The 123295-nt window shown below is 45.8% G+C and overlaps 32 protein-coding genes and 1 non-coding gene across 33 annotated transcripts; 19 read left to right on the top strand and 14 right to left on the bottom strand.

Moving 5' to 3' along the window:
• The first annotated feature begins 16586 nt into the window (after window positions 1-16586).
• On the top strand, window positions 16587-18864 carry B0T23DRAFT_133778 (uncharacterized protein). Its single transcript, XM_062832233.1, has 6 exons — window positions 16587-17039; window positions 17206-17356; window positions 17410-17693; window positions 17764-18149; window positions 18211-18278; window positions 18349-18864. Exons 1-6 carry the CDS (start codon window positions 16899-16901, stop codon window positions 18723-18725), a joined length of 1407 nt encoding a protein of 468 aa, XP_062692533.1. The 5' UTR covers window positions 16587-16898; the 3' UTR covers window positions 18726-18864.
• A 1413-nt stretch (window positions 18865-20277) lies between these two features.
• B0T23DRAFT_395502 (uncharacterized protein) lies at window positions 20278-21501 on the top strand (the record flags this gene model as incomplete). The annotated part of the gene is made up of 4 exons (XM_062838191.1): window positions 20278-20492; window positions 20607-20608; window positions 20830-20854; window positions 21237-21501. 4 exons carry the CDS (start codon window positions 20278-20280, stop codon window positions 21499-21501), a joined length of 507 nt encoding a protein of 168 aa, XP_062692534.1.
• A 1511-nt stretch (window positions 21502-23012) lies between these two features.
• Window positions 23013-24714, bottom strand: B0T23DRAFT_133791 (Deuterolysin metalloprotease family-domain-containing protein). Its single transcript, XM_062832234.1, has 3 exons — window positions 24131-24714; window positions 23197-24009; window positions 23013-23120 (listed from the first exon to the last, which is right to left on the bottom strand). Exons 1-3 carry the CDS (start codon window positions 24351-24353, stop codon window positions 23101-23103), a joined length of 1056 nt encoding a protein of 351 aa, XP_062692535.1. The 5' UTR covers window positions 24354-24714; the 3' UTR covers window positions 23013-23100.
• A 1946-nt stretch (window positions 24715-26660) lies between these two features.
• Window positions 26661-27511, top strand: B0T23DRAFT_133801 (uncharacterized protein). Its single transcript, XM_062832235.1, has one exon. It carries the CDS (start codon window positions 26914-26916, stop codon window positions 27457-27459), a length of 546 nt encoding a protein of 181 aa, XP_062692536.1. The 5' UTR covers window positions 26661-26913; the 3' UTR covers window positions 27460-27511.
• A 535-nt stretch (window positions 27512-28046) lies between these two features.
• B0T23DRAFT_378964 (FAD dependent oxidoreductase-domain-containing protein) lies at window positions 28047-30523 on the top strand. Its single transcript, XM_062837119.1, has 4 exons — window positions 28047-28597; window positions 28673-29219; window positions 29292-30179; window positions 30253-30523. Exons 1-4 carry the CDS (start codon window positions 28341-28343, stop codon window positions 30493-30495), a joined length of 1935 nt encoding a protein of 644 aa, XP_062692537.1. The 5' UTR covers window positions 28047-28340; the 3' UTR covers window positions 30496-30523.
• On the bottom strand, window positions 30524-32391 carry B0T23DRAFT_357382 (RTA1-domain-containing protein). The gene is made up of 2 exons (XM_062836192.1): window positions 31649-32391; window positions 30524-31534 (listed from the first exon to the last, which is right to left on the bottom strand). The coding sequence occupies exons 1-2, from the start codon at window positions 31902-31904 to the stop codon at window positions 30789-30791; spliced, it is 1002 nt and encodes a 333-aa protein (XP_062692538.1). The 5' UTR covers window positions 31905-32391; the 3' UTR covers window positions 30524-30788.
• Window positions 32392-33334: 943 nt separating this feature from the next.
• Window positions 33335-35338, top strand: B0T23DRAFT_453272 (uncharacterized protein). The gene is made up of 2 exons (XM_062841170.1): window positions 33335-33522; window positions 33585-35338. The coding sequence occupies exons 1-2, from the start codon at window positions 33430-33432 to the stop codon at window positions 35253-35255; spliced, it is 1764 nt and encodes a 587-aa protein (XP_062692539.1). The 5' UTR covers window positions 33335-33429; the 3' UTR covers window positions 35256-35338.
• A 597-nt stretch (window positions 35339-35935) lies between these two features.
• B0T23DRAFT_441486 (uncharacterized protein) lies at window positions 35936-38498 on the bottom strand (the record flags this gene model as incomplete). Its single annotated transcript, XM_062840777.1, has 4 exons — window positions 37269-38498; window positions 37054-37180; window positions 36887-36968; window positions 35936-36828 (listed from the first exon to the last, which is right to left on the bottom strand). The coding sequence occupies exons 1-4, from the start codon at window positions 38450-38452 to the stop codon at window positions 35936-35938; spliced, it is 2286 nt and encodes a 761-aa protein (XP_062692540.1). The 5' UTR covers window positions 38453-38498.
• Window positions 38499-39304: 806 nt separating this feature from the next.
• On the bottom strand, window positions 39305-41098 carry B0T23DRAFT_133931 (Golgi transport complex subunit 5-domain-containing protein). The gene has a single exon (XM_062832236.1). The coding sequence runs from the start codon at window positions 40847-40849 to the stop codon at window positions 39449-39451; it is 1401 nt and encodes a 466-aa protein (XP_062692541.1). The 5' UTR covers window positions 40850-41098; the 3' UTR covers window positions 39305-39448.
• Window positions 41099-41341: 243 nt separating this feature from the next.
• B0T23DRAFT_378974 (uncharacterized protein) lies at window positions 41342-43996 on the top strand. The gene is made up of 2 exons (XM_062837120.1): window positions 41342-42495; window positions 42555-43996. The coding sequence occupies exons 1-2, from the start codon at window positions 41824-41826 to the stop codon at window positions 43539-43541; spliced, it is 1659 nt and encodes a 552-aa protein (XP_062692542.1). The 5' UTR covers window positions 41342-41823; the 3' UTR covers window positions 43542-43996.
• On the bottom strand, window positions 43840-44273 carry B0T23DRAFT_315871 (uncharacterized protein; the record flags this gene model as incomplete). Its single annotated transcript, XM_062834887.1, has 2 exons — window positions 43840-43907; window positions 44087-44273. 2 exons carry the CDS (start codon window positions 44271-44273, stop codon window positions 43840-43842), a joined length of 255 nt encoding a protein of 84 aa, XP_062692543.1.
• A 2401-nt stretch (window positions 44274-46674) lies between these two features.
• B0T23DRAFT_316853 (uncharacterized protein) lies at window positions 46675-47120 on the top strand (the record flags this gene model as incomplete). Its single annotated transcript, XM_062834962.1, has 3 exons — window positions 46675-46747; window positions 46894-46909; window positions 46949-47120. Coding segments are annotated over 3 exons (261 nt in total), but the record flags the coding sequence as incomplete, so codon positions are not given.
• A 4156-nt stretch (window positions 47121-51276) lies between these two features.
• On the top strand, window positions 51277-51561 carry B0T23DRAFT_378981 (uncharacterized protein). The gene has a single exon (XM_062837121.1). The coding sequence runs from the start codon at window positions 51297-51299 to the stop codon at window positions 51507-51509; it is 213 nt and encodes a 70-aa protein (XP_062692545.1). The 5' UTR covers window positions 51277-51296; the 3' UTR covers window positions 51510-51561.
• Window positions 51562-53942: 2381 nt separating this feature from the next.
• Window positions 53943-56887, top strand: B0T23DRAFT_133998 (uncharacterized protein). Its single transcript, XM_062832237.1, has 2 exons — window positions 53943-54875; window positions 54941-56887. The coding sequence occupies exons 1-2, from the start codon at window positions 54343-54345 to the stop codon at window positions 56760-56762; spliced, it is 2355 nt and encodes a 784-aa protein (XP_062692546.1). The 5' UTR covers window positions 53943-54342; the 3' UTR covers window positions 56763-56887.
• Window positions 56888-63473: 6586 nt separating this feature from the next.
• On the bottom strand, window positions 63474-65644 carry B0T23DRAFT_441500 (uncharacterized protein; the record flags this gene model as incomplete). The annotated part of the gene is made up of 3 exons (XM_062840778.1): window positions 63474-64280; window positions 64339-65571; window positions 65641-65644. The coding sequence occupies 3 exons, from the start codon at window positions 65642-65644 to the stop codon at window positions 63628-63630; spliced, it is 1890 nt and encodes a 629-aa protein (XP_062692547.1). The 3' UTR covers window positions 63474-63627.
• A 5126-nt stretch (window positions 65645-70770) lies between these two features.
• B0T23DRAFT_317331 (protein-beta-aspartate methyltransferase) lies at window positions 70771-71918 on the bottom strand (the record flags this gene model as incomplete). Its single annotated transcript, XM_062834996.1, has 3 exons — window positions 70771-71017; window positions 71135-71508; window positions 71817-71918. 3 exons carry the CDS (start codon window positions 71916-71918, stop codon window positions 70771-70773), a joined length of 723 nt encoding a protein of 240 aa, XP_062692548.1.
• A 745-nt stretch (window positions 71919-72663) lies between these two features.
• Window positions 72664-74686, bottom strand: B0T23DRAFT_134116 (uncharacterized protein). The gene is made up of 3 exons (XM_062832238.1): window positions 74298-74686; window positions 73740-74234; window positions 72664-73685 (listed from the first exon to the last, which is right to left on the bottom strand). The coding sequence occupies exons 1-3, from the start codon at window positions 74316-74318 to the stop codon at window positions 73122-73124; spliced, it is 1080 nt and encodes a 359-aa protein (XP_062692549.1). The 5' UTR covers window positions 74319-74686; the 3' UTR covers window positions 72664-73121.
• A 720-nt stretch (window positions 74687-75406) lies between these two features.
• On the top strand, window positions 75407-76285 carry B0T23DRAFT_412274 (uncharacterized protein). Its single transcript, XM_062839478.1, has 3 exons — window positions 75407-75537; window positions 75603-75830; window positions 75939-76285. The coding sequence occupies exons 1-3, from the start codon at window positions 75517-75519 to the stop codon at window positions 76083-76085; spliced, it is 396 nt and encodes a 131-aa protein (XP_062692550.1). The 5' UTR covers window positions 75407-75516; the 3' UTR covers window positions 76086-76285.
• A 6-nt stretch (window positions 76286-76291) lies between these two features.
• B0T23DRAFT_378995 (tricarboxylate transport protein) lies at window positions 76292-77751 on the bottom strand. Its single transcript, XM_062837122.1, has 5 exons — window positions 77589-77751; window positions 77498-77518; window positions 77296-77427; window positions 77087-77234; window positions 76292-77016 (listed from the first exon to the last, which is right to left on the bottom strand). The coding sequence occupies exons 1-5, from the start codon at window positions 77698-77700 to the stop codon at window positions 76515-76517; spliced, it is 915 nt and encodes a 304-aa protein (XP_062692551.1). The 5' UTR covers window positions 77701-77751; the 3' UTR covers window positions 76292-76514.
• Window positions 77752-77950: 199 nt separating this feature from the next.
• On the top strand, window positions 77951-78928 carry B0T23DRAFT_134245 (uncharacterized protein). Its single transcript, XM_062832243.1, has 3 exons — window positions 77951-78061; window positions 78124-78766; window positions 78836-78928. Exons 1-2 carry the CDS (start codon window positions 78051-78053, stop codon window positions 78743-78745), a joined length of 633 nt encoding a protein of 210 aa, XP_062692552.1. The 5' UTR covers window positions 77951-78050; the 3' UTR covers window positions 78746-78766; window positions 78836-78928.
• B0T23DRAFT_134167 (uncharacterized protein) lies at window positions 78867-80548 on the top strand. The gene is made up of 2 exons (XM_062832241.1): window positions 78867-79543; window positions 79620-80548. Exons 1-2 carry the CDS (start codon window positions 79042-79044, stop codon window positions 80288-80290), a joined length of 1173 nt encoding a protein of 390 aa, XP_062692553.1. The 5' UTR covers window positions 78867-79041; the 3' UTR covers window positions 80291-80548.
• Window positions 80549-80806: 258 nt separating this feature from the next.
• On the top strand, window positions 80807-82169 carry B0T23DRAFT_428405 (uncharacterized protein; the record flags this gene model as incomplete). The annotated part of the gene is made up of 3 exons (XM_062840132.1): window positions 80807-81323; window positions 81437-81826; window positions 81949-82169. The coding sequence occupies 3 exons, from the start codon at window positions 80807-80809 to the stop codon at window positions 82167-82169; spliced, it is 1128 nt and encodes a 375-aa protein (XP_062692554.1).
• Window positions 82170-82574: 405 nt separating this feature from the next.
• B0T23DRAFT_134157 (uncharacterized protein) lies at window positions 82575-83470 on the top strand. Its single transcript, XM_062832239.1, has one exon. The coding sequence runs from the start codon at window positions 82738-82740 to the stop codon at window positions 83269-83271; it is 534 nt and encodes a 177-aa protein (XP_062692555.1). The 5' UTR covers window positions 82575-82737; the 3' UTR covers window positions 83272-83470.
• Window positions 83471-84480: 1010 nt separating this feature from the next.
• Window positions 84481-85336, top strand: B0T23DRAFT_134160 (uncharacterized protein). The gene is made up of 2 exons (XM_062832240.1): window positions 84481-85137; window positions 85205-85336. Exons 1-2 carry the CDS (start codon window positions 84699-84701, stop codon window positions 85240-85242), a joined length of 477 nt encoding a protein of 158 aa, XP_062692556.1. The 5' UTR covers window positions 84481-84698; the 3' UTR covers window positions 85243-85336.
• An 806-nt stretch (window positions 85337-86142) lies between these two features.
• Window positions 86143-86758, top strand: B0T23DRAFT_357412 (uncharacterized protein; the record flags this gene model as incomplete). Its single annotated transcript, XM_062836193.1, has 1 exon — window positions 86143-86758. The coding sequence occupies exon 1, from the start codon at window positions 86315-86317 to the stop codon at window positions 86756-86758; it is 444 nt and encodes a 147-aa protein (XP_062692557.1). The 5' UTR covers window positions 86143-86314.
• A 1041-nt stretch (window positions 86759-87799) lies between these two features.
• Window positions 87800-89536, top strand: B0T23DRAFT_317641 (uncharacterized protein; the record flags this gene model as incomplete). Its single annotated transcript, XM_062835012.1, has 2 exons — window positions 87800-89212; window positions 89339-89536. The coding sequence occupies 2 exons, from the start codon at window positions 87800-87802 to the stop codon at window positions 89534-89536; spliced, it is 1611 nt and encodes a 536-aa protein (XP_062692558.1).
• Window positions 89537-90190: 654 nt separating this feature from the next.
• On the bottom strand, window positions 90191-93760 carry B0T23DRAFT_316163 (uncharacterized protein; the record flags this gene model as incomplete). The annotated part of the gene is made up of 1 exon (XM_062834908.1): window positions 90191-93760. The coding sequence occupies one exon, from the start codon at window positions 93758-93760 to the stop codon at window positions 90191-90193; it is 3570 nt and encodes a 1189-aa protein (XP_062692559.1).
• Window positions 93761-94297: 537 nt separating this feature from the next.
• Window positions 94298-94370, bottom strand: B0T23DRAFT_t220. Its single transcript has one exon. It is a non-coding gene; the product is annotated as a tRNA-Val (tRNA).
• A 1100-nt stretch (window positions 94371-95470) lies between these two features.
• On the bottom strand, window positions 95471-95698 carry B0T23DRAFT_404236 (uncharacterized protein; the record flags this gene model as incomplete). Its single annotated transcript, XM_062838878.1, has 1 exon — window positions 95471-95698. One exon carries the CDS (start codon window positions 95696-95698, stop codon window positions 95471-95473), a length of 228 nt encoding a protein of 75 aa, XP_062692560.1.
• Window positions 95699-95894: 196 nt separating this feature from the next.
• Window positions 95895-97495, top strand: B0T23DRAFT_412278 (uncharacterized protein; the record flags this gene model as incomplete). The annotated part of the gene is made up of 3 exons (XM_062839479.1): window positions 95895-96495; window positions 96808-96981; window positions 97411-97495. Exons 1-3 carry the CDS (start codon window positions 96269-96271, stop codon window positions 97493-97495), a joined length of 486 nt encoding a protein of 161 aa, XP_062692561.1. The 5' UTR covers window positions 95895-96268.
• Window positions 97496-97820: 325 nt separating this feature from the next.
• B0T23DRAFT_395525 (uncharacterized protein) lies at window positions 97821-98556 on the bottom strand (the record flags this gene model as incomplete). The annotated part of the gene is made up of 3 exons (XM_062838192.1): window positions 97821-98088; window positions 98321-98375; window positions 98493-98556. The coding sequence occupies 3 exons, from the start codon at window positions 98554-98556 to the stop codon at window positions 97821-97823; spliced, it is 387 nt and encodes a 128-aa protein (XP_062692562.1).
• On the top strand, window positions 98460-100682 carry B0T23DRAFT_357413 (major facilitator superfamily domain-containing protein). The gene is made up of 2 exons (XM_062836194.1): window positions 98460-99969; window positions 100043-100682. Exons 1-2 carry the CDS (start codon window positions 98818-98820, stop codon window positions 100358-100360), a joined length of 1470 nt encoding a protein of 489 aa, XP_062692563.1. The 5' UTR covers window positions 98460-98817; the 3' UTR covers window positions 100361-100682.
• A 469-nt stretch (window positions 100683-101151) lies between these two features.
• B0T23DRAFT_315515 (uncharacterized protein) lies at window positions 101152-102649 on the bottom strand (the record flags this gene model as incomplete). Its single annotated transcript, XM_062834860.1, has 3 exons — window positions 101152-101514; window positions 101740-102386; window positions 102577-102649. Coding segments are annotated over 3 exons (1083 nt in total), but the record flags the coding sequence as incomplete, so codon positions are not given.
• Between the last annotated feature and the right edge of the window lie 20646 nt (window positions 102650-123295).

A 123295-nucleotide genomic window follows, 5' to 3' on the forward strand; every position in this document is an offset into this window, starting at 1 on the left:
TACGCTTATAACTAACCTCTAATCGGCTACTCCTTTCCTATCCTCTAATAATATCTACCCCCTCGCCTACTTAAAATATAATACTACTTTAACTTAAACGTTTACTAACGCCCCAACCCTAAATTTATATGAAATACTCCGTCTAATTAATACGTACACCTACTAGATTAAAGGTATACTATCTTCCCCTTATCACCTCTCCTATTTTTTTTTTTTTTTTTTTTTTTTTTTTTTTTTTTTTTTTTTTTTTTTTTTTTTTTTTTTTTTTTTTTTTTTTTTACTAACGTCTTCTCCTTCCAGAATTCAACGAGAGATCGCAGTATTCGCTATCACTACGCCGCTACATACTCGAAATCCCCCGCAATATTCGTAACCTCTAGAATAATATATAGGATATAACAGCCGAGATTGTACACCTTACTAATACTAGTAGCCCCCTACTTACCCTCCTCTTATAATAATTATAATAATCCGTAGTAATATTTTAAATTATAATATAAATATATTTTATTAATAATAATCTCCCTATAATATTATTTAGTATATTCCGAGCTAGGAATTTCAATTATAAAGGCTATTCGAAATTTAATTATTATAATATTAATAATACTAATACTAATATTAATCCAGTAACCCTTATTAATAATTTTATTACTAATAATAATAGCTCTCCTATAAATATCTCCGTACCGAATTCTCTTATTTATATTACCCCCTCCCTTAATTATAGTTGGGGTCCCTAATATTAGACAGTTAATAGGAAGCTAACGTTTATAAATAGGAAATTAAATAAATTATTAAAATTTATAAGGGAAGATTATAAGTAGATAGTATAAGGTAGTATCTATAAATATTATTAATAGGTATAGTAGTATATAGGAATATTCTTCCTAAAATTGTAAATTCTAATCTTATATTAATAATAGCGGACGCCGCTAAAGATTTTTTCGTTTAGAACAATAATAGAAAATACGAACTATATTCTACCTAACGCCTTATTAATATCCTATATTAAATTAAATTACCTTCCCTTCCTATCTCTTATTCTATTTAACGTTTCTACTTTACGTCTCATATCTACGTCTTACATTTATATCTTACATCTTCACATCTACGTCTTACATCTATATCTCATATCTATATCTTATATCTACATCTTATATCTACATCTTACATCTCACGTCTACATCTTACATCTATATCTCACATCTACGTCTTATATTTATATTTTACATCTATATCTTACATTTTATATTTACATCTTACGTCTATATCTTACATCTCACATCTATATCTTATATTTTATATTTTATATTTATATTTTATATTTATATCTTATATCTTACATTTATATTTTATATCTCTACTTTAAATTTTCTAATAATTACTATTCTCCTCCTACTACCTAATTAACTCTTATTAACTTAATAGTTAGCCCGCTACTAATACGCCGCTACTATATTTCTCTAACCTCGTATTCTTTAAAAAGGTCTAGGCAATTTATATCCTCTCGCAAAACCTACGAATTTTTATTATCTAAATACCCTTTCTATTTAACTTAAAACTAATATTAATAACCGGATTTATAATACTTTATAATTACTTCGACTTCGTACTAAATATTATCCTCCTTAATATTTATAACTTCCCTTCGTAGTACCGCTATAGCAGGATCCCTATAGTACAATTCTAATAAAGTAATAGGAAATATTAAGTAAATTTAATAATACGCGGGGAATATAAATTAGTATGCTATTTTCTTTTCCCCGACGACTTTAATAATTTAAAAGGGTTTTAAAAACTTATTTACTAATTTAATATTTAAATAATATTATTTAATATACTTCATATTAAATAAAACCTAACTTTTAACATTAAATTCTTTTAATTTCCGAATTTTATTATATTATTTTATATACCCCTAATTAATAACTTCTAAGGCCATTACAACTTCTAATTATTTATAAAGTAATTTATTAATCCAATTAATAATTATTATTGGAAGGACCATCCTCCGCCTTCGCTCCGGGTCCGTTAATCCCTAAAGATAATACCCGAAGAGTAATTCCGAAAAGGACTTTCTAATAGCGGTATAGAAATAATTATTATATATCTATTATACTAATATAATTTTTTCGGCCCAATCGACCTACTCTATATTATAAAAGATTTGGAAGTACAATTCCAAATTCTAATTTTACTTCTCTATTTATCCGTCTATTTAGGGGTATTAAATTATATTAAAGTATTTACGGATATTTAAGAATTTATAATAAGTCTTCCAAAATTAATTTATAAAAAGGCTACCTCGGTCTAATATAATAGAATCCGGAAGGTTAAATTATTAGAAAATATTTCGTTAGAAGAGGAATATAAATTATTAAATATTAATCGTCTTTTATATAGGAATATATAAAACATATTTAATAAAATAATTAATAATAATAAAAATTATATTATAAATCTAATTAAATATAGAATCGAATAATTTTAATATTCTAATAATAAAATTATACAAAATATTTTACTAAGGGATAGTAGGGATAAATAATAACTTTAATAACCTATATAATCGGTAATTATAAAGTTTAACCTTCTAATACACTAGATATTTACGGATATATAATTCGATATTAGCTATAATAGTAGGCTAGTAGTAAAATTAATTAATACACTTTAATATCTTCCTCTAACCCGGATATCCAATTATTACTATATTATAGTAAATATAAAATAATTCGGCCCGCATCCGTTCTAAAATATAAACTTAATATTAATATTATAAAATTCCATCTTCCCCTATCTTTTAATTCTTTATTCATCTCCTCCCTTCGCTATTCTTCTATACTTCTTCAATAATAAATAAATCCTCTTTCTATATTTTTAATAATTATTATTCTAATAATAATAATTATTCTTTATCCTTCTATACCTTCGCTACTACTATATACTTATTTATATTTCCTATAATAATACCTTCGTCCTCCTTCCCTAATTTAATAACGGCCTTGTCTATAAATTTTACCTTCTTCTTTACTACCCTATCCTCTCTACTATTACTTTCAACTTCCTTTCGCTTTTTCCCTTCCCTATTTAATTTACCTTCCCCCTACGAATTCTATTTTTCCTCTTACAATTTAACCCCTTCGTCCTCTAATGCCCAATCTTCTTCTATTTCGCTTATATTCTATTACTATTCCCTCTCTTCTATTACTATCCTCTAAATCTTCCTTTTAATTAAAATTACCTATTATATTAATACCCTTACTATTTAACTCTTTTTTATCGCCCAACCCTTCTCTTTACCCCCTTTAATAACTTTTATTAATAAATAATCGCCCCTTACCTCCTATTCTTCTCTTTATAATTATAATTTCTTTAATAGCCTATTTACCGGATTTAATTTTCCTAAATAATATTCAATCCTAAAATTATATACTACTAATTCTAATACTTACCGATTTTACTTCGTACTAGCCTGTTCCTTTTCTCGAAAATACTATAAATTTAAATAATTTATAATTACTAAAAATAATTTATCTATATACAATAAATATTACTTCTACGCCTTTAACGCTCCTACAATTACTAATAACTCTCTATCCCTAACCCTATACTTAATTTCCTCTAGTAATTTCTTTTTCGAAAAGAAAATTATTAGGTACTATCTATTACCGTATAATTATATAAGAACCGCTCCAATTATAAAGTCCGATATATTTATTTCTATTCGGATTTATAACGCCGGGTCGAAGTAATATAATATAAGAGCCTCTTAGAATAATTTTTTAAATTCTACGAACACTCCTTCCACTTCCTTTATAAATTTAAATAACCTCTATTTATCCTTCTTTAATAATTCTATTAAAAGCGTAATTACTTTAGAATATAATATTATAAAGTATTAATAAAATTCTATAAATTTTAGGAAGACTTAAATATTATAAACGCTCGTTGGAGCCTCTTATTCTACGATTATTACTATTTTTTTTAAATCTATTACTATGCTTTCTAGGGAAATAATATATCCTAAAAACGATACTCGCTTTATATAAAACTTGTATTTGCCCAGGTTTATATAAAAGTTACAATTTTATAGCTATTAAAGGACTTCCTTAATATAATTAATATAGTCTTCTTTATTTTTATTATAAATTAGAATATTATTAAAATAAATAATATATATAATATTTATTAATCTTACTAATATATCGTTAATATATACTTAAAATATCGCTAGTACATTCGCTAATCCTATTAATATAATTAAAAATTTATAGTACCCGTACTTCGTACAAAACGCCGTCTTCTCTTTATCTCCCTCTCGAATCCGAATCCTATAATATACGTTCTTCAAATCCAACTTTATAAAGACCTTAACTAATAATAACCGATCTAGAATTTCCTAAATAAAAGGTAATACTATCCGATTCTTCTTCGTAACCTTATTTAATACTCTAAAATTAATACAAAACTTTAATTTTCTACTCTTCTTTAGTATAAAGATAATAGGAATACTTATTAGGTTAATAGAAGGACGAATTTACCCTTTTTAAAATATTTCTATTAGTTATTTATATAATACTTCTAATTCTTTAATATTTAATATATAAATTAATCCTCAAAACGCCGACTCCCCTTCAATTAAATTAATATAATACTTTAATTAATTATATTAGGGTAAAGGTATAATTGAGGTTTTGAATACTAATCGGAATTCTTTATACTCCGGTGGAATAATCGGTTTAAAAATAGTAAATTCGCTTTCTATTTCCTTTAATAACTCTAAAGGTTATAGTAGCGCTAATTTTATAGGGGGTATTAAAATAGAGTAAATATTATTAAATACTATTCGAAAAACTTTAACCGGGGGGGTAGGGGTTGGAGGCGATTCGGCCAATTCCGTTATAATGGGTAGGGTTATAAATTCTAATATTAAGGAAGGGGGGATTTCGAATAGGATATTCGTATATATAGCAGGGCGGAAACCCTCTTCTACCTTTACTATTTCTTAAGAGTTTAATAATAGAATTAAATTTTACTATAGCCCTATTAGAACGGTTATAGCATTATATATTTCCTTCGCCGGTACTATACTCAATACGAAATTACTAGCCTTAATACGAAATTAAAACGACTATCGCTATTAATTAATATCGGGGTTCTATTTATAAAATTAGGAGTAATTAAAGATAATTTCTATAATTAAAAATTTAACTATAATAAAAGTAATTCGCTTTATCCGTTTAATACTATAGGAATTACGTATTCTAATAAAATAGGTAATTATATTATATATAGGAATAGGCCGAAGGGAGAAATTAATAAAATAATAGGGTATTAAATTAATTTTTATATTCGATAGAAGTAAATACTTGTTAATTAAGTTTAATTCCGCGTCCGAATTTATTAACCCTTACGTATTCTACTAATCTCTATAAGTCTTTACTAATAACCTTATTTCTAAATATATTTATAATTTACTTGTATTATCCTAAATAATTATAATTACCGCTCTAACTACGATTAATTCGGCGTTCGCTCTATATAAGGGGGTACCTATAAGGATAAGGTAATTCCGTACTAAATAGCCAACCTAATTACAATTATAATAGGCTTAATTCAGGCACACCACTACGAAATAGCCCGTTATATTATATTCGTAGTAAATATTTAATAGCTTTAATTAAGTATACTAGTTATATATATAGCCTTTTTAATAATAAAGGGAATAAATAAAATTAAAATTTATTTAAAAAATAATAAGGGGGCGACGGAGAAAATCGGAAGGGTTATTACTATAGAATAATTAAGAAGGAATGTTCGAAAAGGAAGTAGGAGGGTGCGAAAATAAAGAAAACAATGGATTATACCCTAAAGATATTTAGTATTAGTAATATAATATAAACGGTTTAATACTCTCCAAGCCTTTTAACCATTCTATATACGCTATTACTTTATTTATTATATTAATACTAATTATTAAAAGGATGCTTTATTTAAAGAGGGAGCGTAATTGGTTAGTTTAAGTAATAATCTAAATATATTTTAATTAATTATATAATAAATTAAATTCTTTAGTATAATAGTAATTATAAAAGGTACGAATAGTCTCCGAAGTATTTTACTATATACGTTCGAATTTATTAAAAACGGATTATTTAATAGCTTAAGTATTACTATTATATTTAATTTTTAAGAAAGTACAGAGGTTGCTCCACATAAATATATTACGAATAATATTATACCTAGATTTACTATAGAGAATTAATATATATTTAATCTATATATTCTTAGGATTACTTTTAATATAATTAATAGCGAATAAAAGGGAAGTACGGGGGTATTCCTAAAAATATATATCGATATTATAGAGGTAATTCTATAATTATAAGAAATTTTTACTAGTAAATTTAATAATATTATATTTAAAATAATATTTAATATAGATCGGTATAACTGTAATTAATAAAAGGGTAATTATAATAATAACTACCGACGAAGGGGTAATAAGGGGAAATATAATAGAAATATAAATTTAATTATAAAAGAGGTAGTTTTAGTAACGGAATTTAATAGGGATAAGAGGGTAATTTCCTACTAAATTTTATTCGGCGAAATTTATAAATATAAACTATTCTTATTAGGATATATACGAGGGGAGGTAATTAAAGAGGAGTTTAATTGTAACGAACTGAAATTCGAATAATTATTATTTACGCGCGAATTTATCGGCTTCCGAGGCTTAGGGATATAAATAGGGAGCTTAGGGCGGCGTAGGGGGGTAATCTTTATTACTATCTTCTTTAATAAATTCTATAATAGATTAGTATTATTATAATAAAGGTAGAAGAGGTTAAGTTATTTTAATTATAATAATTATAAGGGTAGTAATATAAGAGGGATAAAGAGTAGCTTTAATAGTGCGAGAGATAGATTGGCCGCTACGTATATATATTTTAATAGTATTAGTTTAATTCCCGGAAGAAGAACTATTAATTTATTAGGAATGTAGGCGAAAGGTAGGCTGAGGTAACTACGGTCGTGGCTATACGTAGGGGATAATAAATTAAGGGTTAATTTAAAGATATATTAATAGTTACTAATTATAATAAATTATATTCCGTTAAGCCTCTTTTATACTTATATAAACTCTATTTATCCGTTAACGAGTATTATGGAGCCCTATACTAGTCTAACGCTTCGGTATAGTGCCGGATTATCCTTCCTACGAGCCCGACCCGATATAGGCGTTATTGTTAGTAATCCTACGCGTCGGTTGACGAAGGGGAGTAGTAGCCGCTGAGGTGCTTCTGTGCACGAGCTCTGAGCCTCTTAATAAAATATAAATTAAAATAGACGAATATAATTTAGAACAGGCGAATATAAAATAATATAAAGTAAATAAAATATTAAATAATTATATAGATAATAAGAAGGGGTAAATAGAAAAATAAGACGAAGGCGATAATTAGAAAGGGAAGGATAGAATAAGTAAGTAGTAGCGGCGATTATAAAAAGGTAGGAGGGAAAGGCGGAAAATAGGAAAGTACGTATTTTGGACTATAATAGGGAAAGCGGAGGAAGTAGTTAGGAATTATACTATTAGAAAAGAGGGAGTAATACGAAGAATAAAGCGAGGGTAATAGGAAGGCGATAAGGAAAGAATAATATAAATAAAGGAAATTTATAGAGGAAGTAATATATAGAATTATAGGAGGCGGAGGATAGAAATAAAAGTCCTAAGGATAGAATTTATAGGGAAGGGGATTATATTTAAATATTATAGTAAGTTGTAATAAGTATAAATAATAGAGAATAATTTACAAGAAAAACTTCGGGTTTTAATTATATAAATATTCTAAAATAGGCGTAAATAACGGAGGGTACTTTACGAAAATATTAAATTACATTACGAATATAAATAATAGAGAATGTTTAGGGAGAGGAATTACGGGGTATAATTATATTAGTATCCTAAGGTATTTATTAATACTCTTAAATTCGGAGTGGTACTCCTCGTTAAATAAAACGAGGTTTATTACTTTGTACGCTTGCGGAATAACGGTTTTAGTAATAATCGGGAACCCCGCTAGCGTTTTGAATTTAATGCCGGTTTTATATCTACATTGGAATTTATAAGAATAGATATTATAATACCGATATTTTAGTAGGTAATACGCTAATGCTTTAAATTTAATACCGGTTTTGTATCTGCGTTGGAATTTATAAGAATAGATATTATAATACCGATATTCTAGCGGGTAGAACGCCAGTTCTTTAAACTTAATGCCGGCTTTAGGGCTGTATTAGAATTTATAAGAATAGATATTATAATGCTAATATTCTAGTAGGCGGTTTACTAGTAGCGGAGCGGCTATAATCCGGAATACGGCGTTGGCGGCTATAGTAAATAATGTCCGATAATACTACGGTACCTAGTATTTATTATAGAGGTTCCAAGGATGGAACTTATAAGGGGGGGGGTCGTATTAGGAAATTAAGAGCCTATATATAAAAGTACTTTAATAGTTACTATTCTCCTTCGTTAATTAAAGCGTAGGATCCTTTACAATAATATTTATATTGGGTTAAACTTGCGGGAAGGATAATCCGGCACCGCGCTGAAGCATTAGATTAGTATAGGGCTCTATAATACTCGTTAGTAGATAAATAGAGTTTGTATAAGTATAAAAGAGGTTTAACGGAGCGTATCTTATTATAGTCGGTAATTATTAATATATCTTTAGATTAACCCCTAACTTACCGTCCCCTACGTATAGCCACGACCGTAGTCACCTCAGCCTACCTTTCGCCTACGTTCCTAACAGTATAATAAGTGCTATTCGAAGATATACTAGTATTATAAAAAAAAGTAAGAAAATTTATATTAGGAGAGAAGGAGAAATAATTGAAAGAGGTAATAAGGAGGGAGTAGGTAGTAAAATAGTATATAAAAGTAATAGAAATTATAAAGAAGAGAAAACGCCTTAGTACTATAGAGGCGCGAATATAATTTGATGGAACTATATTACGGTACTATATATAGCTTAGTATAAATAAAAATCCTGCGCTATACTACTTATTAAAGGTAATAAATTCTTTACTAATATAAATGAAAACTGGGAAGATAGGCCTACGAGTATTTTTCTTCGAAAGAAAAGTACTGGAAATAATAATATTATATTATTAATATAGTATAGGGAAGGAGACGTTCGAATATTTAGTATTAAAATATTAAAAGATAGAATAAACTTAACTTTAGGGTAAAAGTATATTTATATAGTTAATAAATAAGGAGGAATTCTATAATAAATTTAAAATAAATGTAGAATAGATTTTAAAATAGGCCTTACGGTTAGGGAGGTTATAAAAATATAAATTAGTAATTAAGATTAAAAAGGTGAAGGAAATAAAAAAGACGTTTAGGGATATAGATTAGTATATTTGATTATATATATAAAAAACCTAATTAAAACCGGTAATTACCAAATTGGAACGGAACTATATTAAAACCGATAAGAAGTTAATTAAATATATATTAAATATATTAAAAATAGTCCTAGAAGAAAATTAAACTGTAATTGAATTAGGGGAATTAGGGAATTAATTATTCTGTATTGTTATTATCTAATATTGTATTAGTATTATTATAAGCCTTAACTTCCTTAAAATTATAATTATCTTCTAAATCGGAATTTCTATTATTATCCTTATTGAAATCCTTAGTAATAATGCTAGTAAATACTATCTTTATACTATAGCGGGGCCGGATAGAAATTAAATTATTGATTGGACCTATAATTAAAATATAATTATAAATATTATAAATAATTTATTTAATACTAATAAACTATATAAAGGAGGTTAGTAGAGGTACCGATATAGGAGCGATATAGGGTATTTATAATAGAGAGGTAGGTATTGAAATTATTCTACTTAATACGGACCATTATTATTCCCTTATTAATATATACGATATTAATAGTAATTATATTAATTTTATTAGAAAGAAAGCGGATAAATTCTTTAACTTTCATAATATAGAAACGAATTATAATAATATTATTATAAAATATAGTAAAGTCTATAGAAGTATTAATAATAGTATAGGTAAATTTTCTCTTTTTAATAGGAGATTTAATTGTAATTATTGAATTAGAAATTAGGAAGTTACTAATAAAGGAGGGTTCGGCGCTAATATAGTCCGCTATAACTTATATAGTAACTATAGCCTCTACTTTACTAATAAAAACCTTAAAATTATCTTTAATAGTATTATAATTATATAGAACTATAATAGTTTCGATAAAGGTATATATTAAAAGAATAAATTTAGCGTCCGGGTACTCCTCGGTCCTCTTCTATAACTAATATTTATAATAAAGAATAAAGGGACGGACTATTTTGCGGATTAAAAATAAAAATACTGTAATAATAATATAAATATTTATAAAGATCCTAGGAATATTAAACTTAATTAAAAATAATTCTAAAGGTAGTTATATTTTAGTAAATTAAAAGGAAGGTACGTTAGAGCTTATAGGTATAAGCTTTATATTATTTATAGTTCGTAGGAGTTTGGAAGTACCCTATAGTAATACTTTTCTTCTCTAATATCTCCTTTAATAAATATTTCCGAATTTTCTTAAAGGTAATAGGCTTAATGGGGGTATTATTATACGGCGAATTAATAGGGCCGATATTAGGAAGTACTATATCCGAAATAATATTACCTTCCGAATTATTAGGGGAAGCTATAGCCTTCGTAGCCTTAGCCGCTTTTAAAGTAAATATTTTCTTAATAGTACTATTAGGTTTTTTACGTAGTATTATAAAATAGTAATAATATTAGTTCGGATTAAGTACGGGCGAATAACGGCGGTAGACTCAGTTAAAATACGGATATAATACGGCGAAAATAATAATATAATATAAAAAAGAAAGAAGGGAAGGAAGGAAAGAGCCGGGTTGAGGTTTCTTTTATAGAAATATTTAGGTAGCCCGGAATAATATAATTAAAGAAAAATAGGATAAAAGACCGTTAACTATAGAGAGGCTACAATAGGAAGATAAAGGAAGGATAGTTATAGGCTAGAGCTAGGTCAGCTACATATACAATACAAATTTATAGCCTCGGTTATAACGGTAAGGTTATACCGAGAGGAAGGAAATCGGGAAGGTACGGAGCCAATATAGCGCCATTGCGACAGCGAAGCGGAGGGTTTTCACCCGGCCATTACGGTACGGTTTTTCCCACCGACTACGAGCGAAGTAGTACCGCGTGCCCACTGGGCGGACTATGTATATAGTTAGCGTATATAAGATTAATAATAATAATATATTAGAGAAAACGATAACGGGGGTTAACCGCTTACCCTTAGCAATTCTAAATTTAATAATAGTTATTTAAATTATTATATTAATTGTTATTAAATATACCTTTTTTATTAGGGCGGTCTTAAAAACCTTCCTATCCTTTAATTCTAATTTTTAAAGTCTATATTCATCTATATTAGCAATATTAACTAGAATAATACCCTTATCGCAAATTTAAACTTCTAAAAAGTTAAAAAACTTTGTAAAAGCTTCCTAAATAAAACCTTTAATTCTTACTAATTTAAAGGGATTCAAAAGTTTAATTTTAATAGAAGGATTCCTTATTAAGAATTAATCTATCTATTGGACGCCCAATTTATTATTATTACCTCCTCTTTTCAATATCGACATTATAAACCTAGTTACCTAATAATAGTTAGGAGTACGGCCAACTATCTCCTTATTTAATATCTACTTATAAATAAACCCCTTTTATATTAGTAATAGCTATTGCGTTAAAATTTTAGCGTTATACTTAGATGTAGTACCTCGCATGCGCTTGCTTAAGGTGGACTGAACAATACTATATTGCTTCGATACAGTTTGTTAGGATAGACCGTTATTGATGGCTTTAATAGTATCGTTAATAAGCTACTCCCTTACTAAATCTATTGCGACCGGTTTGAGTACAATCGGTATTAATTTGACGAAGTTATAATTATTAATAAATTAAGGGTATTGTTGTTATTATTGGGAAAACACGATGCGGGACGCGATCCGTTGTGGGGTGTGATTAATTGTGGGGTCACGATGTCTACCGCGTCATGTACCATTTTCTCGGACTTTCAGCGTATCAGAAGCCGCGGCTACTGTAAAGAAGCTCAATGACCGCCGCCAACGAGGAGTCCAACCGAACGGAAACTCGGAAATTTATTGCTCGGCTCCAAGCTTTCGCTTCCGCGCCTCCAATCGAAATTCTGTCCTCGTCCGTGCCATTACCGTTGTCGTTACCAGAAAGCAAAGCCAAGTGTGCCAAGGAACCACACCACCACCGGCTTTTGGTCTCCCCAAAACATAGTAGCGAGTATCTCGTCACCGTAGGTAATACGTGATGCAAATACCGAACCGAAGCTTCGGTACCATGTAAAAAAGAAAAGGAGTTGCAATTATCCATCAACCAACCTTTATGATCTTCCACACGACTCACCTTGCCGGAGTTCCGGAGTTTTTGAACAACTACTCTCACTACACGTGGCCCCCCAAAAAAAAAAAAAAGGGAATTTGTTCAATTCAGTGAGCCAGGAAAGCCATGATCCTCGCCAGGCCAGGCGCAAAAACAAAACAAGGTCCCAAGCGACCCGCCTTGTCCACGCGACAAGCTTTCCACTGTTCGTCGATCTTCCGCCGCTTGAATGCTAGGTAGTTCGTTTTGCTCTCGCTCGGTACACTAGTGCCAGGCACGCACTGGCGCTCCGTGGTTGGACTGCCCTCGCTGGTACATACCCACAAAACCGTCTCGATTTTCCACGCTTAATCCTCACCATGGATGGACCCTTTTTATTACCTACTAAAAGGTCGAGCATAAAAAGTGGGAGGATTGACAAGTCTAGCACGAGGCGAGGTGGATGTTTTCGACATCGTGGGCAGAAAATGGGGAAATGAATTTCTGCGCGATGCAAACGATGTTGGTCGCCCGCCCGCCCGCCCGCCCGGTCCAGGTCACGCTACTACTATGCCGATCCGCGAGATACTACCCCGAAATTCATCATTAGGTATCCTCTCCAGATTTCCAGTCCCTTGAGCCGAACAATCCCCGGAGGAGGGAAGAGACGGAATTGCCAGGGCTGAAATCCCGTCGTGCTGATACATGCTGAACTGAACTGATAAAACCCCCTAGTCTCACAACCCCCCCCCCCCCCCCCCCCCCCAAAAAAAAAAAAAAAAAAAAAAAAAAAAAGAAAGCAAAACACCTACCTTCTTTCAGATCCCCTAATAAAGCCAACTCTAGACCTGAACCTGCGATGTCATGGTCTGATTCGCTTATTGGTCTTCAATGCTCGCACTTGCTTTTTAGCCCCCCTTAGGTATCACTCAGAAAGACCATGACGTGGTGATCGACTGTCTGTCATGTCACCCAACTTGTCAGTCAGCAACAACTCTTTTTTTTTCGGTCCTTTGCGACAGTCGCTTATGAGCATGATTGAATGAGCTTGTTGTAAACTGGGGGGCTTTACACATACATACCTAGGACCCTATGTAGCCGCGCATTAGCTTGTTTGTGACTTGAGTAGAGTTTTTTTTTTTTTTTTTTTTTTCCTTATATTACTCCAGGGCTCGGGCTCGGGCTAATAATCATCGCTTGTGGTTGTTGTTGTTGTTGTCGGCTACGACTAGGGCTTACCGAACCCGTAAGAGCTCGCGCGGTTTTAGATGGAAGTGGGAGGAAAGGGCGGATTCGGCAATGGAATGTGAGAACAGGTTTCGGACGGAGTAGTTGCAAGAGAGAGGCTGAAGACGGGCGGGAGGACCTGGTGCAGAATTTTGGGTACAGCAAGCAAAATAGAGAAACAAAACTAGAGGTAGTGGGAATTTGAAGCAATCTCCAAGACCCTTCACTGTGTCCCTTGTTCGTCCGTTCCTTCCGTCCGTCAAAAAGCCAATTACATAAGTCCCTGGCAGCCGTTCAATTACTGCACTCTACCACTTATCCGTAGAGGTAGGTGAGTGTGACTTGTATGATACATGTGCAGTACGTACTGTAGTATGTACACTGCAGCTTAGTTCCCTGCTGCGGCCTGCTCGGTGATGGGAGGAAACGTACTAGCAAAACAGCGCACCAATCTCAAGAAGGGATGTTAGTGCCATGAATTCCCGCGCCTAAGAATGGTCGCCGTACACCCCTCTTGGCAGATACATAAACCGTTACGTACTAGGGACGGGAATGTTCAATTTACCCTGGCAGGTATACCCGTTGGGCATGTAAGCGTTTCATTCGGGCACCTGCCAAATTATGTTAAATGCCGGTGAAGCCTATGAAGGATACAGTAAAGTGCACGCGGAAGCACGAGGGGTTCGCCCCGGTTATAGCAGCGTTGCGTTTGGGACGTCAAGTCGGCGACCAAATGAAGGATACCCAGGCCAGACCTTTTCCCGGGGACCTGGTTTGACGACGAAAGGCTTTCCTTTTTTCTATGCATGGAAGTGGAACGTCACACAAGGCCAAGTTGCGTGGGAGGTGGTGTGGGGGAGAGAGAGAGAGAGAGAGAGAGAGTGGGTGGCTGCAACGGGATGGCACAACGGTCGGACGGGAGGTGACCGGGGTTTCAAGTTGCCAAAAAGCAAAGAAACTGAAGGGTCGTCTTTCAAATCAACGTCGCAGTGGTTTTGGAAGCCCTCGATAGTTGAGAAGTCACCCGCATAACGCCGACATTATGCCAATTGTTTCTTGATGACAGTCTAATAGGGGGGGGGCTTCGACGGTACCACATGCCTAACACGGAGACAGGCCTACAGAGCAAATGCCTGACGATATGGAAAATGCTACAAGATAGCTCGAGATGATCACGACTGCCCATGGAGGCAGGCATAGTGCTCTGTATTATAACGTCGCGGTGTCGTACTCATAAGCCTGGAGAAATAAGGGGGCTTAGAGCTCACAATCCCCAAAACCACGAGTTGGGATGCCATGCCATGGTGGAGGACTCAAGGGACTGAACTTGACTCCATAATGACCCGCGTTGGAGGAAGAAAAAGGTGGAGGAACGTGGCTCACCCTAGTTGCGGATACTTGGCGTCAAAGGTTTTTAGCGTCCTGTCATTGAACAGACGATCTTGTGGGCGTGTGAAAGTCCGCTGTCGTGATTCGGTACAGATTGACGATGGGGAACGAGGATGATCATTGTAGCACAGACCAAGATGGGAATTGATGGACGACGGCAGTTGAATGGAAAATGAAGGGCGAAACCAAACCAAACTGCTGGTAAAAATAAAGAAAAGGGTCTGAGACCTCTTTTGGAGACTTCCAAGTTTGCTGTTGCATCCGACGCTGCGGTTGAGATTAAGGTCTGGATTTTCCGTTCGCCTATGTTGCCCTATCGGTGCACACACATCGGCACATACAACATACGGGATGATTATTCAGGCACACCAATGATTTCTCAACTGTACCTTGCATCGTTGTCCTGTTCCTGCTTCTGGTGGTCGTGGTGGTGGTTACGGGAGATAAAAAATCGCCATCGAGGCCCGTCCCGGCGTTCGATGACATGTGATCATCAGCATCTTCGCAAACCGCCTGTGAAAATGCGCAGACACCAACGCAAGAAATAAAGAAGGAAGAAAAAAAAAAGGGACGTACCGATGAAGAGGTCGCTAGTGTACAGCAATCTCCGTTCGCCAATTGCTTGAGGGGTTGAGCTAGCGGTATGTGGGGCAAGAGGGGCACCATCAAAATGGAAGAGGAAAGGGCATCGCTGACCAATCTGGCACTGCAGTCCTGACCGGTCAGCCAATTGTGCCTTTGGCAGCTGGAATGCTTCGCAGCTGCCCACGTGCTTGGCGGGAACAACACCAGAAAGATGGTGAATCTCGGTCTCGTCCCACATTTTCGAGTCGTTTCGACATTCTCGCTTCCCCATTCATCCTGCCTGATCCAACTAGACCATCCCACATTGGGGAACACAGTCCACCTTCTTTACAGAATCCACAACCATGCGGGTCACGATAATGCGAGTCAGCATCCGCCATCTTCCCTCAGACAAACATGTTCGGTGGTCGCCTTTTTTGTCGTGGACCAAGGCAAGCAGATGATCCCCCTGGCGATTACAGACATCATCGCCGTGAACTGTCAACAATCAACAGTCGGCCAGACCTTTGCGCTTTGACTGCCGGTAACCGAGTCCGAACCTACATCCGGCAGGTCCTGCAATGAGCCTCAGGGGAAAACGGTTTCTAGGTATCCAAAGACGGTAGGTGTCTTTCGTTGCGACGGTGAAGAAGACGACCTCAATGAGAGAGCCTACGCTGATCGGCATACAAAACAGACTCCACCAATGTCCCACCTTTCTAAGCAACACCACTACGGCCCATTCCCCTGCTACTATGTATAATACCGCAGACATGGCTCCCTATACACTACACTCGCGTAGCCCTTTGGGGAATTCTCGACAAGGTCAAAGACAAGGTCCTCAAACCAACCCTGCCTCCTGCAGAACACCCCTGGGACAATGGGGCTCTAATCGGTAAAGTCTCCTCTCTGGGGACGACCCCCCGTCCGTCCTTGAAAGGCTGCTTGGTCTTGGGGCAGGGTCGAGAACATCTTTAATCCTGTGGCTCCTCTGTCCCTGTGAGGTCCCACAGTCTCGCCTTCTTGCTCTTCTTTCAGGTTTCTTCAACTCCGTCGTTCGTTATCTGATCCATACGCCAAAACGCCGTCCATATACTCCGCTTGAATATCAAGAATCCGGCCCGTGTCCGGGTTTCCGAATACCTTCACCCCGAGTACGACATCGACGGCTGTGTGACCGAAACTACCAAACACACCAAAGGGTTAGAGCATGTGTCAGTAGAGGGCCATCCTAATCATGGGATCCATCCGAACCACAGTTGCCATTCTTGGCCTGTGCCTATTTTCGTTCTTCACCAATGTCGCCTCTGCTGAACAAGTCATCGAGGCGCCACCAGTCAGTCTCACGGAGGCCTTGGGGAGCTTGCCACATTGTGCTGTAAGAATACCGCCACCAACGCCATGAGCACCAAGCACCAACATACCTAGTCACCCACTTCGACTATACTATATCTGGCCATCCAACCGTCGAAACCCAACTTCACCGAGCCCACATCGACATGCGTGGCGAGAATCACAAGCTGAACAGTGTCTTTTCCATATAGCTCAATTGCCTCGTCAACACCGTCACCACCGTAGGGACATGCGGCACTCTGCTAAACCCCAACCTGGCCGACTGTGTGTGTCACAGTCAGGAAATCAACGACCTTTCGGCCGCGTGTATCCATGGGGCTTGCACTATCAAGGAATCTCTTAGTGAGCACCTCCCATGAACCAAGTGCTGGAGTGAAGCTAACCCTCCCTCGAAGCCGCCAAGAACATCACCTCCCACCTCTGCCACGAGCCCATCAGGAAGAACACCACCATCGTTCCCGTCCTTGCCGTGTTCCTCGGCCTTGCCCTATTCGCGGTCGTTCTGCGGGTGCTTGCCCGTGTGTTGACCAGGGCTTATTTCTGGTGGGATGATTTGTGCAACCTTTTCGCCTTTTGCGGTTGCATTGGTTTCAGCTCTCTCAACTTCAGATCGATCGACCATGGCTACGGACTTGATATTTGGTATGTCAAGTTTGACGACGTCACTACAATTCTGAGGGTAGGTCTAAGCTCGCGGCTCTTTTGTTGTACTTATGCCTCGGATGTATCACTAACAGCGAGCGTCACAGTTATTCTACGCCAACATGTTGCTGTACACGGTCTCCCGCTTTTTTGTCCGGGCCTCCATTATTCTCTTCTACCTCCGCGTATTCCCCAAGGACAACAAGGTCAGCCGCATTCTTACCTACACCATGGCCTTCAACGTCGTCTACAACTTCAGCTTTTTGTGCGCCGTCATCTTTCAGTGCACCCCCATCAATAACTTTTGGTTGTCATGGTCGGGAGAGAGCCAAGGTCACTGTGGAAACGTGCAGGCACTTGTCTGGTCCGCTGCGGGTACGGGTATTGCCTTTGACATTTGGTTGCTTGTCTTGCCGTTCCCTCAGCTATTTGCTCTTAATCTCCACTGGAAGAAGAAGGTTATGGGCTGTGTGATGTTCAGCGTTGGTGCTTCGTAAGTTACTACAGAACCGTCTGCTTTTTATTGTACAGGTTACTAACTTTGTTGTGGGCAGTGTCATGATCATCAGTTTGATCCGACTCAAGACCATTCCCCATTTCGCAAAGGCCGAGAACCCAACCAGTACGTTCCACCACAACTACACCCAGATGAAGCATGTCCGATGAATCACTACTAACACATGAGATAACAGGGGACATTGCCGATCTTTGCATTTGGTCTGGCGTCGAAATCGATGTCGGTGTCATCACACCCTGCCTTCCCAGCTTACGACTGCTGTTCCGCAAGCTGCTCCCCAGCATCCTCGGGACAACCAACAAGTACGAGCTCGAGCCCGTGTCAGCCAGCGCCAGCACCGCCATGAACAAGAGTCTTGCCAGCAAGAGCAAACCCACATTCCACGAGTCCACCAAGACGACAATGGACCACGGCCACGACGGGTCGTCGATAGGGACCAAGTGTACGCATGATGATGACCACTCGCAGCTGCATGGTGCGAGCTGCGAGAGCATTACCGAGCTGGTTACCGACTCGGATGAGGATTTCAAGAAGATGGGGTCCAAAGTATGACACTGGTCTATGAAAAGTGCTTTGTTAAGCGAGGGTTTATTCGCTTGAGAGTTTTCTTTTGTTCTTTTTTTTTTTTTTTCTTTTCTTCGTTTCTTCGAGTTCTGGATACAGTAATACCCGAACTGGAACAGCAGACCTGGTTGCACACAACAGTCATACACACACACAAAAGTTCTTTGCGTCTCTCGTTTATGAAAGAAGGCGGCAAGAAAAGCTGGAATTACAGCTAACATACGTCTTATGACATAATTTCCGTGTATGTCCATTATATGGGTTGATGGATGGATGGATGGGTATCATGGAATTGACATTGGAGGAACACCAAGGGACGACTGAAAGAAGAAGGGATTGGAAGCGATGGGACGGATGGACGGAAAATTCGAGGCTACCTAGGAGGCAAGGAAGGAAGATACATGCATGGATAGGTACCAGACCAGCTAGGAAGGAGGAGGTGGAACATATATACGTTACTTGAACTGTCTAACTGACTGACTACTACCGTCAGATCACGACAGATTAAATTAAAAGATTGTATCTGTCGTATCGATGGAACGGATTACTACGTAACCTACCCAATTTCTTTTCCTACTTCCTTATTCCACCCTTCATGATTTCCTTCCTTCTCTGTCTTTTTTTATTTTTCGAACAACCCTAGACTAGAGGTATCCTTGCGCCATTCAACCATTCTTACTTCCCCAGCAGTACTGCATCGCTCCCTCGATCCTGTAACGGTCAAACGCCGCCAGCGGATCAGAAGAGGAGCTGGTGGTCGACGAAGTATTGGTGGATCCCGTGGAATTCGAAGTGGAAGGAGAAGTGGACTTGTCACTTGTTGTGGTTGCAGATTTGGTGGTGGAGCCGCTCTGTGTGGTGGAAGATGTGGTGTTGGTGGAGGTAGAGGTGTTTGAGGAGGACATGATGGGGAATTGGTGGATGGGTTTGGGCTATCTGTAGGTGTGGTGGTCAAGGGAACGGGTTAGGTAAGCGAGGGAGCCTGAAACTCGCGTGGCTGTTTGGGAGGGAGAGGCAGGTTATATTGCCTTTGAGTTCATTCCGAGAATTCAGGTGAACACCGGGACAAGGAGGAAATCATTTATGGTTGATGGACCATTCTGCAAGCCAGGCTTTTCATCAACACTCCCTCCTTTGTGGTTCAACAAACAAGTATGGAATGCTCTCCCATTCATTGATCACAATTAACATTTCATCCTTCATCTACACCACCATCGGAAAGGAATCAGACCTCACTTCTTGACTTGTGTAAGGTAGAGGTACATGTAAGGTTCAGATCCCCCCGAGACATCTACCTACCAACTGGTAATACCAAATGACCCCCTTGATGACTTGGTGCCCCATACTTGTACGTGGCTGAGCCATGGACTCGAGAAGCTAGACTACCTACCTAGCCTCTTCCTCTTCACCGCTGAGATCCAGACAAACTACGTATAAGTACGACTCGAACTGTGTCAACTTTGAGCTTTCTACCCTCCTTCAACATATGCACCTGCACTCCCTCCACCCTACTCGCTTCACTTGCCTTCTTGTACAAACAATGAGTTCAAACAACCAATCCCACACCTGGGACAAACAACCTAAAGTATCTTCTGTGACCACTACCTGTACCGCTGCATCTTCCAACTCTGGTACACCTGGCTCTTCTAGCTCAACCTTTGGGCAAAATGGAGGGACAACAACACCTGCTCCTGGAACGATTACCGTTACTACTACTATCACTATCGTATTTACGCCGGCTAACTCTACAAACCCGTAAGTGGCGAGGAATGTTGAAACGCCAATAGTCTTGGGTGGCTGGACTTGGGAAAGAAGTTTGTAGAGATATCTACTTGGGGATATGAACTCGGTATCTACCTACCTAGGTAGAGGTATGTACAAACTAAAATGGGAAGGGTGAACTTGCGTTAAGCGTTTGTTGGAGACGCCATGGATGTATGTGCGCATGACAGTTTGAGACGAGAAATGCTTGAAGCATTTACGTCGAGTTTGCATCACTCATGAGGTTCCGTTGGTGTTCATATGTTGGCTGGAGGTGTAGCAAACAATTCGACTTTTCAAAACGAGGAGGGCTACCTACCTACCTAAACAGACAGGTTCTTCTCAGCACACATGTTGTAGGTCTCACGAAGCTAGAGGTAGGTAGGTTAGGTAGGTACCAAACTCTCCCCTAACGGGATGATACATACAATGCAGACGTTATCACCGACATCTCGAGGACATTGCATCGTGCAAACAGATTTCAACTCTACCTACGTTGTTGACACGACCGTGCATCAGGACTAACTCAATTCGAGAACCAGGTATATCTATCTTCTTAGACCTCTCCACCCCCATTTCATACTCCCCTTCTTTTCCTTCACTACCTACCTACCTAGGTACCTACCTACCTATCTCGATCAGAATCAACATCCACCAACACCCACCAGGTTAACCATAAGTTCCAACCCCACACCAATCCTCCAGTCCAAATTGAAAACAATTGCACAAAATGTCCAGCTCCGACTCCAACACCTCTGGCTCCACCATTGAAATCGGCCGTGGCAACGGCGGCGGCGGTTCTTCTTCTTCTTCCTCCGGCGGTGGTTCTTCCGGCAGTTCCTCTTCAGGCGGTGGTTCATCATCCTCCGGCTCGGGTTCGGGTTCGGGATCGGGCTCCACTCATGTGTGGGAAACCATTGAGACAACTACCGAGGTGATTGAGACGTACACTGAAACGGAATGGGGGGGTAAGGGGTCCTCGGGGAAGAGTGGGAAGCGCTAGGTAGCTACCTCAAGGTAGATAGGCTTGAGGTGGTGGATGGGTGCTCAGGGGTCCAGGGGTCAACATGGGGAAAAAAAAGTCTAAACGAGGATGTGCAATAAAAACGACTTGGAAAAAAGTGACGATGAAGTCGACGAGAGGGAAAACAGGTGGAAGGTACCTAGGTACCTTACCTTGGAGGTAGTTATGCTTACGAAGAAGACGGTGGTCAAGAATCGAGTTGACGCCTGCTTGGTACATGGTGCCCGGTTCGTTGCAGTGTGGACTTGAACACGTTCCGTCCTCCCATCAAGTCTGGGCCACAGTGGCCATATCAATTCACCTCCCACTCACTCCCTTCTAGTCCCTTCCAGTCCTCTCCAGTCCTCCCCGTCCCTCCTTGCTCCCCTTTCCCTCCCACTCCTTTTTTCCGTCTTCTCCATTCCCATTCCTCCCTCCCCCGCCAAACCCCCTTCGCCCCTCAAACCCCCCGCATCACCAGCACCCAAACACAACCCTCTTATTCCCTCCTCTTCCAACGGTTCCATCCCTCATAGCCCCCCACCTTGACAATATCTTTCGCTTTGCGTTTGGCATCCGTCGCCTACCAGTAGAGGTAGAAATGTTCCAGTTTATGTTGTTGTAGCAACTATCCGTGCCGGGTCGGAACAGATCTCGAATGGATGTACCTCTAGGCGTGGTCTCGGCCATAGCTTTGGTGTAGATGGTCGTTAGGTGGGCCATGATTTCCTCGACGGTATGGTGGCATCTTCTGGCATTTGCCTGCACATGGGGAGAAGGGGTAGTATAGCGGGAGAGGAAGAAGGTCTGAGTTGGTGAGTGGAGAATGGGTCGCGGATTTCTAGCAGATGTACGGTTTGCAAGGGTGGAACTCAACGACATGGAGGTGTGGAAAGAAGGAGAAGGATGATTGTGGGCATGTCGGTGTTGAAGCTGGTTTTGGTGGTGGTGGTGGTGGTGGTGGTGATAGTCCATCTTTGATCTCTTTGATCCTTGGGCTTTGGTCCATCGGTTCGGTGGTTCTACGTTGAAGAACACTGGGAATCTCAGGTGAAAAATATGAAAAGAACTAGTAAGAACCTACGGAATCAGACCTTATCATTGAAATCATGGGTATCTATCAGGTTTGTTCTGTCCTGTTGGCTTTTGGTTTCACTTTGTGCAAGAACGCCCGTCCAACAAAGTGGAAAGTTGGGCAGCACTTACAAGTGCTTGGTGCGTCGCCAAAGTACCTTGCAGCAAATCACTGAATCGCAACAGGGGACGTACTTTCCCAGCAATTTTACTTCATTCATTTACTACCAGTTACCTGGTAATAGGTCCCATATACACAGGTGGACCGCAAACTTCTATCCAAGGAAGGGAGATAGAACTTGCTTGTCCAAAAGGAGGTGGCAGACACCTCAGTGAGAAGAGAACAACACTCTGACACACAACAGTCCAACACCACTCACTGTCCGTGTCACCGAGTAGTAGCCATGACAGATACCCGGCAACTCCTCATCTCTTTCCCAACTGCGTCAATTCATTTCCAAACTCTCATCAACATCGTTTCCATACGTGGCATAGCCATGTGAGTGACATGTGAGTGACATGCGCTTAGCAGCCAACGTAGATAGCTATCATTCACCCGTTAGCCCATGTCCCAACAAAACACCCACAAGAAAAAAAAAAGAAGAGGCAGGAGTAACTCACAGTTGGCAAACAAGGCATAGGTATCAGCATGCTTCAAGTTCTGGCTTCCAGACAATTGGCGCACACAGCTGTAGCCATAGCATCCACTCTGGTCCGAGGTGCCCTGGATCTGGCTCAAGTGGGTGACCTCGTGGAGGGTGGTGGTGGCCTGGTCCTGGGCATGGCACTGGCTGCTCAAGCTGGACAGCGCGCTAAAGTACAGCGGGCAGTTGACCATGAAGCTAGAGCTGGGGAGGGTGTAGGCGAGGACACCAGACGAGCAAGCATTGTAGACGTCGGAGCAGTAGTAGCGGGCGTAGCCGGAGGTGGTGGAGCCGCACTCGTTAGCGACGCGGGCGAAAACGCCGGCGACGGTGGAGCGGGTGTACGAGGACGAAGACTTGAAGTACTCGGTCATCTTGGAGGCGGAACCGGACGAGGCGACCTGGCTGGCGCGGGCGGCGAGAGCGCGGCAGTTGGACATGGCAGTGCGGGTGGCGGAGCCGCGGGAGCCGGTGCAGTCGGACTGCACGATGGAGCGCTTCTCGTGGAAGACGCGGCGAGCCTGGGAGGCAGCGGCGCCGTCGACGGAGGCGGTCACAATGTTGGACGAGTAGGGGAGGGTGCCCTTGAGCTCAGTCGAGTTGACGTGGGCATACTGCAGAATGCCGGCAACCTTGACGTCGAAGGAGCCGCCCTGGGAGAGGTCGTGGACCTCGGCCGAGTCCCAGGAGGTCTCGACGGTCTCGCCGGGGGCGATCAGCTGGAAGGCATCCTCGGGAAGGGCAGAAGTGGCGATGCGGAGGCGGAGACCATCGAAGGCGACGGGGCCGGCTGGAGAGTGTTAGTTTGTTGTGTTGTGTGTTGTGGGGAGCCAAGACAGGGGGATGGGGGTTGCGCGATGCCAAGACTGTGAACTAGTGACGTGAGAAGGCGGTCAAGACTGAGGACTTACAAGCAGAAAAGATCTGGGTCTTCTCAACAGCGGCGTTGTCGAGGATGGAACCAGTCTTGAGGACCTTCAGATGCTCCTTGCCGGTGTTGGTGATGCTGGCCTTGACGTTGGTGTTGTTGACGACCTCGATCTTGACGTCGAGGGGGCCACCGCGCTGAGTCAAGTCAACGCTCATGGCGGAAGCCACGGAGGCAAGGAGGGAGAGACCGGCGAGGAACTTCATTGTTGCGAAGGCTGTTGTTGAGGTGCGAACTGAGTTGTCTGGAGAGCACTGCTGATCTCTTGGTCCGACTCAGAGGGAGGAGGATGCCGCCTTAAATAGGAGTCGAAGTCGACTCTTCCCGGACGCCATGATGCTAAGGTTCGGCCAAACGCCGGCCTTCATCCTTTACCCCCAAAGCCAGACTATACGCAAATAGGAAGATGGAGAAGAGCAGTTGCCGAAGTTGCAGTGTGCCTGGCAGCCGATGGACATCCAGGCGGATGTGGAGACGAGAAAGGAATGTCGTTTTTGCACGTGGCTTCAGATAAGACGAAGTAGTATGACATGAATCAAGGTGCGGCTCTCAATGGTTCCATGGGGGTTCCATGTCTGGTAATGGCAGTTGATGTCTCGGGAAGTTGAATCAAGGCGCATAGTCCCGTGTCTTGTGGGAGTGGGAATTAAGTGTCCCACCGGTTCGGTCAAAGAGTCTTGTTCCTGGCCAGCCATAACTGACGTAGGTACGGAGTCCGGAGTTTGGCAATGGTCGAATATGGGGAATCCCATCCCGCTAGTAACCCACAGTCCACCGGCTAGCTTAGCTTGGAGGCGGTGAACTCATTAACGCCGCAGTAATGCCTCAGCATTTGGGGCAGCTTCCCGCAAATAGTGTATAATAGTCCATATTCTAGCAACAGCTAGGCACAGTCAACGAAAGCGAAATGCGGGCGGTGATGACACAGAAAATTCCGGGGTCGTCAGTTTGTAAGCAACCAAGCAAGGCTAACCCCCCTGCTTGGCGTCGCTCGATCCCGAAGGCTGGGCTGAAGGGCTCGAGACATGGGGCTCTGCCGAAGAGGGTGTCGAGATTAACTCGGTTGGGAAGGAGGTTGTGCTCATGGCGGTTTCAGAGTCGCATGGCAACTGATCCGTTCCTACATGCAATGATTGGAGGGTTTCATTGCTCCATAGTTCTTGTTGCCATCCGGATTTGCGGGGAATTGGACCAGCTCCGGGATTGGAACGGGATTAGAGTTTTGACAGGCCTGAGGCTGATGTCCACCGGTCCATATCATTATCACGGTCGTGAATTTGCTGGATTCCATGATGGGTGTGACTTTGGTTCATGATTTTTCGTCTCTAATGCATGAACATGAAGTCAGTAGGTATTCATCCATATCAGACATCTGTTCACCAAAACCCTACCGTTAAAGACGCCCCTCATCGGATTCCGCCGTTGGTCAGTGCGGTGCACCTCCACTGTCTGAATGTCGATCTCAGCGAGACCTTCCTCCTCTGTGTTTGGCGGAACTTGGCTGCCGACCGGCGATCTTCCCGCAACTCTGTTCCTGATTTCGTCGGATCAATGCCGGATCCTCGTTGCCCTCCCCCATGCCAGGACGAGGTGGCATTCTCGTGTGTTCTTCCCTTCACCTTCCTGATACAGGCTCCATATCCGTAACTGCCCTTTGTGAAGAAAATAGTTGGCTTTGATGTGCAGTCTTTATCACTCTCACGGGAGACTTTGATTGCTCTGGCGGTTCATGGCACAAGTTCGATGCAGTTCTGTGAGCTTGTCGGTTGCCATTCGTGCCAATGGCCGAGGAGATGAAGTTCTCACAATGTTCCTGAGGACGTGGGGTATGGGGAAAGCCTCATTTCCCTTTACCCCTGGGGCTCTCAAGCCCAACTTGTGGGGTGGATGCACGATCGTCATCTGTAATGAAGATGCCTCTTGCGCCTCGTTAGGCCTCATGGCGGTAAGACCAATGAAGAAAGTTTAGCGAGTGGTGATGACCTTGCTATAGAAGATCGATCGTTGTGAGAACAAGGTGCCATAACAGTCGTCCGTGTGACTTGCTCGCTTCCGTTGTGACGTGAGGGTGTCAAGGTTGGTGTGTGTATCGTGTAAGTGACGGTGCAGCGAATCGGAGTTAGACAATGGCTGAAACTGGAGGGCAGAACCAGAAGGGAAGGTGGGGATAGCATTAGCTGGGTCATCGGCTGGGCGGTGCCGAGGTTACAGTGGTGATGGAGCCGGTTGTCTGCCTTGATCCTTGACGTGCATGAAGACATCGTCAAGCGTTCCGTCAGTTGAGACAGCTGGCGCCAAGGCAGATATGAGGACGTGGGATTCTCGTCATAATCTTGACCGCAAGAGAGATCGGACTGCTATGAAAGCCGATGGCCTGCTTGTGTAACATTTCTCAACTTGACATTGTCTTTGAACTGGCATCTTGATAGCTTCCTGTCCTTGAAAGTCTCCGGTGCCGCAGTCTCGCCTTGCTGACCCCGCCCTGTATCCCGACGGACAGGTGATAAAAGCCGAGGTAAGTAACGCTGCGAATAGGTATCTATCGCAGCCACTTGATCTTGCCTTATCTTTGCTGATAGTAGGATGTCAACAGTGCAACATTAACTCTTCCTCAATCAACTCACGATTTAAACGGCTATCATTTCGGACCCAGGGCCATTGTCAGCAATCAGCAAGAACTCACTCTTTTTCAAGCGCATTTTGACGACTTCGGCCGTCAATTTTCTCAAGGCTTCCGATCGTTCGCACCAACCACCACCTCTCAAGATGTCTTCCCAATCCCCCATTCCCCTCTCGCTCTCCATCTCCCAACCTTCGCCCTCCCTCTCTCCGCCCACCGTCCTTCTCACCCTCGCCAACACCTCCCCCGACGTCCCCGTTACCCTGCTCACCTGGTCCTCCCCTCTCGACTCCCTCGCCCTCCAGCTCGGCCTCATCCAAGTCTCCTCCCCCTCCAACCCTGACAACAAAATCGACTTCCCTCAGCTGATGATCAACCGCGCCATGCCTCCGCCCGAGGATGCGCTGGTCACTTTGGGTCCCGGAGAAGAGAAGAGTCAGGAGGTGGTGTTGAGGGAGCCGATTGTCGATGGAGATAAACTCAAGGAGTTGGCGGAGGAGGGAAAGGTGGGGGTTAGGGTTGTATGTGGGAAGGACAAGGAGGAGGAGGAGGAGAGCGGGGTCGTGGTTTGGGTGGGGAAGAAGAGGGAGGAAGTTAGTCCTGAGGAGGTTGAGATGCTGGGAAGAGGAAAGGAGGCCAAGAGGTGGAAGGTTGAGAGTGAGGTTTTTGGGATGAAGGTTGATGGGGCGTGATGGGTTTGTTGGTGTTGCACTTTCGAAAGGAAGAAGAAAAGGAAAGGAAAAGATGAGGGGTTGGTCTGTGCCTGACGGAGGGCGATTGGATTGGTGCTGGCGACCTAGGGTTGGGGTTCAGTGTGGCAGGAAGCAATCAGACCTGGGGATGCTGAAGATGATGGCTGACGCGAAGATTGAGAGGGTGACATTATTCGATGAGATTGGCAGAACAAAGCGTGGAAGGCAGCAAGCTCAGTGTTTTCTTGCAACAGACAGAATTGACAGCGGGGAAGAAACCATGTCTTTGTCATCCCAAGACACAAACGGACAACAACAGCTCGGGTTAGGGTTCAACTTGTACTACTGTATACTACCACGCCGTACCAACGAGGTACACAATGTTGATGAATTACAATGAAACAAACATGTCTACCCGAGACAGAATTGCCTTGAGTGTCGGCAGTGGTCCATGTTCATCCACACGCCCTACCAGGCACGCTGTGGTGTACAAGTAGGTGGGATGATCAGTACCCCCCATGTTCCCCGCCCCAATGACCCCTTTGATGGTCAATATAATGTCGTCATGACTTTCTGTAAGTGGTACAGCCATCGTCAGCACCATCAAGACGTAAACAAAACCGATCAGGAACCATGGTATTTAGATCGGACGAAACACTCCGTAGGCCAATTGCAGCTTCGCTTTTGAATTTCACTTCTTGTCAGCATCTCAGCTTCCCCGCAAACAAAATATGTAGATCCATCAAGGTACTTGACTTCCTCCTCCTCCTCATCATCATCTGAAACAATCTCTCGTTTGTTTACTTCCTTTGCCAGTCCGTCACCACACAACAACGCGAGCAATTCACACATCTCTCCCTTTCCCTTCCACATACTAAGAGATGGCTATTTTCGCATCAACTTGCCAGAGACAAACCACTCGATTTTTGACCAGAAACGCCGTGTCTGGCCGCATTCCCGCATTCTCTGCGACTCGTGACGTCACCGCAGCAACCCCATTCTCTTATAAGAAGTTGAGGGGAAGCACTTCTACCCGCACCATCACCACCCAAACACAGCCACCAGCATCTGTCCCTCAGACTCGTACAGCTATCCCTCGTTATCAGGCACTTTGTCCAGTACAGGCCGTCACTCCTAGGTATGTCTTTCCTACCTCTAGGTACTCTAGGTAACAAACATCAATGGCCTGTCTAACCCAGACTTCTCCCCCCAGACACACCTTCGCAACCATGACCCAAATCAACACGGAACCCTACCGTTCCATGCAAACCTCGGGCTCCACCGAGCCCGTCTGGACACACAAACTGCCATGGTCCCAGATCCCCGAGTTTCCCTCCCTCGACAAAGACCTCGAAACCGATATCGCCATCATCGGCGCCGGTATCGCGGGTATTTCCACCGCCTACGAGCTCGTCAAGCGCGGCAAGCAAGTCACACTCATCGAGGCCCGCAACGTGCTTTCAGGCGAAACCGGCCGCACCTCGGGCCACTTGACCAACGATTTAGACGACGGCTTTCTGGAGATTGCCAAGAAGCACGGCGAGGACGGCGCCAAGCAGGCGGCTGCTAGCCATGCGTGGGCCAGAGACAGGATCGGGGAGATTGCCGAGGAGTTGGGCATTGAGTGCGAGTATCGCCGGTTGCTGGCGTACGATATCAGCCAGTTCCCCGTGGGCGAGAAGAAGCATGAGGATGAGTTGGAGGAGTTGAAGGAGGAGGCGGAGTATCAGAGGAAGATTGGGTTGGAGACGAGGTTTGATGTGCGTCCCTTTTCCCGTTCTTCTCCCCCTTGATGAAAGGCAACGAAGCTAACACGAGCGTGGTCCGGACAGCCCAACCTGACAGTCCGCGGCTGGACCTCCTCCATCGACCAACGCGGCGGCATGGTAGCCGACAACCAAGCCACCTTCCACCCCACCAAGTACCTCGTCGGCGTCCTCAACTGGCTCAAGACCCAGCCCAACTTCCAATGCTACGCCCGCACCCGCGTCATGGACATTAAAGAAAAAGGCATCGAGCTCTTGGGCATCGGCCACAAGACAGTCGAGATCAGCACGGAAGGAGGCCACACCATCAAAGCCGAAAACGCCATTGAAGCCACCTGCGTCCCTCTGCAAAAGCTCTCAGTCATCATCCAGCTCGAGTTCTATCGCTCCTACTGCATCGCCGTGCGCGTGCCCAAGGGGTCTATCGAGGACTGTCTGCTCTACGACAATGCAGAAGCGTACAAGTACGTGCGCCTAACCGCCTGCGACGAAAAAGACGATTACCTCGTTGTCGGCGGGTGTGACCACAAGGTCGGGCAGGAGGAGACGACCCCCCGCTTTGACGAGCTGGAGAAGTGGACAAGGGAACGGTTCCCGCAGGCGGGGAGCACCGACTATAAGTGGTCTGGCCAGATTTTCGAGCCGGTCGATTACATGGGGTATATCGGCAAGAACCAGGGGTGTGACAAGATTTATATCGTTACGGGTGACTCGGGCGATGGGTTGACGCATGGTGTGTTGGCGGGCAGATTGTTGGCGGATGAGATTGACGGGGTCAGGAGGAATCCGTGGGCGGAGCTGTACAGTCCCAAGCGCGTGGGGAGCATGCTCAAGAGTCTGCCGAGTATGGTTACGCATGATTTGCAGATTAATACGCAGTATAAGCGGTTGGTGCAGACGGATATTGACGATATTGAGGATTTGCCGAGGGGGTGTGGTGGTGTTTTGAACAAGGTGTGTGTCTTTCCTCTTTTTCTTTTTTTCGAGAATGATGCTGACGAAAGACAAAAAAAATAAACAACAACAGGGCACCAAGAAGCCACTTGCTGTCTACAAGGATGAGAATGGCAACGTCAAGCAGTTTAGCGCTTTCTGCCCCCATCTCAAGGGTGTCGTGTGCTGGAACCATGTTGAGAAGAGCTTTGATTGCCCCGTGCATGGTTCGCGCTTTTCCAAGGAGGGGATTTGTGTGATGGGGCCGTCCAAGGCGGGTCTGGCGCCTGCTGATGAGGCGGGTGAGAAGGAGCAGGTTGCTGCTGCTGCTGCTTAGTTGTCTTTGTATGTGTCTATGATGGGTAACTTGAATTCATGATGCTATGGGATTGATGAACTATGATGGTCATCCAGTTGATTCTGCTACAAGCTCTCGTGTCTCGAGCTGACTGGTCCATAGAAGAACTGCTCTCACTAATGTCCGGTACTGCATGCATCAAACAAATAGTAAACGCTTCAGTGATATCCCATCTATAACCTGGAAAGAAAAATCAACCATCTCAAGGCATCCAACACATCATCCATCCATTGTCGTCCCATCCCCATCATCACCACTGAGTCCCTTCCCTCTTACACAGAAACAACCTTTTCATTTCCCGAACTCGTCTCCCCCATCTCCTGACCAACCCCTCTTTCCCTCTCCGCCCTCAACCCAGGATTCACCTTTTCGGAATGACTCATCCACGGAAACCACACGCCCGGCGCAAACGCCGTAAACAGCACACAAGCAATCAACACCATGAAACTCTCCAGCACCACAAAACTCGGCTCATCCTGCATGATCTCGTTTCCCCAGCCGCCCGCCATCTCCGCAATCCGATAAATGCACCGAATCAACAACGTCGCGTACCCGCCCGCCATGGCCCAGAGAAACATTCTCGTTTTCTTATCTTGCCACGTCTGTTTTTCCATGGTTGTCTCGGACAAACTACCAAAGTACTTTTTGGCACGAAGCAGAAAAATACTAGATAGACCCCCGAATGCCCCCAGCACGACGACTTGGAGGACGATACCGGCTATAATGACGCGGTTACCGTGTTGCAGAAGAGTGTAGTTATCTTTGCCGGCCGAGGCGGCGATGCCTCCGCCTATGGCTTGGATTACCAAGCAAGAAACGTCGGCGGGGACGAAGAAGAGAGGATAAAAGCGCGGGCGGAAGGGGGATAAGGATGGAGACAAAGAGGCGATGATGTGTTTGAGGGTTAGGTAGAGGCCGATGCAGATGAGGGTGGGGCCGAGGATGATGGAGACGATTTGGGTCTTGAATGCGGAGCCGTTCCAGGGGTTGAGGGAGAGGAGGGCGCGGGATGCGTAGCCTTTTGGATCTGTTAGTTTTTTTTTGGTTGGTTGGGGTGATAATAAATGGGGGGCGATCATGGAAATGGGAAAGGAAAAGGGATGGGAGGAGGGAAAGGAAAGAAAAGACATACCAGCACACTCCAAAATACACCCCGCTGTGATGGCGATAGAGTAGCCCCACGTTCGCTTCCAGATACCCGTGGCAAGCGTTATAATGGCACACAAACCGAAGCCGATGGCCAAAAAGATGTTGACGCCTTGGTTGGGGTAGTAACCGAGGGTGGTGTATTCGACGCGGCAGATGGCCGTCACTTTGGTGCAGGTGTCGTACCCCGGATGGAATTGGGGTGTGGAGGCCGGTAGGCCGGCCGGGGCTGTTGTAGACATTGTGTGGGTTGTTCGATTGCGATGGATTATTATAGAAGTGGTGATCCCGTAGTGTACATCGGGGTTGAATCGGGGCCCCGGAACGGAGAGGTGGAGACGAGAAAGCAATCGGCGCCGGCCCGGAGGATTGGTGGAGACGGAATGTGGTGTCGGGACTGGCGACCTCGACCTGAATATCGGGTTGTACAAAATGATATGCAAGATCAAATGCGACTCGATTGATCCTGAGTGAGTGTTTTCGTCGGTGGTGATACAACCAACCCCGCCAAAAATGTAAATTGAAAAAAAGCCACAAAGAGAAATCCCGAGAAGAGTAGAGAGTCGGGAGGGAGAAGGAAGGGAACGGGCTTGGGTTTTAATCTTGCACTTGTCCTCCTCCCAAAAACTCAGAAAAAAAAAAAAACAAAGCTAGACCCAGCAAACGAAGGAAGGGCGGCAACGGGCCAAAAGCTATCCGTGATGCCGTAGGTCCGTCGGCGTCAGACACAGCCGCGTCTACATGCCTACATATGTACACTACTGCGTCCGATGTACATGCTTGTTTGGTGGGGGGTGCGTCGGATAGAAATGATGCCGATTGGCTGGACACAGCTCACCTCCGAATAGATACACGCCACTAGAAGGGAGTGAGCATCGATGATCCCCTTTGAGTTAGTTGGTGGTTTGTCATTTCCACCTCCATTACAATATAATACTGGTATGTTTGTTAGTTTGGTTCTTCAGCCATGGGTTGAACAGGGGAGATATAGAGCTTTTATTGGCTTCCTTGGAGTTTTCGTTTGGAGAGACCAACAATGACCAGGGTGTAATACGCCACAAATGCCTCTTTTTATACCTCCATCCGTCTCCTAAAAACCTCCAAGCATAGGAAAATATAAAAGGGTAGTCCCCATCTAGTACCTATCTGTTTGAAAATCACTGGAAAATCGAACGCTTCTTCACTTTCGGGGGCTCTCGAGTGGAGATGGGCGTTTTTTGTACCAAACTAACAAACATACCAGGGTTAGATTGTACATACCCAACACTCCTTCATTACGAGAGAAGCCGAAGACCGGTGAGGACTTACACTTGCTTTTGTAAGAAAAAAAAAAAAAGAAGTGTGTCGGTCTCACAATCATGACAACCGAATTGCCGGAAGGTGATGGCTGTCTCTGATAACGGTCTTCTAGAAGGTTTCACAGGACCTACATGGCACTTTCAGCCCTACGCTAATTGCCAACAAAAAAAAAGAAGAAAGATCGTCGGGCCTGTTTGCCGCCTGGGCGTGCTGACTTGCGACAGGGCAGAGTGAGAGCTCAGCTTCCCTTGCTTTGTCATCAGCAGCTTTATTGTCGGCGGGACCATCGCTGAGTGAGAACTTTGGACGGACTGTCTGGCTAGCACCAAGGTGACTGTTAGCTATGCGACTGGACTTCATCTGATGGCAAATTCATACATGTTACCTTAGCTTGGCGAGACCGAGAGGCAACGAGGACGACATACATACACGGCAAGTTGGTGACCCACCCTCTCATACCTACCCAAAATGACGGACTTGCCGTCTGGGATTGGTCCGATCCGGCGGGCGCACCGAAAGAGTCGGACGGGTTGTACGGCGTGCAAGGCCCGCAAGATCAAGGTATCATCAATCCCTTTTGGCACGACATGACATGACATGACACCGTATTGACCCTTCTCCAGTGCGACGAACACCACCCGTCATGCATCAATTGCATTTCCCACGGGCTGCAATGTCCCTTTCTGTCCATGAAAGCAAACCTGCCGCCTAGAACCAGACCCAGGCCACAGTCGTCGCAAACACAAAGTCCCATCACCCAGTCCCAGCTTCAGTTCCAACCACCATCGCCACTTTCACCGGCACCCCCCCCACATGTCGAACCTCCACCATCATTATCATCATCATCATCATCGTCATCACCACACGGCATTCCCACTTACTACCCCAACCCAATAATCGAAAACAATGACGACAATGACGACGACCCCCTTCCCACCCTTCACCTCCTCCTCCTCCTCCACAACTTCACCTCCTCAACCTACCTGACCCTCACCACCGACCCCACCGTCGCCAACTTCTGGCGCACCTCCGTCGTCGATCTCGCCTTCTCCCTCTCCTCCTCATCCCCCTCGTCCTCCTACCTCCTCCGCGTCCTGCTCTCCGTCTCGGCCCTCCACCTCGCCTTCCAGCAATCATGTCCCCAAAAGCGAGATTTCTACACCGCCCAGGGCATCCTGCTCCACCAAAAAGCGACCAGAGAAGCCATGAGGAGGATGCTACCCGTCATAGAACGGGACGAGGACGAACTGGGCTTGTACCTCTTTGCGAATCTGACCATCTATGTCGCGCTTGCAAGCCCGAGGGGCAGGAGGGGCGATGGGAGTGTCTATGTTTTGGATCAACACGAGCAGAGAAGGCATGCCGAGAGTAATGGGCTGAGCAATGGCGATAGAAAAGGGGGTCTTGAGGGCCCGGCTACGGGATTGGGGTCCGAAGCGGGCATGGGCATGGGGATAGGCACGGCAGGCGGTGGACTGAACTTTCCCGATTGGGCCTTCCTCGTCAACGGCCCCAAGTCGCTTAGCAACTTCATCATGAACAATGAAGCGCATCGAGAGTTTCTGAAGCCTTTTTTGGCGTATGGAGGGAGGAGGTGGAAAGAGGCGAGGGGCGAGTCGTCGGATTCTTCTTGCAGCGCTTCATCGTCCAATACCGGGACACCGAACCCCCCATCTGGCGCTGGGTCCACCAGCTCCGGCTCCGGAACGTCAACCGAACAAAAGAGAACGACTGAAAGTAGGAGCGGGATACCCAAGCCTCCCGGACCGCTGGCCCATCTCCGCGAGCTCATCAGCAGAGACACTGCCAATCCTCACCTTCACACTTATCTTTTCGCCATTGACGAACTAGAACTGTCGCTCACGCACCTGACTTGTTCTTCCCCGACTTCGCCATCCGCGGCCACTGCCACGACCACATCCTCACCCCGCACAATCACCACAACGACCCCAACCCTCACCACATGCGCCGCCGCCGCCGCTGATGACTCCCCAACCTCTCACTCCAACTCAAATACCCAAGGAGGTGACGTCCTAGACGCCATGCTCTGGCTCTGGGCCGTGTCTGACTCGCTCGTCCCGCTACTCAAGATTCCCACCCAAGAAGCCGTAGCCATCTTTGCCCATTTCGGCATCTTACTCAAACACCATGAGCGACAGTGGTGGTTGCAGGGGTGGGGAGATCATTTGATCATGAGAGCCAAAGATATTTTGGATGAGGAACATGCAGGGTGGATTCGGTGGCCTTTGGACGTTTTGGAAGGGGACCACGGCATCATCCATCATGAGAGGTGACGCGAACGCGAAAGAGACAGGGTGTGAAAATGGTTGAAAGAGTGAGTTTCAAGGGCTATCTATGGAAAGAGGGGGTGTCAAAGGGAAGGGGGGAAAGGGGGGAAAAGAGAGTTCAGCTGTTCATGTGATTAGTCGTAGTGGTATTGAGCAGCTGTTTGACGCAGTTTAATCTGATAAGGAATTAGGATCTCGGGATAACTGAGCAAAGGCAGACCGGAGTTTCATGTGCTGGAAATATGAGTGGGTATTTGCTTCCACTTGGCTCCTTTGATTTCTCATGCATCAATCTGAATCTGGAAAGCACTCCTTTTTATTCGCTCCTGGTCGAACCTCGCAGGGCAGTCCATTATACTATCTTGGTCTTTCAAGCTCTCACTTGAAGAATCTCTCTGATCTCACCGACTGAAGGAAAACGCAACGCAATCTGGTCCTCATGCCATCCATCCTTCCACTGTCTCTTCTGACGCACCAGACTTTCATGTAGATCAGTAAATGTTTGACACCCGTAAGCTGTCAACTGTTAAGAAATGCAGTCATGATCCCGAGAGATCCTCGAACCCATCGAGTCTGTGATAAGAAGCATATACCTACCATCCCCTACCATCCCCTACCATGCAGCCATCCATCCATTTTATCCTTCAACTCCTTGACTTCCCCCTTTACCCCATGCTTCTTCACACTCACTCCTCATCCCCACCAACCCTCAACCTCCACATAGGAACCACATCCTCCAACACCCCCTTCCTTCTGTGACTCTCCCCGTTTCCTCCGCCCTCTGCACCCTCACCATCCCCATCAACCACCACCGGCCCACCAACCCCCAAATCAAACCGTCCCCCGATGCCCCCCTTCCCACCCTTCCCACCCCCCGGCGCATTCGGATTCGTCTTCCCCTCCACACACCGCCTACACCACGCCGCCGGCCTCACCACCACCTTGAACGGATTATACACCCGCTTCGCCCACCTCTCCTCATCAAACACCTCGTCACACGCCTCACACCGATCCGGATGCTGCGTCTTCCGTGTATGATCCAGTCTACTACACGTCGGTCCAAAGTGTTTAGCTTTGAGCTCCTCCACGTCGCCTCCGCCGCCCGGCACGTTGCCAAGTTTGATCGTCGTCGGCGGCATGAAACTACTGGAATTGTCGCCTAGTTGGACTTTGAACACGTCGGTGCCCAACATGGGGCACTGGTCGACTACTTGGCGGAGACCGGGGAGGCGAAACAGACGGTCGCGGCCGGCCCAGAGGAAGGATGCAAGTAAAGAGTGTAGTTTGGTGCTTTCGGAGACGCCCGAGTAAGCCTGAAAGATGCCGGAGAAGAGGTCGTTCGCGTAGGATTGGGGGGATAAGAGGGGGTCTGAGTGGTCGATTACGCCGGAGCGGCCCGAGGCGGGGACCGAGTAGGTGCACAGGAGGAGGAGCTTGGTGTCGAGGTACTGCCCTAGTAAGGTAATGCTGTCGCGGCAGAGGAGGGGGATGCGGAAGGTGTGGCCTAGGTTGTAGAGGGTTACGTAGGTGGTGATGGGCGAGGCGAGGGAGGAGGGGCGGGTGAGGTTGTCGTCGAGGGCTGTGAGCGACAAGTTAGCAAGCATGTGGATGACATGGTGACAAGAGGCAAGACTTACAGTCAGCATACATGAACCTCAGCATGGTTTCAATGTCGTCCGCGTTTTGCTCGTGGAGGTTGATCTCGCTGATTTGGCCTGTCTGTTTACCATCAACTTGTCAGCAACTCCTTTCAACCTCTTCCCCCCCCCTTGTCATCGCCCCGGAACCCAGTAAACACACTCACCCCATCACTACCAGCAAACGCCTCCCTGAACCACGCACTCCGCGTGCTCAATCTCATCTTATGCACCTTCCACTTCTTCTTGAGACAATGGATGGTAGCGTCGGAGAACTCGCCTGTTCCGAGGAGACTGTTTTTTTTTCCCACCATCGATGTTAGCATTGTGTTTATGTTTCCACCTGCCATTCTATAAAGGAGATAGGGGCAAAAAAACATACTGCAAATCATTCTCCTTGTGCCGCCGATTAATCTCCTGCCCATCCACACTCCACCCTTTCTTGCCGACACTTGTTCCTGGCCCTGCTGCACCTTTATTACCTCCTGCCCCTCCCGCAGCCGCCGCCGCCCTCACCACCTGCTTTGGGCCAGGCCCAGAGCCTGCTCCTGAAGTCGAAGCCGAGCCCGCTCGCAAAGCTTCAAAAGCTCTCAATGTCGCCGCGATCCCCTCGGTTGAAGCAACTTTCCGCTGTTTACTGGCTCGCCCATACGCATCAGAATCAGCATCATCATCATGATCAGGGTCAGTATCAGCATCAGCATCAGCGATGCTAGCGGCACTAGCAGTGCGTTTTCTGGCGGGAGTAGTGGAGGATGAAGCGCTAGATGTAGAAGCACCGCCTCTACCTCTGCCTCTACCTCTACCTGTACCTCTGCCTCTGCCTCTACCTCTGCCTCTGGTGTTGGTGGTTTGGCGGGTAGCAGCAGTGGCGGAAGCAGGACCAGGGCCGGGGCTAGGGCTACGGCTGGGGCTGGGGCGGTTAGCGGTAGCAGTAGCAGTAACAGGACGGTTAGCGGTAGCGACGATGATGGGAGATGAGGGTGCGGCTGGAGGCGGGGAGGTGGTTGAAGCTTTGGCGGTGTATGTGATGTTAGTGTTATCGTTAGCAGCAGCGGCCGTGGCTGCAACTGATGCAGTTGATGCAGTGGTAGCCGTGTCGGTTGCGTCTGCGTTCTTCTTGGGACGGCCGCGAGGACGAGCGGTGCCGGTGCCGGTTGTGGTGGTGGGAGTTACTTCCGCTCCGTTCTGAGTGTTGGTGGTCGGGGTAGCTTTCGCGGCAGTGGTCTTGGGAGTAGCTTTGGGTGTAGCTTTCGCAGTAGCCTTAGTAGCAGCAGCAGTCTTCGGAACAGCAGGCGTCTTGACAGTCGCTGCCTTCTTAGCAGCAGCTGGCTTCCTGGCTGTAGCGGTGACCTTCTTGGCCGGGGGTGCTTTTGCAGCGGCTGTGGATGTAGTGGCACCGGCAGGTGTAGTGGCCACGGTGATGCTCTCGCTAGCGGCAATGGTCGCAGCTGTAAAACCGCTTTGGGCTGCGGGTGCGGCCTGGGGTATGGCTTGAGGTATGGTCGTCATACTGGGAGCCTCAGCCGGCTCGGACTTGATGCCGAGAGGCCTGTTGGGATCCATGCTGGCGGTGCCTGATGGAGGAAGTAAGGGAAGAGGACTGGTAAAAATTGGAAAGCGTGGGTTCAAAATGAAGGTTCCTGGACCTGGACACGGGTTAGTCGATGTTGAGTGTAAGGTGGCTTGGATTTTGTCAGAGGGGAGCATAATTTTTCAGATCGGGTTGAGTACGGGATCGAGTGAAGGTATACCGGAAGAAGATTGAACGGGGAGAAGAAGATTGAACGGGGAGAAGAAGATGGGTAAAAGAGGAAAGGAAGGAAATGGGGTCTTGGAGTGGATTTATACCTGTAAAAGAAGAGATAATGCTGAAAGATCATACGAGTCTTCTTCGTGGAAGTCCAAGACCAAGGCGTGATGGAGGAGGAAGAAGGCGTGGAGGACAAGGGAGGAGGTCTGGAGAAGATGGGGTTGAGGTCGAGAGACGAGACTTTATACCTGATGACGAGAGGGGTCGAGGTGGTGGGTGAACCTGGAAATGTCTGGGCTCATCAAAGTCGTTTGCAGTACGTGGCTTGGACTCATATGTTCCTCATATCATCCGATAATGTATTTCAGATCGAGGTTGAGGCCTTCTGACTGGCCTGAAGGGAATAGAGAGTTGACGAAAGGGGGTGAGGACGACGGGGAAGGCAAGATATACGGTCGACAAGGGCCAATGGTGGGAGTGATATGGAGTGTGGTAAAACAAACAATGCCTCAGGTCCTCTAAAGTGCGTAATCTCTTTTCTTTAATCGGATGTAAAAGGGATGGAAATTCATGACTGCTTTCAAGGTTTGGAAAATGGTTTGCGGCATGGGAGGAAGGGCAGTGAATGCCCTTGTCGATCAAAGGTTTGTCCAAGGCGCTTTGAAGTGAACACGACGAGACGGTAAAGGTGTCCAGAGATGCCAACGATTATTCGACGACCATATGTGGTCCGAAGAAAGGATGCTGAATTTATCAGCAACGCCATGTGCATTTTCTTCAACTGAACCGACCCTCATCCAACACCATCATTACCTCCCAATATTATTCACAACACTCCCCACCATAACCGCAACCTCCCTCTCCCACCGTCCACTCTTTTCCCCATCCTGCATCTCATCATTCTTCCCCCTATCTCCGGTTGCCGCCCCCGCCACCGCACTAGGCAACACACAGCCCTTCACCACACACTCCTTGATCGCCTCCCCGACACTCTGCCTATTCGTTCTCAGCGTCCTCGCCGACACTCCTCCCTTGTTCATAATCTCCTGCACCCTCGGCGCCAGATTGCTCGCCATCGTTCTCCAGAAGTAACTCGCTAATGAGCCGGTTTCCAAGTACGCCAGCAAAGGTGGAAGCATGTTTCCTCCTGTCTTGGGCGTGGCTTGCTGCCCCTGGACCAACGGGTGAGAGGGGATTTTGGTGGCTTCTAGCACGGCTTCCAAAGCGACCACGTTTTGGCAGCGGGCTGTTACATCTGCTAGTGTGCGTTCTAGCGAAGGCAGGGTGGCCAGGGCTCGGGACAAGGACGCGGTAGAGGATTGCAGAGCGGTACGGAGGTAGGATTCGAGAGATTGGAGCATCAGGGTTGGCGACCACTTTTCGTTCTTGGCGAGGGTGGTTGGCGACAAGAGGTAGAGCGTTGTTAGGCCGGAGACAGTTCGCGCTCTGGTTTCTTCGGACTGGGCAAAGGTCAAGGTGCCCGACGCAGATCCCATGGAAAACTCGCGGATGATGCGCTCGGCGGATTCACGGACGGACCGCTCGGTGGGGAGGTAGACGTTGTCGCGCAGAGTGCGGATGACGGCAACGCGCTCGATGCCGTAACCTTCGGAGCCGGGCACGTTGGCGGTCGAGAAGAGTTCGCGGAGAGACAAAAGAGTGTGGGCGCATCGAACCAGGGCGCGATGGTCTTCTTTGCTGCGAAGACTGGCGGAGGAGGTGGTGACGGTTGTCGAGGCAGAGCCTGTCAGTTCGGCATGTTGGACTTCAAGCTGGCGACCGAGTTGGAGAGCACGACCTACTGCTCGGCCCAGCTTGAGGGTTTCCCAGAGACGGGAGGCCACAAGACGGACTTCTTCGGCTTCGGCATGTTTCTGGATAACCTCCTTTTCGAGCTGTTTGTAGCTGTCGTTGAGGGCCTTGATCTGGGTGTCGAGTTCCCCGACGATACGCCCGCTGGCTTCGGTCTGTTCTTGAGTATGTGTGAGGAGCGGGATGGCGGATCGGGTGGTGAGAACGTCGATGTGGGAGTCGATCTCCTGGATGTCAAAGAGGACGCGTGATAGGGGCGTTGAGAGGTCGAGGGGCGCATCGTTGGGGTTGTTGGTCGCCAGCACGAGCGTGTTTGCGAAGGCGGCGGGGCTGAATCCTGGGTCGAGAAAGGTCTCGTAGTCGATGTAGGACGGCTCGTCGTCGTTGGCGACACTCATTGTAACGGCTGTCGTGTATACGTGTATCTTGTGTGTATGTGTATGTGTGGTTGTGAAGATGCCCCGGGTCTGAAGACGGAGATGGACGGGATCGGAACGGGGTCGAGATGTTGCCCGACCGGAGGTGTTGTCGAACTTGTCGGGTTCCCGTCGCGCGCTGTCTGTCGGAGGTACCTAGGTCTACCTCTAGGTGGCCGGTTCCAATTGGATTCTTGCCCTGAAAGCCCAAAAGGTTACAGTGGACCTGTAACCGAACACCGAGGCTAGGTAGCGGCAGGGGCAGGTGGAGGGCAGTGGAGGGAGCCCCGCCAGTGTCCCCGCATTCGGGGCTCCACTTCCACTTGGTGAGGTCATCGCGAGAACATTGTTTCCGAAAAGTGTTAACAGAGGTGTCCCTGTTCACAGCCCCAGCAGCCCTAACCACTGTTAGGCAAGCCCCGGCAGAGCCCCAGGGTGGTAGTGGGTGCGCTGCCCGGGCCGCGAATGAGTGTCGAGATTACAGCTCTTGGCCCCTGGGCGAATCATCCATCGATGTGAAGCTCGAATCGTGATCGCGATCCCGACTGGAAATCCGTCACCGGTTCCTGGTTTTTGGGCCTTGGTCCGGTCGCTTTTTTTCTTTTTCCCCTCTCAGTCGGCGACTTTTATTTTCTTCATTCTCTTTTTCCTCACTCTACAAAAATGACCAACAGAGGACTCGTGGATTCTCGAGGCTGACGACCACCACCACCACCACATTGCGCGCCATCCACACGCCATCGTCCTATCGCCAGCTCCATCTCCATTTCTGACCCAGTCCAAGACATAATCTCAGATCTAGATCTCACCACCTCCGGTCCCCGTCGATCCCCGTCCTTCCGACTCTTCCGCCTTACATACTAACCTCTAGTTCCCACCTTCGATTTACCCGACTCCATCTTCCCCAGCTTTTCTCCTCTGATGGTCCTCCACTTCCATTTGCGACGACCGCGAGAATGACCATCGACATCCGCGACATCCTTGCCTGGCCCGGCGGCGACAACTCGACCGACACCGTCCTCTCCGGGGTCCACCTCAACCTCACTGCCCTCGAGAACTGGAACTACACTCTATACTCCAACGGCACCCTGTCCAACGGCACAAAGTGTTACCTTACCTTCGAACCGTATGCGCCAGCCCTCATCTTCCCCAATGGTACCTTTGTCAACGCCACACAGTGCTGGCATCCCGTCTATCCCATCGGCGCCCGTGCCGGCACCGGCCTGGGTTTCGCCGTCGCATTCGGCCTGGGTCTCGTCTTGACTCTGGTCGCCTTGAACAAACATGGAAAGCTTCACCTGCCCTCGGAGAAACGATTCCATCCCATCGGTCGCAGATGGCAGTGGTACTGGGCCATCTGGACTTGCGCCACCGCTTTGATCAGCCTGTTCACGAATATCGATGTTGACCGATATTATCTACCCGAGATTCCTATTGTGCTTACCTGCTTCTTCTGGTATTTAATGCAGATAGGTGCCATTGCTTGCACATGGGAGGCAGTCAGACATTGGGGCAGCTGGAAGGAAAGACAGTTCATCGATCCGGATCCTTTCCGCCTTCGCCAGGAAGGCCGTCGCTACTGGGTCGAGCTTATCATTCCGCTGTTTGCGTATCTATTCATGTGGTTGGTATGTCATAGTAGCCATCTTGTCCTACCCTACACCTTCCAGCTAACCGTTGTTCGCAGAACTTCTTCATCGTGGTCCCTCGCTCCTGGACCAAAATCGAACACCAGCGCTACCCCGAGCAAATCATCACCGACGCCAAGCCGACCGCCACCGACGACCGCTTCAAGTCCGCTCCCTTCTTCCTCTTTACCACCTGGCTGATCACCGTCTTCTCCCTCTGGCACTCCATCAGACACTACTGTCCGCGCAACCGGGGCATCATCAACCGCACCATCGGCCTCTTCAAGTTCACGCCCACCCGCTTCATGCTGATCATCCCGCTCGCCTTCATCGTGCCCTTGTACCAAGCCATGGCTGCCTGGAACTTTACTTGGAGTCCGCTCAACATCAAGGGAAAGCCCGAGGCTATCTACCCGGGAGGATATGCGCCCTCGTTGCTTATCGTGCTCATCCAAGCAATCTACGGATTGGCCTCACCGAATGAAGACCGCGAGCTGATCCGCCAGCGCCGCGAGCGCGGCCAGATTCTTGACGCCGAAATGGGTATCCAACGTAAACCAGCCTGGTGGCGCCGCGTCAACGAAGCCCCCGCCCCGAACATGACCATGCGCGACAGAATCATGCGCAACGTACGCGAGATCGGCGGCGGCGGTCCTACCGCTCGGAACCTCAAGGACTCCATCCACACGCGCGCTGCCGAATCCAAACCTCGCCCAACACCGAATGGTCCAGCAAGTCCCGGCGATGTCGAGATGGTTAGCATCCCCTCGCCTGAGCATGTCGTGGGGGTTACTGGACCGATTGCGCCAGGAGACTTTGCTGCGGCGAGACAGACGGCGACGAGGTATGCGAATATGACGCCTAGCGCGGCGAGTAGGCAGGCGGAGTTGATGATGGATGGGCCGCGGGAAACAGTACCCCCACCACCGCCGTATTCGGATCGGCCACCGGCAGTGGGAGAGACGGGGAGGAATGATAGTGTGGCGTCAATGAGTCCAAGTATTAATTCGCCGCCCGCGCAGATTAGGAGTATGCTCGATGTATGAGGATGGTGATACGAGTTTGGATAACAAATGAATGGACTAAAATACAGATGTGGGAGAAGAAGATACCAGTTTGCATTCATTGTCGATGTTATACGGTACATATGGGCATACGCGGCCGCGCAGGCCTTGGGAAAAGAAAAAAAAAAAGGTGGTTGGACTGGCCACAGACACGCTTCCCCCTCCATGCTTGAAGCAGGAAGGATGATGACAGGACATACCAACCTATCCACGATCATATTTTCGAGAGAGAGGGGATACACGAGACAAAGAGTGAACGACCAGGAAAACGTTATAACGGTTAAGACAGGCGGATCTGAGTGAAGATAATCTCCTCTTCATTGTATTCGTTCTTGTACCGAACATAATCTTGTATAGTTGTAGTAGTATTTACTAGTCATTGTCATCTAACGACCAAGATAATCACCCCTTTACACAAGCTGTCGAGTATACATACCCCTTCGGTAACTTGCTGGTTTCCCATTCTACTCGTACGTCTCGAACCGTTCTATTCGTCCTTGGCAGTCTACCCACTACGCCAAAACCACACTTTCTTTCCGTGCCGGTGCCGACTATCTTGACATTGTCCGGGCGCGCCGAGCCGGGATAGCTTCCGTGATGTCCCTTCCCTCCCTTGGGCCAGCCAGCTAGCCAACTGTTGCCGAATTCCGAACTGCGTTCGTTGGCTTCCATCTGGATCCTTCTGTCGGTCAGCCGGTGACTGCTGGCCCCCATCTCTTTGTTTTCTATTTTGGATCCAGAGGTACTAGTAGTCTACATAGTAACACATCGATGGGTACCATATCGTATGTGTGGTACCTAAGAATATTCTGGACGAAAGTTCAAAACATGTAAGCCGTTTCATTACCTAATTGCTTTATCTCAAAGCTACTTCTTTATTATCCTTCATACAGGGTGTGGCTGTCTGTCGTTCACGGCATAGATGTTTGTTCTTTTGCTTGGCGATATATTGATGCTTGGCGATAGGTAGGTACCTAGGTAGGTACTGGTACCCGATGTTATGGGGTAAAGCCAAGTTATAGTAGCCGACTATACCTACTTGGGCCAAGCAAGTACTGCAGTACCTACCTACCTGTCTGCGTGTAGTTCCTTCCTTCCTTGGTTGTCATTCGTCCTTCTTCAATTACTTTCCTACCTACCTCCACCTCTACTGTATCTTCCACTTTGTAGTTAGTTTGTTGTTTTCACTTGACTCCATTTGTTTGTCCGCCTCTTTTTCTGTTTTCACCAACTACCGATACAGGTACAGACACGGCAGTTGTACTTACTCACCAGGCCTGGCTGAGTGGCATGCTTGGATGGCCCTGACGAGGGCCTCTTCGTTCCAGTCCCGTCCCGGACTTTCTCTCCGGAGGAGTCCTCCTCCTCCTCCTTCTTCACCGGTCCCAATTGGAGGGGAGCAAGAGAAATGCCGACGATTTCCAGGAACAATGAGATGTTGCTGCTTGTCTCACTCCTAACCAAAAGACATACACGTCAGCCCTGTGAGTCTAGTGTAGATAGGTACCTACCCGTCCGTCCGTTGTTGTCCAGCCTTTAATATGTTCGATCGTCACCACGTTTTTCGCGTGCGGCAGATAAGTATGTGGACACATCATATATAGTCAGCACTAATATAGACCGAGACGGGGCTGTAGGCTTCAAAGGTTACCTATCATTCTGTGATATTTTGAGGATGGAGGGTGTTGTTGGCTACTATGTGTGTGTGTATGTCTTGGTTTCTTTTCTTTTTTTTCTTCTTCTTTTGTATACGATTACAAATGCTCAGGGGGGGGCGGGGGGGGGGGGGGTCAATGTGGCCGAGTTAGTTCCGGGCAGGGGGACGAGTACATAAGGTGTTAGCAGCTAATATCAAACGTAGAATGAAATAAAATGAAAGAAAAGCAGAAAGAAAACAGGGTATCGGGCGCAGTGGCGGTACTGGTACATAGTGTTTACATTCCGAGCTTACCGGGCCTGATCCGTACTAGGTATCTTCCAATCCTGGTCTGTACCTCGATTTCTCACATACTTGCCTCTAAAGGTGACCGACTGGCCGGGTCCGGAGCTCCACTCCGGCGGGGGTCGCGCGGGGCGGGCGGCGACTGCATTTGTGGCGTCTCCACTCCACCGTGGTCCGGTCCATACCAAAGGATTGGATTCATTCGTTTCTTTTTTTTGGTAAATCGAATACAACCTACTGTATCGGCTCAAGTTCGTTCCCCTTTTGCACCTTTTCATTCGTATTGTACATTCTACTTGCGCGAATACGCATATAGCGACCAGTTGTCACGCATGTGAGGTTTGAGAACCCCCAAAGCCAGCCAAGATACGTACCAAGAACCCCTCATAATTTCTTCAGCTGAGTATGCAACGTCGATAGCGACCAGTGATCTAATCTGTCCCGGAACCCTTTTCAACCCCAAGTGACAGCTGGCAGCTTCCTGGAGCTACATAGGTAGTTGTATTGTTGGGTCAGAGCCAGGGGAGTTTTTCTTTTTCTTCCTTTGTTTTCGAACTCACTGCGAACTACCTACTGTCGAACTACTGTTGGCTTGGCGATCGATTACTTACAGACGCGGGGGGGATTATGAGTTTTCGTACATAGTAAGTCTATGAGATCTCACCTACACACCATGTTGCTGTCGATCTATGAGTATGCCCGCTCGGTATTCACTGTTTGCACTACTGCGTGCATCCGCGTTAAATGCGGGCGACGGACGACGGGCGATGGCGATGAGGTGGAATGTGGCAATGTTTACCGTGTCCAGTCAGTGTCGAGCTAGTATACTATTCTAGGTGGTTAGTTTCTAGGTTTGTTTTGAAATCCTAAAATCAGGAACAACAGCTTTCCAACGGATCTCTCGGTTCACACTAGCCCGAGCGGCAGCCGGTGCCGGGAAGCTGAAAGCTGAAAGCTACCTATAGGTGCCTATAAATAGCCAAGCTATCTGACGAGTAGCGAAGAAGACGATGATGCATCAACCGCTAGATTGTATTGTGTTCGTCCATTTGTTAGTCGACCAGTTCAGAGGGGGCATTCGCTATCGGGATCGAATGTAGGTGGTTGCTATCGGAAGCGCCCGATATAGCTCTTGTCTTATAGTAGGTAGTAGTAGATGTTATAATCCAAACGAGTGGCCACGACGATTCAGGGACTTCCCAAGTTCCTGCCAGCCTGTCAGGGGTACACTTTCACAGCACCCGACGTTCGGTACCTAGACTGACATTCGAGGACCGAATGAGAACATGAGGTAAGTAAGCAAGGCTGGGCTGGGCTGGGGTCATGGTTGCATCAGACCTGTCATTTTATTGCGATGCCTGCCCTGAGCCAAGAGAGAGGGACTGGAGAGAGACTCTGTTGTCAGAATGTCATGTCCATGACATGGCCTCTACTGGACCATGGGTAGGTATAGTGTACCTGAAGGCGGTGGAGCATCTTTCCGGTCACTTGCATTTCAGTTTGCTCCTTACCTTTTGACCCTGTCGCCGGGGAGAATCCTATTGCTTCCAGATTACTGGGCCGATGCTGGACAGGAGACTGCAGCGGATGTGTCGAGATCATATATAACGTCAACTTGACCCAAGCTCCAAAAGATGGTGGAGTGGAGACAGAGACGCGGTGGGTAGGCTGAGGACCACTTGAGAGACTCTCACCCGATCGGTCGGACATTGCCTGGCTTCGGGGAAGAAAATCGAATCGTGGATTTGACTCCTGTTATGCCACCTCCTCTGGCTCGGCATCGTGGATTCAGGGCCTGGCAGACAACGAATGCAAGGTACCTACGACCTACTCTGGGATGCCGGCTACACAAGGTCCCCGCAGAAGGGCGTACCTTTCCAAAGGCGTACCTTTCCACTTTGCTTTTTCACGACTGACTGGAGAATGTGAAATGAGCCTTTCCGAAGCCGAGCGACAGCAACATCTGCAAGAGATTCCCATTACTTTAGGTAGGTATGCATTGCTGTCCCTGGCAGGTGCCGTGTTAGCTGTCTCCATCTGCACTGCTAGTTTGGCTTCCTGGCTTGCTCTGTTAAGAAATGATAAAAAGATAGTGTCGAAACTGATGTGTAAGCTCAACAACTCTGCCACGTTATACACATTGTAGATTCGCATGTCCATTTGGACGTGTGACCGCCATGTGACCGCCAGGATGAGGCTATTTCGTGTCTTGTTCTCTCGGGTTCCGGTTAGCCTCAACGCACGCACTTTACACTGCAGGGGCAGCTAGCGCAAAGTGTAGGCGCCGGCGATGCTGATGATGTGCTTCACTTTATGCAGAGTGAGTGGCCTGAGTGGATCTGATTAGCATCCTACACTAAACGGCGTTCGGCCTTGTGAACAACGAATTCGGTCCCAGGCGGGCATTGTATTGGCCTTTGTTTCACCGAATTCCGTGGACCGACCGCATGCGGCGGCAGTCAACTTGGTCATGACGTTCAGTTGACGGGCATTTCAGGCACCAGAGAATTGGACTTTGGTTCCTAGCCGCTGCTGGCATCAGGCATCACTCATCGGCAGATGAATGCAGCACTAGCCAGCAGCTAGCGCTAGCCTGTTTACGTCCTGTCCACTTCCAGTGGGGTTTGATCGATCGTCTCTGTTGAAAAAGAATGCCCCACCCGCCCGGACCCGAATAGCCCCACACTGCTCTTCGCTCCTGCATGATCGATCCCTACCATCCAACCATATGACGCCATCCATGACCACGCATTGGCTACCTAACAGCTCTTATCCCCCACCCGCGTTGAGCCGCGTAGATCAGTGCTGCCAATCGGCACATCCGTTACCAGATGTTAGCGTGTTAGTGAACCTATCCATCACTGCACTCACACATTTTTCCCTCTTTCTGCAGAAAAAGCAACGAAAATCGATTTTTCACGTCCCTTCTCGAATTTCCCAATCCTCGATCCAACAAACCGGTCAACACCCATGATGGCCTATCGGGAAAATCCTCCATCCGATGACGACGACGACAACAAAAACAACAACAACAACAACAACGAACAGAATAACGGGAGCGCGCGACAACGGCAAGGACGACTTCCAACTTACCTGGAACCCAAGAGCGGTGTCGTCTTGGTAGCACATACACTACCATACTCGTGTCACTGAAGGACACAAAGGCATGCGATGACGCGGACAGCGGCATCCTGACCCTGGCTGACACTGGCTTCTGTCTCTCAAGGTTCTGGACCTGGATTCTGGGTACCTACTTTGCCCATCGGCATGCTGCTCATGCAGTATCACGTCAACAAACTGCATAAGCGGCCGATCAAGAAACCTGCTCTTCTTCGCTAGAGACAGCAGAAGCAAGCAAGTCTGGGAAGTGTGCCGTGCACAAGTTGCCCTTGGAAACAGAACAAAGCCAAAATGATACTGCTTGTCTGGGGCTGAAGCAACGCTGTGCCGTAACACATGCCTCAACAAGCTTACAGCCTCTCAGGAACCGAGAGCGGCACCCAAGGCAACGAGGGGGAGGGTAACACCAAGTCGGAGAGAAACCGGCGAGGTGGAACGGGCGCGAATCCGATTGTGCCCTCTTCACGCTAAAAGGTCTCTAAGCTTTCCGTCTCATTGTTCTCGAACAAGCTTTCGCGTGTCGGCCCTGCCACGGCCCCTCCCTTCCCTTCCCTTCCCTTCCCTTGCAGAGTCCCAGTCTCAGTCAGTCCCCATTTGCATCCTGCATCTCATTGGATCCAGAAGAGTGTATGACGCTCAGGAACCATCGGTACCAAGCAATGAGTGAGCAGGATCAGGCACAAAGCACGCATTCAGGTACGCTGCTCCTCTGTCCTCGCATCACACGCACCCGTTTCGCCATTATCAGTACATGCACATGCGAGGTGTCGATAAGACGTGAGATGCAATGTGTCGCCCAGGCTGGTCGGTCAGGCACCCGAACTCCGAATAAGGAACACGGACACAGACACACAAGGCACACAAAAGTATGGCAAGGAGTTGGAGTTACAAAGACACTGGGCAAGGCGAAGGAGTGACACACTCACGGTTTGGTATACTGACTTGTAGGGGTAACAGTGGGACAGGGCACCGCACTTGCTTGCCACACGGGGATTCACCGCCAACTCTCTCCTCCCCTAGCGCGCACCCATCGCATTGCTTGGTAGGTATACGGTTCCTGACGGGCCCTTGCTGGTTGCTGCTGCCGGTGGTCCTGACTCAGAGCAAGCTCTGGATTTGTGCAATGGTGATATGGTGATGAGTTGCACTCGGCTGGCACAGCTCCATAGTAAGAGGTCAGTTTATGGTTCCCATGACCTGAAATGCACTGTCATTGGTGACGGGAGATGGACATATAGGGTGGTATCATCCATCCATCTGATATCCCAAGCCGAGATCTCCGATTGTCAATGGACATCGATGGGCCGCGTCCGGGATTCTCGCATCGTACCCGGAACAAGGCGACTTGCCACCGACAGAGCCTCATAACAAACACAAGCGATTTGCCATCCCTGCCGTCAGAAAAAGAAGGAAAAAAGAAGGAAAAATCAAGTAATTTAATCTGGCGAAAGGGCGGGGATGGCAGAATGGTAGGAACCCCTCCCTGGTACAAATGAAAAAGAATCTGCGCTGTCGTCAAAACAGGCTGTCTGCCCCTGGGCCCTGGCTGGATGTTGGAAGACGCGGCTGTGAGTGCCCCCTGTAAAACCTGCCTGCCACTAATCACATGTGCATGAACTAGGAACAAAAGTCTTTTTGACCCTGGTTGTGCCTGTGCCTGGAGGGGTGCACTCGTACCTTTTCTTTTTCTTTTCTTCTTATCTTTCAGGCTACAAGACGCTCCTGCACGGCTCGTGCGTGAGCTGGATCAAAGCTAACGATGATATCTCCACCCCGTCATCATGCGGGGTCAGGACAGCTGGTTGAGGTTGGGCAGAAACACGGGCATCATCACAAGCATTTACCTAGTTGCGGACCTTGAAACTCTTGGACTGCGTTACTGCAACCAGTCAGTGGCTTCGCTCCATGAGACGATTCTCTGGAACGAGAAAGTTGTGCACGACACCGCTGGAAGCGTGGACAAAGTCTCAGGCCTCAGCTCTTGCAGGTGTCACTGTCGCCGCAAACGGCTCTGCCCATTCGGATGAGTGTAACTGGATGTTCACGGTTCTACCCGCCGATTCCGCACTAACAAGCTTCATCAATCCGCTTTGTTGTTGAAAATCGGTCTTTTCGCCGATTCGATGTCGATCAGCGAGTGCCGACATCACCTGCATCGTACAGGTATTCTTCTTTGTCCATCTTTACACTACACTAGAAAATGTGATACTTTGGGGGGGGGGGGGGGGGGTTAATCCCTTGAAGTGCTGTGGACCTTACAAAATGAGGAGCAGACACAACCCAAAGCGACCATTATTTTGTACGCGCTTCTCATCACGCGAAAAGGCATGCTGAATACCACAACTCTCAGGTTACAGCCCACTGAGCCCCCCTCCCCGCTGGTGGATCGCATCCCCTTTTATGAAACAGCCCAAGCATTCCAACCCCTCCCTCGACCCTCGTTTTCTTTGAAAGCTGGGAAGTCTAAAAGAGAAGATCCCCCGCTCCCGGCTTCCCATTGCCGCCCTGATCTTGTGTCTCCTTGGCCAAATCCCTCTACATGGGTACCCAATACCACTTGTCCATCCATCCAGTGTTTTCGCTTTACGGTTTTTTCCGGATGAGGCCGCCCGAACCGGCCGTCTTGGACCCCCGGTTTCTTTTTGTCGTTGTGGGAAAAAAAAAAAAAAAAAAAGATGGTTCAGTTTGAGTCCAAGTTGAGTTTCCAGTGGTGGTGCCTGCCTGCCTGCCTGTGCCTGGCTGTCTGTGCCTGTGTGCACTTTGACACCCAAGACATCAGCTGTAACAGTAACACGCACGTATGCGCTGTTCTCGGACTCCCTCCCGTTTTCGGGATGATACCATCGAGTAGAAGAAAGATAAGAGAATGGATAACACTCGCAAGGTAACCCAGCCAAAAGATGTCCTGGCCGGAAAAAAAAAAGAGAAAGAAAAAAAAAAAAAAAAACCAAGGAAGAAGGGATGTGAAACACTGACATCAACCATTCGCACAAAAACTGGAGCAAAAACGTGCTCTCGAGGTACACGGACTGAAGTTTGAGTAACGGGCACCCCAAGCTGCAAACGCCGTGGCTACGTAGGATCGAAGAATGGCTCTAGTGTTGTAGGCATACTGCTGTAAACTGTTGCGTAAACATCTCGTTCCGTCTCATGTCATCGTCTCACCATTGGCCGCCATCACACTTTCTCCACAATCCGAGCCCAAGCAAGGTACCCGTAAGCCTCTCTCTCTGGTCATCTCTTCCGGGCCAACTCATGTACACCTATCTATGCACCTTTCATTCCTACTAGTCTAGGCAGGAGAATTTCACAAGAAGCAGTCGATGCTACAAGATCAGGTACACTACATACATAGCATTGCGGTCAGCTGTCCTGCCACCTGAATAACCTCAACTTGGCGGCATATCCCCAATCCACACACAACATACGGGCGCTGACAGGCCAACAAGCTCCAGGCAAGGGAGAGGGGAGGGTCCCCGGTCCCAAGTCTCGGTACTCCTTTCGGTAGTGTACACACAGCCAGGTACATATGTAGTAGCGCTAAAGGCAAGGACAGCCTGATCCCATCCCATGGCTTCCGAGATCCCATCGACGACAAGACACAACCACATTTGTCCGATAGGGAACCCGTTGCATTGGCGGTATCCAGCCCGACCGACGTGCATACAGAGCTGTTGTTCTCTCTGTCTGGTTGGCTCCCTCGAGTAGTGTAGCATCCAATCCATCCATTCCTCCCCCCCCTTGATCGAGTAGTTCGCCAGCAAGGGCGGCGGCGTGCCACCAGCCATTAAGACTCAAACAAACAGATGCAACCAAAGAGGCCTGCCAGCCAGCCAGCAGAGCAAGCGTACCTATCTCACCACTCATCCATCACCGAGAAAGAGGCGGCGACTGGGAGGCTCACAGTCACGGCAACCAAGCAATCAATCATTCGGGCTACGGGCGGCGTCATCAATCATCTGGCATTCCCCTAGGCAGTAACCCGGTGAGGGTGGGCATCTATCCATCCATCATCCGAGCATCCAGTCCCGGGAGTGTAAGAGAGAGGGAGAGAGGGAGAGAGATAGGTGTTAGGGTCAACATATCCACTCGGGCGGCGACTGGACCTGACCACTGACCAGACAGACCACGACGATAGGACATGACCCCAGGAACCGACTGGACGATCAGAAAACCAGGACCACATATGTAGGTGCAGGACAGGACAGGAACGGAAGAAGTCAGGCCAGGAGACCTACACAATTGCCACTTCCCCTGTCTCGTGCGCGCCATTCAAGGAACCCGCTTCGTCACAGCGTTTTTGTCTTTCTTGTCTTCTCCTGTCCTTGAGGAAGGGGGGGAGGGTACATTACATATCCATCCTTTTGTGGCATTCTGCTTGCTTCACTTGCTTCTGCTGCTTTCGGGACCTGCTTTTGCCTTTTTTTTTTTTTTTTTTTTTCTTTTTCTTTTTTTGCCCACTTTCTTGGCGTACACGTACATATGTATGCGACTGTAGCCATAGTATCGAGGTTGGCTTGGCAAAAGGGACAGACAGACAGACAGACAGACAAGCAGTCAACTCACGCTGCCCCTGTATCAGAAGACTTGACTTCCATGACTTGAGTGACAGGAAGAGAAAAAGACGGGAAACAGAGAGGAAAGAGAGAAAAAAAAAAAAAAAAAGGATCCCCACTTGGGCCCCCGGACGACATACGACATATCGACGACTGCTTCTTCTCAGTGCCCATATCCACACTACCTCTATGTACTACTTTTTGTCCCGCCCCGCCCTCCTCCTTCGATAATCAACAGGACATACTAGCTACCTACCTAATCCCGGCAAACCCATTCCATCTCCACCGTGCCGCCCACCAACCAGCAAGTCCAAGCCCGGCCAGCAAGATCCTGTCAGCGTCCCGCCCCAAGAAAGAATCCTGACGGACCCGACCTGAGTGTCAGCATCACCCATTTTCCATTCATTCCATCTTCTCTCTCTCTCTGAACGCAAGGCACCACGACCACCACCATCTGCCATCAGCACCACTCACTGTCACTGCCACTGCCACCTTTAGGTTGACACTACTCTAGGCGACGGCAATCCCAAAGCAGCCTTGAGATCAATCATATCACGACAAGGACGACGACGACTAGACAGACGACAGGCGGACTAGCCTCCTCCTCCTCCTCCACCACCACCACCACCACCACACCAAACAACTTGTGCGACATCGACACCAAAAAAAACACTACCTCTACACATACAACCCGCCGTCTCCCAGGGGGGAATTTGACCGCACACCACCCACCTACCTGGCCAACAGTGACCTGAGACGACCAAAAGATCGGCATTGCGCCCCTTTCTGTTCCCGCTCTGCCTCCGACCTCTTCCATTTCCATCCTAGTCCCCAGCAGTCACACTCACTCTCACTCCCACCACTCCAATCCATCCCTCGCCCAGTCGCTTCTCAAACGAAACGCAGTGAGCGCTGAGTGCCCCTCCCCGCACTTGACCCCTGCCGCGCGTGCCTACATACAAGCACACACTTTCCTGACCTCAGCCTCATCCACTTTCCTTCCTTCCTGCTTCTGTCATCGCTTTGTTCTTTTTCAACAAAACTGTCTCGGGTCCCCCCCTCTATTCTCATTCGCCTCTCGTCCCGAGTGCGCTTTTTCTTCCATCCCGTCTCGTCTTCGGGCAAAGCAATATAGACATAGTAGCCGACGCCGCCATCCGCTATCATGGCTGCAACATTTCGTCCCGTCAATACGCCTCTGTCGCCCTCGGCCGACTCGCCAATGGTGATGGACTCGACAACAATAACGTCACCAACCACACCCAGACCTAGCACTGCCCCGAGTCAGTCGTCGTCATCCCGACATTTGGACGACAGCAACCACCACCCCGTGACGACGACGACACCCACTCGCACAACACCCAACTATGGAGCCGGCGCACTGGCCTCGCAACAGCCGCTCCCCACGTCGCCCTTCCCCGACTCCGTTCAGCTCCCCGACATCACCGACCGTGGCAACAGCATGCCCAGGCGAGAAAATTCGCAGCACTCACGCAAGTCCAAGGACTCGGACGACATGGATATGGATGAGTCGGATGGCGAGGGAGCGGGTGAAGACGGCCATGCATCGGACGATGAGGAGATCAACGCGGATGGCACAAAGTCCAAGAAGAAGAAGTCGCAGAGGTTTTATTGCACAGACTATCCGCCATGTAACCTCAGTTTCACGAGAAGTGAACACTTGGCACGACATATCAGGTACGCTGCGCATCTTCTCTCCCACAGCACACAATCATCATGGCTAACGCTGCTATCACTTGCAGGAAACACACTGGTGAAAGGCCGTTTCAGTGCCACTGCGGTCGCCGCTTCTCCCGTCTCGACAACCTCAGGCAGCATGCCCAAACCGTGCACGTCAACGAAGAGATCCCCGGAGATTCGCTCGCCGCGACCGGGACAAGGTTCCAGAGGCAGATCAGGACGGACAGGGTACGCCAAGCGGGTGGCAGGGCCAGGGCGGCTACCGCGGGTAGCGTCATGCCCGTCGTGCGTGGCCATTCCAAGTCCATGTCCACGTCAAGCATTCCCAACATTAGCCAGCTAGGTGCTCCCTATGGTGCCAGCGATGCCCGCCGCCGCCCGCCGCCATTGGTCATGGCCGATCCTCGCGCGAGGGTGTCGATGGAATACCATGGTCCCGATGGTGCCTATCACCGGGGTGCTTCTCCGAGCGACTTTGGCACTCCCACTTCTGCCACCTTTTCGACCGGGCAGAACAGCCCCCGATGGGGGCCCGGTATGGTATCGCCAAACTCTTCACACTCGCGCTCGCACAGTATGTATGTCGCCGGGGCTAGGACACCTGGCCGTCGTCTGAGCGTGCCTTCGGGAGGCAACCCGTTTCAGTCACCGCACGGCAGCAACGTTCGGGGTCCTCTCTTCGGTCCTTCCGGCATCAACACATCCAACAACGGTGCCTTCTCGCCAAGTCAGAGCACCCTGCTGGCATCGCCCACGGTGTCGAACGCGAGTGGCTGGTCGCGGCGAGATTCTCTGTCGAGCGTGGCTGATGATGCCTGGCGTCGGCGAACTTGGCATCCGGAAAGTCGTGAATTTAACAACGGCGTCAGCCGGTTGCGTGAAGTGATCACGCCTTCGCAGTTTACCCATGCTCCTCCCCCCATTGCTAACCCAGCCAACCAATCGCCACAGCCATTCCGTTTGCCTGGAATCGAATCCTTTGACGAACCCCATCGGCCGCTGTCGCCTCCCCGCCGTTTGCCATCACCGATGATGGTTGATGCTCCCCGGCCTGCTCAGCACCAACCCCCTCACCCGAACGAGATGGGCTTCAACCGACCCCGCGAACTGTCGGCCCAATGGGATACGAGCCTCCACCGTGGCTTGACGGGGCTCAATATCAACACACAGACCCCGCCTCGCGATGGGGCTTCAGCATGGGCAAACGACGTCAATCATGCCGTCATGTCGCAAGCAGACCGTACCCGGGCCCCTCAGGGCCAACCAGGGGCGTATCAGCAGACGGTGCGGTTCGATACCGAGGTGCAGACCGTTCCTGCCCCTCTGTCTCGCCAGCACCAACATCAGCAGCCAAGCGGACCACCACCTCCACCGTACGGAAGGGGTCATCACCATACCATGTCGGCTCCGTCGATTACTTCACAGCCTACCAAGAGACATGGCTGGTATCACGGGTCGAGTGGGCCGGCCGGAGAGACGATTCACGAGGGACGGGCGCGCGTGGACAGGATCATGCATCCTAATGTGGCGGCTTTTCAGGGTTTTCCTGCTAGGGACCGGGAACAACCACCGCAGCAGCAAGCGCCATCTCCACAGCATCATCACCAAGGATACCAGCAGCAGCAGCAGCATCAGCAGTATCAACACCAAGGGCCACCGGTAGGACATCAGCATCAGCAAGGAGGGGGACCACCGACGATGGAAAGGATTCTGGAGAAGCCACATCCAAATGCGCACGCGCACGGGCACCCCGCCCACGCTCATCCGCATCAACACCCGCACGGTCCTCCAGCTGGCGGGGATACGGCATCGCTTAGGAGGCTGGAGGCGTTGGTGGCTGTGGCTGTGGGTTCGAGTGAGGGGACTACAGCTGCTGCTTATTAGGGTGGGCAGGAGCGGGCGCATGACTATAAATTCGCACCCATGGCGTTTCCAGACAACATTGCAAACTTACACGGCGAACGAGAAGATGAGGAAAGTACTCAGCAACGAAGTACAATGAGAAGAAGAGAACAAGGATAGGCTTTAAAGGCGCTGTCGCTGTCGTCATAAGCTAGGTGTTCTTCTTCTGCGGAACAGGGGAGGTGGGCGGAGTCAGCGGGGTGAGCAGGTAGAAGAAAACGGCGAGGAAGATCAAGGCCGACTTGGAAAGGGATTTACACGATATAAGCGGAGGAAAGCAGTAGCGAGAATCATTACTGGCTGACAAGCTAGGTCTACAACAATGATGAGGGCGAAGAAGGGGGTCGTGAGAACAAAGAAAGGGCGATGGAAACGAAAGAAGGGGTTGATGAAAACCACTTGATGACATTTTTTTCTTTGGTATGACGTTGGGTCATGGGCATGACGAAACTTTACACAACATGGAGCGCGCACACGGAACATCTGCTCTTTTTTTGTCTTTCTCATTTTGCTTTTGTAGTTTCCCTTTCTTTTATCTGTCATTCCCGGTTCGGCTTTATGGGTTTGGGTTTTGGTTTTGCTTGGTTACATGATGGCGTTCAGGATGGTAGGTAGGCAGGCAATGAAGAGGGTTACGGAAGGGTCTCTATCTATCTAGCAAGGAAGGGGGGTTTTTTTTTTTTTTTTTTTTTAGCACGGGAAGTGAGTAGGTAGCATTTTCCGGGGTACAAGTTTCTTCTTTTGTTGTTGTGTGTGTGTGTCTGTGTGTGGTGTTGATGGGCAGCAGGGCGGCAGGGCAGCGGCATTTTGACGACTTTATGTTTTTCCCGTTTTTTTTTTGTATTCCTTTCCTTTTATCTGTCGTTAGGGAGTACCAACTGAACACTACTTGAGCATTCGTTTTTTTTGCAAGAATATGATACCTAGGTACCAATTTCCAAACTCCGCTCTATCGTTTTGACATATTTGTAATTGGTAGTGGAAATATGTTTGGATACACACACACCCTTAGGGAGACACCAACTCACACGTCTGCGACACATGCACACATACACACATACACACATTTGGATTGAAAACTCCTTCCTTATCAGTTATTCATCCGTCTGGACGCTGAAACCATGACCGAATTATTTATTATCATTATCGCTGTTCTGTTCCTCTTGTTTGCTGTCGCTGTTTGTTGTCCTGGTACCTAGGTAGCCAATAAATACCTGACACCTCCTGCCAAGTGCCAATCCATTCACAACATAGGTAGTCATTCCGTCATGCCAACGTTAGGTATAAGCCCAATAATACCTACCTACCTACCTACCTATCTTTTCCGCTTTTATGGTTTCTTAGAGGTAGGTAGGTAGGTAGGTAGGTAGCTAACAACTTGACTTGGAAGCTCATTCATTCATTTCTCTTCCAGCAAGATTATTCCCATAGGTTTTTCACCGTCTACCTTTCCTACCTTCCTTTCCTGTCTGTCTGTCTGTCTGTACCTGTGGACAGGCAACTCTCATGTCAGGCAGGTACTACGTAGAAGGGGGCCGGTCCCGTCTATGAGGAACCAGATGAGCCAGAGGAGCCGGAAGACCCAGAATTTCCAGACGAGCTAGAAGACCCGGAGGAGCTAGACGGGCCAAAAGTGCCATATATACCAGCGCCGCCGGTGTTGGGAGCAGAAGGTGCGATGTCTGAGTTTGGCTTGGAGGACATTTTGGTTGGTTTTTGATTGTTGGTTCTGGTGGTTTGGCTAAATGTTGATTTAAAAGTGGAAGTGATGTGGTTATGATGGATGTAGCTGGAGATCTGGTAGTTGGAAGGACCGGGTGTTTATATCACTTCTATGGTGGAGGTCTTATCGCCCGATAACCCCAAGTCTGTATGGAGGTGGATGTACCTAATGATCCATCAGAATTCGGACATGGAAAAGTTTGCGGTTCTCGAACGGCCTGGATTCGCTGCTCTACCTCATGACCGGAATGCGTCCTCGTGAGTAGGTAGATAAGGTTTGTGTAGTGTTTGTTCAAGGATTTCACTTCGGGAGAGTCTAGAGCTAGAGCATGAGAAAGATAGTTGGAATGGATGAAACGCAACAGTACCTAGGTGATAGGGGAAAGATTGGTCATAACTCGAAACTCGAAGGAGATGTTTGATTGCTTGATCGACTGAAAGCATGGCTCCGTTGGTTCATGGCAATGAGATGCTCCATTGTACCTGCACTCAATGTTTGTATCGTGTTCCATATCTTGAACTTTTCCTGACCACTGCCTAGGGTACCTCCTTCTCAAACACTTCTTGAACACTACGAAAATCTCCAGTCTTTCCCTCGCAAACATCCTTGACGACGTCACGCATTCGATATCAGCCTGTCCTCATTATTACCTCACTTCTCGTGGTCCAAGACACTTCGACTTCTTCTTCTTCTTCTTCTCCTTCACTTCATAAGGCTGAGATTTTCGGTGTGTTGTGGAACTTGAGATTGTTGTGGTCTTTCCATGACGGAAGACGCAGTAGTTCTTGCATGTTTCCACACTTGGACTCGAAGGGCCTTTCCCGCTGGATGTTAAACTTCAACTGTCTTCATTGTTCCTGTAATTTGTTATTTCTAGGCTGCCATCAAGTAAAAACCCATAGCGCATGTTACAGCCATTGATATCACATTGTGTGTCTTTTCGAACTGCCCACGGTCGTACACATGGATTATTTGATTCCAAATTTTGATCACAACCCAATCATTCCTGCTCCCTCCATCATCAATCACATCATGATTTCACCCAGTCCTTCGTCATAACATCCACCGAAATCAACGCCCAACTCCAGTACCTCCTTTCCTTTCCTTACCTTCATTAGGTAGTAGAGATACTCATGCACTTTTCTCTTGTTCATCTCATCACATTTCCCAGGTTTTTCGTTTCGACCCATCCCCCTCGCCAACCTCCCCCTTTCTCACCCTACATTGTACAATTATGCAACAGGTAGTGGTACTCTCAGTTACAACCTCGGCTTCGGCTCTGGCTTAGGCGTAGAGACAGTGGTGACAGTGGTAGTGACGACAACACCACCTATGCCCGTAGAAGGGGGCAGATCCCGACCCTATTAATCCTCCGGAACCGGAAGAGCCGAAAGAGGTCGAAGAACCACCGGAAGATCCTGTCCCGGAGCTGTCTGAGCTGGACATTTTGGTTGCTTGTCTTTGAGGGCGTACAGATTTTGGGTTTTGGGTCAACTTATGTTTGGAGAGAGTGACTGGGCCAGAAGGGGCTGTAGCCGCCGGCCTGTGGTGCAAAGTTGATGCAATGGGTAGTTAAATGGAGATTGGTGAGGAGGGTTTAACTCTACTTATACCCGCTCAGGGGTCAAGTGTCGAGGTTCTACAAGGGTTCGGTATATCAGTTATCTGAACAATAGTGTGTGTGATCTATCGTGAAATGCTATCCTCTTGTTGTGGTCGTCGGGCTTGCTGTTCTTCTTGCTGACCACCTCATGTAATATGTTGTAAAAAAAAAAAAACATCATGAGGTGTTTGATGAAGGTTTTGCGCATGACTGGATACAGACTGGAGTTGTTCATGGATTAGTGATCTGGTGGCTACCTCTATGATCCCTACCTGAACATAGGTGGGAGAACGGATAAAAAACACCACAAGTTCAGCATGTTTTCCAACGGTTTTAGCAGTACGTGAAGATTGCTTGCTTAATCAGCCCTGAATGTAACCGAAGAACGGAGTTGAAGTGGGATGGGTGTACCTTAGCAAGATACCAATTACCATGAAGGGAAAGGGTCGAACGAAATGAATGGAACAATTACTTGTTGTGACTATTGTAGGTCATGAACTAGTGGTACGGTTGACTTCAACCTACCTGTTAATAACAAGACAAGGTACCTGTAGTCAGTCCATTTTCACCGGACACGAAGCCAAAAAAAAGACCGCAAATGATGAACCAAAGTCAACTCTGCTTCATCTCCACCATATAATGGCTTGATTTTCTTTGGCTTCGCTCAATGTCACAAGGGAGAAACAGTTCGCAATCATGTCAACAGGAACCAACGCCCATGAGCGCACGGTTTCATTGCCATATGCTAGTATCTCTTCCACATACACATCCCGTAAATCAACAGCTCAACCCATATTTTCTACCTCCCCATTGAAGCCTACCAGCTCTCACAACCTTATTCTCTTCCATCTTCGATTCCCTCGTCCTCCCCAAATCATGAGTTCCCCTCGCCAAGAACCTTTTCCGTCACTGCGTCATGTCACTCCCCCACCCGTCTCCTTACCTGTCAAGCCAATGTCTAGGTGACTCGGTGACTGCGATCCTTCTCAGATCCGGCGTGGATGTAATCATGGCCCTTATACCCCTTACTGCTTGGAGGTATCCTCCTTTCCCTCCTTGGTCTCCTTGGTCTCCTCCTTCTTCTCAGCGGCGGCGAAAGCCTGAGCAGGCTCAATGGTGGTGGTGATGACGGTCGTAGTGGTAGTCGTCTGGACAGGGGCGGAGACGGTCTCCTGGGGCTGTTCAGTGCCGGCGGCGGTAGCGGCGGAGGTGGTGGTGTTGGAGATAGGGGCAGACATTTTGCTTGTTTCGTGGTCTTTTGGTTGAAAAATTTGGTCTTGTGGTTTACTTGGTGTTGTGGAAGTGGAAATGTGGATGTGGATGTGGATGTGTGGATGTGATGCTGATGCTGATGTAGAGAGAAGCCGAACATGAAGGGGAGGAGAGGGGTAGTTATACATCTTACGGACGTCACTCTCGTCACTCAAGGTCACGGGTTTGACAGTTGTACGTTTGTGGTTTGGGGAATTTGTTGGTGGTTTCCGGCGTTCGGTGAAACGACTTGTTGGTCATTCATTTCTCCGTGTACGTGGTGTTGCCGATATGGAACAAATGTTTCGATGACGGGCGGTTATACTGTCATCCCAAGAATTTTGAAACGGTTTGCCGCCAACGATATCTCTGTACTTAATCACACACCACTTCGCCGGCTGGGCCCGAAAACGTGAACTTGAAGCGATGCAGTAACACGACCTCGGGTGTTACCAATTCAGAACGGGAAGAAAGTGATAACAGCCAATGTGGACAGAACCACCTACCTGTTGGCGACGGTTGGTTGTTAACAGTCTGTGTTCTTCGATTGTATCCATCCTGTCTTTGGATCCGTTGTTCGATTGTTAGAACTTCGCTGGGAGCCTACCACAACGTTTGCTCTCCAAAACCTCGTCGTTGTTTCCTGGTCGTGATTGGTTGACCTCATTTTCCACCTTCATGACCTGATTGACGCAGAGCTTGATGAACACCGCCGAGGTGCCGGTGTGTCCAGAGATGAGACGTTTCCTGCTCTTGCCTCGCCAACGATTACAGCTACACCTACCTACTACTATCCACCTTCCTCTGTAGCATGGGATAGCAGCAGAAACAAACGCAAGTTCGGAAAAGAACGATGGCCATCACGAAGCCAACCAAACGCCCCCTTCTGGCCTTAAGTAAGTTGCCACAAACAGATACGAACACAAACATCCAATCTCGCTAGGCATGTACATTAACATTTTCCAACTACGTGTTCTAGGTTCAGTCCCTCCCAATTCACACAGACCTCGACCTCGTATCTCCCCGAGTCCCTCCCGAGTCCTCTCAGTCTCAAACCTCTAGACTCACACATCAGTATATCTACTTCTTCTCCTCACCCCCGCCCTCACCCCCACCCCCACCCCCGTCCCCCGTACCAGTACTGGTACTAGATATCGTCCGACTCTCTAACCCCAACCCCAAGCTCCCGCCCTCCCCTCCAGACGTAGAGGTAATCAACGACCCGTACTTATCACCAAAGCCGCTCTTATTACTACAACTTGCATTTGTAGTAGACACCAATCCAAACGGATTAGAAGTCGGTATATCCCCCGCCTTGCTCACCCTCTCTTTTCCCGAGGGGTGGTAAGTCGGCCTGTAATTCTCCAGGCCCAGTAGGCCCATGTGCATTTTGCTCATCAATGTCTTTTGGTTTTTTCTTCTTTCCATTTTTTTCTTGTTCGTTCGAAAGTGGCGGAAAGTAGCGAGACGTGTGTGTGTGTGGATGGTGATTTGATGCGGATGGTGACTACTTAGTACGAAGCAGGCTCAAGTACCTATCAATCGCATGGATCCTACAGGGTCTTATTATACCTACGATTACTAGCAGCGAGTATGTATGTCCTGTTCAATGAATTGTCTTTGGCGTCAAAGAATTGACATCTTGATCTCGAAACAAGAGGTCTGTTCAATGGTTTGTTGTTCTGGACATGTAACAGACATCACACGACTCGAAAGCTTCTCCTGATGGGTCAATTCAATTGTAGTCTCAAAGGCCAACGACAAAGATTGCTTAATTGCGTCTTTGGGTTTTCTAACGCGAGGGACCAAAGCAAACGTCAAACAATCATTTCTTATTGCCCTTATCATTGCTTAATGCCCTTAGCAAGCCATCAGACAAGGACATTCAAAGTCCTGTGGGTCGATCACACAACGAACACAATGTGTCTTTGTCCGGGAATAAGCGGACAAGTGAAGAGGTTCCGCACGTGAAAAACACGTATACGTACGACAACAAACAAAGCATTGCAATCAGGAACTAACCATTGTCTTGACAGTGTTTATCATTACTTCTTTGTCTATGTAAATGCTTGTTGCATCATGTATACCAATGGCAGCTATGCATACACAACCAGCTACCCGGCTACATAACTCCATGAATAACATTAGGTATCATTGCGAGTCTTGGATATCCAAGCAGAGACCATTTCCCGGTCCTCTGCACCCCCCTCTCTTTCTTCTTCACCGTGGTATCATTGTAATTGCGACAAAAAGAAAATGCCATGTCCCGCTTAGTTCTTCTCATTAAGAGTCACAGGCTGAGGGGCAGGAACCTGAGTAATGGTATCCTGGCCCTTGACGCCGTGCTTGTTGGCCTCCTCATCACTGCTGTTGTCAGAATCCCGCACCATGTCACCGAAGTCCGTGTTGATGACAAACTCCTCGTTGTTGAGGTGCCTGAACATGAACCAGAAGATAATGGTAAAGACACCACCGGCAATGGTAGGGCCGGCGAAAGCCCAGACAAGGTAGGGATCCTGAATGGCGCTGGAGGTGGCAAGACCAATGGCGGCGCTGATGGCGGTCATGAACAAGTTGATGGAGCTGACGAGACCCTTCATGTTCTTGGGGGAGCGGGAGTAGGCAATGGTGTAACCAGTAACGTTGACGAAGATCTCGGAGGCAGCAGTGATGATGATGGGAATGGCGTAGTACCCGTATGAGACGGAAGAGAGACCATCCACACCTTCAGGAGAGTTCTCCTGGCAGGTAGTGGCGTGGTTGCCGCAAGGGGAGGTCTTGTAGACGTAGTGCTGGAGCAGAGGGAAGCCAATGGAGCCAATGGTGCAGAGAGCGAAGCCGAAGGTCATGCGCGAGATGGGACCCCAGCGGATACCCCTTCTTCGCATGAGGGGGTAGATGACGTGATTCATGGTAGGAACGACTGCACGGTTTGTTAGCTTCACTCTATTCGGTAATAAGGTGATCACGGGAAAACGTACGAAGGACAATAGTGACGGAGTTGAGGTTGTCGAGCAAATCGTTGGGAACACCGTTGGTCCTCATACCGGCAGAGAGGGCGTTGGCGGCAGCACCGAGAGCACCGTCGTTGATGTAGTAGATGGGAAGGAAGAGGAAGATACCGCAGGCCTGGAAGGTACGGCGGACATCCTCAACAAACTGATCATCATAGCCGTAAACCTTGGTGCTACCCGCAGCAGCGCGAACGCTGGGCTTGCCAGCCTCCCAGAAACCCTTGCGGCCGATGGAGCGAAGGCCACCATGAGCGAAGCAGTCGCCAAGGACGCGGAAAACGTTGCCCAAATCGGAACCACCAGGGGGCTGCTTGACGAGTCTGGGGTTGAGGTACCACAGCAGGGGAGGGAGCAGCAGGTAGAGAATGGTGGGAATCAGGTAGGCGGCCCAGTAACCGACAAGCTTGGCCAGGTAGGTGGTGGGGATACCGAAGCAGGCACCGATGTTGATAAGAAGATAGAACCACAACATGACGCTGTTGAGAGACTCCTCGGGGTCGACAATGACGCGCTCGCCGTCCTGCTCGATGACATGGGCAACCTTGTGGGGTGACTGGTCCATGACGGTGGGCGAAATGTTGGGCTTGAACTGGGCGGCACCAATAGAGAGCATGTAGAGTGAGAGAGCGAAGGGACCGATAGCGTGACCCGAGGTGAGGACAGGCGGAAGGGCCGAGATGATCATGATGATGTGGGCAACACCGCAAATGGCGACACCCTGGCAAATCATGCGGAAACGACCATACTTGGTATCGGCAAGCCAGCCGAAGAAGATGGGAAGGGCGTAGGACAGGAACTTGAAGGCCTCGGTCATGGCGGTGGCAGTGACGGAGCCCTTGCCGAGAGCGCCGGCGGTATCGTTCTTGTCGAGGACGGCGGCACCGGTAGTGGAACCCTTGGGCAGAGGAGCACGGATGAAGTTCTTGTAGACCTGGAAGCAGCCGTAGTACGAGGCACGCTCGGCGAACTCGACGGCGCAGAGGTAGTAGCATGCGGCAGGCATTTTGCCGGCCACACGGCGGAGGGTTTTCTTTTCCTCCTCGGTGGGCAGGACAAGGCCATGGTATTCCTCGTGGATATCGCCGCCGTGGAGGCTATCGCGGCCCGCGTTGGCGTAGGCGGGAGGCCCCTTGACGTCTTGTGACGAGCGCACCTCGCTGATGGGGCCGGCGACGGTCGGGATGGTGGTGTTTGTCTCCGCTAGGATTTGTGTGAGTAATTATGTGGTGTAGATGTAGGCAACGAAGGGATGATGGATGATAGACATACCCATGGTGATGGTGGATGAGGATCCTCGTGGAACTTGAGACTGGTGGATCCTGAACGCGGTGCGACGAGTGAACGAGTCTCTCAAGACGGGAAGAATCAAGAGAAACTGGACAGCACCCGAGGAAGGAGGGAGGGAGGGCAGCCTTCTTATTCTCCTGTCACACTACAGTACTTCAGCTTGGTCTCAGAGAAGGTGCAGTGAGGTCGCACTTGCTCTTGCCTTGTCTGATGCATTTGGGCTAGACATGGGAGGTACCTCTACAACATGCACCCGCCCGTTGGGATCCATGGATGGCCCCTACTAAGCTCGCACTTGTTGTACGTAGAGGTAGGTAGTGTAGGGTGCCCATTTGCCGTTCACGGTCTGGTTCGAATTCTCGGGATTCTGCCAAGGGATTGTTGGATTGGTGATGGAATCTGGATGGTTGCAATCCCTCTTCTGATAGTGTACAGACTCGGCAGGTGGGAGACTGTCGTGCCTCGGGGGGTACGTACTATGCAGTACACAGTAGCTTGGCGGCGGCCGGAATGCAAGACGACGGAGACTGGGCCCGGTATGCCACACTGCTCTGGGCAGGTGGCCGAGGGACCATTTGCTTGGCACCTCACTTGCCGTTGCTTGGCCGCCGTCTTGGCACAATCCACTCGGGCTTCTCTTGGCCTTCTTTGCACTCTCTTGTCTGTGTCACTATCGTCGTGCAATCGTAGAACCCTATTCCCTGATATCCGAGACACTCGCTGTTTTCAGAGCAAGATGCTGGCAGTGACGTGCAATCAACAAAGGATTCCATTCCTGTTGCCAAACCAGCACTCGACTGACGCCTTATCAATGTTCTATCAGTGCATTGCATCGCCGTGCAGTGTGGTGGTGGTTCTCGCCATAACAAAGCTTTGACCAAGTTGCTGTTTTTGTGGTGTGGTTGTATCTGTACGTGATTCACCCAATCACGGCCACCTGATTAGCCTCTCTCTTTGCCGTTTCCACAGTGCCCAGAAGCGACCACCCAACCATGCTTTCTTTTGAGATAGCGGCGCCCTCCACGAATAAGACGCCCAGGGGCTTTAAACAGGGATTATCACTCAAACATCATGGGGAGTTGATCAACAATTGGGGGCACCTCGTGGGGTTTCCCGTTGAGGAAGGTGACTTGATTCCAGATGGCCAGATAGGGAGCTGATCCATGTTGCCTCCTCGCTCTCGACCTACCATACATAATCAGCTCGCACTCTTGGTTGGGACTCTTTGCTCTATCGGACGGATGTACGATCGAGTCTTTGTTGTTGATTCCTTATGATGTACATGGCTTGTTGATGATGGTTTGAATCGCCTCTCTTCCCTGCCGAATATCCCGTCCATGATATCGTTTCCATTGTTCGACAACGATTCTCGAAGAATGAGTGTGGCACACCATCTCTCACGAACTCATCCTCGATATTGGAGGCGTGGTGGTGTCGCCAGCATGTTGGCCCGAAACAGCGCCGTGTCGGGTCGAGGTTCAAATTGGCAAGTGCAAACGTGTGCTATGTCACGCAATACTGGATCCCTCTTGGCATCATCGACTACACTACTTTGGAGTACGCCATCGGGGACTGGATAGGTTCGGGTATTGCCACCCGAGCTTGACGCCATGAGAGCCATGTCACCTTACATTCAGTAGAGGTAGGTAGTTGATGGACATGGTGCTCGATTATTTGTCAATTCGCGACTCGGAGCGCCACCATCTCTGTCATGTTGCAAGTTCCCCAAAGTCGTTCGATGGTTCTGATACCAATCCTTCGTCATGCCCGAGAGAGGGCAATTCGAGGAAGGATTCTTGGCAAACATGCGATGGAAGGTGGACGACGTTTTGATCCCTGAGGTTACCTGGGCCGAATGGCCTCACTGTTGCCGTGTTTTCCGTTAATCCCTTTCCCATCACCGCCCAGCCTTTCCAGTGATCAACTTCCTCTTTCCACTTCGCCTGTCGCCTCGCGGTTACGTTAGCTGTTGTTGGCGATAAAGTTTCCTGGGAGGTCTCCTCAATTGCACACGTGCAACGTGGAACTGCAGTGCAGGTCACGAAGGTGGTTGCTACAGTGGAAATGTTTCGACTGAACTCTTGGCACGGACTTAATGACCCCGCTGTGTAAACTATGTACAATATATCACCCGTCGGTTTGTTAGTTTGGTTCTTCTGACGGGTTAATCAACCTAGGGTAGAACAAGGCCAATCCCGAGACATTATTGGCCGTAAGGAGAGGAGAACCTGTTTCCATTGGTGGAGTCTCGATAGTAGTTAGGGCTCTGAACGCTACAAAACTATCTCGAGGTCTCCAGTTTCTTTAAAACAACAAGATACGAGTCTACAGCATCTAATCCTCGACAATGTCGGCCCCTTTCCCAAGTCTAGCAACATGCAGTCTTTTGTACCCAAGTAACAAACGAACCAGGGCTGGATTGTACAGGCAAGTACATCTGGGGAGCCACCATCCTCAACTTCGTGAGACAGATGATGCACGCGGAAGCAGCCCTATGAGAATGTTCATGCGTGTGCCCTAGGGGCGTTCAGGGCACGATCCGTCTCCCGGTTCATGCGTTGCATCTGGATGTCACCGTGTCCTTCTACAACTGATTTCAAGGCAAGTCTCTTCCAGTCGGAAATATGAAAAAAGCAGGAGAGGGTTTGTGTGATTGCTCGTCCTTCTGACCAAGAAAGGGTCTCAGCCTTCTAGCCCAAACGGTCAAGTACCCCGCCTGTTCGTGAAAACCACAGCTTCGAAACCGGCAGGTGCCCCATGATACGACATGCGGAAGGCGTACCTCAACTTGAATGCTGTTCAATTAGTTAGGATCCGCTAGGTCAAACCTTCCTTCTTCAACGTTGACTGTCTTTCCCTAGGCAAGAGTGGGATATCGAATGACACCATCTTCCTCCCGGATACACAAAGTACTTCAAGTCCCAACTACCTGACAACACATGGACCTCCGACTCTTATATGTAATCCAAATCAAATCATAAACAGCCTCAACGTCAACAATGATACACGTTACTAGCTCACCCCGGAAAACGCCTTGATCCAGCCTAGCTTCAGTGCTAAAGCACCCCGCATCGTCCACCGTAGTCTAGGCGCGGCAATCCACTGCGCCGGGCATTTTCTGCGCAGTGGGTCCCGGTCTAGCCAAGGACGGGCAAGGATTGAGGCAATCCAGCGCTGATTGGTCGATTATGAGCCTCATCACTAACACACCTTGCAAGGCGAGTGGAGCCCGAGCCAACGACCACCCCCATTTCAGAACCCTTCGGTTTAATACCGGATTAGGAAGGTGCGTGCAAGTGGTGATATGGGCGGATCACTCCGAGGGCTTCCCCGACCACGGAGGCCTGGATTGGGCTTTTGAATCTCGATACGTATCTCAGCAACTCGAGAACAGAGATTTTTCGAAAGACCACAATACGTCGGACATTGCGCACCAGCAATGAGAGCACATGTTTTCCTTCTCCTAGGGTGTCCCATAGGCATTCGAAATTCAAACATCTTGGGGATTCAATAGCCACATGTTGGATGGAGACAAAATGGAGAGCGAAAGGCCAGGGAATCCTCGACCTCGGGACAAGAAGAGCACGAGAAAAAAAAAATAACTGAAAAAAAAATTTGTTAAAAAACATGAAGAAACTTCAACCACCCGATTTACGATTGGTTTTCTCGCCCCTTTTCCATTTGCACCACTCCCTTGAAATGGAGCCCGGAAGACCGAAGAAAGCTGGAACCAATCACCAATACTCCCACGTCCCGACCGTTTGGGACAACGGGGCTGCTCAGATAGCGGAAGCACTCTCGGGGGTCCGTGAAATTGACAGGTTGCATTCGGCGATAGCACCAGACGCAGAACCCGGCCATGTTGCCATCGTTGTCATGTTGCCGTGCTCGTCTGCCTGTCTACCTGGCCATTTTCCCTACGCAGTTCAACATCACAATCGCGTCATATTACAATGTTGGAACACCAGGTTACTGAGACTTCAGCATAAATATAATGCGATTGGTAACCTCCCTTCTTCTTCTATTGCAGACTTCCGAATACTTTCGAGCAGCTTCCTGGAGTGGCAAAGAGTGAGAACAATCGTGCGGTACTAACGAGCCAGCAAGTAATCACCGAGAATGAGTAGAGTTTCTGGGGTTAAGCCGATGAACATCTGGTGTGGCGATGCTCGAAATCTGACATCCAACCCGCCCCTGAAAGGAATCATTGAACATAAAAGGCTCCTGATAAGTATAAGAGAAGTCACCGCGACAAAACCCTTCCACTTTCCACCTGTACCCAACGAGACTCATGGAACCGACACTGCAGGTGCCAAAAAAAAAAAAAAAAAAAAAAAAAAAAAAAAAAAAAAAAGAAAAAAGAAAAAAGAAAGGGACCAATGAAGCTCGATCAAACCCAGCCGCTTCCCAATAGTGCTTTGCTCTCACTTGAAGAGATAGCTCCAACGTCACTCAAGTGCATCTCAACTTTTTGCAATCAACCCATCATAACCGCTGGACCAGCAAACTTCCATTGATCACAAGAGTACCTAACTTGACGGGAAGAAAACGAGTATCGTACCGCACACCGGATACTTGCCATTTCAGACGTAACTACCCGCGAGTATTACGGGCCTACCGGTGAAGTGATTGTGTTTCAGGCTTCCTCCTTTCTCTTCAAAGTTCTTGCCTCGCAACGTGCAATGAGTTTTAAGATGTAGTAAGTCTTCATCGGTTAGTCGAGGGATGTTTGAGAGCGTGCCGACCGATGGACAACAACTTGTCTTTCCAGGAGACACGGCTACTTGGGGTATCCAGTCTCTTGAGCAGGAAAGATAGGAAGGGGAGCAAAGTGATGAGTAAGAGGCATCGCACGTGTTGCGAAGTCGTGTTTCATGACTTCACTGACAGATGGTCCATCAGAGTCGAACTTCTCTCATCTATCCAGCACTCCAGGTTCAATACAACATTTGAAATCTGACTCCGACGGTCATTTCAAGCTAAACGTGTATTATACGCAAGCTACTACTACCTACTCAATCTCTTCTCCCCGCAGTCTCCTTCGTATACCTTTACCCATCCATCTCCATCCCCATCACTTCCATCACACCTCCTTCTCCCATCCCACAAGTATCAAGCCCGAGGCGGATCCCCCAAAGGCACATACCTAACCCCAAACAATCTCCTCTTACTAACCTCCCCATCCTCCCCCTTCTGCACCAACCACACATGCTGCCCCAGCCCCATCTCATCATCATCAACAGGCACAAACATCCGTCCCGGACTTCTCAGTTGATCAATCAACTCCTTATGAATCTCCCTCGCCGACGCCCCCACATGAATCGCATCCCACTTCCCCTCATCCTTATCCTCCCCCATTCTTTCTCCTTGTCCTTCCACCTCTCCCATCGGCGACCGCTCATCCACGCTCGACTCCCGTCTTCTTCTTGCACTAGTACTAGTGGTAGTGCTTCCATCCGTAGCCGCCGAATCCGACGTCGTCTCGCGCCACCCCTTCCGCCCATCACCAACACGGAACCGCACCCGGCCTGTCTCGAGAAAGTCGCGGCCTTCAGCGGACTTGGCCATGTTGCGCGCGCCGAGGTCGCGCAAGGCGGGAATGTGTTCGAGACCGACAACGGTGCCGCCTTCGGAACCGACGAGCTCGGCGAGCACGTGCGTGAGGTAGCCTGACCCCGAGCCGATGTCGAGGACACGGGGGGCCGGGCGGGAGGGGGAGGGCAGGAGGGAGGGGAGCAGGTGTTCGATGGCTGTGGCGTGCATGTGGGGGGCGGAGATGGTGGCGGCGTGGCCGATGGGTTGGGGGGAGTCGGAGTAGGGGGAGGTGGGGGCGTAGTGGGCTCTGTCGACCTGTTGTTGTTTCTGTTAGTGTGGTGTGCAGAAGGTGGAGTGTGTTAAGGTACGAGGGTGATGGATGGGATGGGAGGGGTTGAAAGCGATTCTTGGCAGGGATAAAAGGTGAGAAGGCCATGAAGCGTGGGAAACTTCGGGTCCGAACTACTCGGTCAGCCCAGCTCATCCACACCTCCAAACCCCCGCCCCCATCATGCAGCTTCAATCATAAAAGCCCAAAGACAAACTGCGACTCAATCGTGAACCAGCTCGGGCTACAGAAACCGAAAAACGAAGGAAAGAAGGAAGGAAGGAGAAAAACTAACCTTCAGAAAAGCCTCCTTCACTCTCTCCTCCTTAATCAACCCATTCCTCCACAAATTCTCCACCAGCTCCGCGTTGCTCCCGCCCGACGAATACCACGCCATGTTGAGGTTACTTTTGAGTGCTGACCACCAGAGATTCGTCGTTGTTGTGGTACTGAAATTTCTGCCCTGAATTCTCCCGATAAGCGTAGTAGGACTGGGTCCGAGAGTAAGGGTATTTGCGGCGCAGGAGGTAGTTGAAGATGTCAAGCTGTTGTCGATGGAAAGAAGAAGTGTGTTGGGACAGGTATTATTATCCGAGGACTGCGCAGCTGTGGTCAAAGTAAGTAACGTTGACGGTTTCGTTTTGATGGATTTTAGTAGTGCGGATCTTGGTACGGATCGAAGAAAAAGGGATGTCATTCGTTCAGAGCCTGGAGTTGACAGTTCGGCACGAGTTCCATGAAGAGAAGCCCGGAGGATATAGATGGTGATTAGGTAGGTAGGTATGCAAGGTTGAAGATAAAAATGAAAGCCGAAGAATAGGTAGGTATAACTAGGAAAGACGATGGAAGATTTTACTTGTTCTTATTTCGAGAAGAAATTGAAGTATCAACAAAGAATGAACACAGACAAGGATGTAGCAACGACGACGATGTGTTGTCAATGCAAGTGCTTTGGACCTCCGCTACTATGTATGATGAAGCATTGACGTTGAACAATAAAGCATCTGATGTCAGATCCGGAGGGGGCTGAGCTCCACATATATCTGTGGTTAATTATCAACGTGCCATCCTGCATGGATCATAAGCACATGACTACGACACTGACGCTCAAATCGAAGCGAGGGAAGGAGAGGGGCAAAGCGTGCGGGGAAGGCCAGTGAATCGCTAAACGTCAACCCGTTGATTATCATCTTATCAGGCTTGGATTGATAGCAGAGCTTCCAGTTTGGACAGTGTAGACGATAGAGATATTCCGTGAACCGCTGAACATCGTTTTTTTCTTCGTCTTCTTCGCCCAACAAACCGTGGTCTACCTCAAGCACAACACCCAAGGACTAGTCATCAATGCAGTATAGCAACAGAAAGGAAAGACACATCCGCCCATTAAAATGCTCTTGTATAGGAGGAGGGGGAAAACAAAGAAAAAGAGTAGGATGACCGTTCGTATGTACGCGTACTGCTTTGCGTTCCTTTAACAGACTGTCCCAGAACACATGCCGAGACAAACGTAGACATTGATCCCCATAAAATGACTGTCCATGTCCATATCTCACACACCATCCATCGGCAAAATGCCAAGCAAGCTTCTCCCCAACGACGTCTATACCACCCGCTCCGGTGCCTCTCCCGTCGCGATAATCGGAATCCCCAACCCTCTATCCGGGCTCTGCAGCACCAGCATCTCATGCCTCCTGACCTTCATGTAATCACTAACGCTCTTGATGAGAATGAACCAGCCCACCAACATGAGGATGTACGCCACCCAATCGCTCGAATCCACCGATCCCCAGTTGTCGCCTCCCCTGTTGTCGTCCACCGCGCCCGGGTCAAAGTCGTGCGAGTTCGGATCTGGTGGGGCCGTGTACCCATCCCCTTCGGCGCCAGATTCTTGCGTGCCCTTCATCATGAAGCCGAACTGGATCAACGTGATTCCCAAGCCGGCGCGAGATCCGTTTTTGGCGGCGTGAGTAGAGTGGAGCAGGTAGGTGAGCAGGAAACCGACGAGCTGGAAGGACATGGAAATCATGCCGTTCCAGATGAATGAGACGATGGAGCCAACGGGCATGCCTTCGATGTAAACGTCGTCAGGTCCGCCGAGGCCGGGAGCGAGGATGGTGGTTTCCCAGTATGGGGGAGCAGCGTCTGCGGCTGCTTGTTCGTAGGACTGTTACACGTTAGTAAATGTGTCTCAAGGCTTGGCGGACAAGGGAATACGTACAGGTGGCAACTCCTCCTTCTCAGCGCCATTATTTCGTTCCGGCTTGGCTGTCAAGTTCGAAAAGACACCCTCATTCTGGATACCACCACCGTAGACCCTTCCTGACGTTTGTGTCGCTGACCCTCCCGCCGTTGTCGTGTATGATGTGGTTGGTAATTGTGTTGTCTGCCTTTCCGGCCCTGGCCTCGAACTTCCTCCTAATGTTGTTTCAGTCGATCCCGCTGCCCCGGAGGCCTCCGTCGGCGAAGAGTTCCGTCGCATCAAGCGCTGTCGGTCATCGGCATCATCATCGCTGTCGTCATCATCTTCGTCGGCGCCAAAGGCATCGGCGAGGTCGGGATTCACTGGGCGCTGGCTGTTGTGGATGGAGGATGCGCGAGAGTGAAAGGATGGTGGTGGCGAGTTGGGGATCGATGGTCGCGTCATCGAGGTAGGGTTGGTAGGTGTTGGCGTGTCGTCGTGATGGTCGTCATCATCATCGGCGTGGGCGTTGACCTGATGAGGATTGTTAGATTGATTGGAGTTGAGGTCTGATGGTGATGATGGGCGACAACATACCCTTTCGTAACGGGCCGACATGGTGGCGGATGTCTGCAAATGAGTCGTCGACTGGTGTCTGTCTTTGTCGTCTTTGTTGATATTGACAACTTTTGATGTCGGATGTGGTGTTTTGGGAATTCAAAAACCCCTCGCCTGGATCATGCGCGGAGATAAGAGATGGACTTTGTTGTTGATGGATGATGATCGGGCAATCAGAATGGAAATGGAGATGGAACACAGTTCGATGGTAAGACAAATAATGCCGGATGCTGCCAAGGTTCTCCTACTGACGTCGCCACTGTGTATGCAGGGCACCGCACTAAATCCGGTGGGCTTGCAGGGAGTCTGTCGCGCGTCGTCGTCTCGGGTGTTCAGGAGTGGAAAAGGAGGAAGCGATACGGCTTAGTATGGAGTAGTCAAGGAAGGAGAAAGTGGAACAAAAGAGAGAGACTAGAACAAGGAGACAATAGGAGATTGGGATTTTTGTTCGTATAATTGAGAGAGCCAAGTCGTTTGTTGTTGTCGTCGTCAAAGAGGATGGCCGTTGAGTCGACCAGAGAAAGAAAAGGAAGGGAAAAGTGGTTGGATTAGGAATACGAAAAGGAGTCGTATTGAAGAAATTAGTGAAACAAACCACGCAACATAAGGTAGCGACTACTATGCAAAAAAATGGTGGTCGACGAGATCGATGTCAGTCAGACCTTGGCCTCGTTGTCCTCAAATTGTTGTAGTCGGCCAGGCACAAATTGAAGAGTGAGAAAGAGAAAAGGCGCTGTCACTCTCCCCTCACAGTGTCACTCGACGCACGGCAGTCAGTGTGAAGGGAAACAAGATGGCAGCTGACCAAGCGGGATTGTGCCAAGAGCCCCAACGGCCAAGTCCCTGAAATGATTGTGCTGAAGCGAGGGACCGTGCTGGACTGCGCCATCCCGTCACGGCGCCAGTGGAAATAGTGCAGTGTGGAATTGCATGGAGCAGCGGAGACAAGCGGAGACGCTTCGTGAACCATTGTGGCTGATGCCCCAGCGAGCTGTGGCTTAAGCCAGATCTAATCTGTGGCTCAAGCTCTCAACGTCAGATCGACCGACAAGCCCATCGCTTCCACTTCCGCCGAGTGCCAAGCCCAGAATTTCAGAGGGGCTGCGCCGCCGTCAACTTCCATGCGATTGCGACTTTGCGATTGAAACCATCTCGCTGTGTCGTCGCCATCACCACAATCACCACAACCACAACCACCATGTCCGCATCTCTAAGAACCGTATGCCAAACCCCTTACACCGCAATTCCCACATCGGCATCACTAACACACAGATTGCGCCACAGCTCGCCGCAAGGCAATACCAACGCGCCCTCGGCGAATGGCCCCGCGACGCCCTCCGGCCTGAATGCCAGCTCCAAGACGTCCTCTCCAAGCGCCTGCAAAAGAACAACGGCAGCCTCTTGCCCAACAAGCCGGCCTTTACCAAGTTGACCAAGGAGGCGAAAGAAGAGGCCGAGATCAAGCAGGCGAATGCGCTGATTGGCTTGTTGGAGAATCGGTACAAGAACAAGGTGCGTTTTGGTTCGGTTCTGTCTGTCCCGGGTAGTCGCTACATATGCGTAGGAGTAACAAAAAGGGGAAATGGAAGGAAAAGTGCTAACGGATTGGGTTGGAAACAGTACCGCATTACTGGCGAACTTCTTAGGCCCAAGAGTAACCCCAAGTATTATACCGATTTGACCAAGGAGCTTGAGGAGGCGCCGAACAGGACCTTCCTTGGCAGGATGGCGAAGAGGCTGGGAGGTATCATTCGCTTCCAGTCGTAAGGCCGGAAGAAGACGAAGAAGAAGAGAAGAGGGGTGTAGGATTACTTCTGTACAAATACCGAATTGCATGTGTGGTTCATGGGCAGGCAGGCGTCTGGAGTCTGGGGAAATCAAAAGTAAAATAAAAGGCCTGGTACATATGATGGGCTAGAGCAAAGGCTCGTTGCGATAGGTCGCAATCGACAGCATTGGGCGGAAAGAAAAAATGTTCCACATTTGTCTGTACATGTTGGGTATATACCTGTGTCAAACATATATACAGCTTTTGTCTACCTATGCCATTAGGTGCGTTCATCCTGTCGTCGCTGGTCTCGTGGGTTTCGTCTGTCCATCTTTCTCTCTTCTGGTCCGTCTCTTGTACTGATCCCGTTGTCTTCATCCATCATAACATGAAAAGACGCCTCAACGCCCTCGCTCGTGGCAATTCCATTAGATATACTTTCTCTCCGGGTCGAGCCTGTCAAACAGATCCATGCTCTTCTCGTACATGGTGAACACAATCCCACCACTCAAAATCAGTCTCGCCAACCGCGGCAGCGCACCGCTCCAGAAAGTCAAAACGCCTTCCTGCTTGAAGATGATGCTGGCGCACCTGAACGAGTTGCCGTAAAGCTGCTTGGCCTCAATACTTTGCATTCTCGTCTTGATCGTATCCAACGGCTGAGTGACGTAGACGGTGATCAAACCCGCGATACCGCCCATCGCGAAGGTTCCAACAGCACCGAGCTTCTCCCCGGGTGCCGTGTAGCTTTCGGCCAGCTGCTTCAACGCGGTATAGGTTGAGAAACGAGTGGCGCTGTTGGCGGCTTGTCGCGCGGTGGTGGGGACGAAACCTTGGAAGAAACCGCGAATGCCGCGCTCGCGGTAGATGACAGGGACGGCGTCGAGGAAGCCGCGGAGGCGAGGCTTGGCGGACTTGCGGTCGTCGATGCTGATGGTAGATTTTTGTCAGCAACAATCCATGCGTGAAGTGACGGGTCTCTAACGGTGACTCGACTTACAGCGTGGTCTTGATGCTCTCAGTTGGCGTCACGGCCAGCAGTGACTCAGTCACACCGGCGCCAAAGCCGGCAAGGACGGTGCCTGGCCCAGAGAGCTTGCCGTTGGAATCGGAAAGGAGCTTCTTGTACTGGTCAAAGGCGACGAATCCTGTCCCACGTTCTGTTTAGCGGTTGTTTTTTTGGTCTCTCGATGTGTCTGGGAACCGTACGAATGCCCGCCTTGAGCGAGTTGCCGATAATCAGTGTCGTGCAGCCGGCATACCATTGCGCGCCAAAGGGCGGCCATGGGAGCTTCTGGCCCTCGGCTAACTTGCGGTTGAGCTGGGTGCGAGTCTTGGCGACTGTTGCGAACAATTAGACAATTGGATGTTTGTCGCGATGGACTAGTTCGTCGGGTCGATGTTTACGTACACTCGGCGGGATATGTGATGGCTGTTTGATTGTTGTCAGCGCTATGCGACCGCAGTTTTGCTGGCAGTGCGTGACTCGGATGAAGACTCACCAATCTCGACGGCGCCGGCAGTCGCACCAGCGAGAATGGAACGAAGGGCACTGGGGCCCTTGACGGCTGGGTGAGCCCGGGCATTATCGTCCTTTGTGGCGGCAGAGGACATTTTGGCGGAGAGACTGGAAGATGGACTGAACTTGGTTGGCTTAGTTGCGACGACAAAAAGTTGGGACGGGAATAATTAATTCAATTGGAAAGTTTGACAAACATGGATGGAATGACGCCGTTGCTCCGATTGCGGGGCCCCCACTCATGCGTTCCCGTCCCGTCTTCAGTGGATCCGCCTTCTCCACTTTTGACGAGTGACGAGAACCTTGAGAACCCTCGTTCTTCTTTCTCTTTTCATCCTCCTTCACCAACCACATGGCCGTCACATCACCCGCCTCCCAACGTGTCGACCTCCTGGTGGGTATCGCATACACATATTCCACTGTATGAGCCTCAGCCTTTTCAAGCATGGGCAACATGTATGGCCGCCCTCCCTCTCTATTCTCCGGGCCAGCTGGGCTGAGCTGAAGTCTTTCCTGAGAGAAGACCACCGGATCGATCACCACACCTCTGTCGAAATGAAGGATCATCTATGGGCCAGACGAATTGGTTCTATCAACTTTACGGGTCCAGCTCACGTACTCCATCTTCCCGGGTTGACACCTTCGTCGAGACCATATCCGACTTCCCGGGCCTGTGATGGACACGGAGACCTGCCCACGGATTCGGCTACCCCTGAGCTCTGTCTTCTGCGTTGTCCTTCGACACCCATGTCGATTCCCCAACATTGGCAACCCAAATCATCCAATCGCCGTCAACCCCCCCAATCTCAGCTGCACAGCCATCAACATATGTCGAACATATGTGATGTGCCATGTGCAGTTCTACCAGTGAACATCGCTTCATGTCTGTTCACTGCTAGACAGTCAGAAGGAAAATCCTTTAGGCAGAACTTCTTTCTTGCCAGATTGAGCCACTCGGTTCATCGACTTGCCCATTATCAAGTTCGACTCGTCTCAGTACGCACCAATTATTCTGGCTCTGGAGTTTGGCCCAAACACGACCACAGTCCAACAGCTCTTCACACCCCTAGTCATATGTCCGTTAGCGCCGACATAGCCACTGGCCACTCCGAGGCCAACTTGAAGCCACCCTCAATGTGACCCGGTTGGCAATGGCAGGTGGTAAGGCATTTTCGTTACACTGTTATGTCAACCTGTTCGCCTTGACTTTGTGATACCAACTCTGACAAGGCAACATGGTGCTTACTGCCGCGCACCTTCGCCGGCCTGCTCACTGCTGCAGGCCTAGCATCCAATGAAGGCCTGGCTCGGGTATCTGATGGGCGACATAAAGCTGAGCCCCCCCTCTCTTTCATTGAATTCATCAAGTGAACGACTTATTGACCCAGTGAGAGGTGTCATCAACAATCTGTCCTTCAATCTCTTCGAACGTGACCATGTCAGAGGTCTTCTGGCATATCGTGCCCTCTCCGGAAGATACGGAGCCCATCCCGAACTTGGAACTCCCGCGAATGCTTTGGCATGTCCAACATTCCGGATCCCAATCTATCAATCTCAAGGACGGTGGCTTCCAAGCTCGGAACCCCTTCCTTGACATCCGTACCTCCGATGCGCTGAAGATAGAGGCAGGTAGGCATTTCAAATGGGGGACGCGGGACTGGGATTCTTGTTTTCTCTCTGCCTTCGACGATCAGGTTCACGCAGATAATTGGGCCAAGTTACGGTGCCTTGAAAAGCCCGTCCTTGTCTACGAGTTGGACACGTCCAAGTTACCAGCCGGCACCACACTATTCCAGTCAACCGCGCTGTGTCGAGCCTTGGATATTCGTCATCCGTGGATGGAGGACGAATGGATCTTCTATCAGCAAATTCCAACTAGCTGTATCGCTAGACGATACTATCCTTGGAGTAACTATGAGCGCATCTTCCAATCCCCAAGTAAGTACAGCTGTACAGCGGCCGTGGCTCGGTGCGATATTGGAACTCAGTGAGCAGTAAACTGACAGTTTACCAGTACATCTTACAGTCTCGGCTGAGCTTCTTGTGGGTGCTGAATGGCTTCCACCGCGCAATACCGATGGGCCTAGGCCGCCCAGCCCAGCCAAGAATGAGGAAGATCAGGACGACCTAGATGACCTAGCCGGCAGGTTGAACGGGTTAGAGCTCGACAACGATGCCAGCACACCGAATGGCGATACATCCGATGCAGATGGATCAATACACGAGGTCGTCAAAGTCGAACCAGCCGACGATACTCCCAGCGGCATTGTTTCGGAACACGAGGAGGATGTTGATGCCAACCCGATCGTCGATGCACCAGACGAAAGTGATCCAGTAAGGCAAGAGGGCACCGACTCATTGACCGACGATATCCTGAGGACCAATGACGCAGCAACAGAGCACATCGACCTTACCCCAACTATTGACACGCCGAACGTCGAAGCTTCGGTCTCGGAGGAGGACACTGATACTCAACTGACCGGCGAAACCGTCGTGGCGGATGATTCGGAACAAGAAGAGGTTATCAACCCTTCTTCGAAGGATGACTTGTCCAAGGCTAATGCTGGTGGTCCCTTCCAACAGAAGATCACCTGGCAGGCCAACAAGGAGATCCTGGAGACCAAATCGAGTGTCTCGGTAGTGGTGCAGTTGGAAGTCCGGGCCGCAGATGAGGTTGAGGGTTGATCTTTTGCGTGCTTCATGGCATGTTCTTTCCGGTAATCAGGCTGCGTCTTTTCAGTGCGATGGGTATGATTTATCAGTGTTGTTCAAAAGTTGAGCAACCCTCTTGGTGATAAACGCAGGAAGCTTTAGCTCAGCTGTGTACAGGTGTATGGTGGGTGCTCCCGATAAACTCGCTGGAGGATCGAGAAGGCAAATAGACAAGAGTGTTGCTGTGCGAAACCTTGGCTTATGCGGCGATAGCAAACGTAGGTGCCTTACCGAGCGTCAGGTAACCTGTAATGCAGGATAACCGACATATGTAGGTAGCCATTGGCCACTTTCCTACCAACCATGTTAGGACACGATTGAATCCCGGACTGGGCACCATTAGCCAGGCGTGCTGTGAGGGTAGAATTCCAAGGATATATCTGATATTTCCCCTTCCTCTTTCACGACCTATGTTTACTTTTCCTTTCCACCTGTTCATTCCGTGTGCATCCCCCGTTAATCCAGTCAAAATCACCTCATTCAACCACCATGACAGCAGTCTTTTGGCATATCGTTTCCCCCGACCATCCCACCGCATCACTGGTCCTCCCACCTAAGCTGTTCTACGTCCGGCACGGCCATTCACAAGCCTACGCAACCGCCGATGGCGGATTCGTTTCCCGTGCACCAGATCGCGACATCAGCGATGAAGAAGAGCTCAAGAAGAACGCCACGATGCACTTTGACTGGACCAACTGGGGCTGGGAATCCTGTTTCATCTCGGCCTTTTCCGATCAAGGCCACGCAGAAAAATGGGGCCGCAGAGCCTGTTTTGGGGCTCCCGTCACGGTTTACGCATTGGACACGCAAAGACTGCCGCCGGGGACTTTGGTGCTGAATGCCTTTATGCTGTGCATTTCTCTCGGTATCAGTAACGCGTACAATGAAAACAGCAAGGATGAGTTTCTCTTCTACAAGGGCATACCGGGCAGTTGTGTGGAGAGCAGCTGGGACCCGTGGGGGTATTGTCCCCCTCAGATTGGGTCTCATCCCCCAATGCGTAGAGGTAAGTGGAAGTTCACGGCGGCATGGCTTTGGGTATATAACTGCCCGAAGTTGAAGAGGGTTTAAAAGTTGAAGTTCCCAAAAGGCTAACGAGGCTACCGGACGCCAACACAGGCTTCTTAAGCTCCTGGGTCGACATTGTAAAAGAAGCCGAAATAGCACAAACCATATACCAAGTCCAGACCAGCAGCACTTCCTGGACCACAAACAGCAGTTTTTCGGCTAGTCCTGCCGCCGCCACCGCCGCCACTGCTGCGCGTCAAACTCTAGATGGGCTTATGAGGGAAGAGGGAAGATTGCGGCAGGAACTGGAGGAATTAGAGGAGCGCCAACAAGAGTCCATTGTTGAACTCAACAACCTCAACAACGACGCCGACGCCGACGCTGACGCAGTCTACGACCCAAACGCGGTAGATGTAGACGACGTGTGCGACCTAGCCGGCCAAATGGAGAAGGTATTGAACCTCAGCGGCAGCGGCACAAACAGGGTCGATGTCAAAACCCGTAAGACAAGGAGAAACACACCCCGAACACCGAGAGCGTTCGAAATCCATGTTCGACGTCATCCAGGAGTTGTATATCCCAGTCTTGATTCATATCCCTGCTTTGGCTTTCTCAAAAATAAGAGTCCCCTGAATCCAACACTTCCGACACCATCGACGACGCGGACGTGAACAACCCAACCGGGGCGGACGGGCAGATGAAGGTGTTGGACGCCGAAACCAACCTTGACGCCCAGAGCCGCACAATACCGGAGGTGAACACCGCGGAAAACACCGTCACGACTATGACCGAGGCCACAATTATGGTCGACAGTGCTCCTGCTGGTGCTGCTACTGGACCTTGAAGAGGGAAAAGCGTCTCTGGTCATGGTCACAGGGCGGGCGCAGAGAGAAGCAGAAGAGAACGAACCTCGAAGATGGAAGGAAATGGACCAGGAGGCTGAAGTGACAAACGGGAAGTACGCTGGGAGAATTGGAGGAGTTCGAGAATCTGGGATTTTGGCGGTTGTCATGGTGTTGGTTGATGTTGCAGTGAGGATGTGGATTGTTTGTTGCCGATGTGGAGGTATGATGGTGTGGTGGTGATCTTGATGGAAGCTGCGGATGAGAACTGCGTGGTGATGTGTGAGGTGACGACACCACGTAGCAGAAAGTACGATTCTGATGCCTGGGCTTGGAAGGTCCTTCCTCCTTTTCTCTTTTTCCCCAACGAAAACATCACACCAGAACATGTTCATGGGTCCAAGGGGCCAACAGGCAGGAACAAAAAAAAGGTAATCATCGATTTTTGCGTCAAATGACCAGTGACCCGTTAATTTGCTCTTTCCCCCCGGAGAGGAAATTGGGACTTTGGTTACGCGCCTTGGGGAACTTGGCTAGCGTGCATGTAGCGATGCCGTGAAAGCCCAGAAGATGCACAATGTCATGCGGATTGCCTGTACTGAAGAAGGGACCAGCAGTCGCCCTTCTTGCTTTGTCTCCACGTTCGGAAACTTCCACGATGCTGTTCTCTGGGGTGGGCAACTCCCTGGCGTCGTCAGGATCTACAGCATTGACACTACAAAGCTTCCTCCGATAGCCTTCGTACATGTATTCCGCCCTTCCGACTTCAACATGTTCTGGCGCAAGGACGAGTACTTGTTCCTCCACCAAATTCCGGAGCGTGGTATTGCATGCTTCGTTGTCTTGCGAGGGGGACCGTTTCTCTGTTATAGTTCGCAAGACCCGAAACAGGCATTCTGCGCCATCTCATGGTCAACTAACGAGCGCCCAGAAACCATGACTTCTTTCGCCGACGGCTACTCTTCACCTGCGAGGGGAATATATAACAACGGTTACTCTCAACGTCCCTGCGGATATATGGGCGTCTCCAACTCCAACTACACTGAACGATACCCAGCTCTGACGCAAGCGCCATATAGGCGCCAAGGTACCAACTACTGGTAGCAAGAGACCCGACTCTGGCCAACCTATACTAGGACGTAGACGTCCAGTACCTAGCCAGTTGAAGAAACTCCAAATCCGTCCAGCGGACGTGTTGGGCACTACAAGTAACAGTGAGGCGCCAGAATCTCTCGTTGGCCGGTAGCCTCCCAAGGGCACCGTTAACCCCGAGCCGAATAAGGAAACACACTGGGAAGGAAGGAAGAGAGAAGTGTGGGGAACACAGCGGTGAATGAGACGAAAGAGAGCAACTGCGAACGATAACTGCATTGCCTCACTCGAGCATGAAGATCGCAGCTGAGATCGACCACTGCGGTCAAGTGCACCGCATAGACTTCTCACGATGCACCTGGTCCCTGAGCCATTTACACATGCAGTGGTCTAAAGGCCAGATCCTGCCATGAGTGGCACACATGGAAAAAAAGAAGAAAAAAAAAGACCACCTCGAAACGGGCCAGGTGAACAGAAACGGACGGTTTATCCAGGAAGGGGAGGGAGGTTGGGGAGTTCGCGCTCGGATCACTCAAGATCGTCAAGCTATTTCTACGCATCACCATGGTCTTTCAAATCAAAACTTCAGCCCATGTTGTCGTTATCACCAAACTTGCTTCCTCTGACCAACGAAGGCCGGAGCATAGCCTTCTTTTCTTATCTTCAGGCTTTGTTCCTGTTGGAATGCTGAGCCTGGCAAAGACATTAAACAACCACAACGAACTTTGCGACTCTCCAACGCTAGAAAGGAAAGAGGAGGCAGGAAGGAATCGATGTCTTTATCATCAGCGCTAGAGGGAAGGGCGGATGTCCCACATCAATAGACGCACCGGGACCTGTCTCACATCTGGGATTTCTGGCTCCTGCCAAAACAATAGTGATAAGGCAGGCACAAGTCCTTAGTGCGGCTTGGTCGGCACCTGTGTCGGCTGTCGCCTGCAAACCACTGCAGAACATGATGTGTACCACCAATGTAGCTGCCGGTTGGACGTTATCCTTCATTGGCAGTCTCGCACTTTCGTTACAATTCTCAGTTGTGAACTTCCATCATCAGCTTTGGGGCTTTTGGGCTTCCATGAATCGCCAAGACCAATAGAGAAAGAAGGACTCCTCTCTTTGGCCCTGGGCCTTCTTCCTGTCATGCACCATCAGCCGGGGTTTGCTGCCGGTCAGAGGCCTGATATGATACCTAAGTACTTGCTTCGACAGCATTGCTTCTTCAACTCCAACTCGACATAACCCACGCTATCAAATATCTTTGTCGGTAGTCAAACATATCTGAAGCTACCTAGTCATCTACTGTTCAACTCCAAAGGCAATACAACCATGATCTCCTGACGAAAACTAGAAAATGTAACATGCTCCGCTTGTTTCCATTCCACTCCGCACCGTCCACCACCTTTTCGACTTGACAACCAAACGTTTTTGATCAAGGCGCCATGGCTCAATCAACCAACAATTTCAACGTGCTCATCCCAGAACGCCCAAGATATCTCTACTTTGTGCAGCATGCCAGCTCTCGGGCCCGCATGACCAACGACGGTGGTTTCGAAGCTGCAGATAACTGGACTACGCCATACAGCTGCGCACATCTCCAACAGCTCATCATGAACCATGTGAACTGGACGTGCAGAATTCCTAGCTGCTTCATTTCCACGTTTGGTAGCTTCGACCACGCCTATGACTGGGGAATGCAGAGGCACCGACCGATCACCATCCACCAGATTGATACCAATCAAATGCACCCACAGAGGCCGATCTTCACAGCCTGTTATTTCACGCCCAATTGTTGTGTTTGCGAATACCTGTTTCTTCACGACATTGCTGGTTCCAGCATCACTTACAGATACTCACTTCCCGGTTCCATTCCATTGAATGGTAAGTAGCGCTCGTCCGTGCAACTGTCAAAACATGTCCTGCGACTTGAGCTAAAGGATGTATGCAGAAACAAACATGACAGTGACGAGAAGTGCCTGGTACTGAGCATACAACACACATAGCCTTGGGATTCTTCAATATGCTACTGTGTGTGTTCCCATTGTCGGGACAGCCAGGTGGGAAAGTCTGGCAATGTCCGGGTTTCAGGTTGCTCAATAACCGGGTATTTGTGGCGCAAAGCATACCTCTAGGGTATACGTAAAGAGATGGAGCATGGCACAAAAGGAACGACATGCAGTCACCACAAAGAAATGTCAGTAAAGGCCCTTCGTCCTATAATTTCGGGACACCGGGACTACGACTCAACTCTTTTTCCTCTCCCGCGTCTCCACTGAGGTGCGTCCCTTTACCAGTTATAAGTGGATGGTGACGTGTTACGATGCAATGAGGGATAACCTGGGAAAGTATGTAAGCAGGTCGATAGACCAATCAAAGGGACGCCGCAGAGCCGCAACTGTGATATCGGCGCGGCGGCCCTCCTTCTGAAAGCACGTATATAAGAGAGCCTCCCGGCCTTGTTCCGTTCCAGCGATGATACTCCTGTACTTGTGAGGGTTCGTCACAAACAGTCAACTTTCAACCTGGTCTGTAGGTACATTCCGGTTTCGAATCGGATAGAAGGCCATCGTAGTGACAGCTGGCGCAGAACTTTATCCCTACTGTGACGACCCGTTACAAGCATAAGAGTATATCGCTGGGATAATAGTCAACGGTAGTAGTCGCCAAAAGGTACTGATATTGCTTGCTGAAGAACTAGTATTTAGGAAGCCCGGGGGGCTTCCTTATATACAGGTCTCCAGCCGGGGCGCCGCCGGGCCGCTCGAGCGGCTCTTCACATGATTGGATCGTAACACCTACGTCACCATCCTGGCGGAAGGACCTTCGTGGTGGGGGACGGGTGCTTTTTCCCCATCACTCGATGAACCTAATAAGAACGGCCATTTTGAGCATTTGTCGAAACGTCACTCCGCTCTCAAAACCCTTGTATCGACTCTTGCCCCGGCCCCTACAACACCTTCCATGTCTTGTTGCCCAACCGGGAGTGAGGAATTCTTTCTAACAACATTGCTGATCGGCCACACCAGGTACTGAGCGCCTCTCACCAAGTCACAGCATCATGGATCGTTGCAGTGGTGATGAACCCTGGATCTGTTACTCCGAACACTACGAGGACCTCCCGAAATACTTGTACTTTGTCAAGCATGCAGGATCCCAATCCTTTGAAGACAATGACGGCACCTTTTGGGCAGCTGATGGCTGCAACACAGGCCACCGAGGTCTAGTTCGTCTTCAGAACTTGATTGACCAGCATGTCAACTGGCGCAATCGGGGCGCTACGCGCTTTATCTCGACTTTCGAACATTACAGACATGCGCAATACTGGGCTATGCAGCGTGACGGACCGGTCACCATCCACACAATCAACACCTGTCTTGTGTGCGAGGACTGTCCTCCCATCTTCTATGCGCCTAGATTTACCGACAACTGTTGGGAGACCAGCGAATACCTGTTTCTCAACCGCATCCCCGGTCATTCTATCATTCGCAGCAGAAGTCTGTGATGAGTAAGTGCAGTACAGTAGTCCCCTCTTCTTTGCATTTCCGGGCGTGTGACTGACGCTGCAATGGTAACAGGGAAAATCCAGAGATTTGGGCGCTCTCAGGCTATTGCTAGGGGTTCTGTCACCTACCGCATTTTCTCGGGGCATCCATGTTTAGGTTCCCAGGAAATCAGGCATAAAACCACATACATATGCCCGATTCTGGACATTTTATGCCCACCAAAATAAGCGGGGGAGTCGTGTTGCCACCCCGGAGCACTGTAAATTCGATTCCTCCGGTGCCATATCTTTTCTACCTATTTTCTCAAGGGAGTTGGAGGGTGGGGACATTGAGAATCACGGTCTTACATAGAAATTTTGGTGGGCATAAATGTTGCAGTATGCTTATACGTTATGCCTGATTTCCAGGGAACCTAAAGATGGATGCCCCGAGAAAATGCGGTACGTCTAGCTCTACTGTCAATGGGAGTTTGCTTTACCTCGGTGTTGTCATGCGAGGTAACGAGCTTCCGGGAAAACAGGGGGTGTTCAAGATGGACTGAAGAGGAAACTTGAATCAGCACAGATGAAGCAAAATGTAAAAGTGGTGGATGACTAAGGAATAAAACGGAAACCGGAGAGAGCCGCGTTGGCAACACGCAAGCTTTTCGCATGATGTTCTTGCTTTCCCTTTATCGGTAGAGTCGTTTATATCAACGGTTGCTTCAGCATTAGGATAACATCCATGGTTGCGGCCCACTTATCTCTCGGTCGTATGAACTTAGGGGATAAATATCATAAATGGAAAGCAGATCCGTAGGGCATTCAACGGCTGGCGGAAGTCACGCTCAAGAGCAGACAACCAGTCCAAATAGCAAGAGCATTCACAACGGAATAGGTAGGGTATATGAGTGATTGCAATCCATCCAATTCTTTCCTGGCCCACATCATCTTCTTGTTCGTTCCGTACCGCTTTCAGCTCGTTATCCAGCACAATCCAAGGTCATTATCGATCATCATTATACCTGAATATCTCTGTCTTACAATCCCTTTTCCACCACCATGGAGGACATTTTTCGACCTTGGACCCTTGCAGGCTGTTTCATGACGCCCGAACTCTTTCCTCCCCTCTTGTACTATGTGCGACATGGAACATCCCATACTCTGTTTGGGCCCAACGGCGACATCCTCACCAAAAACCCAGACAAGAGTCTTAACATCTCTTCCCGCGACGAGTTTGAAATGTTAGTCCGCGGGCATCTCAACTGGCAGACCAGGGGACCAAGCTTCTTCATCTCGACCTTTTTCAACAAGAGGGAGGCGTGGCGCTGGGGTCTGGAGCGCGAGCCCATGGCGGTCCTGTACACGATCGATACACGACGACTACCCGTTCCCTGGCCGGTAGTTTGCGCCGGAGTCCACACTCAGAACACGCTTGATGCCGACTTCTTATTTCTTTCTCATATACCAAACCAGGCGATCATCCGTATAGACACCGTCCGCCCTCACCTCCCGCAAGGCCTGGCTCCTGGCGATTATTCGAACCCTCCCACACCACCCACACTTGGATTTGTCCCTCCTCCTCCGCCCTACGTCGAGCCTACTCCTGGGCCCCATGTTCGGTTTGCGTCCCCGCCGCAAATCGCGTCACCACCACAGTACTCGGCACCGCAGCACTTCTCGTCACCGCCGTATACCACACCTGGGCGGTACATCACGCCTGTGCCGCCTGTCGAACCCCCTTCTCAGGTTCCTCCTGTTGATGAATCACAGGCCAGGTCTGAGTCCGGTAGCACACGTGAGCCCGAAACGGTTCCTTTGCCAGCGCCGTCTTCCACGTCACAGCCACGTACCCCGCCATCGCAAGTCATACCAGGTCAGATTGTCGAGTCCCCCCCTAAGCTCTCACCTCAGCTGCAGAAGGAGACAGCTGTGTCCGAGCTGCCGGTTCCTTCGGGGACGGAACCAGCTATTGCGTTCGATTTGGAGCCGGGTGTTGAGCCGCAGCCAGAGCTCATGCCAGGTCAGCTTGCTGAGTCCCCTCCTCAGCTCTCACCTCAGCTCCAGGATGAGACGACTGTGTCCGAGCTGCCGGTCTCTTCGGGGACGGAATCACCTATTGCGTCCGATCCGGAACCGGGTGCCGAACCCCAGCCAGAGCTGGGCCCCGAGGTAGACTCTGAGGTCACTGCTGCGCCTGAGCCCGAGATACCCAACGGCGTGCCTGGGACACCCAACGGCGTGCCTGGAACATTTGTCCAGTCTCTCCCCATACGACTTCTCCAGTCCAATCTTGGGACGCCTGCCGGAACCAGATTTGGAATCAATTTCTTTGCAACGGATTACGGAGAGACTCCCGAGTCGCCCCGTTCTGAGCAAGCTGTCAACTCCAACCCGGAGGCGCCTGCAACTAACGGGATTCATATCAACGGCGTACCTGGAACACCCAACGGCGTAGCTGGGACACCGAATGGCGTGCCTGGGACACCTGTCCAGTCTCTCCCCATACGATTTGTCCAGTCCAATCCTGGGATGACTAACGGGATTCATATCAACGGCGTGGCTGGGACACTCAACGGCGTGCCGGGGACACCTGTCCAGTCTCTCCCCGTACTAGTTGTCCAGTCTAATCCTGGGACGCCTCCCGGTACCAGATTTGGAATCAATTTCTTTGCGACGGATTACTCGGAGACTCCCTCTCCCGATTCCCCCCTTTTTGGGGAAGCTGTCAACTCCAACTCGGAGGCGTTTGTACCTCTTACTAACGGGTTTCATATCAATTTCTTTGCGGAGGACTAAATGGTATGTTGAGCAGAGCATGCCCCTGATACTGAGCCAGCCATACACGATGCCTTGCTAATACGAATCGTTGAGGCACGTTGTAGTCTTTGGGCCGAGCATTGCCCCCCGAGATACCTCCATGCTCGTGGGTATGTCCAATCAGTTCTCTTGTGGAAAAGGACATGCCCTTAACTGGAGGACGCTGATGTGTAAAGGGTGATAGGGTATTTTCCTTGCTGCAAATTCTTTCTTTGGCATGTTATCTCAAGTATAGGGTGAGGTATGTTTGAATATTCGACTGTCTGTCGCTTCGTTTGATCCTTGGGGCATGTCCCGCTGACGTTTCTTGTACTAGATCCATGCCCAGCGTACCAGATGAGCGCATTGAGTTATCACAAGTGCATCGCTGGATATTGAGGATGCAACTGTGTGGTAGTAAATTTGCAAAAATGACTCATTTGCTTCTCTGTAAGCTGCATGAAAATATCGAATGCCTACATAGAATCTTACAGTTTTTCTTGCTCCGCTTCAGAAGTATCATGAAGAAACAGCGCTGGAGGAGCAATAAGGCTATTTCTTGCACGACCAGAACTCCTAACAAGTGCCAATGGTCCACGAGCTAAACATCTCAGCCGATAGCCTTGATCTCAGCTACGTCTAGACTTCAAACCCTCAAGGCTTCCCCAGCGCAAGTCCATCCCCTCCTCCATACTCAAACAATGCAAACTCCACCGTCTTCCTGGCAAGTTCCTCCTCCTCCACCAACCCCTCTCGCTCCGCAAACCACTTCTCGATCAACTCCCCCTCCTGCTCATGGCGCTCCTCCAACCACTCATCATAATCCAAATCCATATCCTCCCCCTCCCTCCTCCTCCCCTTGGCGCGCGCAACAGCTCTCTTCCCCCTCCGCTTCAACGCCAAATACCTCTCCTTCCACGCCACCCTTTCTTCCAGAGCCGCCATATCTTTTCCTTCCTCTTCTTCTCCATCCTTCACCTTCCCTTTTTCATTTTTCTTCTTCGCCTTGTCTTTGATCCTCTGGTCCATCTCATCAAGAAACAACCGCATCAGTCCATCGTCTGTATTCTCGTCGCCTGCGTACCCGCGCAACACCTTGATGTACCGCTGCGTGATCTCGCCCGTGTCGGGGTCATGTACCGTGTAGTCTTTGTGGCGCCAGACTTCGTAAGGGTGTTGGACGCCGAAGGCGTTTTGGATGGATTCGATTACTTGCCGGGCTTGGGGAGTGCATTGGATGCGGGCGACGCCGCCTAGGGGGTAGTCCCGTTGGTGGAGGGTGATCATATAAGGGGTGGAGGAGGTGCGGTGGGAGGGGGTGATGGGAGGTTTGGTGGTTGTGGTTGTGGCTGTGGTAGCGGCTGTGGAAAGTCGGGGTTTGGGGGTCTTGGTTGGTCGGGCGGGATTGGGATTGGGGGTGATGGTGGCGCCGGTTTCGTCTAGTTGGATTGCTCGTAACTTTCGGGTGATGATGGTCTTGCCACTGAGGTTGGAAGGCGCTGTTGTTGTGTTTTCGGATTTGGTGCTGGCGGTTTCCTCTACGCTGGCCTGTCGACTTTGAACTCTTGTGGAGCGCCGGGGAAATGCAGATGCTGATGAACCTGTGGGTGCAGGAGGCGCAGCTGCATTACCGCTGTCGTTATTCTCCTGCAGGATTTCCTTGCCCTTGTCTTTCTTGTCGGCAACCTGCACTTCTTTGGCCCTTTCTTTCCTGTTTGTCGTCTTGGATGTCTGAACCTCCCCAGCATCAATGATTTCCATGTCTTCACACTCTTCGTCAAGCTCTTCCTCAACTGTCATTCGCACATTCTCCTTCCCTTCTTTTTCACTCCCCTTCGCTCTACCGCTAACAACAACAGCATTATCACTCTCCTCTTCCTCTTCCTCTTCATCCTCATCCTCATCCACCACCTCCATCCTCTTCACCCTCTTCACCTCCCTTCCTTCGGGCTCCTCCACAACAGGCTCCCACTCCCCACACACTTTCTCACTCCACACACAAACCCCCAACTTCTGCATCTCCTCCCCACTCATCCTTACCGCCTTATACACATGCCACTTATCCATCATCACCCCCGAATTCGGCTCCACCTTTTGGTTTCCGACCCCCTCGGCGATTCTGCTCACGATGAACTCCGCCCTAGGGTATAGTAGTCCGATGACAGAAAGGTATCGTGCCTCGACGAAGACGGTGCGGTTGAAGGGTTCACGACGTACCGAAATGGGAAGAGCGCGCGGGTACATGTCGTTGTAGAGGACGGGCATGCCGCATGCGCGGAGGTGGGGCTGCAGGGAGTCGGTGGTGCCGAGTTGCAGGGAGCGAGGGGGGTTCATGGCGAGGGAGAGGAGGGCGGGCGTGAGGGTTCCCGGGATGCGAGGGGGGAAGGGGGAGAGGAGGAGGGGGTGTTGGATTGGGGGTGGGAGAGCGAGGAGAGGTTGGAATTGGGCCATGTTGGTGAATCGAGGTTGCTGGGTTTGGTCGTTGCTTTGGGTGTGCTGCTGAGTACATGTAATATCGCGGTGAGGGGGTTGAGGTGAGGTGTCTCCTTTGTCTTCAATGGGGGGGTTAGGGGCGAGTGGGCGTAGGTGATGGCGATGTGGACCACGGCGGTGGGTGAGTATGGGGTCTGTAACTTCTACAACTTCATTTACTGATGTTTCTTGTAATGCGTCCTGAGGCAGGCTCGCGGGTCCATGTCTTGAGGTTGTTGGTTGCGGATTATGGGGCGCAGTACTCGCAGTTGCTGAGGGGCCAGGGATAGCTGCTCTCGTGTGGTGTCGCACTCCTTCGGTTTGAGAGTTCAGGTGCTGGCCATGTCGAGAAGATTCACCGTCTTGCGGTCCGGAGACGTTGTCAGTACGAGTCCTCCCATCTGCGGACAAAGATCGGCCACGCTCAACAGCCAAGTCTCTGCCCGGAAGCACAGGTCGTGCTGCAAAGATGGGCCGCCAAAAGTCTTCGGGGGGTGGAATATAGTCGGAGTAACGAGTCGAATAAGGTACTCCAGATGGGAAAGATAGCCCAGTTCCAGGAGCAAAGCGCCGTAAAATGCTGCCCCGTGGAGGAGTAACGATGTCCAGGCTGGCAGCTCTAGGTCTGGCACTCTCTTGAGATTCCCGTCTCTGGAGGCTAGGATCGTAGGATGCGGACTCCACATCCGCATGGCTTGTTGCTTCGTCTACACCCTCCTCGATCTCCATGTCTGCCACTGAAGGTATAGTCACGCTTTCCAGCAGCAAGCCTATGTTGTACCTTCGCGGTCGCTGATACTGTCCCTCACGTCCTTGTAAGTCTTCTTCTTGTCCTTGACCAACGCGCTTTGGTGTCACGTTGTTTTGCGGAGGGCTTGAGCTGGGAATCCCAACCTCAGCCTCTCGACCGGACTCCCAATCGTTCAAGTCCATTTCCATGTCGCTGTTGTCTGGTCTTGAAGGCCTGGCTGGGGTTGCGGTTAGAGAAGTCAACGGGCTGCTGTCAGGTTCGTCCTGGAACCGGAACGGACCCTCATCCGCCTCCGACATTGGTCCTTGACCGAATCCGCGACTAAAGGCTCTCGACTTGCTTTTAGCGGGTGATTGGACGTTGGCTCTGACAATTCTGTCTTGTTGGCAATGAGGTGTTCTGGCTGACGGGAAGGCTCGGACGTCGCCTTGCGACATGCGGTTAGAGTGACGTGGGAGTGATGGGCTCGATGCCGCTTGCTGGAAAAAGACGCGACCATCTTGAGGAGGAGAGTAAGCGAGAGAAGAAGGGTTGAACGGTTGTTGGTGATGGATACTTCCATCTCGAGAAGGAGAGTGATCCTGAGGGCTGTATTCAGGGTTTGATTGAGAGTTAAACCGAGAGATCACTTGAGGATTGACGTGAGGGTTGGAGAAAGCGTTGGGATGATGGAGGCCCAACTGCTGCTGTTGAGAGATACTTCCATCCCCAGGAGGAAGGGAAACGTGACGGTTGGGTTGAAGCTCGACCTGAGGGTTGTACTGATGGACGTCCAGAGGCGGGTGTTGATAGACACTAGTCTGCTCAACGGCATCGCTCTGGCTGGTTTCTACAAGCAGCTGAGGTGCCTGTTGAGGGAGACTTGGTTGATCAGCGGCATCGCTCTGGTTGCTTTCTGCAAGCAGTTGGGGATCGATCACGTCGTCGGGGATGTCAACTGTATTGGAGCGCCAGAAGACATGTTCGCCTTGGCCTTCTGGCACGCGACGATGAGGATACATGGTGGGTAAAGACTTGAGTCCTTGCTGGGAACTAGACACTGGAGAGTTTGCAATGTTGCTGGTTGGTAGAATGTCGTCGTCGGTCTGCGCTGAGATGTTGTTGAGGTGCTCAGTCAGAAGTTCGTTGACTGTGGTATGGGTGAAGGGAAGAGAAAGTCTGACACGGTAAAGAAACGAAGATAATGTCGGGAGAGTATACTACCTGTCGCGTCTTAGGACACCGACGCGTTGCCGGCCGCTGGAGTGGTGGTCGGGCAGGTGAGGAGAAGTTGAGAGAATGGTCAGGGCGCTACTGGTCACCATGTCTTCGCGGGCTGTCTTGCGTTTCCTTGGGAAATATAAACTCTGCTACAAACCCTTGAAGACATGCTTGTATCCACGTAGAGAGCTCAGTGATCTATCAAAGGCTTCATTAGTATCTCTTCTCAAGCAACAAAAAGGAGGCTACGAAAGGAAGCCACGGACAAAAGAGACGCGGTCAGGGCACCCAACCACCAAGACCAAAGTCATGTCACAGCAAAAAAAGTGAAAAAGAGATGCTCGAACCAGGTTTCGAACCTGGGACCTCCAGTGTGTGAGACTGGCGTGATAACCGCTACACTATTCGAGCGTCAGTTGTTGATGTAGTTTTGTTGCTGATGATGGGCTTAAGAGGCTGACTTTACCTCCCGTGTTCTCCAGCAGATACTCCCTTGTATTTTGACTGGTTACAATCGTGAAAGGTTTCAACTTGGGTAAAATGAAACTCTGTTCCAACGGAACCCATAGCTAATGTATCTATTCATCCTAACAGTCATGCCACTCTAGAGGTATCTTCCTTTCTTCTCCTAGCTCACCAGCTCCCTCTTAGAGTTGCTTACCCCACCTCTTGACAGCCGTTTCCCTTCTTCCCTTTCTTTATTCCCATCCTTTATTCCCTTTCCCCTCGTGTCTCCCAGCATAAAATACCTTATTCTTCATCCCTCGGTTGCTCTTGCACAGTGCTTCCCGTTATTTCACCTTTCCCTCCATTCTCTCATTACTGTACCCTTCAACTTGTCGTAGTAGAGGGGGACGACGTGGCTGTGGATGGGCTAGCGGTAGAGGTAGATGAGCTAGAGGATGTAGAGGTAGTGCCGGAGGAGGTGGTAGACCCAGTGGAAGTGGTCGTAGTAGTGGTCGAACCGTCGAGCCAGTGGTGGTGGTACTAGTGGAGGTGATGGAAGTGCTGGAGGAGAACGAGGAGGACATTTTAATGTTTTGCTGGTTTGATTCGATGATAGGAACAATGCTAACCGTGCTATAGCTGGATGTATTTGCGAACTTTGTGAAGTAGATGATGGTTGCTGAGGAAGCGGCGGTCCTTGTGCTCCTTATAGCGTTGAGTTGGAGCGTTGAACACTGATACAGGGAGGAGATGTGTAACAGCGTGTATCTAAGGTTTCGTTGCTCATCTTAGCGGATTAGCGGTTGCCAATCCAGAGAGGGCTTGTGAAATTGCACGAGTTTCTCTTTGTTTCATCTTCACCAGTTAGAGGGTCAATGAGGCTACTGCAAAGTCTAGACTGCGCAAAGCTCAATTCATTCACTCTAGTGTAATCCTTTCTCTAGTGCACTATGCGCATCCTACTGGTACTCATTTGTTCCTGATTTCCTCTAGGTTTGCCACCACTCTTGCCTCACTTCCATTCCTACAGCCCTCTTGCTCTGAACCTCCCGGCGTCAACCATTCTAACTGCTCTTCTTCTCCGGCCCCAACCAGTACTGCGCTTGTCCCTCGATTCTGAGCCGCTCAATGTAGGAGTACCCAGAGCTATCGGTGGTCTTTGAAGTCGTTGACGTGGAGGATGAGGATGAGGATGTAGTGGTGGAAGAGTTGGTCTGGGTTGTGGTGGAAGTGGAGGGTGTATTGTCACCACTCGTGGTGGTGGTCGAGGTGTCGGTGTTGGATGATGACATTTTGGTCTTTTAACGGTGTGAATGGAGGTCAATCTGTGACTGGAGCTGGAGATGGCTGCATTGAATGATGGCCGTTGCATAAGAAGGCACCGGCTCTCGTGCTACTTATAGCAACACTTTTGACTGCTAAAGTTTCTAACAGAGAAGAGATACGGAGTTGTTTGTGCCGTTAATCGATCATTGCAGTCGAGTAGCTCTTGTACACCGAGGATACCTAGAGGTAGCTTGGCATGCTTTGATCTCCAAATCTGCTCATCTCATCCTCATAAGCCAAAAGTCGATCAACGCGATGCTTCGAGTCCAAATGGAGGTCTAGACCCAAGCATACATTCGGTAGCTATACCAAACATGCTTTGCTCACTCCTAAATGGTTGGCCAATGTCTAAATCCTGTCGATTCAGATTGAAACATTGCGGAACATCTGTTCGCTGAATTCGTCAAGGTATAAATACCTCAACCTCCAGTCTCATCCAACACCTTCAGCCAACGAACTTGAGCAAACAAAACACAACGCCAACCAACTAGCCTGTGAAGCTTTAACATATAATCACCTCTGCTGACGCAGGCAAGATGTTTGCCCCCTTTATCTCCACCAAGACCACCGAAACCGGTACTTCCACCTCCACCACCGGTCAAAGGCAAGTTAATCAGCCCTCTTCTTCCTCTACGTCGACTTCAGAGAATAGCAACGGGAACAACCATTTGTACATGTCTAAGGGCAATATTTGGAGTTCGGGCTCCGGGTCCGGGTCTGCATCGGGATCTGTGTCAAGCTCGGGGGAGAAGTGTGACGTCTTGTAAATGTCCCGTGTGATACATGATGTGAAGAGGAAAAGATGGGGGTTTCTCTGAGTATTGAGACATGAGCGAGTAGTGATGGGACACATGTAGCAAGAGGAAGTTACAAGTTGAACAACGAGGCTCAAACACGACGTTATCAACACTTGTTGCTTCCTGTCCCATGCTTCGCGGCTCTCGAATACCCTGCGAATGCATATCGAGAAATGAGATGACCTTGACGCATCACTCCCTATCTTTTGAAGTTGGGCAATCACTCGATTCCCAGTGTGTTGTGGATCGGTATAACTACCAGCCACTATCTCTGGTAGTATCGCACGCCTTTCTTACACTCCAATAACAACATTATCGATAGCCGGAACGCTTTCAAAGAACAGTACGCTCGAACTGCCCGGCAAAATGTCGTCCTCCAACTCAGACACAAGCAGTTACCTCTCTCCACCCAGCAGCACCTCCACGACAACTTCGTATGAGAAGACGCCATCGTCGACTACCACTACCAGCATTACTAGCAGCGAGCCGTCATCGAGCACGTCTAGCAGCTCAAGCACGTCGTACACGACCGTTGAAACGGTGGTTGTTCCGAGCTCGACAAGTTCGGGGGCCAAGAGGAAGTGAGTACAGTACCTTGGTCCAGCCCTAGCTCAGTTGAGAACTGGTGGAGGAGTGTCCGCTAGGTAACTGCCATAATGGATGTCAAAAAGAGGGAAAGAGAGGGTCAGGGTAGGGAATGACGGAGGAGAGAGTTTGTCGTGTGATAGCAAGGAAAGCTGGTAGGAAGAATTGGGATGATGAATTACCATTTTATGAGAGGTTGAAGAGAAATAAAGACACTATACCCTTCAAGTCCGTGACTGTGCGCAACCCCCGTGTAAAAAGTCTCGTTGTCGTGGAAGGCTCGACGTTGTTGTGAGGTCGTCGTCGTCCTCTCCACAGAACTCCACTACACTCGGCAACAACCCGATAGCGCCGCAGCACTCAGTACCCACAGCGCCGTGAACCCCACTGAGTCGTCCATGACACAGGGTCCAGCGCTCCACCCGCAAAAAACACCTGGGCATTCCTGGACAGCATAACCCAACCTCCCAGACATCAAAGGTTCCGCGATCGATCGATCATGAACATGAATGAGGCCGGTCACCGAGCAGAGCGCCGAGTGGCCCTACATCTTTTTAGTGTTCGACCGTCAGTCATTCAAGAGCTTGTATCGGGAGCGGGCCGCGCACCCCTTGCCGATAAATTGAGGTGGCAGGTTCGGCGGCGATCAGTACACTCGGCGAAAGAAATGCGGCGGCGCACAACCGAGAAAAAAGAGCCAAGCCTTTTAGGCAATAGCTTGTTTGAACGTTCGTGGACCAGGCAGGTCGAGTCCGTCCTCCCTCGTCATCGAATCAGGGATGATGGGTGGTTGTACAACGTATTTCCGATCACCACCGAAGCCATTCATTTCGAGGGTGTGGGTCCGTGGTTCATCGAAACTGGGTCGTCGGTGATGGGTGTTGGTTAGCGCCAGGAACGAGTACGCTAGGCGTTCGGCGCATGACTCAGACTGTTCGGAGTCGGAGGACGGAGTCGGAGGACGGAGCGTGGTGCTGTGGAAGCATCAATGTCCGAGCCTTGAAAAGTTCGAAAAGAGTTTGGGCCCTGATGTGATCTGTTTGCAGCTATCACAAAGAAAACATGGGTGGGATAGATAACGGTATCTCGGAGCACTTGTGTGCTGCCGGCCGGCAAATATGTAACTTGCGACATACAGTGAATATCCGTGTTGTGATACAACATTGACATTGTGTGGTTCCTGTCAATTGATTGCTTGATACCTACGCTGACAGACAGACCGCATGTGTGTCAGTGTCAGACTGCTGCTCGTATGCCCGACCTATTGCCGAGTCCAGTAAAACTACTACTACCTAACAAAATGCAAGGGTCAAATATTCCCCGACCCAACCAACATTGGTCTAACATTTTTTACCCTGCCGCCGCGCATGCGACTTACAAACCTGGATGCCAATGGTTTGCTTATTCGGTCGTCCTTTGCAGATGGATTTGTCAGGTTCCATTGATATGCTTAACTCCGGTTTCGAGCCGACTAACATTCCTTTACACTATATCTATGCTACCGACCCAGCTGCATGTCCCCCTTCGTCTGAGCCTTCCTTTGATCTCTTCCCTTTCCCATCTGTCGTCCATCCGTCGCAAACCTTTCTTGACGTGCAGTCCAGGGACCAACCGTCCCGGCACAAAGACAATCCCTCCGGTGTGTGTCAAGTCAAGATACCAACACGCTTGCCCTCGCGTGCATTTTCGCGACCGCAAAAAAAATGGCACCAACCACCTTCCCCGACCGCACCACCCACGGCCCCTCCACCGACGCCGAAGGGAACCTCTCCGACCAATCCACCGCAACCGGCATCTCCTCCCCCTCCCGCGCCTCCTCCGAGAAATCCTCCCCGCACGTAACAGCCGCTCCTCCTCTCACCGACGGCGCCACAAGTTCTGTCGCCCCCGATGCCGAAAAGCAACAACCGCCCCCCACCACCGCAGCATGGAACGCAGGCCCCCCGCCCCCCAACGGCGGCCTCGCCGCCTGGCTCCAAGTCGTCTCCGTCTTCTTCATCTTCTTCAACACCTGGGGCCTGCTCAACACGTTCGGCATTTTCCAGACCTACTACGAATCCTCCGAATCCATCTTCCAGCCGCCTGGCTCCGTCTCTTCCTCCAACATCAGCTGGATCGGCTCCATCCAGTCCTTCATGGTGCTTTTGGGCGGCCTGGTCTCCGGCCCCTTATACGACAGGGGATACCTGAAGTACTTGATCTACGTGGGCGCCTTCGGCGTCGTGTTCGGCCACATGATGCTTTCGCTGGTCTCCGAGTTCTGGCAGGCCTTGCTGGCGCAGGGGTTCGTGGTGGGGCTGGGCGCAGGCATGATGTTCACGCCGGGCGTGACGGTTTTGCAGAGTTATTTCTCTACGAAAATCGGGCTGGCGACGGGTTTAGCGGCGGCAGGCAGTTCGTTTGGGGGTGTCATTTATCCGATTGTGTTTTACCGGCTGATTGATCGGATCGGATACGGGTGGAGCGTGCGCGTGATTGGGTTCATTGCGCTCGCGACGTTGATGGTTCCGGTGGTTTTCCTGAAGCAGAGAACCAAGTCCGGAAAGGTCAGGGCGCTGGTGGACGTGTCGGCTTTTACGGATGGGCCCTACGTGTTATTTACTTTTGGCACGTTTGTAGGCTTTATTGGCTTGTATGTCATGTTGTTTTACCTGAGTTTCTTTGGGTTGGATACGGGCGCGACGGATCCGGCTATGGCGTTTTATATTGTGCCGATCTTGAATGCTGCGAGCATGTTTGGTCGGACGCTGCCGAATTGGTTGTCGGATAAGGTCGGGCCGTTCAACATTTTGATTCCCGGCGCGATGGTCTGTGGCGCCTTGACGCTGGCTATGATCGGTGTCAAGGGTCTTGGAGTAAGTTTTCCCTTTGCTTTTCCGTGGCAGGCAGTCTTTTGGAGAGACTTTGCTAACTGTTGTTTGTGTTCAGGCCATCATCGTCGTCGCTATCCTCTTTGGCTTTTTCTCCGGCGTCTTCATCGCCCTTCCGACCGTTTGCTACATCGCTCTCACCAAGGACAAGTCCCGCCTCGGCAGCAGAATCGGCCTGGGTTATGCCTTCCTCGGTCTCGCTACCCTCATCGGCGGTCCCGGCACCGGCGCGATCCTACAACAGACTGGTCATAATGGGCATAACAACTGGACGGGAATATGGGTGTTCGGCGGTGTCATGCTTCTTGCTGCCAGCGGCGTATTTATGGTCTTGAGGAGTTGGAAGTTTGGATTCAAGTTGACGACAAAGGCATAAACGCGGATGATGGCATGGCATTACGACATGAGACTATGAATGATTGAGTCTGAAGACAAAGGGATATCGGTTGGGGGTGTGTAGGTACGTGTGTATACTACTCGATAATGTAATAAAAGCCTAGACTTCACTCCTCTATCTTCTCGTTCTACTTGAAGCTTCCAGCCAACAGTCTCAAGACGCCGGGGAGTTAATATGCAGAGAAAGAGTACCTCTAGTGTCGAAGACACGTGCTCCAGTTGAATACCTAGATCGTAGTTCTGTTTGCTAGACAAAACTCGGGTACACACACGGTATAAGGTACCTTGATAGAATCTCACAGAATAGTCGTTATAGTCCTGGCGCAACGGGCTGAGTTTGGTGCCCGTTCTTTATCCATCCTACACTCGTTTTTCCTTATGCCTCAAATGATATGCTACGACAAATGTTTGTACAGGGATATGGTCCATACAAACAATGAGATACAGGAATTACACAAACGCTGGACCCCGTCGCCTCAACAAAAGCTAGACCGCAACATGGTATCTCAATGAAAAGAAGATGAAAACAAGACCGTACACCATGCGCTTGCAAGAATGCGATACAACGAAACACTAGTTGCAAAAAAAAAAAAAAAAAAAAAAAAAAAAAAAAAAAAAAAGAGAGAGTGAAAAAAGCCCAATGACAACGCCGTTCAAGACCAAGATTTTCTCACTGCACACTCTTAAACCCTGAAATTCTCGGGGGCGCTGACGGAAAAGAAAGACTTTCCACCTCAGTCACTGGCCCCAAGATGGCGAGGAGAGCCTGTCTTAAGAAGCCACGAGAAACAGAGGCACGCCAAGGGGAGTTATAACTCTGTTCGAAGCATCCTTTAACTCCGTCACCAATTGCCAACCAACCGCTGCTTGCACCATTTCGTCACTCAAACTTTCGTTCAAATCCATCGTTGGACAGACAAGAGGTAGTTCCCGGAGCGCAAGTTCCCGGACCTCGTATACAGGAGACCATCTCTGGTCCTCCTCTTGGAGCTGGAGGCAGATAAACCCCATGTTGACACTTTCTTGGTGTCTATGGGCTTCCCACTGCTGAAAGTCCTCTCTGAGTTGCAAGTCGATAAAGTCCATATCAACAATTTCCTGGTGCCTGTAGTTCTGGCATTGCTGGAACTCCTCCTCAAGCTGAATGGCGATGAGCAAGTGATCCGCCGGCATGAGCGTAAGACGACGGCCAGGCTCCATAAAACATGAAGCTCTTGTTCTTGGCTCCCAGGGGGTACGTGGTAATTTGAGCGGCATTCGAGATCGAGGTCTGCTCCTTTCCTGACTAGAGGTAGTAACATCGTTTACGAGTTGGAGGTGTAGCCCGAGGGGCATGCGAGGGTCCACACCGGCGGTGACTTCTTTCTCTACCAGATCAACGGCGAACACGTCTCGTTGCAGCTCCCTGGCCCTCACCGCCGTGTGGTCCGCGTGGTCGTTTCCGAGGATATCAGAATGTCCCGGCACCCAACGGCGCTCAACCGTCACGTTGTTTCCCGAAACCGAGCGGAGCTCATGGCTCTTCTGGCGGATCAGGCTCCAAATTTTGGCGTGAATTCTCTTTCGAGGAGGGACCCCACCATCGATCATGTCTATGACCGTGTAGGCATCCGATATGATGCTGATGTTGACCGATCGCACCACATTTTCGCTGGCGCTGCTGCTGCAGTTGTCGAGGTACCGGCGGGCCACTTCAAAGGCTTGGGCAATGCCTAATCCTTCTCCGATGGTGGTGTCCTCCATCTCGGGCATGAACCAGCCCATCTCTACGTGTTGACCGTAATGCGTGGTTCCTGGAAAAAAGTTGTCGAAGACAAGGGAGTATCCTCCAGGATCAGGACCAGGAACAGACGGCCGAGAGGCATCCGTGAACATCGCAATCCTTATGTCATCGGGGGTCGAGGTATGGGCAGCAGCGGTGATAGCTGTTGCCTGCGCGCTTGCTATTTCCTTGCTTTTCGTGAGGAAAACGGCGCCGGAAAAAGTCAGGTTACTGGTATGGAAGTCTGGGAGCGGTAAACTTTAGCATCGGGCATTTTGTGTTTTGTGAAGAGACCAAGTTCGCGTAGCGATATAATATGCGCGTCCTGGGGTGTCGACGAACGCTCCTTTTGAGGAGTGATCATGTTACACAAGGTTCAAGTTGCTGGTGATGAACTTGCGCTTTCTGGCGGCATTCACGTCCGAGGTACTAACCCAATAGTCTTGCTCTTCTCGCAGCGTCTTGACCTTTGCCCACAGGCTGCTCTGTAGCTTTCTTTTTCTCGGCATTATGATCCAGGCTGGCGGACAGGACGCGTAGCAACAACTTCAAGTATCGAAATGAAAGTGTTGTCGCACTTGGTGGGTTGGTAGCTTCCTGAGCTGCTAAGACAGGACAATCAGGTAGGTGAATCGCGATGGCAAGTTCGAATGATTGCGGGGCAAATGTAGCGAGTGTGTTCGAAGAAAGTTACGCGTCCAGGCATGTGTGAAAAGGTGGATGGAAAATTTCACTTGTCAAAACATGGGATGAAGTTCATGTCCAGAGGCAGACTTGATGTTGACATCCTGTGCCCACCTTGAATGATTCGAGCATCCGTGCCAATTTGAAGCAAGGTGTCTGGAGGCTGAGTTCAATCCTTCACATACGTGTTGTCTCGTGTATTAGTTCAAGTTCGCCGTCCAGCTTCACGCGTGAGGTTGATCTTCCTCCCAGCTACAATACGATGCCGCATGTTCACGGACAGTGGTCTCCGTACTATTCGCAGCTAACATAGGAACTCCATGGCTGTTCCCAATCCATCAAGGCCAACTTCATGTTGCCGTAGAAGAGGTAAACAGAAGGTACTGCTGTCAACCAATGCGCTTAGAGACGGTACTTCGTTGTTGTGAGCGACGAAGTCTCGAAGGCTGCCCGGGCTCAACGTGCCACGTCTAGATAAGCACCTCGAGGGAGAGTGCTTAATAAGTAACCAACTCAGACCAAACATTCAACACATCCAATGGACCGGTGGTCGAGCGGCGTGGTGCGCAGCTTGCGTATCTACGTGGGGCTACAGTGGGCCTACTGAGCTGGGACAAAGCACCTATAGGAACACTGGACATAGGTTCGTGGGGCACTGTAGTAGTGCTGTAGCTGGCGCCTTCCGGCTGCGCAAAGTAGGGCTCTTCTACTCCCTTCCAGTTTGCAGTCACGTCCCGTGTTCGACTCCCGGTCCCCAACTCTTTTTTTTGCTCCTTTTTGCTTAAGTTATATAAGCGAGTTAACTTCTTGTGGTCGTTGTTTCCCGTTATACTATATATGATCTTAGACAGTCCCCGGGTCGGCCTCTGCGACTCGCCGTATAACACATTACCTGAAAGGAGGTTATCGCACGACAGTAGAACGCATCAAGCCCACCATCTAACAGGCTTGTCAACCCGCGCTCCCAAAGCTAACTCCAAGTCTCTCGGATTTTCAAGACGGATTTCCTAAAGATTTCTATACCAAGTCACGTTTGGGCACCTCCCTCAAGTAACCGGCTCGTTTTCCAGGACATGGGAATTCAAATACAGCACAAAGCACCTGCACCTTGTCATTCTTGCCAACACAAGACTCTTTTCCATTATTCTACTCCCAAACATTTATCCTCCTTAAGTCAGGTCCGATTCCCTTTCAATTCCATTTCAAGAATCAAATCCCTTCTTCTTCTCTTTTCCAAGCATCACAGCACGACACGGAACCTAGCATTCCGTTAGTGTTGTCGATCCTACAAAGCTTTATGTCCCCTGATAATCCAGTCCGCTTTTGCACTATCTGACACTTGTGGAGAGAGAGAGCTAGAATCAAGCCTTTTCGTACCTCCTTTTGTTAGTCCTTCTTCCTTTGTATAATATTTAGTATGTCTTTCAAGTCTTATGCTGTCCCTAGGTACATTCCGGTTGTTATTGTAGCAGGAGAGCTGTTAATATTGACGTTGCCAACTCCCTTCGAAGACATGTCGCTGTCTTATGTAGTAGTATAGCTGCAACGAATCGACATTAGTCAAGCTTGTCACACTAGCTTACCCAACCCGCGGCAGTATAGTTCTCAGCATACTTTTATTCAGATAGTAAAAGATAATTGCTCATCGGCGATCGTCTTTGTTAATACCACGATGTGAAGTTTGGGAGCACGTATTACGTATACAGTGTGTATATCAAGACAGACCTTCCCAATCAGCGAGTCCGGACTCTAGGTCCAAGATAGGTATCGACACGGTACATGGATTGGAATCTCAACTTCGAAAATTCACCGCTACTACCCTGCTTCAACTGTCATAGCCTTCTCGGGGACAGCGCGATGTTGCCCTGCTGGAAGCGAGAAGCTAAGTGGTCTAGGAACTCCTGTCCCGTGGGCTAGTCCCCGGCGGCCGAGTAATGGGGGCTGGTTGTCCAAGATCTTTTTAATACTTAAAGTATTGGGAACTCGGGCTTCACCACACAGGTAGCCCATTGTATGTAGAGAAGAAGTTTGCAAGGTCCTTCTTCGTCCGTGAAGTTGTGGCAGTCGTCGAGCAAGATCGGGAGGGAACGAACGGAACATACATATAGAAAAAAGAGACAGAAAAAGAATATAAAAAGTAGCAAAAAAAAAAGAGTTGAGGACCAGGAATCGAACTCGGGACGTGACTGCAAACTGGAAGGGAGTAGAAGAGCCCTATTTAACACAGCCGGAAGGCGCCAGCTACAGCACTACTACAGGCTACAGATGTTGAACGTATTACATTTTCGATCCACATATGGATAACTTACTCGCTCTCGTTTCATATCTTATATATATATCTTTACTCTCGCTCCTTCCTTTTCTCTCTCTCTCTTCTCTAATATTTAATTAATAAATTTACTACTATATTTACTTACCCTCGTAATATCTTACTTCACTTCAATAAGTTATAAGCCCGGTATTATACATATACCGAAATCTTTACCTACCCTTAATTCAAATTTAATTTATACTTTATTTTTTATTATCTTCTCTTACCCTACAATAATTTTTTATATTTATATTAAATTAGGACTTTATAGTTACTAGAGACCGCCGCGCTCGTAGCGCTAAGACCGACGTACGGACTATCCGAACTGTATATTTACCCTACTTATTCCAAACTACTACTATAATTTTAGTTACCTAAAATTTAGAATACTAGAAATGTACTAAAATTACTACTATTTAGTAAAAATATTAAAATTAATTTATTATAATTAAATTCTTTATTATAACCTTATCTACCTTAGATTAATTTAGAATTTAGAACTATATTTGAAATATAATATTAAAACTTAAGAATTTCAATAACCGTCCTAAAACCTATAACTACTACTACTACCGAATTTATAAATATTATTGATATAATTTGTAATTTTAAATTAGATTACCGATAGTTAAAAGATATTTAAATCGATCCGACTTTCTATACTTAATAGAAGAAATTATATCCGTACTACTAAATATATTTTCTATAAATATTAAAGATCCGTCTTTTTTACTACTATTAAAATCACTTTTATATTACTCTTCCTAATTACCTTTATTATTACTACTATTATTATCGTTTAACCCCTTAAATATTTAGGGCTTCTTAATTATTTAACTAATTATATTGCCTACTTCGCTTTAATCCTTATATTTTAATACCTAGGAATTATCCCGAACTTTCAAATTATAAAATTCTAGTAGCAATTATAAATATTACTTTGAATACCGCCGGTTACAAAAAAATTCTAATCCTAAAAAATATTAAAGAATAAGTAAAATAGGACCGGGCTATTTATAATTACATCTATATTGCTAATTTTAGGGCGGCCCTTACCGGAGACTAATCTCCGCTACAAAATCCTCTCTAGAAGAATAGTAATTATTATAAATTTTATATTAATTAGGGTACTTATTAATCGTAATTTATTAAAATTATTTACGTACTTACTAATAGGGTAATTCGTCTATCCTTTAAAGAATTAAAACCGCTATTGGAATTAATTTATATAGTTTATCAAGTACTTTAACGCCTAACTAAGAGTATCTATATTAATAAATAAACAGAACTATCTTACTAAAAATTAATTTAAAAATAGGAAACTATCTTATTCTCCTAATATAATAGTATTAGTAATTATTATACGGCCTATACCGAAATCTATGATGATATAATTTATTTTAATAAATTACTAAAAATCCCTAAACTATTCTTAATTCTATATTTTCTATATACATTAAGCGATTAGTATTACTAATTTAGGGATAACCTTTTTTAAAATAACCGGCTTTTACCTATTTAAATTAATAGAAAAATTTTTAATATAGGTCTAACCCTATTTAAAGTATTAGCCAAAGTATAAATATCCGAAACTAAATATAAGAACCAAACCGAGGAAAAGGTTCTTTATACTACTAGAATAACTACTATAAAAGGATTTAAGTAAAAATTTATTTAGTCCCTATATAGTATTTATAAAGACCTAAAATATAATAATAACCATTATTTTAAATAATACCCCGAATTATACAAGTAGTCTAAGGGGTTATATTTAGGAAAATATATTATAAAGGATCCGAAAATTAATAACCCTATTAATAAATAATAATATAATTACTTATCGGCCAGAAACACTAATTTAAATACCTCTAATATAGAAACTAATAATTTATTCTTCATTAGCAAATCCAATAAGCCACCAGCTAAGTACTATTAATAGGGATCCTTCTATTTTACTATTCCTCTAAATTAATTTAAACTAATTAGTATTAAATTTTTTTCAGAATAATTAGACGTAATAGTAATATTTAGTATATAATATACTATTATTATACCCCCTACGGGGTCTTCCTTCGGTTTAATTATTACTATTTTATTTATTATAAGAAGCGTAAATAAATTTCTAAACTCCCTAAAAGAACTTCACATCCTTAATACGGGCACTATTAATTACTTTATTTATAAAAGCGATTTTATTTTACTTCAATTATATAATAGCCTATTTATATTAAAGATTAGTAATATTTTGTTTATACTTACCTATAATAGTACATTTAAAGTACGAACGGTTCTAAATAGTAAACTAGGTTATTTACTACTAATTAATATATATTTATACCCTACGGCTACTTATAACCTTATTTCTATATTCCAACTTCAAAAGGCCGATATTTCTTATAATATCGCAATTTGGAACAATCGTCTAACTACCTATTCGGATAATTAATTTTAATTCTTAAGGTCTAAAATTAGGGGCCTATATTTCCTTAATTAAATAACCCGCTCCGCCTCTACCGGTATTGCCTTAAAAGTATATTACTTATTTAATAGAATTATATAATTATAGTACTATCATTTCAATTACTTCAGCGAAGGGAACCTACGAACGCTACAAATAATATCTACGGGTATAAAACCCGTTAAAGCGGCTTATTTCTATAAAAATTATACCGCTAGTTAATTAAAATAGGTTTTTTATACTAATACTATTCGCTACGGCGCCCAATTATTAGAGTAAGTATATATAAATATTACCGGTCTATTTACTTTAAATAATATAAATATGGAGCATTATTAGTTAATTATTATAAAGAATTTTACGTAATTCGTATAGATTTATACCCTTAAAAGAAAATTAGATTTATATAAAGTATTTATTCGTTAAACTAATCACTACGAAATAACGGAATATAAAATTCTTAATATCTACTTAGACTAAACGGGGGAGAATTCTCATAAAGTATTAAGGGTATAATACTACGATTATTATATTGTATTATATTATACGGCTATAGAATAGTATTAGTAGAATAATATAGCCGAACGTTTAAATAGTATCCTATTAAAACGAATTATTATTCTTCTTTACTAAACCGGACTCTCCCCTAAATATTAGCCCTACTTAGTCTAATCTATTATATATTTAAGAAATCGCTCGCTAAGTTTTATTATTAGTAGAACCCCTTACGAAGCTTAGTTTAATAATAAATCCGACTTCTCCTACTTATAGGTACTAAGTTTACCCGGGTTTTACCGCTTAATTAGAAAGGTTTTCTAAGGAAAATTCAATCTTATTAGGGTTCCCTACCGTTTATTAGGCTATAACGGCTCCCGGAATTATATTGTATTTATTAAAAACGACCGGATTATTACTACGAATAATATAGTTTTTAATAAATAAATTCCTTATATTACGGACCGTACTATATTTTAATATTCTACGGCCGCCAACGGATATAAAATTAAACTATATATCCTACTAATAATTAACCCTAGAATTAGAGGAGTCTTTTATTCTAGGGGAGTTTACAGTAATCCGCCTACTTAATTAGAGGGAGAATTAAGCGTATTTAAATAGCTAGATTTCTTTAATATAAATAAAGCCTAAGAGCCGCTACTATTACTAGTACTACTATCCTTACTATTATTATTAGTACCCCCTTCGCTATTAGTACCCTCTTTACTATTAGCGCCCTCTTTATTATTAGTACTATTATTACTATTAATTTAAAATACAATTATTATTAAAGGCGACTCTTACTTCTATAATTAATAATATATTTTAGAAGTTACTAATTATTACCCTAAATTATAAGCGCTATTGCTTTTAATATTTATTCTCAATATTACTATTTCTCTACTTTATATACTAGCTAGTATCGCTATAGATAACGATATACCCTTTAAACTTAAAACTTATTAATAAGTATTATAAAATTTTTATTAATTAAATTGAAAGTAAATAATGGATAGTGAATATAACTCTTTAATAAATAATAAAATATAGAATCTATGGTAGTGCCCAAACCTATCGGCCGGCGTATCCTTTCCGGAAAATAGGTCTATAAAATTAAAATAGGTATAAATAGTGAAATTATTTACTATAAGGTTAGATAGGTAGTAAGGGGTTTTAAATAATAAGAAGGTATTAATTATAATAAAATATTTATAGTGGTAATTAAACCTATAAGTTATAAATTTATTTTCGTAATTACCGCTATATTCGATTTGGAACTCGAGTAAATAGATATATAGACGGCTTTTCTTTATAATTTAATTAATAAAGAAATTTATATAGAATAGCCTCCAAGCTTTAACTAGGATAAGAACCTTATATATTAATTTAATAAGGCGCTATATAGCCTAAAGCAATTGCTACGAATTTAGTATAATATATTGTCTACCTTTTTAAAATAACTTAGTTTTTTACCTTTTAGTATGGATAATGGGGTATTTATTAAAGGATATATTTATATTATAATATATATTAATAATTTGCTTATTACCGGCTTAATTAAGATTAAAGTACAATCCCTAAAGGACGCCCTTAATAAACGTTTTAAAATATCCGATATAGGACTTTATTTATTCTAAAAGTATAGCTATTTTATACGACCGCCGCAACCGGTTAATTAGATTATTTTAGAAAACCTATTTTAAAAAGATTATTAAATAATTCGGACTTTAGGATATTATTTAAATTAAAATACCTATTTAAACTTTTAAAATAGTAGAACTATCTAACGATTTTAAAATTGACGATAAAATTAAAACCTAGTATACTAATATAATCGGCTTACTAATATACGCTATATTTAGGATACGCCCGGATATAGCTTTCGTAATATCCTTTTATAATTAGTATATAATAAGACCTATTATAATATATATCGGCGCAATTAAAAGAATCTTTAGGTACTTATATAATACTATTAGGTTCGAATTAATATATTCTAGAAATATTAAACCCCTCACTAATTTTACTAATGTAAATCAGGCTAGTAATTCCTAAATACGCCAATTTATTTCCGGTTATATACTTAACGTTAATAGTATTATTATTAATTAGAATTTAAAAAAATAAATTACTATAATTCTATCCTCCTATAAGGTAGAGTTAATTAGGCAAATATAGGCTACTAAGGAGGCGATTTAATTATAATGATTACTAAGCAAATAAGACAAATACCCTATATTAGTAATTATTATTTATAGTAATAACTAAAGAGCTCTATTTTTAGTAAAGAACCCTAAATTTCACGCTAGAACGAAATATATGTTAGGAGGTTAAAAGCTCGTACACAGAGGCACCTCAGCGGCTGCTACTCCCCTTCGTTAACTGAAGCGTCGGATCACTTATAATAATACCTATATTGGGTCGGATTTGTAGGAAGGATAATCCGGCACTGCGCCGAGGCGCTAGACTAGTATAAGGCTCTATAATATTCGTTAACGGAGGAATAGAGTTTGTATAAGTATAAAAGAAGTTTAATAGAATATATTTTATTATAGTCGGTAATTATTAATATATTTTTAAATTAACCCCTAACTTACTGTCCCCTACGTATAATTATAATTATAATTACTTTAATTTACTTTTTACTTATATTCCTAATAAATTAATAACTCTTCTTCCGGGAATTGAACTAATATTATTAAAATATATATATATAACGGCCGGTCTATTTTTTATACTATTGAAACTATTCTTTATCCCTCTTATACTATTACCCCCGTAATTACTATAATTAAAATAATTTAACCTCCTTTGCCTTTATTGTAATAATATTAACCTATTATAAAATTTGTTAAAGAAAATAATAATAAAGACTACCTTCTTACGCCGCCTTGAATTCCCTATTCGTACCCCCAAACTTTAGAAATTAATAAATTCGTATATAAATAATAATTATTCGAATTTCAGTTCGCTATAGTTAAATTCCTCCTCTATTACTTCCCTTCGTATATATTATAATAAGAATATTTTGTATTTGTAGGCCTTATTAAATAAAATTTAATAGGAAACTACCCCCCTATCCCTACCGGGTTCTATTATTAAAATTACTTTTTTTATAATTAAATTCGTATTTTTATTATATTTCCCCTTACTACTTCTTCGTTGGTAGCCGTCGTTGTAATTACCCTTTTACTAACCGTAATTATATTAGTCCGTATTAAATACTATCCTAAATATAATATTATTAAATTTATTGGCAAAAACTTCTTATAATTACGGAACTACTTTTATAATATCGATATATACTTTTGAAAATACCCCTATACTTCCCTTTTATTTATTATTAATTATATTAAGGATAATCCTAAAAATATATAAAAAATACAGTTCCCCTGGGCGGAGCCAATGTCCAGGGGAGACAGAGAGACGCCCCTAGAAATTACTTAATATATAATTAAAAAAAAAAAAAAAAAAAAAAAAAAAAAAAAAAACTCAAAACTGAACTGAACAGGTAACCTTTGAAAAAGGTAGTAGTAAGAATAACCACTAAGCTACAGAGCTTTAATAGTTATTTAAATTAATTGTCGAGTTTTTCTTCCTTATATTATTTACCTTTGAAAAAAAAGGGTAATGAAAAAAAGAAAAAAAAGAAAAAAAAAAAGAAAAAATTAAAATTCGAAGGCAAAATTTTCAAATTTTTTTTTTTTCATTTTTTTCTCTTTTCTAGAATTTTCTATTTTAAACCCTAACCCTAACCCCCCTGGATTTCCAGGGTTGGGACTTAATCATTTCTGGGACTTAGTCATTTCTAGGACTTAATTATTTCTAGGACCTTACGGTCGCAACCAAAATCTTCATTTTCGATTTCTTTTACTTTTTTCTCAACAACCATCGTGTGCACTACAGTGTAACCGGTACTAAAATGACCGCCTTTTCTTTCTCGTCATTTTGACACCATGTGTATTTCAATGCACGCGACAATAGAGGAGGAATCTCCGTTGCAAAGGAAAAAGTGGCTTTTTCGTTCTACTATTCAAACCGTGTCCTGCTTGGCGCCAAGTTTTCCTATTTGGGACTGCCAAGACGGGTAATTTTCTACATTCTGGCCTATTATAGATAGATACGCTGCGCCTTCCTCGCTTGCGGCGTTGGAGTGGGCCTATAGACTACGACCTTTGGTGTGGATCTTCCATATTACCTTTCGGGCCCACAACAACGGCCGGGCAAGCTCTGAAAGTATGGGCGTCTCAATTAAATATATATTAATTCTTTATAGTAAGCTTAAATACAATATTATTTATAATATACCTACGTAGAATAACCTCCGTACTTTCTTAAAAATTAAATATAATAATAATATTTAAGTTATTAAATAATCCGCTCTTAATAAATTCGAATATATATAGTAAAGTACCTTGGAAATTGTTTGTACCTTTTATAATTATTATTATATTAAAGAATTTAATTTATTATATAATTAATTAAAATATATTTAGGTTATTATTTAGGCCAATTAATTATATTCCTTCTTTAAATAAAATATCCTCTTAACTGTTAGTATTAATACAATAAATAAAGTAATAATACATATAGAATAATTAAAAGGCTTAGAAAGTATTAAACTGTCCGTATTATATTATTAATATTAAATATCTTTAAAGTATAATCTATTATTTTTTTTATTTTCGTACCCTCCTACCTCTTCTTCGAATATCCCTTTTTAATTGTTTTATAGTAATAACCCCTCTAATTTTCCCTATTGCCCCCCTACTATTTTTTAAATAAATTCCAATTTTATTTATTCCCTTAATTATTAGAAAGGCTATATATATAATTAGTATACCTAACCGAAGCTATTAAATATTTATTATAAATATAATATAATAAGTTATTTTATAGTAGCGTATTTAAACCGAATTTATTATAATTATAATTAAGTTAATTATTTAATATAGAATTACCTTATTCCCGTAGGTACCCCCTTATATAGAGCGAACGCTAAACTGATTACGGTTAAAATAGTAATTGTAATTATTTAAAATAATATAAATAAATTATAAATATATTTAGAAATAAAATTATTAATAAAGATTTATAGAAATTAGCGAAGTACGCGAGGATTAATAAATTTAAATATAGAATTAAACCTAATTAGTAAATATTTATTCCTATTGAATGCGAAAATTAATTTAGTATTCTATTATCTTATTAATTTCTCCCTCTAGTCTATTTTTATATATAATACGATTACCTATTTTATTAAAATACGTAACTCCTATAATACTAAATAGATAAAATAAATTACTTTTACTATAATTAAATCTCTGGCTGTAGAAATTATCCTTAATTACTTTTAGCTTTATAAATAGAACCCCAATATTAATTAATAGTAACAGTCGTTTTAATTTTATATTAAAACTAGTAATCTTATATTAAATATAATATTAGTAAAAGAAGTATACAATATTATAACTATTTTAATAGGATTATAATAAAATTCAATTTTACTACTAGACTTTCGGGAAATAATAAAGGTAAAGGAGGGTTTCTACCCTCCTATATATACGAATATCCTATTCGAAATCCCCTTTTCTTTAGTATTAAAGTTTGTAACCTTACTTATTGTAATAGAGTCGGCCGAATCGCCTCCGGTCCCTACCCCCCTAGTAAAAGTTTTTCGAATAGTATTTAATAATATTTACCCTACCTAAATACCCCCTACGGAACTAGCGCTACTACAACCCCTAGAATTATTAGAGGAAATAGAAGATAAACCCGCTATCCCTAAGTTAATTATCCCGTTGGAATATAAAGAATTCTAATTGGTATTTAAAGCCTCGGTTATACCCTTATTTTAATATAATTAATTAAAATATTATATTAATTTAGTTGAAGGGGAATTGGCGCTTTAAAGATTAATTTATATATTAAATATTAAAGAATTAAAAATATTATATAAATAATTAATAAAAATATTCTAAAAAAGGTAAATTTATCCTTCTATTAATTTAACGGGCACTCCTATTATTTTTATTCTAAAAAAGGGTAAAAGATTAAGGCTCTATATTAATTTTAAAATACTAAATAAAGTTACAAAAAAGAATTGGATAGTATTACCCCTTATTTAAGAGATTCTAAATCGTTTATTATTAGTTAAAGTCTTTATAAAATTGGATTTAAAGGACGTATACTATAAAGTTCGGATTCGAAAAGGAAATAAAGAGAAGATGGTATTTTATACGAAGTATAAGTACTATAAATTCTTAATTATATTAATAAAAATAGTAAATATATGAGTAATATTTTAAATATATATTAATAATATATTAATAGGGCTAATAGATATAATATATATTATTTACTTTAATAATATTTTAATTTATAATAAAAATGAAAAAGATTATATTAATTATATTAAAAAAGTCCTTTAACGATTATAAAATCGTAACCTCTATATAAACCTAAATAAATATAAATTTTATATAAAGTGGGTATTGTTCTTAGGATATATTATTTCCCTAGAAAATATAATAATAAATTTAAAAAGGGTAGTAATAATTATAGAATAGGAGGTTCCAATAAATATTTATAATATTTAAATTTTTTTAAAATTTATAAAATTCAATTAATATTTTGTAATGTTATATTCCAAAGTAATTATACTTTTAATAGAATTACTAAAGGGGAATAAATAGAGGCCGTTCGAATTTATAAAGGAAGTGGGAGAAGTATTTATAAAATTTAAAAAACTATTTTTAAAAAATTCTTATATTATATTACTTTAATCCGGTATTATAAATCTAAATAGAGATAGACATATCGGACTTTACAATTAGGATAGTTCTTATACAATTATATAGTAATAAATAATACTTAGTAACTTTCTTTTTAAAGAAAAAATTATTAGAAGAAATTAGATATAGAGTTAGGGATAGAGAATTATTAATAATTATAGGAATATTAAAAGTATAGAAGTAATATTTATTATGTATAGGTAAACTATTTTTAATAATTATAAATTATTTAAACCTATAGTATTTTTAAAAGAAGGAGCGGATTAATATAAAGTAAAATTAATAAGTATTAAAATTAATAGTATATAATTTTAAAATTAAATATTATTTAGGGAAATTAAATCCGGCGGATAGGTTATTAAGGAAGCTATAATTATAAAGAGAAGAACGGGAGGTAAGGGGTAACTACTTATTAATAAAAATTATTAAAGGGGGTAAAAAAAGGGTTAAATAATAAAGGAAAATCGAATAGTAAGGATACTAATAAAATAGATAATTTTAATTAAAAAGGAGGTTTAAAGGACGGTAATAAAAGAAAAGGAATAGTAATAGAATATAGGCGAAATAGAAGAGGGTTGGGTATTGGAGGATACAAGGGTCGAATTGCGGGAAAAAAGACGGAGTTTGTAGGGGGAGGACGAATTAAATAAGGAAGAGAAGAAACGAAAGGAAATTAAGAATAATAATAGAGAGGATAGAGTAGTAAAAAAGAGGGTAAAGTTTGTAAGCGAAGTTGTTACTAAATTGGGGAGGGAGGACGAAAATATTATTATAAGAAATATAGGCGGGTATATAATAGTAGTAAGGGTATAAAAGGATAAAAAGTAATTATTACTATTAGGATAATAATTATTAGAAGTATAAAAGGAAAACTTATTTATTATTAAGAAAATATAAAAGAACGGTAAAGGGAGGAAATAGGTAAAGAATTAAAAAATAGGGGAAAATAGAATTTTATAATATTAATACTAAATCTATATCCTAGAACGAATATAGGTTAAACTATTCTATACTTACTATAATATAACGATAATTAAATATTTAGGTTAAAAGAAAATATTAAAATATATTAATTAATTTTATTATTAGCCTACTATTACGATCGATATCGAATTACACATCCGCGAATATTTAGCGTATTAAAAGGCTAAACTTTATAATTACTAGCTATATAAACTATTAAAGTTATTATTTATCCCTACTATCCTTTAATAAAATATTTCGTATAACTTTATTATTAGAATACTAAAATTATTTAATCCTATATTTAATTAAATTTATAATATAATTCTTATTATTATTAACTACTTTATTAAATATATTTCATATATCCCTATATAAAAGATAATTAATATCCGGCAATTTATATTCCTCTTCTAATAAAATATCTTTTAGTAATTTAATTTCTTAAATTCTATTATATTGAATAGAGGTAATTTTTTTACAAATTAATTTTAGAAGATTTATTATAAATTCCTAAATATTTGTAAATGCTTTAATATAATTTAATACCCCTAAATAGACGGATAAACGGAAAGGTAAAATTAAAATTTAAAATTGTACTTTCGAATCTTCTACGATATAGAGTAGGTTAATTAGGCCGAAAAAATTATACTAGTATAGTAAACGTATAATAATTATTTTTATATTATTATTAGAAAATCCCCCTTAGAATTACTCTTTAAATATTATTTTCGGAGATTAATAAACCCGGAATAAAAATAGAGGACGGTCCTTCTAATAATAATTATTAATTAAATTAATAAATTACTTTATAGACGGTTAAAAATTGTAATGGCCTTAGAGGTTGTTAATTAGGAGTATACGAAATAGTATAATAAAATTCAAAAGCTAAAAGAATTTAATATTGGAAATTAAGTTTTATTTAATATGAAATATATTAAATAATACTGTTTAAATGTTAAATTAATAAATAAATTTTTAAGACCCTTCCAAATTATAAAAATCGTTAGGGAGAAGAAGATAGTATACTAATTCGTACTCCCTATATATTACTAAATCCACTTAATATTCCCTATTATTCTACTAAAATTATATCATAGGGATCCTACTATAGCGGCGCTATAAAAGGAAATTGTAAATATTGAGGAAAATAATATTTAGTATAAAATCGAAATAATTATAAAATATTATAAATCCGACTATTAATGTTAGTTCTAGGTTAAATAGAAGGGGTATTTAAACGATGAGAATTCGTAGGTTTTATAAGAGGATATAAATTACCCGGACTTTTTCAAGGAATATAAAGCTAAGAAAATGTAGTAGTAACGTACTAGCAGCGGGCTAATTACTAGGTTAATAAGGGTTAATTAAATAGTAGGAAGAGAATAGTAATTATTTAGAAATATAAAATAGAAACGTAAAATATAAATATAAGCTGCAAAATAGAGATATAAAACGTAGATATAAAATATAAAACGTAGATACAAAACGCAAATATAAAACGTAAAATGCAAACGCAAAACGCAAATATAAAATACAAAATACAAATATAAAACGTAAATATAAGATACAAACGCAAGATACAAACGTAAAACGCAAACGCAAAATATAAACGTAAAACGTAAATACAAAACGTAAATATAAAACGTAAAATAGAAATATAAAATATAAATATAAACTATAAAGTAAAAATACAAATAGAAATATAAAATATAAATGTAAAATATAAATATAAAGTGTAAAGTAGGGATATAAAAATAGAAATATAAGGCGGAAACGTAGAATAAAAATACTAAATAAAATAAAAAATAGGAAGGGAAAGTAACTTAATTTAATGTAGGATACTAATAAGGCGCTAAGTAGAATATAATTTACATTTTCTATTATTACTCCAAACGAAAAAATCCTTGGTAATATCCATTATTATTAATATAAAATTAAAACCTATAACCTTAAAAAGAATATTCCCGTATATTACCGTACCTATTAATAATATTTATAAATACTATTTTATATTATCTATTTATAGTCCTCCTTTACGAATTCTAATAATTTATTTAATTTTCTATTTATAAACGCTAACTTCCTATTAACCGTCTAATACTAAGGACCCTAACTATAATTAAAGGAGGGGGTAACATATTATTATTAGTCTTATACACGCTAACTATATATATAGTCCGCCCAGTGGGCACGCGGTATTGCTTCGCTCGTAATTAGTAGGAAAAACCGTACTGTAATAGCCGGGTAAAAACCCTCCGCTTCGCTATCGCAATAGCACTGTATTAGCTCCGTACTTTCCCAATTTCCTTCCTCTCAGTATAACTTCACCGTTATAACCGAAATTATAAATTTATATTATATACGTAACCGACCCGGCTTTAACCTATAGCCGTCCTTCCTTCGTCCTTCTACTATAGCTTCTTTATAATTAGCAATCTTTTATTCTATTTTTCCTTAATTATATTATCCTAAACTACTTAAATATTTTTATAAAGGAAACCTTAACCTAATTTTCTCCTTCCTTCCCTTCTTTCTTCCTTATATTATACTACTACCTTTATTATATTATATCCGTATTTTAATTAAATTTACCGCCACTATTCGCTCGTACCTAACCTAAACCGGTATTACTACTACTTTATAATACCGTATAAAAAACCTAACGGTATTATTAAAAAGACGCTTACTTTAAAGGCGGCTAAGATTGCGAAAGCTACGGCTTCCCTTAATAATTTAGAAGGTAATACTATTTCGAATATAATACCTCCTAATATTAACCCTATTAATTCGCTGTATAATAACGTCCCTATTAAATCCGTTACTTTCGAGAAAATTTGGAAATATTTATTGAAAAAAATATTAAAGAAGAAAAGTATTACTATAAGGTACTTCCGGATTCCTACGAACTATAAATAATATAAAACTTATACTTATAAACTCTAACGCACCCTCCCTTTAATTTACTAGGATATAATTGCTTTTAAAATTACTTTTAATTAGGTTTAATATTTCTAAGATTTCTATAAATATCTGTACTATTACTATAATATTTTTATTTCTAATCTATAAAGTAATCCGTCCCTTTATTCCCTACTGTAAATACCGGTCGTAAAAAAGGACTAAAGAGTATTCAAATATTAAATTTATTCTTTTAGTATATACCTTTATCGAAACTACTATAGTTCTATATAATTATAATACTATTAAGGGTAATTTTAAGGTTTTTATTAATAAGATAAAGGTTGTAGCCGCTGTATAGGTTATAGCGGACTGTATTAACGCCGAACCCTCTTCTATTAGTAATTTCCCGGCTTTTAATTTAATAATTATAATTAAATTTCCTACTAAAAAGAAAAAATTCACTTATATTACTATCGATACTTCTATAAACCTTATTATACTTTGTAATAATATTATTATAATTTATTTCTATATTGTAAAAATCGAAGAATCTATCCGCCTTCTTTCTAATAAAATTAATATAATTACTATCAATATTATATATATTAATAAAGGAATAATAGTAGTCCGTACCAAATAAAATAGCCTTGATACTTACCTTTCTATTATAAATACCCTATATTACTCCTATATCGGTACCTCTACTAACCTCCTTTATATAATTTACTAGTATCGAATAAATTATCTATAATATTTATAATTATATTTTAATTATAAGTTTAATTAATAATTCGGCTTCTATTTAACCCCGCTACAATATAAAAATAGTACTTACTAGCATTGTTATTAAGGATTTTAATAAGGATAATAATAAAAGTTCCGACTTAGAGGATAATTATAATCCTAAGGAAATTGAGGCTTATAGTAATACTAATATAATATTAGATAGTAGCGATATAAAATAATTAGTTCCCTAATTCTTTTAATTTAATTATAATTTAATTTTCCTCCGGGGTTACCTTCGATATATTTAATATATATTTAATTAGTTTCTTATTAATTCTAATATAATTCTATTCCAATTTAGTAATTACTAGTTTTAGCCGGGTCTTTTATATATATAATTAAATATATTAATCTATATCCTTAAATGTCTCTTCTATTTCCTTCGCCTTCCTAATTTTAATTACTAATTCATATTTTTATAATTTTTCTAACCGTAGGGCCTATTTTAGAATCCGTTCTATGTTTGTTTCGAATTTATTATAGAGTTCTTCTTTATTTATTGGCTACGTAAATATACTTTCGCCCTAAAATTAAATTTATTCTATTTCCTAATATTCTAATACTAAATATTTAAATATCTCCTTCTTTATACTATATTAATAATATAGTATTATTACTTCCGGTACTTTTCTTTCGAAGAAGAACGTTTGTAAGCCTATCTTCCCGGTTTTTACCTATATTAATAGGGAATTTATTACCTTCGATAGGTAGTATAATATGGGATTTTTATTTATATTAGGCTATATATAGTACTATAACGTAATTTTATCGAATTGTATTCGTACTTTTATAATACTAAAGCATTTTCTCTTCCTTATAATTTCTATTACTTTTATATACTATTTTACTACTTACTCCCTCTTTATTACCTCTTTTAACTATTTCTCTTTCTCCCCCGGCGTAAATTCTTTCGCTTCTTCCTATAATATTAATATATTTTCGAATAGCGTTTATCGTATAATCTATTCAACCTTCGCTTTACTACTAATTAGTACTAAATTTAATAAATATTATATCCTTCGATTCCGGACCTCGGCTACTACCTATACTAATATACCTTATATAAAAGCCGTAATTAGGAAGCAGGCTAGCTATTTTTTAAATATCCGGATTCTTTTATTAAAATAGAAGTTAAGGAGGGGGTAAAAGGTCTCCGTTTTAAAGTTAAACGTTAATACCGCCTTATATATACCGGAAATTACCTATAGGTAATTATTTTAAATTACAATTAAGTCCCGCGCTAATTTATATTTATTTTATTTATTTATTGTCTTATTATACTAACTAATTATACTAGTCTACCCAATGGGTATGCAGTATTACTTCGTTCGTAATCTAAGGGAAAAACTGTATTATTGAAATCCGGATAAAAACCCTCAACTTCTCTATATCTAACCCTAACCCTAACCCAAACCCTTCGTCCTACTTTACTATAGGGGGCCCGGGGAGCCGTAGTTACTTCTTTTATTTTATTTTCTCTTAGTATATTATTTCTTTAATCCTAGTAGATTTTATTACTTCTAATTAGTCCTTTAAACCCTACTCCCTACCTAACGCTTCAATAGTATTTTTATTCCGGAAGCGGGTATTTTTCTTTCATTCTATCTTTAGAGTAAAGGTAGGGAAATAGAATCTTACTTTCGTAATTAAAATCTTCGATTTTTTATTAGGATTAGTAAAATAATATAATTAATTAATTATTATATTACCGGACGGGTTTTATCCGAACGGAACTATAGCTCTAGAATAGATTTCGGAAGTAAGGTTCCAATTCTTAAACCCTATTAGCGGAGCGGGGGAGGTTAGCGCGTCTTCAATTAGGATAAGATTTTTAATACGTATCCAATTACGTATACCTAAGGTTTTAGATTAGGGTAGGCCCCTATATTTAATTTTACTATAAATACTCTTCTTCTAAGAGCGTTTAGTAGAGCGACAGCGGGGAAGATCTTTTATCCAATCCGGCCGAAAAACCGGATGAAAGAGGGGGGGGAGCGGGATTCGAACTTACGACCTTTCGGATAAAACCGAAAGGGGGCCAAGCTCAGATCTTTCCAATTAAGTTATCCCCCCGCGCTAATTTATAAAATTCCCCTATTAGCTCTGTCGGAATATAGTAAATTAATATACTGTAGGCTACTACCGCCCTAATTACCTTAGTATAAACTTCTCATACTTATATAAAACTATACCCCTACATTTTTACTACAATTTATATTAGAGCGTATATTTACATCGATATTTTCTTCTTTATTGCTTAAAAATATATTTTATAAGTAAATTTATAATTGAATTATACGTTTAAGAACCGTACTATTTCTATAGGTACTAATTAGTAGCCTTCTAAATTAACTATCTTTTATTTAAACTATTATATTTATATAAAATAAATAAGCTCCGATTTTGCTACTTTGAACTCTATTCCCCTTTTTATTGCCTATTTGTAGTAGACTTTCTATATAATTATAAATTTTTTACAATTCTCCTTTATTGATTTTAAAAAGGCTAGAATATTAGTATTATTAGTAAATCCTACTGTAATAATATTTTTAAACCTTTTTAGTACTTCGTATAATATTATAATAAAGAGGAGGAATAAAATTAGGGAGAGGGGGGAGCTTTATAATACTTTTGCGGTTATATAGAATTCCCTTAATATTACCCTATTAAAATAGAAATTACTTATTCTATTCGATAAAAAGTTTACTACCTAATATAAAAGCTATATTAGTAATCTTTTTTCCTAGAATATATATAGGAGCTATCTATAATTTACCTAATTGAATACTTCCTTAAAATCGAGGAAAAGTAATAATATAACCGCTCCTAATTCCTATACTATATATATTGTCTCCGTTATAATTCATATTATAAATTTAATTAACCTTCTTTTCTAATTTCCTATTTAGCCTTCGGGTAAGAACCTATATTCTTCCGCTACGAATATAAACCGTTCTATAATTATAACTTCTAATACTTTACTTATATAATTTAATAGGGTAATAGGCCTCTATACGCCCGCAGTCTTTTATTATACTGCCGTTTTACCAAACTTCTTTAAAATTACTACCTTAATATATCACTATTATATTAGGAACAATCTAAATATAAAACTCCCTATTATTACTACTATTAAAACCTTTATTAACTTACGCTTATATACTTTGAAAAGTTTATTAGAAATTTAATTATTCTTTAATATTTTATTAAATACTATCCACCGTATTATTTTTACTATATTATTAGTACTAATTATGCAATTTATTATTAATTAAGTTTCTCGTTCTATATACCAATCTAATAAATAATCCGTCGGTATATTAACCACTAAGAAGAACCTCTCTACTAAAATTTCTACCTTATTTTCGTAGCTCTTTAACTCTTTATTATTACCTTCGTAGTGTAATACTAATATTTTAAGTAGTTTAAATAGTAAGTAATTATATATCCTTCTCTATTATTTTAATACTTATAATTTTTTCGAATCTTTAAACGTATCTTCCGCAAATATATATTACTACTTTATTTATATAAATTATATAGTTTCGTCCTATTTCTATTTTACTTTATCTAATTCCTGTCTCCTTATTAATATTCTCCTTAACCTCCATATATAGACCGTCCTTCTTATATACTTAACTACTTCCCTTATATCCCTATCCTACTAATTAATTCTTTTATTAATACCTCTCTTCTATCACGGCACTGGCGGACGGGTTTCAGTCCTAGCTTGGTACGGCTGGTAGCCTGGCGGC

Source organism: Neurospora hispaniola (assembly GCF_033458365.1).
Source record: "Neurospora hispaniola strain FGSC 10403 chromosome Unknown B0T23scaffold_4, whole genome shotgun sequence".
Lineage (NCBI taxonomy): Eukaryota > Fungi > Ascomycota > Sordariomycetes > Sordariales > Sordariaceae > Neurospora > Neurospora hispaniola.

Bases quoted from the DNA above. Each gene is read 5' to 3' on its own strand.
- B0T23DRAFT_378995 (XM_062837122.1), bottom strand. From the start codon at position 77,700: ATGTCCTCTGCCGCCACAAAGGACGATAATGCCCGGGCTCACCCAGCC. The intron at 77,519-77,588 runs GTGAGTCTTCAT...ACAATCAAACAG, and splicing joins TGCCGGCGCCGTCGAGATTG to CCATCACATATCCCGCCGAG. The intron at 77,017-77,086 runs GTAAGTCGAGTC...ATCTACCATCAG, and splicing joins GAGAGCATCAAGACCACGCT to CATCGACGACCGCAAGTCCG.
- B0T23DRAFT_453272 (XM_062841170.1), top strand. From the start codon at position 33,430: ATGACGGACTTGCCGTCTGGGATTGGTCCGATCCGGCGGGCGCACCGA. The intron at 33,523-33,584 runs GTATCATCAATC...ACCCTTCTCCAG, and splicing joins GCAAGGCCCGCAAGATCAAG to TGCGACGAACACCACCCGTC.
- B0T23DRAFT_133801 (XM_062832235.1), top strand. From the start codon at position 26,914: ATGTCTTCCCAATCCCCCATTCCCCTCTCGCTCTCCATCTCCCAACCT.
- B0T23DRAFT_134157 (XM_062832239.1), top strand. From the start codon at position 82,738: ATGCACAATGTCATGCGGATTGCCTGTACTGAAGAAGGGACCAGCAGT.
- B0T23DRAFT_412274 (XM_062839478.1), top strand. From the start codon at position 75,517: ATGTCCGCATCTCTAAGAACC. The intron at 75,538-75,602 runs GTATGCCAAACC...ATTGCGCCACAG, and splicing joins TGTCCGCATCTCTAAGAACC to CTCGCCGCAAGGCAATACCA. The intron at 75,831-75,938 runs GTGCGTTTTGGT...GGTTGGAAACAG, and splicing joins AGAATCGGTACAAGAACAAG to TACCGCATTACTGGCGAACT.
- B0T23DRAFT_134116 (XM_062832238.1), bottom strand. From the start codon at position 74,318: ATGTCGGCCCGTTACGAAAGG. The intron at 74,235-74,297 runs GTATGTTGTCGC...AATCCTCATCAG, and splicing joins TGTCGGCCCGTTACGAAAGG to GTCAACGCCCACGCCGATGA. The intron at 73,686-73,739 runs GTACGTATTCCC...AACGTGTAACAG, and splicing joins AGAAGGAGGAGTTGCCACCT to TCCTACGAACAAGCAGCCGC.
- B0T23DRAFT_378974 (XM_062837120.1), top strand. From the start codon at position 41,824: ATGACCATCGACATCCGCGACATCCTTGCCTGGCCCGGCGGCGACAAC. The intron at 42,496-42,554 runs GTATGTCATAGT...CGTTGTTCGCAG, and splicing joins CGTATCTATTCATGTGGTTG to AACTTCTTCATCGTGGTCCC.
- B0T23DRAFT_134160 (XM_062832240.1), top strand. From the start codon at position 84,699: ATGGCTCAATCAACCAACAATTTCAACGTGCTCATCCCAGAACGCCCA. The intron at 85,138-85,204 runs GTAAGTAGCGCT...GGATGTATGCAG, and splicing joins CGGTTCCATTCCATTGAATG to AAACAAACATGACAGTGACG.
- B0T23DRAFT_133791 (XM_062832234.1), bottom strand. From the start codon at position 24,353: ATGAAGTTCCTCGCCGGTCTCTCCCTCCTTGCCTCCGTGGCTTCCGCC. The intron at 24,010-24,130 runs GTAAGTCCTCAG...AACACTCTCCAG, and splicing joins GACCCAGATCTTTTCTGCTT to CCGGCCCCGTCGCCTTCGAT. The intron at 23,121-23,196 runs GTGAGTTACTCC...GGTGAATGATAG, and splicing joins CTATGCCTTGTTTGCCAACT to CTATCTACGTTGGCTGCTAA.
- B0T23DRAFT_378981 (XM_062837121.1), top strand. From the start codon at position 51,297: ATGGTTCAGTTTGAGTCCAAGTTGAGTTTCCAGTGGTGGTGCCTGCCT.
- B0T23DRAFT_357382 (XM_062836192.1), bottom strand. From the start codon at position 31,904: ATGTCTACAACAGCCCCGGCCGGCCTACCGGCCTCCACACCCCAATTC. The intron at 31,535-31,648 runs GTATGTCTTTTC...CAGATCCAAAAG, and splicing joins GTGTATTTTGGAGTGTGCTG to GCTACGCATCCCGCGCCCTC.
- B0T23DRAFT_357413 (XM_062836194.1), top strand. From the start codon at position 98,818: ATGGCACCAACCACCTTCCCCGACCGCACCACCCACGGCCCCTCCACC. The intron at 99,970-100,042 runs GTAAGTTTTCCC...GTTTGTGTTCAG, and splicing joins TCGGTGTCAAGGGTCTTGGA to GCCATCATCGTCGTCGCTAT.
- B0T23DRAFT_133778 (XM_062832233.1), top strand. From the start codon at position 16,899: ATGGGATCCATCCGAACCACAGTTGCCATTCTTGGCCTGTGCCTATTT. The intron at 17,357-17,409 runs GTGAGCACCTCC...CCTCCCTCGAAG, and splicing joins CACTATCAAGGAATCTCTTA to CCGCCAAGAACATCACCTCC. The intron at 18,150-18,210 runs GTAAGTTACTAC...TGTTGTGGGCAG, and splicing joins ATGTTCAGCGTTGGTGCTTC to TGTCATGATCATCAGTTTGA.
- B0T23DRAFT_134167 (XM_062832241.1), top strand. From the start codon at position 79,042: ATGTCAGAGGTCTTCTGGCATATCGTGCCCTCTCCGGAAGATACGGAG. The intron at 79,544-79,619 runs GTAAGTACAGCT...ACAGTTTACCAG, and splicing joins GCGCATCTTCCAATCCCCAA to TACATCTTACAGTCTCGGCT.
- B0T23DRAFT_133931 (XM_062832236.1), bottom strand. From the start codon at position 40,849: ATGAGTGTCGCCAACGACGACGAGCCGTCCTACATCGACTACGAGACC.
- B0T23DRAFT_133998 (XM_062832237.1), top strand. From the start codon at position 54,343: ATGGCTGCAACATTTCGTCCCGTCAATACGCCTCTGTCGCCCTCGGCC. The intron at 54,876-54,940 runs GTACGCTGCGCA...TATCACTTGCAG, and splicing joins CACTTGGCACGACATATCAG to GAAACACACTGGTGAAAGGC.
- B0T23DRAFT_378964 (XM_062837119.1), top strand. From the start codon at position 28,341: ATGGCTATTTTCGCATCAACTTGCCAGAGACAAACCACTCGATTTTTG. The intron at 28,598-28,672 runs GTATGTCTTTCC...TTCTCCCCCCAG, and splicing joins GTACAGGCCGTCACTCCTAG to ACACACCTTCGCAACCATGA. The intron at 29,220-29,291 runs GTGCGTCCCTTT...TGGTCCGGACAG, and splicing joins GGTTGGAGACGAGGTTTGAT to CCCAACCTGACAGTCCGCGG.